This window comes from Chenopodium album, chromosome 10 (genome assembly GCF_948465745.1).
Source record: "Chenopodium album chromosome 10, dcCheAlbu1.1, whole genome shotgun sequence".
In the NCBI taxonomy this organism is placed as follows: Eukaryota; Viridiplantae; Streptophyta; class Magnoliopsida; order Caryophyllales; family Amaranthaceae; genus Chenopodium; species Chenopodium album.
The window spans coordinates 61,563,258-61,703,658 of record NC_137843.1 but is presented as its reverse complement, the minus strand read 5'-3'; the positions used below and the strand labels follow the sequence as shown (position 1 = coordinate 61,703,658).

The following is a 140,401-nucleotide window of genomic DNA, read 5'->3' as shown; positions in this document are numbered from 1 at the left end:
AAGGCCTACCTAATATAATGGGTATTTGTGTGTCCTCAGCCATGTCCAATACAACAAAATCAACAGGGATGAAAAATTTACCAACTCTAACAGGGACGTCCTCTAAAATACCTAGGGGATATTTAACAGAACGGTCTGCCATTTGCAAAGTGATATTAGTAATTTTTAAATCACCCATATTTAATTTAGCACAAACAGACGATGGCATTACACTGACAGAAGCACCCAAATCACATAATGCTTTATCTATGAAGACATTACCAATATGACAAGGGATAGAAAAACTACCAGGATCCTTTAATTTAGGAGGAGATTTATTTTGTAACAATGCACTACACTCCTCAGTAAAAGCTACAGTTTCTACCTCATTAAAGGCCCTCTTCCTAGTCAAAATATCTTTCATAAATTTAGCATATGCAGGAACCTGTGTAATAAGTTCAGTAAAAGGAACCGTTACCTGCAAATTTTTAACAACCTCCAGAAACTTACCAAACTGCTTGTCCAACTTAGTCTTTAGTTGGCGATTAGGGAATGGTAATTTGATAACTGGTGGTGCTTCCCTACTCTTCCCCTGGGGTACATCCTTCCCTAGGGTTGTACCTTGCAATGAATCATCAAAAATATTAGCATCAGGAATTTTACCCTGCAGCCCTGCAGGGGAAATTGGTACAACGGAATCAGGATTAGCAATATTAGATAATCCAGGTTCATCCTCTTTGGGCATCTGGGGCCCATCGTAGTGTGAACCACTCCTTAGGGTGATTGCATTTGCATGATCCGTAGGTTGAATTCCCTACGCTGGTAGAGCTCCCTACTGACGAGATTGAAGGGTAGAGGACAATTGTGCTATTTGGGTGTCCATGACTTTATTATGGGCTATAATAGAGTCAATCTGTTGGTCTCTACTCTCCATATGTTTTTGCATGTTGGTTAGCATTGCCCTAATTTCTGATAAAGCAGGGTCAGAAGATGTAGTAGGGGGCTGTGATGGGGGTTTCTGATTAGCTTGAGGATGGTAATATTTCTGCTGTGGAGGGGGTGCTTGTTGTGGTTGTTGTGGAGGTGGAGGATTTTGAACATTGGTGCTACGGTAAGATAGGTAGGGATGGTTCCGGTAGCCAGGATTGTAGGAATTGGAGTATGGGTTATTTTGCTTGTAAGTTTGGAAAGCATTAACTTGCTCCATTGAATTCCTGCAATCTTGTTCAAAATGACCTACACTTCCACAATTTTCACAGAAAGCATCATTAGCATTATTAGAAACAGCAGAAACATTAGCAACAGAATTAGGATTGTTAGTAGTAAGATTATCTAGTTTCTGACAAATAGAAGTAAGCTGGGCTTGCAATAAAGTGACTGAATCAACATGATGCTTGCCCTTGTTAGCAAAACCTCTAGCATTCCCATATTGGGAATTATGGATTGCCATATCTTCAATAACCTGACCTGCATCATCAACATTTAAATTCATAAATCTACCGCTAGCTGCGGAATCTAAAATTGTCCTAGATGCATTTCCTAAACCATTGTAAAAAGCTTGAATCAACTGCCACTTCGCCAAATTGTGGTGGGGACACTCCCTCTGCAGATCCTTGAATCTTTCCCAAGCTTCATATAATGCTTCATCTGCCTCTTGGGCAAAATTCTGGATAGCGCTTCTCAATAAAGCTGTTTTCTCTGCAGGGTAATATTTATTATAAAAATTCAACGCAAGAGTCTCCCAGTTAGTAATACCAAGTGCAGCTCTATTCAAACCATTAAACCACAATTTAGCTTTTCCACATAAAGAAAAGGGAAAAAGAATCTCCCTGATTTGATCCTGCGTTACCCCATTCTGCCTAATAGTATTGCAGTATTGACAGAAATCTGCAATGTGAAGATTAGGATCTTCACCCTTTGCTCCACTGAATTGCTTTCTTTCTATCATCGTTATGAACTGGGGCTTGATCTCGAACTGGACTCCCTCGAGGTCGGGCGTAGGAGAAAGATGTGGAAAATCCGTCAGCGATGGTTGCGAATAATCGCTAAGCTTGCGAGGTGGAGGTGGTGGTGGTGTACCCATCTCTAGTTCTGAATCAGAAGAATACTCTGAATCACTAGAAGTAGGTAATGGATTTCTAGGAATATTATTACTCCCAGAGTCTGCTGAGATCTGCCTGTAGAAATTCTTCTGCCTATGAAACGAGCGTTCGATCTCAGGATCGAATGGAATGTAACCTGATCTGGAACACCTGGGCATAAACAAAGAACTAAAAAGACAGATATTAGAACTACCTCAAAGAACTAATGTCCTTTGAGGCAAAAGGGAAAAATAATCTAAACTACAAAAACAATTAGAAATAAAAATAAAACCGTATCCCCGGCAACGGCGCCAAATTTTGACAGGCTAAAGTCGTATCACCTAATCAAAAGTAATTACCTAAGTCCTCTAACTAAAGTAGATAGGGAAGTAGGGTCGAATCCACAGGGAAACTGGTCTTTCTATTCCTAATTAATTATTATAATCCAAATTATTAAAGTAACCAATATTTGTTGTGATTATAAACTATACTACGAAGATTATGAGTAAAGAGAATAATTAAGGAAGAAATCAATAATAATAAAGCCTAGGGCATAGGTTCACTAATAAACAATATTCCAGGGTAAAACACAATAATCAATCATCAATGCATTAATTAATCAGATCATAAAGGGCTTTCGCTACGTATTACAATCACATAATTAATTTACCGGTATTAAATCTCATCTCTCGAATCTCGACCTAACCATTTATAAATTAATCTGCCTATTGAAACTAAGCCTAAACATCAATTCTCATCTCTCGAATCTCGAATCAATATTGCTAAACTCATACAATTAAACCTGGCCAAATCTAATTGCATAGCATATAAACAATCAATAGGAAATCAGTTAAGCATTAATGATCAACAATCATAAATTACCCTTTCATATTATTTATTAGATCCCCAAAAACCCTAGAAGGAAAACTACTCAGACATAATTAAAATTAAGCAAAACATAATAATTAAACAAGACATGAAAGAAAAATAGAATGAATAAAATACTGAGATTAATTAAGAGAGAAATCGTACCAAGACGGCGGAATTACAATAGAGTTGAGGAACAAGAAAGAGAATAAAAGTCTAGAGAGAGAAAGTTGAGTAGAGAGAAGGAAGAGAATAAAAACTAGAGTAAGAGAATTATATAGAAAAATCTACAATTTTGTCTCCTAAAATTGCATTAATACTAAGCAAGAAGATTTCCGCTAAAACAAAAGTAAAACGGAAAACTAAACTCCCTAAAGAAAACACGCGCCCGGTCGGGCAGTGGCTCGCCCGACCGGGCCCGCCTCCCTTGCCTTAGATATCTTCTCGCGCCCGGTCGAGCGCGTGATCCGGGCGCGGGTCCCTTCAAGGTAATGCTCTGCCCCGCCCGGCCGGGCGCGCCTTCGGGCGGAGCTCTAGTGGTCCGGGCGAGGCTTCTTGGGCCTCAAGGCTCTTCCTTGGGCTCACCAACTTGGCCCAAACGCCTCATATCTCCAAAACTGAGCCCTTAGTCACCGATTTGCTACCTCCAATCGGTCTTGGGCTATCGAACGTGGTCGCGGTCTTTCAATACTTGTAGATGCTCCTCGAAAAACCCGGGAAAATGCTCCAAGTACGCAAATTCCTACAAAACTCAAGCAAAACTACCAAAGCACTGGAAAACACAAATCAGTAATAAAAGTGGCTCGTAGGAGCCAAAAACACTACTAATTACGACCAAGGGACGGGGATAAATATATATATAAAATGAACACATCAGCCAACTCATAAGTTGAGAGTATATCAAGCACTCTATCAGTTTCTTCTTCATTAACCCGTACAAAAAGGAGGCTATCATCCGCAAAAAACAAATGAGAAATTGGTTCAACATGTCTACCAATCTTGATACCATGGATGACCTGTTTTTTCTCTGCATCTCGAAGGAGAGCAGATAATCCTTCGGCACACATAATAAATAAAAAAGGGGATAAAGGATCACCTTGTCGTAATCCCCTACTTGATTTGAACCCTCGTGAAGGTTGTCCATTCACCAAAACATCAAAAGAGGCAGTTAAGACACACTTCATAATATTGTTCACAATAAGCTCCGGGAGTCCAAATTTTCTCATCATTTTTTCCAGAAAATCTCATTCAACTCTGTCGTATGCTTTACTCATATCCAATTTCAACCCCAAATAGCCCTTCTTTCCTGTCTTCTTTTTCCTCAAATAATGGAAACATTCATATGCTACCAAAATATCATCTGTGATTAATCTACCCGAAACAAAGCCACTCTAAGACTCACTAATAATCGAGGGTAGAACATTCTTAAGTCTGTTAGCTAAAACTTTTGAAACTATTTTATACAGAACATTGCACAGACTAATAGGTCTATAATCAACAGGAGACTCACATTCTTTTTTTTCGGAATTAAAACTACATGAGTCTGATTAATAGAGCCTATATCACCTCCATTATTAAGAATATTAAGGGTATGATTAATCACGTCATCACCAACCACATTCCAGAATTTTTGAAAAAAGATTGCGGACATACCATTGGGACCGGGTGCCTTAGTGGGATGCATTTGGAAGAGCTCATTACGGACCTCTTCGCCTTTAAAAGGAGCAGCAAGATCAGAATATTGCAATTCTGATATCTTCGAATCCACTTTGTCTACAACAGTTGCGGTTTCCCCTTGACCCCCTGTCGCAAATAACTCCTCAAAATGCTTCACAAACACTTCTTCTATCTGCTCTTCTTCGTCATACACATTTTCGGCTCCATCCTTTATTTCTCGAATGTGATTTCTTTCCTTTCGTTGACTAGATTTCTGATGGATGTATTTTTATCCCCCCATCTAAGCCAATCTTGTCTACTCCTTTGTTTCCAAAACAAATCTTCTCTACTCTCTAATTCATCCATTCTATCATCAAGAGCTCGCATCTGGGCAATTATATCATCAGTTTGTTCTTCTTTCATCAAAGTCTTCATTCATTCAACTCCTTAATAAAGTCACCAAATTATTCCGACTCCACGCACTCAAGTTCAAAGAAGTATGGGCAATATTTGAACATAAATCACCCTCCCCATCCCAAGTATCAGTAACAATATCCCCACACGACTCATCCCTTAACCACATTTCTTCAAACCTATATTTTTTCCTCTTTTTTTTTCTTTTTTTTTCTTTCCTATTCCCTCACTTATACACAACAAAATTGGGATGTGGTCGGATTTCCGCTTTGATAAATGAGTCACAAATGAGCCCGAGAATCTTTCCTTCCATGCTCTATTGGCCAAGAATCGATCAAGACACTCTTGGACATTTCGCTCCCCTCCTCGATTATTAGTCCATGTAAAGTTATGCCCGATAAAACCCAAATCCTCAAGCTCACACAAGTCTACTGCCCTTCTCAGAATATCTGCCTCCACCAAGTTAAACTCCCTCCCTCCTTTTTTTTCACATGACATAAGCATCAGATTCAAGTCACCACCACAAACCCAAGGCCCGCCAAAACTGTTATGAAGGTGTTCACGAAGGGAGCCTGTTTTGTGTTTATTTTCGTCCTCCAGGAAGCCATACAAGCCAGTGAATCTCCACCCTTCATTCGGCTTTAAGTTCACCCATGAGTCAATATGGTTCAAAGAGTATGATAAGATTTCGACATCAATCGTATCCTTCCACATTAAAGCTAGACCCCCACTTTGCTTTCTTCCTTCACCTACACAACTCACTGCCAACAAATTGTTAAAATTTGTTTTATTTTTTATTTTCTCCATCTCATGACACTTCAATCTTATTTCCGACAAAAACATAACTTGGGGTTTTTCAAGAAAAGCAACATTTTTTAACGCATTAACCGCCGAGGTATTCCCCAAACCTCTACAATTCCAACATAGGATGTAACTCATTGATCACCGAGAGCCCAAGTAGTGGGGCCCGCCACATTGTTTGTGAGAAAATCAGTCTTGCGTTTCTTGTTTTGGTCCATATCAGTGTCATCATCCACCATCATCTCATCCTCTCCCCCCACTTCTTCCTTTACTCCCCTTTTACTCCCTGCCAACTTCTTTTCCCCTACCTCACGTTTTTTCTCCTCTAAGGAGCACTACCTTTCTGAGCTTTCTTTCATGCACATCATCAGATTTATACTCGCCAGGCGCTATGGTTTTTTTTTCAAGGAGTAGTTATTGTGACTTTTGTGAATTCAATAATTTTCATGCTAAATAGTAGAGTAGTGATAGACCACTACCAGAGTACCAGGTTGGGCCCATAACAGATTACCTGGGGCAAAAATGTGATTTCACGTATTACTTACCCATATTGTAAAATGTAGTCTCTTTCCTCTCAATAACAGAATTCAACACTAAAGCCATAAGTTTGTGTCTCTCGTTTTTAAGTTATGTTTTTTGGGTGGTTTCCGATGATTTTTAACGGAGGTAGTGGCGTGTTTTTGGATTTCGACCGAGGTAGTAGTTGGTGGGGTGGGTTTCTTGCTGTCGGAGGTGAAGGTGTGGTGGGCGGAGGTTTAGCCGACAGTAGGAGCTATCCATGGAGGTGGGGAAAGGGTTTAAGGGAGGAAGAAGATGAAGAGGAAAGGTAAAAAAAGGAAAAGAAAAAAAATTTTATATTGTGGTATTGGGTAGAAGAACCCATACCTGGTAGTTATGTTAAGAGTTAATAATTTCAATATAGTGTGAATGTCCACACTTTAGTTTCATACTTTCTTCATTGCAATTAATGTATAGTCAACCTTATTGTCATCCCCTAATATTATAACCCACAATGAAATGGTAACTAGTGTGTGGCCCGGGCAATGTCCCGGGTTGCTAGTTTATACTTGTTGGTTTCGAGTTTAAGTCTTGCTATAAACATTTTTTAGTTGTCAAACTCAATCATTACATAATGAAAACAAATAGTATAAAATAACACCAATTAACTTATCTAAGTTAACTATAATTTTGTTGGATAAAAAAACACAATTAATAAATAGCTAAGATGGTAAGACTTGTAACTTAAGACTTGTTGGTCATGAGTTCAAGTCTTGTTATAAGCATTTTTTAAATGCAAATTAAACCTAATACATGTTGTGAAGGTGACATGTCATGTTTATAGTGACATGTGGCACATATTGCTGACATGTCAAACTTAAAAAGGTGACACGTGGAACATATTCTGTTTTAGGAACGCTTTTTAATATACAAGTAACATGAGACTTGTCACTATTAACAAGTAGCATGGGACATTACCAAAATCAAATATTTATATATTAATATATAAGTGACAGTGCTGCACTCAATTTAACACTCCTTTGGCTTTTTTTTGATACCTAAAGGTGTAGTATAAGCCATACCCACTTGGCCACCTCCCACTGGATTTATAATATCTTGTGGGTTTGAGATATGGGTATGAAAATTAATACTTTGTTAAACAAGTACAAGGTATAGGTTTTATCCATTCTAAACTCACCTTTTTTTTCTGAAATCTTCTAAACTCATACCTTATACCTGAGTCTGCTTATCTCCAACTCAATTACTTGAACCAAACATTCCCTTAGAGCTTTCTCCGACAGAACTCCCACATCTTCAGTTTCCCAACTTCACTCCCCAATAAGAAAAGAATAAATAAAAAAGGAATGGTAGAATAAAGAACTCGAAGTATGGTATTGTTGTACAAGTATGAAACTTTTTTGCTGATAGTAGTGAATAAAAGAGCCAAGTTTCTTGAATTGGCTGAGGTTGATGACAATGGCCAATTCCCAAGGGCTGGGACCATTACATACCAGTCTATCACCCGCCAAGTCCAAGAAAATTAGGGTTGCTTTTGGTCCTTAGACTCCCTACTGTACCCTAGTTACTTGGTACACTTTGGCCATGTAAGCCATTTAACGATGATTTCAATCTGGTCCTGCCAGACCTTGCTCTAAGTCCCTTTCAGTCACGGCCGTTAATGATAATTGAAATTATTGTGATCCTTATGTAGTTAAAGAGCATTTTCCTTAAACAATCAAGCTTGATTTTTTTTTTCCTTTTTCCAAAACGTGCATAATGCAAACCGCTTAGTACTTCAGTTCCAATTGTCCAGTTGGTGACTAAATGCTTAACTAAATGCTTAAACACTCTGACAAGATTCTCCTCTATCAACTTAGTTGAATTGCTTGAAGGTCTATTTTCCCCTTCCACCTATGCTATGTTGCTTTAAGAAGAATGATGTTACTCTTGACTCTGATCAAACTGAATGTTAGCCATCCATATCCAGCAGTCAATAACATCATTGAAATCTCTTAAATTTACTGAAACTTAGCCTGATAAAAAATGATGCTTTCTTTTTGGAAGTAAGGATATTTGTGAAAAGTTCCTCAATTGGATACCATACTATCTATGGTGACATCTATTATTAAACCCTTACCATATCGTAAAAGTCCATGTTGTAGCAGTTGTAGCAATTCTTATTTCAATCATTATGTCCTATCATGGTGGTATTTTCTACTCACATTTTGTGACAAAATAACAGTACAACTGTTCAGAAACCATTCCCAATACTCTTGTTGATTTTGCATCATCAAATATTGAAATTTGTTGGCTTACCCTTGCTATTGTTTTTTGAGCAAATGTTATTCTATATGTTATTCTTGATTTGTCTCCTCAGAGTTGAACGTTCTTGCAAACATTTTTCTATACAGGTGAAGCGAATGGTTGTGGCTACATTAGCTGAAACTGGTATGAATCTTGCAGATCATGTTATTGAAGAAATCATCACCAAGGTGCGACATCAACCCCTCCCTCCCTCTTTTTTCCCCTTTAAAAATTTTGGTTCTTAGGTACTTTTAAAATATTGTTCTATTGTCATTTAGGTTAGGCTGTGTATTTATTAAGGTGTAATATCCCGTATTTTAAACCCGTTTAATTATATACTAATCAAATTTATTAATTTAATTATGTCCGATCTCTTTCCAAAGTATTTTAAATAATATATAAATATGTTTTTAGATACATTATTTAACTTGTAAATATATGATTTAACGGAAATAATAATTACATTTATAAAATATTTTATATTTATACGTATGAGTTAAGCCGGAAATGTAATACTCGAAAATCATATTTTTACTTTGAGTACTTCTTTGCTCCAAGTCAAAGGACTCAAGTCCATTTCTTACTCCTAAAGCATGACCAAAGTCACAAAATTCCTTTACAAGCTTGAAATACTTGACCTCCAAGTTGTTGACATCATACATGATGTCAATAACATGACCTCATAAACTTCTTTTACAAGATTGAATACTTGACCCCCAAGTTCTCAAAGTCTATAAATAGAACCAAAGTTCAGCCACTTTAAGCCAAAAGCCTCTTAAAGCTCCATCCTTCTTTTCTTCTTTCTTCCTCCCATTTTTGTACTACTTCATCCTGTATATGTTCCAGGCCATTTTTCAGCCATTTCTGATCATTTTTAGCATTTTGCTGTTTGACACAAAGTTGTTCCTCTCGAAAAATCCTTGAGGTTAGGCTCATGAATCGCCCAATTCGGAGTTATATACAATGAGATACGGCCTCTGCAAAATCTGATACCTTCTTTTCAACGTGAACCTTCTCGTGAGCTTCGCTACTTTAGATTGTTTTGCGGTTAGTCTTCTAAAACTAATATCTATTTCTAATTCATGATTTTTATAAGGTTTTATATTTGTTTTAAATAGTCCATATGATGTTTATTTTGGAGATAGTTTATGGTAGTAAATTTAGGTGGAATAGTTGTAAAAAGTCAAGATAATTGTTCATGCACAACTAGTCTAGGGTCGTTATTTAATGGCTTGTGTTCATGGGTTGAATAGTTTTTAATTAGGATTATTGGTTCCTTGTAGGGGGAATTTCAAGTTCGAGATTAAAGAATTTTGTGTTTATTGCAAAAGATCAAGGTACGTACTCGTGGCTAGATCTTTAAATGTGTGATTTTATACAAAAGTGTTTTGTGTTTTGAATGATGAATTATGTTTGAATACTGAACAAGGATTTATGAATGTTCATGAAATAAATATTGTGAAATGTTTTATTGTTTGATCTTTGGAAATAATTTCTGTAACACCCCGACCCCAAACAAATTAGGGAGGGACCTATTGTCACGAAATGCGCATCGAGGGCCAACAACTGTCCTCACAGACCAACACAAGTCCTTCCGGCGCATTTTGTCCTCACTCATGCGCACCCCGGGAAAACTTCTTAGGAGGTCACCCATCCCAAGACTACTCCCAGCCAAGCACGCTTAACTATGGAGTATTTTTTAGAATATGGGCTCCCTAAAAGGAAGATGCATCTTGTTGATATGAGTAGTATATCAAACTCCTTTTAAAGCAATCATGAGGGGTATTACATACACCCCCACTTGAGAACGGCAACGCCCTCGTTGCGCCTGGAAAGCTAGGGACTCCAATATTACGCCTAATGGCAACTGGGTAGCCAAAGTGTTACATCCAGTCTGGCTATGGCCATATGGCCCCAGAATTCTCCCCCGCTAGGCGACTGACATAGGATTAATTATCCACGGTCAGCACACGGTCGCAGGGTTGCTCTGATACCATTTGTAACACCCCGACCCCAAACAAATTAGGGAGGGGCCTATTGTCACGAAATGCGCATCGAGGGCCAACAACTGTCCCCACAAACCAACACAAGTCCTTTCGGCGCATTTTGTCCTCACTCATGCGCACCCCTGAAAAACTTCCCAGGAGGTCACCCATCCCAAGACTACTCCCAGCCAAGCACGCTTAACTAAGGAGTATTCTTAGCATATGAGCTCCCTAAAAGGAAGATGCATCTTGTTGATATGAGTAGTATATCAAACTCCTTTAAAGCAATCATGAGGGGTATTACATACACCCCCACTTGAGAACGGCAACGCCCCCGTTGCGCCTAGAAGCCTGAGGACTCCAGTATTACGCCTAACGGCAACTGGGTAGCCAAAGTGTTACATCCAGTCTGGCTATGGCCATATGGCCCCAAAATTCTCCCCCGCTAGACGACTGACATAGGATCAATTATCCACGGTCAGCACGCGGTCGCAAGGTTGCTCTGATACCATTTGTAACACCCCGACCCCAAACAAATTAGGGAGGGGCCTATTGTCACGAAATGCGCATCGAGGGCCAACAACTGTCCCCACAAACCAACACAAGTCCTTCCGGCGCATTTTGTCCTCACTCATGCGCACCCCGGGAAAACTTCCCAGGAGGTCACCCATCCCAAGACTACTCCCAACCAAGCACGCTTAACTAAGGAGTATTCTTAGCATATGAGTATTCTTGTTGATATGAGTAGTATATCTGAGCGCGGGGAAATTATGTTGTTGACTAACCTCCTCACGGCCAAATAAAATTTATTATAATCCTAAACTAACCCCTAAACAAGTCTAGTGGTAAGTTCGGAGTCGAACCACAAGGAACGGTAATGTTGGATTGTTCTCGATCTAATGCTTAAGCTACGCCGAAGTCGGTTTATGGATAGTGGACACTACAACTACACTAACACACATATAAAGATCAAGATATTACAAAGTTTACTAGGGACAAAGATCCACTTTGAACAATTAACAAGTTAATGGGAATCGATTTGATAATCAATCATGCAAAGAAAGAATTAAAATGGGAATTAATTACAATCAAGAGCAATCTCTCAAATTCCTAGCCTAGATCCCTCATTGACTAGGTGCATAGAAGAAATTTACCCAAAATGCAATCAAATATATAAATTCTAATTCACAATCCCTTGTCAAACTAGAACTAACATGCAATTAAGTTTGCTATCTTGGGAGATCAATCCAATCTAAAACAAACAACATGCCATCATCAATTCAATCAATTTAATCACACAATTATCATCAAATTTATCTCAAATAACTCAATTAACCATAACAAAGCTTCACTCAACACCTAGTAGAAGGAAATCTACTCAAACATGATTAACAAAGCAATTAATAAAGCATAAAGAGAGAAGAGAGTAAGAAATGCTCATTGATATAAAATGGAGATCTTCAAATCATCAAATTCCTCCTTTGATTATCCAAAATCCATGAAAACCATTGTTTCTCTCACTTTCTCTCTCCAAAATTTGAGAGTTTCTCTCTCTAAAAACCTAAAACTACTGAAAAATATGAATTCCCTCTCTAAAATGAGCAAAAAATCTATTTATAGCCCTTACTAAATTGCCTAGGAAGCTCCGCAAAAAGTTGAGCAGCGCGTAAAGGAGCGGGCGTGTAGGAGGTGGAGCGCCCGCTCCAGGTGCCGGAGCGGGCGTGCAGAAGGTTGGAGCGCCCGCTCCAAATCTGGAGGAAACAATCTGTTTTTTTATTTTGGATTTCCAGTGAGGAGCGGGCGTGCAGAATTTGAAGCACCCGCTCCTGGTGGTGGAGTGCCCGCTCCAAGAACCGGAGCGTCCACTCCTCTCGGACTGGGCAAACTGCTCAGCTTCAAATGAGCATATCTCCCACGTTTTACATCGGAATTGAGCATATGACCTGTCGTTGGAAAGCTCTCGAGATAAGCTTTCATCTCCAATTGGAATCGCCCCAAAATGTTTTGTAGATCAAAAGATATAGGCGTTTAAAGTATGATCTTTGCAAATCAAGTGCACATTTCTTCATTACTTGTTCTTTTATGTTTTATATTTCTTCAATCTTGAGCAATGAACTTATCCAACTGTTCCTAAACATAAGAGTAAACCAATAAAATTTAATCTAATGTCATGAGCCACCAAAATATGCAAGAAAAGCTAAAATTGAGCAATAACGACATTTCACACACAAACATGACAAATGTAGTAAAACGTTATTAAAACCAAGTAAAAAGATAGAAAAACTATGAAAAACTAACTAGAAAACTCCTAAAAATAGCGACATAAATGACACTTATCAATATCAAACTCCTTTAAAGCAATCATGAGAGGTATTACAATTTCAATGTTCTAAAAGTTGTTTATACACATACTTGAATTCAAATTCATTTTAAAGAACAATTGTTATTGAAATCCCATACATGGGAATTGGAAGGTTGATTTATCAAAAATATATATTGGATTTTTATGACTCCCACTATGCGGAGATAAAATTGAAGACTATGGACTATGTATGACCTAGTCTTTTCCCTTGATAGCACTATGTAAGGAGTTACTAGCTTGGGAGGTGTGCACACTTAGGTGGAAAAATGATTTGTGAAATGAGGATTGAATCCATGCTATCCGAACTATTTTTGGAAATTTATTGATTTCAGAAATTGATATGTTTTAATATGAGAATTTCTATTCACGAGTGGTTTAAATCAATTGTGATTGATTAAAGTCGAAACTTTCGAAAGCATGTTTAATTAACTAAATTGATTTTACATGTCTAGCATTTGTATGTACTTAGCATTTTGGCTAATATGTATTTCTCCTTTGTTTTGGCTTGACCCTACTTATCATTAATGATGAGTAGATAGGTGATGGAGATCAGAAGACGTGAATTAAATGCTGCATTGGGGACGATGGGCGGTGATCACCTAGTTAAATGTAGTAGACATAGTATCAGTGTTTTAGTTACTTCAAAAGTGTTTCAAAACTATTACTATTATTATTAATAAAGGATAAGTATTTTTCTTCCGCTGCAAGTCTCTGTTAAGCCTTACGTAATCACGTGGCGGTAATATCCCTAAGTTACTCTCTAATTCATGTTTTATAGTAATTATTATTAAAGAGTAATTTGGGGGTGTTACATAAGGATAGAATCAAAATAAATCAGGTTTCAATTTCATTTTCCTTTGTTTGATTCCTTGATAGAAGGGAAGTGGAAACAAAGGGATGGAAGGGAGTTGTGGAGGAAGTTGTAATCCCTTGTGAGCAATGTGTTAACCGAAATGTTTTCTACCCTTGGGAAACTATTTACAACTAAACAATTTTTCCTTTTACCCCTTTATAAATTAGGTGACAAATTTATGTGCTTAAAGAAGTTCGTGTAGACTTTAGTGTTTGACTTGTTGGGACTATAACTAATTCATTATTCGTCGTGCAGACCTTTGCTGAAATAGATACCAAACAAGATGGTAAGATTGACAAAGAAGAATGGAGAACCCTTGTTTACTGACATCCTTCACTGCTGAAGAACATGACCCTTCAATATTTGCAGTAAGTCCACTCAATTGCTAGACTCATAAATCATAATACTATGAATCTATGATGGTCCCTTAACTTCAAGGAAAGAAGATTTTCAATTTTGATTGCTGGATAGCAGAATTGTCATTTTTTTTTCCTGATGTTCTTATTTGTTTTTTGGCAGGGAAATTACAATTACGTTTTCGAGCTTTGTGTTCCATTCTCAAGTTGATGATACTTGAGTTCCATTCAAGTTTTGATCTTTGGATCGTTTCATCTGTTGATTTATTAATTGATTTTGCTTTTACCAGACAAATATTCAGCATGGTTTTTTTTCTTTTATGGAACCCTTTTGTACAAACTACAGAGGTTTGAAAGAATTGCTTCATATACATTATGAATTATGATTAGCTTTTAAATAATGTAATCTCTTTCTTTTGCGTACTTTTTTCTCATTTGTCTTTCTTCACTACTACGTATTAACTTTGTTTTCTACTCGTGAGAACGGAACCATCATTCATTGACCTTATATGTTGATCCAAGCTAAAGCAACTACCATGTTTGTAGAATTTTCTCATTTTAGAAAAGTAGGGCCTGCCCTTCCCCTTCCCCTCGCACAAGATATCGAAAAATCATTTTACCAAGGATTTTTGGTGACAAGGTTGGAATTTAAGATACACCATATCACCATATCACCATATCTTCCTTGTGTTTCTTGTCATCTATGTTGTTCATCCTTTGTTGTGCCCGTGACTAGTTTGGTACAAATGTACTGTAAAATTTTAGGAGTAATTCTAATTAAAGAATGGTATATATAATAATTTCATACATTGATCGCATGTCATGTAGCATACACCATCACATTGTATAGAATTAAAGACCGGATTATCACTTTTAAAATTCTTTAAATTTAATTTTTCATTGTCTTTATGAAATAACACGGTGAACTGAATAACACATATTGTATATTTTACAAATTTTGTTGTACCAAACGTGCGTATTCTTGAATTCCCTCCTTACACCATCGCTTATATAAACTTCATCTCCTATAAATTGTGAGTGTAATTTGGAAAAAAAAAAGACCGATTCACGATCCTTCAAATAATCAGAAGCTTTTATCAAATTATGTTTTCGGTTTGGATCTTGTTGTTTACTTACGAATACAACCTGAAATACATTGATGAATTAGAATTGAGACCACAATATCAAACAAAAATCAAATCGGATATCTGATCCATATTTAGGCCTACAAGAAAACATGAATAAGTTTACCAATTGACAAATATTTACATGGACTTGCACCTTTGTCATTTCTTCATTATTATTAGATCCAATTTTTTTTTGAAGTTCAGTTTCCAAAATAGGACAAAGAGAATGATACCAAAGTCACTAAAATGACAAATCTAGCATTTACAAATTATACTATAATTATTTACAATTTAACAAATTACGTAAATTATATTTTATATATATATATATATATATATATATATATATATATATATATATATATATATATAGTGTATGATTATTGATCATGGTAACTAGATGTTGTTAAAGAGTCTCAACATGATTAATCTATTAGTGTATAATTTTTTCTATTAGTTGTCCTATATGTAGTTTTATTCGTATCCATATGCAAATAGCCAAAAACTAGTTATTCATAATATGGAGTACCTGCTTAAATTTGTAGTACTCTAGAGCTAACTTTGCCATGGCAGCATATAACTCAAGATTGACTTGAAGATTCTCTTTAAGCCGACTAGTAGAACGGTCAACAAATTTGGGAGTGCTGCTGTATAAGACACTATAACAATAACAAAGAAACAACAAAAGTATTAATTAGCCAGACCAACTAACCCCATATATATAAAAGCAAAGCTAATCATGCATGAATAAGCTAGAATAATCAAGTGCATGGGTTAGAAAATGCAATAAATAATACCACCGTACCGATGAGTAACAGTAGACAATGGAAATTCAGCAATTGAAACTGGAGACAAGTCATCAGAATTGCAATAGGATTAAACAAACAACATACATACATACATACATACAATTGGACAAGATATATACACACATAATATAATAGTGAGTAGAGTATAAAAATAATGGATAATAACGTAGAAGGTAGTAGGTTAGGGGCCTAGTGGCTTGCTTACGAGCGAGAGTCAGAGTCGGGGTTGGAGGAGAGCATGTGGCAATCAGTAGCCAAGTTTGGCCAGTAGGCTACCGGGATGTCGCAACAAGGTGGTTTTGGTTCCTTTTTCTCCACAAGTCTGTGAATTTCTTGCAAAAGAGCATTTGAGGGTTTAAAACTGTGTGTGTGGATTCAATAATAATATAATTAAAACAACAACAACAACAACCAAACAACAAATAATAATAATATAATATAATAATAAAGGGGAGGGAAAACAACAACAATAATTAAAATAAATAGTTGCATAAAGTATATTCCTTCACTCATTTATTATAACTGACTCATCCATAAGATTATAAAGTAGTACGGAGTAATAATAATAAGAAGAAGAAAGAAGACTGACTCTAACCGTATATTATTGGGCGTTTAAACCATTGAATTGGACGACTTCGCTTCCGTTTTGGGAAACCAGAGGGTACATGTTGCCTAATTACCCTGCGAGACCGCAGCGTGTATATAGTACCGGTACTTGTACCAGTAGAAGTACTAGCAGAAAGGTCACCACTTTTTCCACCTCCTTCTTCAATCCACGACATCATTCTCACCTAGATCATTAAAAAAATTATAAATATTTTGCATAATGGAATAAAGTACAACAACAACACAAATAATACGAAACAACCAGATGGATATCATATGTATGTATGTATTTGTATATATATATTAATTTACTTATATACAAACATTGCATAGTGAAAATATGTTAATAACTTCATTGTTTATAAGGTGGGGAGAAAGAAAAAAAAAAGTATTCAATGTTAAAATAATCATAAAATAAAATTCTTTGATCTACAATTTACAATATGTGAAATTTGAACTTTGGCCTTTGGGTGCAAAGGATTAGAGCCTTAAAAGACACACATCGCACAGATTTTTTTTTTGGGGGGGAGGGGGGGTGGGGAGGATGAGATAAGATAATGAGTTGGAGTACTTTAGACTTTAGAGTGACAATGTGTTAGACTTGTTCGTGAATAATTCAAACTTGGCTCGATCAAAACTTCACTTCTAATTCTCAACTCATCATTATCGAGCAAACTTAAATGAACTCAAGTCAAGCTCATCGCACTTCGGATTAGCTCCTCTGAAAATTCTTTGTATTTACAACCATTTGTGAGATAAGAGTCATTAAACCACCATCTGTTTTTTTTTCCTCCCCAAACTCTATTCTATTATTCTTAAAAGGACAAGAAATAAATAAATTTAAAAGAAAAAAAAATTCTAATTTCTCATCATTCTAAAGACTAGTTGTTCAATCTGAAGCTGACCCATGTCATTATGGAACCTATTCTTTCCAACAATGCCCTCAGTTTTGGCATGAAGTACACCACCATAGTCTTGCATTGCCATTATCATCATACCATGATGATCGTTGGTCAATTGAGTTCAGTGGGCTTTGAGGTGATATTGGATTCTCATTTATATGACTATGATTAATGTAGTTATGATTATAATAATGATCATTGTTACGAGTATGAGCTGCTACTATGTAGTTGGACAACTTTGAGTGCTCTCTTTTTCTCAACATTCATTAGACGTTTCTTACTTTTCCCCATTGTTTCCAACCAACAATAGCAATTTTCAAAAAAAACCAACACACAAAACCAATATACCAAGCAAATAGCCACAATGTCAACTTGAAACAATTGACAACAATAAGATAGTCCAATATGTAATACCCAACAACACTTGTAGTAATAAACACTATCAATGAAATTCATGAATCAAAACCAACAATCCACAAACTCCTGAAGGAAAATTCAATTACTCCAATGGTGAAGCAAAGATTCGAACTTTACCTTGTGTAGCCAGAAGGACCTCCAAAACAACCAATGTAGTGAGAATAATCGCTTGTTGATGATCGATTCGGCTATTGTTTTGAACCTCGAATTTCACCAAATTGGGCAAACCCTAATTTCTAGGGCTTTATGAAGATTAATGGTGTTTATGGTGATTCTAATATGATTGTTGAGAAGGAGAAGGATGATAAATGTTTTGGAGGTATTGAATTTGTGGAAGATGAGATATAATTATGTGGAAAAACAAGAAAGAGGAAGAGAAGAGGGGAGAGATGCAGCTTGGGTATGTGCTTGTTGTTGTACATCCAAGGTTATTGATATTAATTCACTCACGGTTTTCGTTTTTGGAGAGTAATGTAACGGGGCTCGTGGGGCCCAATGTTAACCATACCTGACTTACGTTGGGTTCTACTTTATGTATTTTATGTGAGTGTATAATATTGGAATATAGGCTTACGGTTTCCGTTTTTAGAGAGTAAGTGTAGAGCTTTTGTAGTACAAAGTATATTGGAAGTTTTGTTTCCTCCATAAAGATTCTAGTTTTCATTGTAACATTGTAACCTTAATTTAAACTTCAATTGAATTGGTGAAAGGGAAAATTATGTCTTGGGTTCATTGCAGGCTTTCTGAAAATGCCAAATTAATTCTTATTAATTCAGTCTTGTTGGGGATAACGGCTCACGTTATGAAGCCTTTTAAGATTCCTCTAGCAACCGCAAATAAAATAGATTCCCTGATCACTAGGTTCAGGTGGGCAAAAGGTGGTGATAAAGGAATTCATTGGGTTAAAAAGAAGATCGTTCAATTGCCAAAAGAAATGGGAGGTTTGGGTATTCGAGCTATTTCCACCTATAATGATGCACTCCTCTTCAAGCAAATTCTTAGAATGCATTCTAATCATTCTCTTCTGGCGGCTAAAGTCTATAATGCTAGCTATAAGTGTGTTCTATGCCCAAAGGCTATTCTGGGTTCTGTTCCAGCCTCTTTTTCCTGGGCTAGGAGTTCTATGCATCACCTGTCTCTAAAGATGAAAAAAGGTTTTGCGTGGAAAGTTGGTTCTGGGAAGGATATTCTAGCAACCATCTCTAAATGGGTTCATAATTCCGTTTCGGTGGTTAACTCAAACCAAAACTTGAGAGACAGTTCAAAATGGAGAGTTAATGAATTTATCAATCAGCAGTCTCGGTCATGGAAGGTTGATTTGATCAGACAACGTTTTGAGTGGGAAAGTGCTAGGAATATTCTGTCCATTGATCTGCCGCAGGGAGAAGAAGATGAATTCTTATATTGGCCCTGGCATGCCTCGGGCTCTTACACTATTAAATCTAGTTATGCTTTCCTTGCTGGTCTCACTGGAATTAAAGAACCTGACCATAGGAAATAGACTTTTAATTTTTATAAAATTATCTGGCGATTGGAAATCCCCCCAAAATGGATTCTTTTTCTTTGGAAATTAGTCAATAATGGGATTTCAGTCAGGAAGAATCTTACAATTCAAGGGTTGTTCCAGCATGGTTTATATGACTACTGTGATTCGGAAGAGGAAGATACTTTACACCTCTTTCGTAATTGTTCTATAGCAAGGTTTGTTTGGACTAACTGCCAAATACTGGGCTATCAAAATTTCAATGGGTCTAATTCTTTTAAGAATTGGATCCAAAGCAATATCCTGCTGTTTTATAGTCAGGATGGAGTTGGAAGCTGGCGTGTACAACATTTCGTGGCGAATCTCTGGTCTTTGTGGGCTACAAGGAACAAGCGAATTTTTTAGGGAGACAATGGCTATCTACACTCTTTCTTCATAAATTTTAATCTAGCACTCTTACTTGTCCAAGATTTTAATAAACTCGATCCTAGGACCTTGGGGAGTTGGACAGTTATTGATCAGGATGCACATCCTCCTCCAGGGTTTCTTCAGGTTAATTTGGGCTTGGTTTCTCACCTTCTTTGTTATGAAACAACTCCTAAACCATTTACTATTCGAGTACATGGGTCATGGCACAAATCGTCAAAATTGTATGGTACAGGTTGGACAATCACTCTTTCTGATTAAAGGGAGATAGATGCGGGGGGTATGTCTGGTATTGCTTCCTCGGCCTTCCATGCTGAGGGTCTGGCTTGCTTTTCAGCTATGACCTGGGCTCGACAAAATGGATATGTATCCATACAACTATATACTGACTTTGCTATGTTAATCTACTCGTTGTGCAAAGAAGATGTTTTATCAATGGACCTCTTCTAGATAGTCAAGGAAATCCAAAGGATAGGTAAGCATTTTCAACACTGCGTCTTCTTAAAGGTCGGTAGAGAAGAAGTCAACCGCTCTCACCAGCTTGCAAATCAATGCCGTCAGACTGTTTCATGTTTTGCTACTTCTATTCCTTTTGATGTTTTTTAAATTTTTCTTTCTGTTTTCTAGTTATTTTGTGTATTCTGCTGTTGTCAATATATATATATATATATATATATATATATATATATATATATATATATATATATAAATGAATACAATGCAAATTCTTTTCTGTGAATTTATTTTCAGGAGCAATTTGTTGTCACTTATCAGAGACCAATAACTGCATCAATTTTTAAAGTAAGGAAATCCATAGGAAGACTTTATGCATCAATAATTATAGTGAGAAATGTAGTATGGAATAGAGTTAATACAACTATACAAGGGGCACTCTAATTCTATTGAGTGTATGGAATATGGAATATATGTCCACCGTTAAGCAACATGTGATTAAGTGATGTCATATAACTTTCCCACTAGGCTTGGGATGTGTTGGTAAAAGAACTAAGATAAGAAATAAAATGAGTACAAGAATATTTAGAAGACTTTCCTCCCGAGTGGAACAATTAAAAGCTTAGATAGATCATAGATGGTCTAAATATACTCTCAAAATAGATAAGACAAAATTAACCGGTGAAAGTATCATGTACATCAATTAAATGTACTAATCAGTATTTACAAAGAGAAAATACAATGTTTATTCAAAAAAAAAATAAAATAAAAAATGTAAGGTTATATTTTCGATGGAGCCCCAACAGGTAATCATTTTAATAAACACTAGTTTAGGTCCCGTGCCATGTACAGTAATTTTCAGTGTTATATCAACTTACAACTATTTTGATCAATAAAAAAAAATTGTCAAAAATTAGTGTGAATTAAACTACCGAAACATTTACTAAAAATGAAACAGTCATGAAAAAACCGATTAGCTAAATATGTACATTAAAGTTAAGCATTTGAACATATACTTGTTTTTTGCATTTTTGTGCGGTATTGTTAAAGTGTTATTCTTCTTGTTAACTAATTGAAAATTTTGAAAGTTATGTAATAACCTTGCGAATAAATTTTCCACATTATTAAAATCACTCTATTATTTCAACCAAAATCGTGCAACCTAAAATAATATTATTACATATCATTTGATTCATTTCGACAACATATTATTTTTTATTCAACTTTTCTCCTGATATGAACTCTAATTAGAGATCAATATATTTAAATTATATTTTGATAGTATTTTATATAATAGTTAATATATTGGTTATCAAGGTAATTTACTTAACAAAAATAAGTACTAAAAATCTTATGTTGATAATCTACTATGTATATGATATTTCTCCTTATTGTAATCTTTCTATAATTAAAGATCTAGATATTTTTTTTTTTTTACAATTAAGGTTACTTATATTTTAGTAAACTTTTTTTACCTCATTAAACTTTACTTAAAAGAATCTTTTCTCCAAGGAAATAAAAGAAAATAAAAAATATATTTGAGGATAGACCAGATTGATGATTATTGATGGGTTTGATAAAGTTGTATTATTTCCATATTTAAATTACACCAATTTCTTTGAAAAAGTTGTTAATCAAATAGTAAAAAAAAATCTTTATTTATTAATATTACGAAGTTTAATACAGTACAGTAATACTCCTAAGTACTTTGTAGTGTAATTGATCTCCCACTTATTCACAGAGTGTGTCCCCGACCATTCTGGTAAAGTGAGTTGAAGAAAAATCTGGTCAAGTTTCTTCCAAACAACTGAAGAAACAAAAAGAGGAGAGATAATGTCAGAACAAGCAGTTAACCTTCGATGCCAGAGAATCGGCTGCAATGCTACCTTTACGCTCGATCATAATCCAGAAGGTTCTTGCGTTTTCCACGATTCGGTATTTTTTTACTTTTTATCCCTTTATTTCTTATGTTATTAATTTGATCTGCTAAACTAACTGTGCGCGTTTGATTTATGTAGTGTAATTTGGAGCTTTGCACCTTTTATTTTGTGTGGAATTACATCCAATTTGAATGCAGAATATCTCAATTGTGTTATAATTTATGAGCTTTAGAGAAGTGATTTTTTTTTTTTTTTTTGAAATTTTGAATTTTTTTTGAAATTGAGATTATGTTAATTAACCCAGTTATTGATTTGTTATTAGGGGTTAAAAAAATAGGTATATTGAATGACTATATTGATTGTGATTTAGGAGTTGTTCAAGGAACGAAGGAAATAAGATTGTACAAGAATTGAAAGGAAAAAAAAAAAGGAGGATTGATAACTTGTGGCAATATTTTGGTTTTAGATCATGCTTATGGCCTTGTCTGGTGGTTGGCTGAAGGGGATGGTGGCGGTTGTTTCTAAGGATAATTAGTTCCTATAGATTGAAAATATTAGTTTTTCCAAGGCTGAGAATAATTTTCCTTGATTTAGAAAGTAATGGCACTTTCTTCATCTGCATTCCTTCATGTCTCCTCACCGTAAACCCCTTTCCCTTCTTCTCTAATTGTTTCGGTGAGGAACCGGGTATAGATTATGGAGTTTGGAGCTAGTGTTAGCCTGCTAAGCCACTTCTCAGACATTAGTAGTCTTTGGTATAGAAAATAGCTTAAGAATGATGTTAAAGTGGTCTATGTTTTGGGGTTATTGGTAGCATACTTAAAATTTGTATTATAGAGTAACATTGATACAGTGATTTATCAAAGTTAATACTCATATTTGAAAGCATTTGATTTGACCACTGGTGCCATCGAAGCACCTTGGAAGCAGATTTTCAACTACTGTTAGTGGTAGATCATATACATGATTTGGTATTGTTAATTGTGCCTTCTGAGAAGAAAACATGAGACTGATGAGAGCTGATTGGCTTGTCGTTGAGAGCCTTGTTTGGGTCAAGGCTTCATCAGTAATCCTTTCTTCCCGATTCAGATATACTAGTAAATTGATTTTTGTTTGATCTTTGTTAGCTGAACAAGAAGGGATTAAAAGAGCTAATTAGCTTGTTGATGAAGGCCTCACTTATGTCAAACTTTTTCTTGAGTAATCTATTCTTCCCTTGAAGGATGTTAAAACCAGGTTGTTTGTTTCGGGTTTGGGAGGACTGCAGGACTCTAGACTCTGGAGAGAAGAATAGTTTAACTCAATTACCTGACGTCCGTTCCCTATCCCTTCTCCTTGTAAAGGGAATAGAAATTAGGAAGGGGTATCTATAATATCTTCAATAATTGAAATCTGTCTTTATCATTTAAAGGATTTATATACTCTCTAAGATGTTGTTCTGCATTGACCAGCAATGTTTTTTTTTTATCCCCCCCTCTTGCAACTGCTCTTTTTCGTTTGGAGGAAATGTTTTTCGCTTGATTATTTGGAATTTACGTATGGTTGATAAATTACGTGCAAGCTTGAATGCTTGGGCACTGTAACTTGTAGTTGTAGCTGACGTATTTTTCATCTTAATTGCATATTGGCGCTGGACTTGTTCGATTTCCTTTTGTTTATCAGGGAGTAAGTACCTCCTCTCTTTTTATTTTATATAGTTATATCATTTTTTCGATTAGATCTTTCTCATTATGATTCTTGTTCCTAATATTTTTATATTACTAACATCTTTATTTATATACATTTTAACTTAATAAGCCTCTTTCTGTAATTTCAGCCTATATTTCATGATGGAATGAAAGAGTGGAGCTGTTGCAAGAAAAAAAGTCATGACTTCAGCTTGTTTATGGATATTCCAGGGTATGTGTTTGCCATTTCCGATGTACATTGCATATGCATCATCATTAATACTTTTGTCACTAGTAGTCCCTAACGTATTCATTGAATTTAATTTTATTTCCACTGCATTGCATAGTTCGTTATTGATTACAATAGATTCATTTGGTTTTCGTGAATTTTTATTTTATTTTTTCATTCTTGTGTTGTCTTCTTTTCCATTGAAGATGCAAAACGGGTAAACACACAACTGAGAAACCTGTGCTCACTAAGCCTGCCCCAAGATCTAGGAACCCCACACCTGTTCCTAGTCCCATCTCAGCTCCTAAAACAGCTACGTCAGCAAAAGAAACTTGCTCTAGATGCAGGCAGGGATTTTTCTGCTCAGACCACGGTATTACTCTCTTTGTGTGTGAGCTTTTTATCTGGGCAATAGTTGATGCTCTGCCTTACTCATAATACCAATTCATGGTCGGACTGTTGTGAATATATTGTGTCTTTCATATTTTGAACTCATTGGAAGTGCAAAATTAACAGAGTATTTTGTTTCTTTCAATCTCTGACGTAACAACTTACATCTTTTCAGGTTCACAGCCAAAACCTAAATCTGTGGTACCACAGGCGGTCACTGCTGCAGAAGTGACTGTAAATGCTTCTGCTCCTCCCCGGAAGACAATCAGCATAACTGAGCCTCAAAGTTGTAAGAATAAGGGTTGCGGTCAAACTTTTAAAGAGATAGATAATCATGATACTGCATGCAACTATCATCCAGGGCCTGCTGTTTTTCATGACCGAATGAGAGGAGTGAGATTTCACACCTAGCTTTTTATGCAAATCTTTATTGCATTTTTGTTGTCTGTGAATACTAAGAGTGGCTTTCTTGTGCTTGCAGTGGAAATGCTGTGATGTTCATGTGAAGGAATTTGACGAGTTCATGAGCATTCCACCTTGCACTAAGGGATGGCACAATGCTGATCCTTCATCCTAGGAAAACGTGTTTTTGCTCTTTCCCATAAAGTTTCATGACGAGTTGATCAAATTCAAACTGCCTGACCTGCTTTCGGGGACTAACTGTGCTTGTAATTTATGTTTAGCTTCTGCCTTTTATTCCAAGCTATTCTTACCTTGATTAGATAGCATTTTCAAACTTTTAGGTTTTGCCGTGTTTGATAGCAACAGCATGGAAACCTGAACTGTGAAAAAGGAATGCCTTAGAAACAAAGGCATTTAGTAGCTCCAACTTGTTTCGGGCATGCCCTGAATTGAGCGATTTATGCCACTTGTATGTTGTAATATCAATTGCAGACATGTCAAGCTGAAAAGACATTTTCACGGAACTGGGACATCTTCATCCTGTTGCAAAGGGTTGTTTAGGGAGAAATTTTGCTGCAGTGTAGCATTTTCTATGTGATGCTTACTGACTAAACCAACTACAGTAAACAATAATAAAAACCAGTTTTAATACCTCAATTGGCTCAATATAACTGTAGTATATCTGTACAGGGCAACTTTTAAACTAGAAATCACTTCACTCATTTCTGCAACATCTGATTCTCAGCAACCACAAAATTAGGTATTATCAGCAGCTACCATATCCACCACCTTGTTACTCGTCAGTCGTCACAACTCCTAACACGACCACTCCACCTAAAAAAAAAGCTGCAACACAATTTAGCTTCATCCTCTTTTAGATAGCGGAATTTAGCTCACTTCCTCGCCATTAGGCCCATTACATTCATCTTTACTGATAATTGATCTTCCAGTCTTCCACAAAGACATGGTACAACAAGACAGTAGCTCTAACTCCCAGCTTCCCACAGTCTTAATACATCCTTTGCATTCATTGAGCAAATTCCTCAGGTCTTAACGTAACATTGAAAATAAGGGCAATTTCTCCCTTAAACGCACCTTAGCAATACCTCTGCTGCTAATAATTAAGCTTGGACTTGGAAAGAATGGACTTTCAGCACAGATAATATCCCAATTGCAGTGAATTTGACAAACAAGGAGCATACAATCAAATCTCCAATTCCAAAATATATTAAACCAAAATGTACTCAATATACAGTAAGAAAGATACGATTACAGTAATAATTTTACTCATTAACTTTCACATGTGTTGTGGACTAATGGCGTTACAACAAAGGTTTCAACAAATTGAAAAAAATCGTTGAACAACTATCTGTATCAAGGAGAAAACCCTCTCTAAATAACAGCATTAGTAGAAATAATCTTCTAACTTGTACCCAGGCGGTGTTACTTTAAAATACCAGGAAACCTATGTATCTACTCCAAATGCTTTTCTTTGCAGAGAGATAATTGTTACAAACGAGGACTCATCCTTGAATTTCCTTTGACAAGGTTATTCAGACTTCAGAGTTGGGAATCTCTCCCTCCTCCAATTCTTCCACATCTGCAAAGTATACATTAGTATCTATATGGTCCCCTGCTTCACCATCAGGCTTGTAATTAAGATAGTCATCTGGATTGTTTTCTTCCATGAGGAATGAATATGCGTCAATCAACTCTTGGTCGAAATCAAAATCCTCATTTTTTGCATCCAACATTTCAACTTCCTTGACGTCACCGGAAAAAACTTCATCACTTTCAATTTTATGTCTCTGGGACTTATTTGGTGACTCGTTAGATTCCTCGTCGATCTTCTGAACATCAATCAAGTTTGTTTTGCGTGTATCTGCTTCTGATCTCTTCAGAAGGTCGATAATTTGAGGTTCGGGAGCAGTTTCATCTTCTTTAATCTCTTCCTCTCTAAAAGTAACACCCACTGGGCTTGCAATATCATCCTTGTCAGGTCTCTTGGAGTCCCGCCAACTTGGAGGGGGCCTGACATCTTTAACAACTTCAAAATCATAGCTATCAGACGGAAGGAAAACACGAATAATTGGGTATTCCAAAATAACTAGACCGCCAAACAGTTGGTTCAAAGGTGTATCTAAATCCAGCTCACGATATGGTGCTTTGTTGCCCTGCAAACCAAAGTTGACTGTCAGATGGCACTGAACAGCTTTTAACAGAACTGAAACTAAGATACTGTCAAGAAAACAACAAGAGGTCAAAATTAAGAACCTTATGATATTTACGTATAAAAAGCTTGAGGTTGTCCACAGGTTCTTCACAAAATCTCCTCAACTTATTTTTCCAGGGGCTAGGCTGTAGATGCTTCTCAATTACTGAGCGCAACGTTGTGCTTTCGTGCACACTGCACAGGCATATATTAGAAAGCCCCATCACTAAATGTCTAAATGTGTTAAAAATAACAAGACTCGTGCACACAAACCAGAAGGTCAATATCCCTGAGATACACCCCACAGAGGCTTTTACCAACACAGGGATGAAGGCAAAGAAGTTTGTATTGAAATATGATACGAGAAGTACAGATACTCACCCATGTTCAAGTAAAGCAACATCTGTTGAATTAAATCGCCATTCAATCGTCCATGAGATAAATTTTTTCCTGAAGAATAATGATACGTAGAACCATAAAAAACATGTCCATAATACTCATCCTTCACATTGCAAAAAGCTTATGTTTACTTGGAATATACTAACTTAGCCATCGATTATTTGACCTTTCATGCAGCCATACACAAAAAAAATTACCAGATACCTCAACCGAGAGAGGATCATTAGCAATAAAAGTACACGTCTAATATATATGAAGGGTCTTTAAAAATCAAATATCCAGTTTCCTAAACTTGCTTTAAAAGATGGACATTTCCTAAAAGCATGGCAATAGTATATTGGCAATTCTTTCTACCTTCATATCATGATTGAAATTTACCTAATTCTACAATCACTAGAAACCAGTGCCTCACAGTGTCCACACCACATCTAACCTCCTTGAGAAAATGAACTAAAAGAACTATAAATTGCTGTCTTTTTGCTACCCGCATAACAACCATGAAATTGACAACAAAACCTTAAAACATGCATAATACAGGTGAAAGCAAAGGCAATAGGCTGAGTCATCTAGCCTCAATCATCCAGCGACTTCAAGTTACGATCTTTTTCTAATGAAGAACTACCTATATCTCGAAAATCTTAAACCAAATTCTTCTGGAAGTGTGTCACAGTATAGATTATTACCTTTGATTATATCTTGTTTGATTCTTCTCCCTCTTAGCCATTCCAGCAGGAAGTAACAAAAGCTTAGTCCCTTTTCTCGCCGCAGCAGTCCGAAGGGCTTTAAGATGGAAAGGGAGCCTAAATTGAGGATGATGACCACATAACTTAACACGCATTCTCTGGGCAGATTCAGCTACCCTTTTCACATCCTCTAACAAATTATAATCTGAACAAAATACAATGCCATTATTGCACAGTTTATCAATGTCAAATTGAATGACAAAATCAAACCAACAACAAAATCAAGGAACAACCAAAACTAGAAATAATCAAAATCAACAAAATTTTGCTATTAGTAATGAAAACCAAAATTTAATCAGCAAAATTGGCTAAAAGTGATATCCCAGAATCGAAATTTAACTAAATTAGCAAAACCCAGCTGCCTAATTTCATCCTCCATTAAAAATTCAACAAATTTATAATAACATAGCATCATAAATATATGACTAACCATAAAAATGAATAATTTTTAAAAAATTGCTAAAAATACTAATAATTGGAAACAATGAAAGGGAAGATGGATACCAGAAAGAAGGGTAGAATCGTCAAATTGAGAAAGGGGGATAATCTGGGAAAGGGATTTTTTGCCAGTACAACCAGAAAGTTGTTTGTGGGAATTGACGCAAGGAAGGCTGCAAGTGCGGCGAAAGCAAGCTGGGCATTTATACTTGAATTCTTTAGAATTGCATTCTTCGCATATTAATTTTGTGACATTTTTCTGCTGATTTTCAGAGGATTGAAGCTCTGCTTCCATGGCTACCATCTCAGGAGAGAGAAAGAGAGACGAAGAGGTGTGGGTTTTAGCCAGTGTTAGGGTTTATGACCTTCTTTCCTTTTTTTTTTTTTTTTTTTTTTTTTTTTTGACACAAAAAGAAAACGAAAAATCCCTATTGGACCAATGACGTGTAGTTGCATAACTTACTTTGAAATACATTGCCTTTTTTTTTTTTTAAAAGATGAAATACATGCCTTTTTTTCCAATGAGGTCTTTGTATACGATACACTACTCTATCACCTCAACTTTAATATAATACAATGTCAATTTGTCACCAATTGGCTCTTGATGCGTAAGAGAGAACTTGGTAGAGAACACACATGTTCGATCCCTTAGATTATCTCCAATGGTTTAATTATAAGGATTTGCTTGCAATATAAATAAAATTTCTACCTACATGTTTACTATTGGAGAACAAAAAATTGAGCAATATGCTAGCAATTATAGCCTAACCAAGCTACATGCTTGATTGAAAAAAAGACAAATAAACTCCACTCATATTGTAACATGTGTATAATTTTTTTTTTTTTTAATATTTATTTTTTACAAACTAAAAGATGTTGTAGCTTACTATTGGAACACTTTGTTGCTAAAAAGTGTTGTAGCTTAATGTGGAAAAGCAAGCTACAAAACATTGTAGCTCGCCATTGGAGATGCTCTTACAATAACAATTGAAAAGGGATTAAAACCTAAATACTCATAATAGAATCCCGAATTCAAATTAACCCAAAGAGTAAACCGGATGGAACACCCAAAAAAACATTGCCAATTTGCCTACTTAATAAGTTTGTAAACTTATTGACCGCTTGATTAATTTAGTGGTTAAAACTAAATAATTGATAAGAAATTTACACAAATGAGTATTATTGTATGTTTGAGGAAATATATCTCTCTTTTAGTCATTTTTAGTTAGCTCTATTGCGTTTAATCTTGATTATCTTTATAGATTTAAAATGATTAAAACAAATGGTACATTAAAATTTAAAAATTCAAGTTAACCCTCACTTTCTTATCATAAGGTATTGGTTTCAATTCTCATTAAATTTGTGTTATATGAACATTATGAAATATGGTTAATTAGTTGGTTGGGGTTTGATCAATTCATTTTACATCACCAATGCCTTTTAAATTAAATTTATAACTCTCTACATAAAAGTACACTATAGAGTACAATATGTTAGTGTGCCATCAAGGTGATCTCCCTTCATGTTATCCTAATCTCGTATTATGGTTGTGTGTACTTGGTTGTTTGATTAGGGTTGTGGGTTTTGGTGTGATTCACTTCATTGCATTAGTGACTCAAATTGTTATTCCTAAATTATTTATGAGATCAATTTGCCGCTTGATAAAACAAAATAAAAATTAGGACTTTCTCATAATTTTTCAATTTATTTTATCAAAGATAAAAAGAAAGACTCTAATCATACCTTAATCTTCACGGTTTTATTATTTTAGTAATAAACATTTTGACTGTGAGGGATGAGGGGAAGGGTATGGGTAAGGGATCCCCTCCTCGAAGTGTCTTTAATGAAAATTGAAACCCCAATTACGGAGTACGGAGTACCATTTAAATACCGTATAAGATACGAGTATAATTTCAGAAGAAAGAGAAGTTATATAAATAGTGATTACTTTCTTACAGCGGATCCTCCCAAGTCCCAAGTACGAGTACGTATCATCTTTCATTCGAGCGTGGATCACTCCCATTTTTCCTCCTCTTCAATCTCGTATTTTGCGATTATCAGGTATTCGATTTCGTTCTTTGATCATTGTTAATTTGAAATCTTTTGCTATTTTTATTTCCTGCATCAAAGATTTGATCTGGATATCTTTGTGTTTATCAATTAGTTGAATTGCATAAACTGCATTGTTATAACTTATTATCGATTTGGAATCGTATGTTAAATTGTTCACTTAATTTCAAATCCCTAATTGTCTGAATCGAGTTCCTGGAATTTCGCTTAACCTTGTTTTGATTTTGGAATTTGGTGTTATAAGCTGTTAGGATTCGATGTTAAGATTAATTCAGATTTACTGGTAGGTTTCTGCTGAACTGTGTTTATTATAGAGAATTCGGTAGTTTGGCGTTGTATTTATTTGCAAGATTTCTCTTTTGCAAGAGCCTGATTATAGTGAGCTGCCATTTGATAATATTTTGAGTATTCAGTGTTTCAATTACTCGAATGTAAATTATATGGTCGTCTTATTTGATGAATTTTGTGGTTAGTTTATGTTTCTGCAAACAGACGGCGATATCTGTTTGAAGTTCTGAGGAGAAGCAGAAGCTTTTTGGAGCAATGTCAGCTCCTGTATATCCAGGGGCAACTAGACCCAATAACCAACGTCCGTCTGGACCACCAGCCGGTTATAATCCTAATTTACAGAGAGGCCCCGATCCTTCGTTGTCTCAAAATTTCCAGAATTTGAACCTTAATCCACCACAAAATGCTCCATCCCAACCTTCTTTTGGTGGGCCTAGAGGGCCACCTCCATTTGGTCAGAACGCACCACCTTTTGCTGGACCTTCACCTATATCTAGACCAGGACCTCCGCCACCTGGTGTTGTTCCTAGGGGGGTGATGCCCCCTGGTGGACCTCCACAAAATATGATTCCACCCAATATGGGACCTGGAAGACCAACAGGTCCTATGCCTAGTCAGCCTCCACCTTTTGCTTCTAGAGGTCCTCCTCCTGGTGCTCCCCCACCAGGGGTAACTCCCCCTCCCTTTCAAGGTTCGCAACCTTTACCCCAACAACCAAGTGCTCGTCCTACTGCTTTTGGGTCATCACCATTAACTGCAGGTCCGGTTCCTTCTTCCTCAACTCAACAACGCCCCATTAATAATGGGCCTCCTTCATTCTCATCTGGAGGCTTTCCTGGTGGTCCTCCTGGTTCTTCTGCAGGAACTCAGCAATCTTTTGTAAGAGGCCGACCATCCTTTGGGGTGCAGTCTCCAATGATGCATCCTCATCTCGGAACTCAGCATGCTAGTGGTTCAGCTGCTCCTCCCACCGAGTCTCTGTCAGGACCTTCACAACCAGTATCTCCCTTTTCCGTTGTACCTCAACATGCACAACCACCATCTGGTTCTCCTTTTGGGCAACAAGGCCAACAACCATGGCAGACACAACCACGTCAGGTATGTACTAATACTCTATTTTAAATGTGTGGGGTTTTTTGAAGCTCTAACATATAGCGAGGTGAAATTTCATTATGTATCTGTTTTCAAAGCATAATTGCTTTCCAAATTTGTCAAATTTGTGAAAATCTACCTTATAAATTTTGTAAAAAATGTTTGAGTACCGCTACCTGATTGATAGAATACCTTAAAAATTTCCATTTGTCAGTTTAATTTTTCTTTTCCCCTCCATTACTCGTAGTCCCTCCATTTTATAATAATTGCAACACTTTGACTGGCACACCAATGCATTCTTTTATCCGAGTTTACCTTCCAAGCATTGGTACCTTTAGAGGGTGAAGTTTTCGCTTCATTTCATTTGCTCTTCTATTCTAATACATGATTTATTAGTTTATAAATTTTCTGCTTTTTGACATGTGATGTTTTAATGTTTCCTTATCTTATATTATAATGTTCTTTCTTTGAATGGTGTTACTAGATTTCCAATCTATGTTGGCATCATTAGTACAAATATGCATTTCGGTTATACGCATCAGATAAACATTTGTCCTACTGTTTGACCTCTATTACTTGTGGGGTTTAAATCTTGAAACCTTGTCAGGTTGCTCCTTCATCATTGTCTGGTTCTCTGCAACCACCAACGATGTATGGAATGCCACCACCAATATCAAACCAAAACATGGCTGGAGCACCACCTGCTGTTAGTCAAATTGGAGGTCCGATGGCATCGAAGGTTGATCCCAGCCAAATTCCTCGCCCTTTCCCAAGTTCGTCTGTTATCTTGTACGAGACTCGTCAAGGCAATCAGGCCAATCCTCCTCCGGTACTATATCTTGCTGTGTTGTAATTGATTAGCTATTATAGCTCTTTAATTTCCATTTAATATGGCATCCATTTTGAACTTAGGATCTTTTAAGTAGCAGGTTTTTTGTTTTTGTAGAACTGGAGGTTTTGTGTAGGAATTTAACCCCCTTAACCAACTCAAATATAATGAGGGAAGAAATCAGTGGAAATACATTGTTATCTTTAGTTTGAAACTATTTATTGAAGTCATTTTGCTTTAAGATAAACACGGAGATCAGAGTGTTTTTTTCTATAATATTGTAAGGTTGGAAGAATATATAATGCAATAATTTCACATCTTTTTCTTTTGGGGGAGAACATGAAGAGGAGACATAATAAATGGGTAAATTTGTTTCTTGATTGGAAAATTGCTAAATAATGGGGATTGAGGAATCAAAATAGATTCATCGAGTTTAAGGGGTGAGAAAATGTTGCTTAAATGTGGAATTTTATTTCTTTCTTAGTAGGAAGCATGGAAAATGTCATATTGTTGTAGAGTTTCCATTATAGAATAATAGAAAAAGTTAGTAGTATTAACTTGATTTATAATTGTGCTAGCATATTATTTTAACTTCAAATCTTTGCTCTCTTTGAACCCAAACACCAAAAAGAACAAAATCATTCACAAAAAGGGGCAGTGATGGTAATATTTCTTTGAAGACTGTAACAGAAAAGCATACATATATGTGGTGATTGATGTTTTTAAGGCTGTCTGGTAAATATTTGGAGTTAAGGCTTGTTTTAAGAATGGCATGCCTTTTACTAGGTTGTTATATTTCTTGTATTTGGTAATTGATGGCTCATTCCCTGAATTCTGCATTTGTCTATGGTTTATACATGAAATATCTTTTACTATGGAAATCAATCCTTCTAAATTCTATTGTCTTCTTGTTTGTGGTGAAGCCTGCTACAACCGAGTATATTGTCACAGACACTGGAAATTGTAGCCCTCGCAACATGAGGTGTACAATTAGTCAGGTAACTTTTTGTTTTTTTGGGATTGGTCAGATAATTATCTTGATTACATAAGTAGGGAATTTATATCCTTTCCTTTATAATTTAGATTGACTTGTAGTGCCTTGCTATCTCAACAGATCCCATGCACAAGCGAGCTTCTGACGACATCTGGGATGCCGTTGGCTTTGCTGGTTCAACCATTCGCTCTTCCTCATCCATCTGAGGAACCCATTCAGGTAACTTTTTGTTACCTGGGGCTTAAATATTTTTGCTCTTTAGGTTTTGGAATTTAAACCTCTTGGAGAATAAGGATGGAAGTAGAAGATTTGTATGACTCTGTTTGTGGCCAGAAAAGGATTTGAAATCCATTCTTGTGTTCTGTGATATATTCTGTAATTATGTGAATAAGATTTCTGGACAATTGTAAATGGAGTTATACTGCCTTATCGTGGACAAAGGGGTGACCAATGGAGAAAAGAAATGGATGATCACCTTCGTAAACATTTTTTTTTTTGCACATCTACAAAGAAAAAATAAGTTTCTACTGAGTATATATGCTAGACCTTTTTTTTTTATCCCTCAATGTATTAATAAAGGATAAAGTAATGTATCAAGTATCTTCATGGGCCAAGACATCTGGGGCAGCTAAGAGTTATTAGATTAAGGAGGTGAAAGCAACTGGCATAATCTGCAATTTGGATTCCTGATTAGATGACTTCTTGTGCTTTTTTTTGTACTTATTTTTCAGCCTTTAATACATCATATTTTCATTATAAAAGAAAAATAATATTGAGGTGCCGGCTCTGATACTGCAGAAGCATTGTGTGTTTTGTGTCTGCTTCTGCTCTATATTCAGTCCATTTGTGAATATAATCACACTGTTTCTGTTAGACTGATCTATTTTTGTTCAGGTTGTTGACTTTGGGGAAAGAGGTCCATTGCGATGCTCTCGCTGCAAAGGCTACATAAACCCTTTCATGAAATTTATTGATCAGGGACGTCAATTCATCTGCAACTTGTGTGGTTAGTATCAGCAATTTATTGACTTTTTCCTGATCCAGTTTTTGTTATCCTAGTCTACTCTTGACTGTTATATGATTTGGAAAGTACAATTTAGCTCTCATGAGTTTTTGTGAATGCGGAAGGAGAAACTCTCATGTTATAGTTGCAAAAGGTAGCTGAGGAAAGCTTACGAAATATGAATAGATAACAAATTGAATTTCAAAATAAATATTTGTTAAGTGAATGTAATTGTTTGTGGGGTGTGGAGGATGTTCAAAGGAAGTCTATTGAAGAAGCCTGCATAAGGGCAGCTTTTGACGCTGGCAATGAAACTCTTTCGTTATGCGTGAATTATTGATGAATGACCTGATAGAGTGATAGTATACTATTTTCCTAATGTGTTAAAGCATGAAGGTCATCTGAACTAATTTGAGAGATTTTTCTTTCTATGTTCCGCAATACACCTCATAAAAATATAAGATATCCAAGTCCATTAAACGGCACAATAATTGTACAAAATATCGGTGCATTTATTTTGGTCAACATTCAAAAAATTGACTGTTTTGTTTAACCTCTTCGACTTATGAGGCCATATAATATATAATGGAATCTTCTTGTTTTTCTAGAGTGTCACGGCTTTGAGTTTAGTGGTATTCTGTATTATTGATGGATAGAGTTATTAGTATGCAGAAACCAGGGTACTTTGTAATCACTACATTAAAAATTTTGCTCTGCAAAAGCTTTGTTACAATTTTATATCTACTTAATGAAAAAACCCTTATGTAATCACATGGGGCTCAGCATTATACAACATTGTGTTAAGCATATAAATATATTAACTACAGATATTAGATTGTTATTTACATGTCCAGATTTGATTATGTGTGTTTTGCAGGATTTACTGATGAAACTCCACGTGACTACCAATGCAATCTTGGGCCTGATGGGCGGCGTAGAGATACTGATGAAAGGCCTGAATTGTCCAAGGGAACAGTTGAATTTGTTGCAACAAAAGAATACATGGTTAGTTATTTTACATCATGAATTAAGACCTCACAGAATATTGCTAAGCTATATCGATGGTTTGAAATTAAAATGTTCTGTATGGTCGAAGTCCATTATGTAAATTATGAAGGAACAAAAGGAGGAACTAATTATGAAGATTGACTTGTGTGGCTGATATTAAGTATTTACAAACTGTAAAAATTACTTCCTCCATTTTTTTTTTAATATTGCACCTGTTTTTTTGGCTAATTACTTGGCTCATGTCATGGGATGGAACAAAGTTTTACACTGGCTGTCACTAGCCTACCGAAACCCTCCTCCTTTATCCAGGCTTGGGACTTGCAGCGGGAAACCCTCTTCGTACCGGTGCACCCACTGGTGTGCGTCTTACATGCCCACTTATGGGATTAAGGCTTTGATTGATTGATTGCACCTATTTTTTTGGGCTAAATACTACTCCCTCTGTCCCTAATTGTTTGCTCCACTTTCCTTTTTAAGGTGTCCCCAAAAGATTGCCCCATACTACTTTTGGCATGTTTTCCCACTTGCACTCTCTCTATCTCTCTTCTCATTGATATTTGTGTCAACCCATGTGCACCATTTTTTGCCCAAAGCCTTAATAAAGTGGATTTATGGTTTGGGGCAAACAATTGGGACAAAGGGAGTACTTTCTAATATCATATCTTTCTCCTCGCATGGTCCCCACTCATACCTTTTTCTTTTATTAATATTTATTTGTTATCTACTCTCACATCCCTTAATTTTCAATAAACTATTAACTCCACTATCTTTTTTTTTGCAATGTAATACCCCAACTATCCCACTTACATAGTTACATCTTATTATATTAAAGTTAACTAAGCTACCAAACCTATGTATTGGTTAAACTGATGCTTTTAGTGTTATACACCTACACTTTTTGTCCATTCGTCATTCTCTTTTCATCACATTCAGTCTTTGTACTTTGCTGCATATGGGATTAAGATGGATGGGTATACATTGTAGGACTGTGGCAGAGGAAGCATTTATTTTATCATTGGGGGGGGGGGGGGGGGGGGGTGGGGTGGGGATCAGTATATTTTTTTTAAACTTGTGGAATTTTCTTTTCTTTTTTTCTTTTTCATTTCTTTTTACAACTTTTGGATTTTTCTCTCTTTTATGTCACACAATGACACAAACTGATTTTTCCTTTATTTTTTTTATGAAAAAATAAATTTTATGGAGCTCTTAGCCCATTTTCTTAATGAACAGATATCTGTGTATGTAAATATATTCAATCCTCATATCCAAATCTGAACAATATAGAATTGTGATGAATAATTAAAGACAGTTAAATTGCTCATAATTTTTGGTAGTTACTACTTGTCTTGGCTTGCTGAACAAGCTTAGAACGGGATTGGTGTCCATCTATAAGAGAGTAAAATCTGAGGAAAGACAAACTTTTTAGACTGCATTAGTAGTGTGTTTGAACTCATCAGCCTTTATTAAACAGTATTGATTCCTGTCTTTCCTGTCTCCTAGGTGCGTGATCCAATGCCTGCAGTGTTCTTCTTCCTTGTTGATGTTTCCATGAATGCCATACAGACTGGTGCAACTGCAGCTGCCTGTAGTGCTATCAATCAAGTTATTGCTGATCTCCCAGTAAGTATTATGTTTACATGCAGTTATTTTGGTTAAACCTTGAACATTCATCATCCATCATATTCAAATAGTTTTATTATGAGGATTTTGTTTTTCTGAAAATGGATTTCAACTGGATATTTTGTAAGGAACAGGTCAATGGGTTTCCAAAAATGAGTCATTTCAGTTAGGAAACCTGTTTGTAAACACTTGGTCAAATATATGATTTTAGCAACTTTAATTATCATGTTTATTATTGCGTTTTGTGTACTGAAATAAATACGATCTTAGGAAAGTATGTACAAGGATGAAACTAACTTGAAGCCAAACTTAATAGAAAAGTTATTCAAGACCTACTATCATGAAGCAGGGTAGCTTAAATTATGCATGAATTTGTTCTTCTTAGAATTTGCAACGCATCTAGCACTGCCTATGGACTCCAAATTATTGGTTGCTATGTTTCCATGTTTTTTGATTGCAGGAAGGTCCAAGAACTATGGTGGGAATTGCAACATTTGACTCAACAATACATTTTTACAATTTAAAACGGGCACTTCAGCAGGTTTACAATCCACTGCTCTCTAACTCTAATGCATGCCATATTTTAGAATCAATGTCAATACTGTCTTGATTGATGTGCATTCAATTCACGTATTTGAATTCTATTTACTAAACTGCTCTTGACTTGTATCTCATAGCTGTACAGTTATTCTTCTCTTTCTTTCTGGGAACTTTTGTATTAGATCATAATATAGTACCATTGCTGGCATCATCTTCTCTTTCTATAGAGATCGTCTTTGGGGCTTAATAATTTGTTACATACACGTGTTTCATGTAATAACAAATGATAACGATAAAAACTGATTTTTTGTTGTAATTTGCAGCCGCTGATGCTCATAGTTCCTGATGTACATGATGTCTATACTCCTCTGGAAACAGATGTTATCGTTCAACTTTCCGAGGTTTTCCCATTAAACATGAACCTTGTTCCTTCGACATACTAATAAGCTCCTTTGATTAAACTTTTATGTTTTATTGACTCAGTGCCGTGAACATTTAGAGCTATTGCTGGAAAGCATTCCAACCATGTTTCAGAGTAATATGATTGCTGATTCAGCCTTTGGTGCAGCAGTCAAGGTATGATGTAGTTAGTTCATTCATGTTTAGAAAAGAACAAGTATGATTATGAATCTTTTTATTATGCATGGTACTGTTGCTGTGTTGCATGGTTGCACATTTTTTTCCCCATCTGTAATGTCAGCAACTCACTAAAGTTTGGGTAATGCTGTTTGGCTTACTTTTAGGCTACAAGTATGTTTAGCGTGTATTTGGGACAGGGAGGTAGTTTGTATGAAGAGAGAGATCAGGATTTTGTGTGTGTGTGTGTGCGCGTGTGTACATTATGCTGCCATGGATTTAGGTGACAAACTGACTGGCATGGTATTTTGTTTAATCTACCTTTAGGCTGCGTACATGGCTATGAAGAGCAGTGGAGGAAAGGTTTTAGTGTTTCAATCAGGCAAGTGCTTTATATACCTTTATCTATTAGCAGTTTTTCATCGTTTTTACCATGTTCTATTAATAAAAGTCTATTAATGTCAACAGAGTAGAGATTTTTTTGCATTGTAGAATTTTCTGGCATGGAAACGTTACTTAAATTGAATGCAAAATTTTATGAAGTACATAGCTTTTTATATCACCTAACCTAATGAAAATTTATCTATCTTGATCTCTCTGTGTAGGCATATAAAGTGATGTTAAAAAGTACATTTGTGCTTTTCTTCATACTTTGTATAAGTAAACAGTGTTGTAGTGCTATGTGAGCATTATATAGTAATTGATTCCACCTCAATGTAATAGCTTCCATTGCTTTCTCTTTTTAACCTTACACGCAAAGCTTGGAGCTGAAAATAATTCTTCTATTCATCACGGTTCTTGATATTGTTGGTTGAGAGATTCTACCACATCAATGTTAATTGCTAAAAATATCTTGATGCATGAGGGGGGCTTAGAAGATTTATGATTTATATATTCCTCTATATTTTATCACTTTTTCCCCGCTGAAACTATTGGTTCAATTATTAGCTTGGGAAGAATAGATTGAATGCTTCATTGCGTTTTTCTTTTTTTAACAAGTAAATGTGTTTGAAGCTTGGTGAGGTAGTTTGGGATTGTTGACTCAATAGTGGACCCTTATCATGTATTTACATGCTCTCTAAACATTAAAAAAATAAAAATAGAATGAGGCACTTAAGTGAAAGGGGTTCTGAAGCAGTGCAGCCCAAGCATGAATGCGTGATGAAGAGGTGAAGGCGTAAGTGAAGTGAGGTGGACATTTTTATGATTAACATTTATGGCTGCTCTCATATTGAGGATTTATCTAGACTAATGTATTATAAATACGCTATGCATCTCTAGTTTTTTCATATATAAGAATCATGTATGCCATATCATACAACAAACCAGAGATTCATGTCTTTATATTGAGTTATAAAAGAATGAGACTTGCTCATATAATAGGGGTCCTTCGTGCTCTTTTGTCTATAAATGTTTATTCTCAAGATATTCAGTCTTTATTCTTTGAGCATAACTCTGTGTGTGCAGTATTACCATCAATTGGCATTAGCGCCCTTTCTGTTAGAGAAGCTGAAGGTAGAGCAAATGCATTGGCTGGAGACAAGGTAAATTAGAAACAATACTCTTTAACAATGACAATTTATCACTGCGCGCCAATTTTGTTGTTCACTTATTTGATGATATGCATGCCTAATATTTACTGTGTTTGGTTATATATATATATATATATATATATATATATATATATAAAACAAAATTTCTCTGGATTTGCATCCTATTTTATAATTATCACCTTCCCTCTTTGTTAGGTTTTATAGATATGGATCGAGACAGTGAACCAGTGCTGAAACTAATTTGACCTTTTCTCTCCACTTTACATCCTACTTTGTTGCTTAAGAAATGAGTACCCAAAATTTAACACATATCAAACATTTTTTATTTCTTTATTTATAAAAAAAAATTCACACTGTTGGATGCAATTTGTATGTAGCGATACTTTCTTGTCTGGAATCTGCTTCTATGATCCATATGCATGATTTTGACTTTTAAGAGAACTGAAGATGCAATTTTATAAACTTCTCTGATCTCAGGAGGCTCATAAGTTGCTGCAGCCTGCAGACAAAACTTTGAGAGAAATGGCTTTAGAGTTGGCTGAATATCAGGTGACTATATGACGTTTCACTTTTATGTCACTATGTCAAAAGCTAAAGGTTTAGAACTAGTATGTATTCAGTTCAAATTAATTTGAGCATTTTTGAGTTTTGACTTTCCTCTTGTCAATGTTAGGTCTGTGTTGATCTGTTCCTTACTACTCAGTCATACATGGATATTGCTTCTATCTCTGTTGTGCCAAGGACTACTGGTGGACAGGTATACATGGATGTATTTTTCATTGTACTTATTTTTACGTTAAAAGGACTCCTTGAATTTCAAATCTTTCTTCTCCTATCCTGTTTCTTGGTGATATTATATGGTATAGTATACTGGAATCAAATGTTGGTTCCTGTTAGTAATGTTGGAGAAACTCAATTTAGAAAATGGATTTTAGAACTGTGCTTAGTTTTGGTTGTAGCTTGTGTTCAAATGGCATTGATGAATGATGAAGCTAGTGGTTCTACTTGGTCATATACAACCATATGTATGATTACAGAATTTCAGAGCATCTAGACTATCTTTTTGACATTTCCTTGTATAGTCTGCTAGAACTTTAAGTTTCTTCATCTTATAAAGTTAAAACTACTTCTGTGGTGGCTTTAGGATGTTGAAGTTGTGGTTGTCTAGGTTCCATTGACTTTGGGGCGTTTTTGTTTATTTGGTGGTGCATATTTGAGGTCAAGAGATTTTAATTTAGTTATGATTTTGATACAGTCTGGCGTCCTATGCATCTTGAATTGTCTACTTTAGCTTGATTGTAGTTGTATATCATATAATTACTAGAATTTTGCAAATTTATGTCTGCCTCTTGATTTTATTATTTTAAGGTTCTACGGAGTAATTGTCTAAATGTATACAGAGGCAAGGCCGTATTCCTTTCATGAGTGTGCTCTTTGTATTTGGTGTTCTTTGCAGTCAATTTTGTGATTTCCAGATCTGTTGGGGTTTGGTAAAGGATCTTTAGTTATTAATATGGTATGAAGCTGACATCATTTCTTTATATGCGGAATGGTTGGATTCCTGACCAATGTTTGTATTAATATGAGCTCCTTGCTGGGTTCTTTTGATTTCTTTTTCAGACAAGTGCCATATGTAGTGTTTACTTGAGGAAGTTTTGATTTTTAATTTTTCCAAATAAATGGATTACTGATTGATCATTTATCACCTCCATTAGTTTGGGTATTTATTGTGTCATTATTGTATTTTTTTTCTTTTTTGATAAGAATGAAAACTCCATCGTATGATGCATGGAACCTTTTTTAACCATTTGATACTTATTGTTATAGGTTTATTACTACTATCCCTTCTCGTCACTCTCTGATACAGCTAAGCTGTATAATGATCTTAGATGGAATGTATCAAGGCCACAAGGTTTTGAAGCTGTGATGCGTGTTCGTTGCAGCCAGGTAGGTTATTGTATTTGGTAGTGGCCTAAAGCTCATTATGTCATTTAGTTTACTGATTCTCCTTGATGTTATGCTCATTGAACTGTTCTTTCAAATATATGTTTAGGGTCTTCAAGTCCAAGAATACACTGGAAACTTCTGCAAGCGTATTCCTACAGATGTTGACCTTCCTGCAGTATGTTAATCTTTTTTCATTACTTGAATCTAGTGCTTTATCCCAAGTTGGGTAATATTAAATCTGATTTTTGTTAGATTTTATCAGTAAACCCAATATTTCAAGAAGCTTACGTCATACTTCACCACTTAGGGTGGATATTCACAACCAATATCCTTAATTTTCTAGTCTCTGAAACTTGTGTTGCCAGAATTTGCAATTGAGTTTGTTCCCTGAGTTTTATGTGAGGTGTGTCGTGTTGCAAGCTTTATGAAATTGCTATTAACTTATAGTGCCTATACTTACTCCATGAGGCCCTATGTTGGTTTAAAAGTGTTTATAATACTTGGGTTTTCAAATAGAATAGGAAAATGCATTGCAATATATTATTTTTGGCATACTAAGTGTTGGATTTACTTATGAACTCTGTTTCCTTTACCCCTTCATGTGAAATTATATTACACTCCTTTCATGTTAAAGTTGGGTTAGATATAGTCATATAGAGGAGACAGCAATTGGGGTGGTGTTATTTAGCATCACCAGAGGACTTCTGAATTACTGCTGAGAATTTTATTTTTTATTTATTTTGTTTTATTGGGGGTTGTGTGAACTATGTAAGGAGAAAAAAGAACTGCATTCCTATTTGAACCTTTTTCTATGTAAGGAGAAAAAAGAACTACATGCCTATTTGAACCCCTCTCATGTCTTTGGATCAACTTGCCAATCTATGTATATGTGTGGCAAATAAGACTTTAGAAGTCTTCCTTAAGCCATGTGAAAACATTGTATGCATATTTTATAGGGTTGCTCTTCAGTTACTCCTATACTCCATGTCCTTGTCAATTTATCAACTCATAACAAAACACTTTCTAGTGGGAAGGACTATTTTTTCTGTTTGTTAAGATTTTAATGATCACTTATTTTTCCCCGAAAAAAGTGAAGACTTATTGTTTTTGAGGGAATATGCTTTGGTCAATATTATAGCCGGACTGTTTTGTAAACGAGGATTGCTAAATTAACTCGACATGGCCAAGAAATGAATGGAGTGGGATGGGGGGTAGGGGGGGGGGGGGGGGAAGTTTCAACTTGTTCAGGTCATGTTGGAGCTAAGAGCATTCATTTTTTTTTTTTTTTAAATCTGGTAGAGCGGACGAGCGGTACACAACATATGTCACCTTCACCTTTTTTCAAACTCTTTCAAATGATTACCTTGTTATGTCCCTCTCTCCGACCCCAAATCATTTTGTGACTAAGGCAAGTTGTTGTAGAGCGATTTTTGGTTATTGTATGTAGGGGTGTTCATAAATCGGTCCAGACCGGAAAAATGGACCGGACCGTATTAATCAGTCCGGTCTTCGGGTCTTGAAATTTATTTTCCCGGTCTTCGGTCCGGTCCAAAACCCTATAAAAACCGGTTTTGGACCGGATCGATTTTTGATTAAAAATATGTGTGAAACCTTAAATAACAGTGAAGATTATCGTTAATAAGCTTAGAAAACTTTAATTTTATGAGCTTTTTTGTACTAAACATAAAAAAAAAGACGTTAAAATATAGTTTTTCCTTTACTTTTTTTCGTGTTTTCCATAACTTTATTAAAAATTTAGAATTCTTTTTTTAAAAAATTCTTAAAGCGGTCCGGTCCAGGTTTTGGACCGATTCTTTCAGTCCGGTCCGGGTTCGGTCCCAACTTAATCGGTCCAGTTTTCGGTTCTTAAAATTCTAATTTTTGGCCTTCGGTCCAATCCGGGTCGGTCCGGTCCGATCTTGGACCGATGAACAGCCCTAATTGTATGGGCATTCTAGCTGAGGAAAACTTGTCACAAAACTTCAATATTTTCAGATTGGTGGGGGTGGGGGGGGGGGGGGGGGGGGGGGGGGGGAAGGGGAATCCCTTGCTTGCTTTTGGTGCTTCTTTGGGATTTTCTTTGATGGATATGCATGTCTGCTATATCCATTGGTTGTCTGAGAAAACTATTGATCCTCATTATTTTTGCTTTTCCATATGTAGAAAGGAATTCATTTTTCATTTATGTAGAACTTTTCCAAGACATTTTGTCTGCATTGGCTATATTCTTCGGTGCTACTTACACTGAAATGCAGTTGCTGGGAAGTTTCAATCTACTAATTTAACAAACTTGATGGATATGCAGATTGACTGCGATAAGACTATAACAGTAACCTTAAAACATGATGATAAACTACAAGATGGCGCAGAATGTGCTTTTCAGGTATAATTCGGTGATACTTATGAATGCATCATGCCATAACAGCATCAATCAGTTTTGCATACAACTTGAAATCATTTCCTCTTGTTTACATAACCAACATTATCATTTCTAATGATACAATGAGACATCATGTTAGTAATTTTTGCTTGCCAACTTCAACTAACTATGTGTATTCAGTGTGCCATTCTCTACACCACTGTGTATGGTCAAAGAAGAATCAGAGTCATGAATCTCTCTCTATCGTGTACAAGTGCGCTTCCTAATCTATTCCGCTCAGCTGACTTGGATGCTCAATTCACATGTTTCTTGAAGCAAGGTAATGCATTTAATATAGGCTGATCATAGATGATTATGATACTGCTCCTCTTGGAATTTAGACTAACAATTTCATTTTTTTTAGCTGGAAATGAAATTCCTACTTTGCCTCTTTCACAAGTCAGGGAGCATGCAACAAACCATTGTGTCAATATTCTGCATTCTTATCGAAAATTTTGCTCAACTGTCCAATCTACTGGACAACTCATTCTGCCTGAAGCTCTCAAACTTCTGCCTTTATACACTCTTGGTATGATCTCTCATTGCTACAGTTCAACTGTTAGATATAGAGCTTGATCTTATGACCTTGTATTGGAACAAATTGTCTTTAATATTTCTTATCTTTTCTGTTATAGTTTTAATCTGATATCTCTAATTTAGCTAATGATTACAACTGGATGAATTTTGAATTTTCCTGATTTCTGTGCCTGGGACTAGATAGCATTCTCTTGATGGATCAATTTGTGGTCAAATGCCTGCCAAACATGTATTTTCCCCAAATGCACATAGCTACATACACATAATGATTGTACTAAATTTTTAGATTTTTTTGAGCTTCTAAATGCTTCTCTGAGTGTAGAAATTCAGATCTGATTAACACTTTAACATTTAAAGACTACTAGACAGTGACCTTTGGTGGAAGGCTTTGTCATTTTCACTTAAACTTCCAAAGGTTAGACAGCAGTGGGATTCATTACATCTCTGCATTTCATTTTAGTTGGTTACCTTGCTAACTAGTTTTCATCTGTTAGAGACGTAGAGGGTGAGCACATGGGGGTAGCGTTGGAGGGGGTAACTATATTAATTCTGACCTTTGCCTACCCACATCTATTTATCACGACACAAGATAGTGGGTGCAAGGATATGAGTCCTTCTAATGTTGTGGAATACCAAGGCACTTACTGATCAAGCTGTGCTGGTTTGGGGACATTCATATCTAAACTTGTCATGACCTGTCCTCGTAGTAATAACCAGAGATACATTTAGCATTTTGCGTAGTCTGAAGGTATAGCTTAATTTTCTTCTTGAATAACTTACATTCTGGCACTTTTTAAAACATGTTTCCGGCAAATGTCTAGAAATAAGTAACAAACCCAGGTCAAGAACATGAAATACCTGAGACACGATGATGATGATGATACTAACATACTATGAAAACCTGTTAAAATGAGATTATGACTCCTAAGTATGCTGCATTTTGAAGTAAAATAATAAACTGAGAGGTATTCTTGATTACATTTGAATTTGATGGCTGCCTCTGCATTGCTACAATATCAGCTGTTTGTGTCTGTTGACCACGTATGTACTCCAAAAAGAACGTTTGTTGAAGGCTAGATGCCATGTTGTCACGCAGTTTAAGCTACACCAAAGCATTGTCCTGTTTCAGTGAACCTGAGTTATGACGGTTGTTTCTTTTGAAATCTATCTAGATTATTAGGCGTAACATTAGTGCATTCTGCTGAACATTTGGTAACATGGTTTGGCCATGATTTAGGAAGAACTTAGAGGTGGACCCTTGATCATTTCCATTGCATTGTCACCATACAAGATATAAGTAGGTCATCATATGAATAATGTTAAATTGTATCAGCTGGGTGGGAGTTATTTTTTATGAAATGGTAATATTGTGTATTACTCTTTTCAGCATTAACTAAGAGTACCGGACTAAGAACCGATGGAAGAATAGATGATCGGTCATTCTGGATGACATATGTTTCTTCTGTATCTGCGCCTCTTGGAGTTCCATTGGTATATCCTAGGCTGATTGCTGTCCATGATCTTTTTAATAAGGTACATTTGATTGCTTTCTTGCAGCTTTTTTGTTGGCCATCTTTTTTTTTTTTTTTTTTTTTTACCTCTGTTCTTACATAGATGCTGCATTGCTTTGTCTCCTCTTCTGCTACTTATCAGGAAACGGATGGCTCACTTATTCCATCTGCACTCCCGCTTTCTAGTGAAAACATCAGTGATGATGGAATCTATCTTCTTGAGAATGGCCTGGATGCTTTAATTTATATTGGGAATTCAGTTAATTCTAATACTTTGCAGCAACTATTTGGCTTTTCGTCAGTTGCTGAGATCCCTACTCAGGTATGCCAAGCTCATGTTAAAGTTCATCATACCTACCCTTACAAACTTTTCAGACATTTCTCCTTAGGCTCCCTTAGATAATGGTGTTGTAAGTTGCAAGCACAATGTGCCAAATAAGTTATTCAGTGCTATCATTTGTGGATGGCAATTTATTTGTTAAAATCTGTGTCCAAGTGCAGATGAAGGTAGTTCTATGCATTTTTGTAAAATTTTTCCTGTCTACGCTCTACAAGTCTACAGTACTACAATGAAGTAGATATATACTGTATATATTCAGAGATGCAAACCATAACTTCTTGTGATTGCTTGAATAATCCAATTTTCTTGGTCTTCCCTAAGGTAGTTGGTCAGTGGATGGGAAAAGATATTAGCTACCGCCTTCATGTTTTTTGAAAAACAGTTTTTGTATTCTTGTATGTGCAGTTTGTGCTACAGCAGCATGATAATTCACAGTCAAAGAAACTTAATGATGTCATTAATGAGATACGACGTCAAAGATGTTCCTATCTACGGTACACCTCAAGTTCTCTTAGTTTTGAAGATAACTTTTACACTCTCTTTTATGAATGCCATTAATTATTGCCAAATATACCTTCCTTGCAGCTTAAAATTGTGCAAGCAAGGAGACTCTTCAGGTAAGGCTTTTTTTTATTATTTTATTTTTATATTAGTGATACACTGTTACCTATATTTCTGAATGTATAAGTTTATCAGACCAATAAGTGATGCTTGTATGTGTGAGTTCATATACGTAGGTCTCTTGTATGATAGCAACTGTACCTCATGTAGATGTCTACCTTTTCGGCCCCTCTTTTTCTACAAAAAAACCTTCTATTTGACTTCTGAAAAGTTGCAGGTTAGATCCTACAGGATCTGGAAAACCTATAACTCACAGTAAAAGAACATGTAGCTCAAAATAAAAGAACAAATCTCACCATAAAGAGCCATGCATTTCATGATAAAGGAACATATAGTAAGAAATGTATTGTTTAAAATAAGTGTGTAAAGAAATGCAAGTACAATGAAAGAATATTAAGTTGGACTGTATTACACATCATGCTCTATTATGCATAATTTAACTATTTATTTTTGTAAGTCCTAACCCCATTAGGATATGACATGAATTTACAAAGAGACCAATCCTAAACCATTTTATATTAGGAAAGATGGCAACTTTATTGGACATCTGAAATATGTTGTGTAACTGTGATTATGAACACCAGGAGTTCTGACTAAGTTTCACTAAAGATTTTTCACCTAATGGGCTTGCATTTGCATACCTCAACTTTTTAAGTCAATTGGACCAAATCTTGTTAGTCAACCTTTACCAATTGCCCCCTGCGAAGTTGAGCAAGATGGATGAAGATATTATACTATATAATCTAGAATACAACAATAACCTCTAGTAACTCTCTAGGTTGGCCATATGGTCTTCTCAGTTGTCATAGTTCAAACAATCTCATAATAACAAACCATCTTTTAGTGCAAGTTCTAACCAATTTTGTCTGACCTGTTTTCCTTTACCGAATCAACCTAATTTCTCAGCATTTAAAAAATATAAAAAAAAAAAAAAATTATTGACAGGATATATAGACTGAGGAAAGGAATTGTGAATAAAATGTATTAATAGACATTTTTAAATATGATGATCATGCATAATTTGTATAAAACTAATTTTAACCCTACTGAAGTGGCCTCTCTCATGTTTGACTGTTTCTTTTGCTTTCAGGAATGTTATTTTTCTCATACATGGTAGAAGACAAGTCTCCATTGGGCTTATCCTATGTTGAGTTTCTGGTACATATACACCGGCAGATACAAGTTAAAATGGATTAACCAATGTATATATCTGAATTACTTGTACGAATAGCGACAGTCATAAGATGGATGGTGCATGAAGTCACGGGAAGGAAGACAAATATATTGCCTCATACGAAATCAGTTAGTGTGGATGATGTAATTTTCTTTATTAAGTTAAGTAGGGATTTGTCCTCATTATTTTAATATTTTTCTAGTTTGTGCTTGTAATATTTCGTCCTGACAAGAACCAAGTGATTGGTTTTTAGCTAAAATCAGAGTGATTCATTATCATCACATCTTTCTTTGATTCCCTTAAACGTCCATCATTCATGTAAGGAATAGTAACTACAACATTTGAGTTTTTTGCACAGATCGACGTCTATAGGTTAAATACTTTCATGTTTTTGGTCTAGCAGATTCCAAGTTTTTCATTTACTTTCTCCTTTTTAAGCTGAGCACTGCTATGATAAAATTGTTAAGATGAAGCAACAGCAGAGGCAGAGATGGGAAAATTGCTTGATCGTAAACTTTGGATGAACAGTGCGCAAAGAAAATCCTTTGTCAATACCCACAACAATGGTTAAGCATAAAGGAAGTATTGACAGCTCTAAAAAATTGCGTACCACAGAAAAAAATTCTATACTACATAATTTTTAGAGCTAACAAGTACACTTTCATAATACAGCAATTAGAGCAAACATGGCATTATCATCTTCAGGGGCAAGGCTAGAAATAAAAAATTACTGGGAGCAGAGGTTATTACTTTCTTGCATATATCATACAATTTCAGAGCTACATATAAAAAAGTGGGGTTGTGCCGCTGCGAGCCACAAGGGGCAGCCCACCCCTGGCTTCGTCCCTGATTCATATGCAATGGTTTCAATTAATCTCTCCTATTTTGATTGATTGCAACACTTCCATTTCAAAAAAAAAAAAAAAAAAAAAAAAAAAAAAAAAAAAAAAAAAAAAAAAAAAAAAACCCTTACATTTTGGTCACATTTCAGTATTATTGTGAACTGTTTATATCCTACTATTTGCAATCAATCAGAACTTGAGGAAATACTATTTATGGATATGGAATTGTAATAAGCCATTTTGCAAACTAAAGTTTGATGATATTAAGTAACAATTCGATTAAGACAACTTGAGTTGTACATGAGAATCCTTTCCCATAAATTTTTATAACAGAGTATGGCAATGTAAAAACTTCAAACACAGTCCTCACTTTAATTTCTTGGAGTTGTCTACATTTAAAACGAAAAGAAGTTACTCTACTTAATTTCACTGAGTGGTGTGCATCAATTATATTTGATACACCCTTAGTGAAAGTTATGTACAACAGGAAATGGTGAAGACTTGATTCTACAAAATTGATTTCAAGTTAACTCCTGCTTTCATGCCATTTACAATATTTACCGATTGACTACTAGCTGAGAGCGCGACCACCTAAAGCAGTCTTTTGATGCTGAGCACGTTGGTGGTAAGCAAGGAACTCGTACGACAGCACAGACAGGCCATGTATACACAATTACGACGATATTCCTTGTTCCAGCGGGATATGACCAGCATATATAAACAGTGATGATATATTCTTAGCTAATTGTGAAGCTCCTGCAAAATTAAAGCAGAAAGGTTGTAATAACCTGATTATGGAATGAATGGGCCATGTGTACGCAGTTTAAAGAGAACGGATTTTTTTTAAGGTTAATCAAGCTCAAATATACAGTTCTAAATATTGCAGTGACCAAACACGTTTCAATGCAATGTAATGTCAGTAACATCACCAGATTAAGAAAATAGTTCAAAATTGGAAATAAAATTTTAGCAGAACATATATCATGTCCTAATTTCTACCTGGAATTACTGAGATGGTTTTTAATGTCTGTGATCATCCGCCTCCCGTTTCCAAAACAGCTCATCGATTTCCCAATGACTGCATTTGCATTCTAGAATGCCACTTTAAAATGTAAGAAAAACATTACATTTAGCTAGATATTGAAATTCAAAGTTCATCATTGATGTTGTTCGGTGACTCGAAAGTTTCATGTTGCTATACCTTGTTTTCCTTCATGCTGGGTAATGATACATTCTTCTTCAGAACCTTCATTGTTAATAAGAAGAAAAACAAGAAATAAATAAGCACACTCGAGATAATCTCAAGGACCCTAAGTCTGCAAGTAATGGTGTCCAAGGTGGTAGAATGTAATTGAGAAATACATTTTCCATCCTAACAAGGCACATACCTTTACTTGGAGAGGGTGTTCTTCAAGCAGTGATGAAGAATGATTTCCAGGAATCAGAGATAGCTGGCAAAAACAATATTTAAAATAAATAAAAAAATTGAAACACCACGTTAGTACATGAAATTAAATAAAAAGACAAGTTGAAACATTAGGCAAAAAACAACAGGATAAGCATCACATTAATCTACCTTACTGAATAATTCAGTTGGTGGATTCTGGGAAAATTTCTTACTGCTGGAAAGCTTGAATTCCTTATAAATATCACAGAAAAGATTAAGAAATACTAGAAACATGCTGGGGGGAAATTTATTGAGGATGCAGAAGAAAAAAGAAACAGTTGACAGCAGGATTACCTTAGGGACTGTGTTCTCCCTTTTAAAATTTCGAAAAACACCAATATCTCCTTTACTTGATAAGATCTGTGTGCAGAATTGGTGTTCAGTTATAATTTTTATGTGTGTGTTATTTATCAGTGAGAGTGAGATCACATCTTTGTAGTATATTACCTTTTTGTTCAAAGGATGAGCTCTGAAGTTATCGAGTACATCAGATTTCTGTCGCACCAAAGTTTTGCTGGAGTTTGTCCTAAAAACATAACTAAGTCAAAAATCCTCCACAAATCTCCAAAAAATTACTAACCATTCAGAAAATTAACTCAACATCAAGGATGGAAAAAAAGTTGGGAAAGACGATCATACAGCTATAGTCACAATAAACAGATATGCACTAGTTTTTTCACAGTTAAGTGAAAGAAAGGCTTGAAATTCCCACCAAAACCAGAGTTAGAGATAGTAAAATAAATATGATAGAAGAAAACACAATTTATAAGTAATGGAAAGAAAACTGGGCACGAGCACCAGTGATGTATAGACTACCTTTTATAGTCGAGCATTGCACTACCACTAGTAACCTTTCCACCACGTACATTACTTTCCTGTACAAAAGAAGCTGATTTTTTTCATCTAATAAAATACTGGTTATACTTTCTTACTGATTAAATTTGCTTAAGATCCTATAAAGAAACATTTTGTAGCTAATTTAGTAAAATTTAACAATAACCAAATTAAACTACATTAGTTATCCAAAGAGAAAGTAACCTGAAACTGTGGCAAGGGTGGTGTACTTTTATTCTTAAAAGATTGACTCTCCTGAATCTGGCATTCAAGGAATACAGGCAAAGTAAGTAAGAGTGGCCTGTGGACATATATCAGAATACTATCTCCATGTAACAAGTTACCTACTTTTTTATCTGAGGGTCTTGCTCTAAGGGTGGAACTGTTATATTTTACATCATTGTCCAGTTGGGGTGTATTCTTGGACCTGGAATAATATAAAAGCATAATACACATAAATCTAGAATTCTAAGCATAAAGTATATTGAATAAAAAAAAATATTGCAACAAGTTAACAACCTTTGTCTCAGTGCTCTATGTGTCGTTGCCAAGTCTGGTTCTTTCGGAACAGTTACTTTTGGCTTTGTATTAGTTGAGTTCACAACAGTGGTTTCAGCCTTGAAAAAATACAGAAAATAATCCTTAGCTGATATGATACCAGATATTTTTAAATATAAAAACAAAACTCATGTTTCTGCAAAATGTCTTACACTGAAGGTGAGATGTATCTAAAAAGGGAACCAATCAGTGCCCTCTATAGCAATATTACAATGATATATTCGTACATTCTTTACCTTTTTGGATGACTTGTGCGAAAAACTTGTTTGATGTTTAAGCTGAGCAACCTGCTTTATGCATAAAACGAAAAGAATTGTTACATACTATAGATTACAAGCAATCTAGAATTTGCTACCCCGTATAATAAATTAATAATGTATCTTGGTGTTACCAAGAACAATATCATAAATCAAGAAACCTCTGTTTCCGATGCATAAGGTTATAGCTCACCCTAAAAGCTTCTCCATATGCAACAATATCATAAATCTGGTGGACATCGAATTAGTAGGTATTTAGTTGTAGGGCTGCCCTCATGAGGAGCAATTGATGGATAAAATGGGGAAAGAATTGGAAAGAAAAAAAAGGTTATTTCATGTCATTCAGATGCTACGACTGGTTTGAGACAGGATAATCATATGCTGAGAAAAGTGAAACCCATCAGTTATTATACAAAAATGATGGCAAGACAATTGTAACGAAGAGTAATAACCTTGCGCAGGTAACCAATCTCCAACTTTTGCCTTTTGGTAGCATCAGTTTCTCCAGGAGACTTGATTGGGTTTCCAAGCTTCTGAAGCCTAATAAAGAGAAAAGAGTACAAAGAAGAAAATTAGGATGATATTCCCTGGGGGAGGAGGCATATGTAAGACTACTTCGATAATTAAAGTAGTTTGATAGTAACAGAAAGGGAAGCGAGGAACTAAACTTCAACACAAAATAGTGAACTCTGCATTTTACTTTATAGATGGTGCATTAAAAGTATATCACAATTAATGTTAGGAAATGAAGCACATTTGGAATACCTTCTGGAATTTCTTGTCGAATGAACATCTATGTACTGATTTTTCTTGGCCAAAAGGCTTGCTGTAGGTTGTAACAATCTTGAGCTCACTTGATAATTTGGCTGGGATGTGGACTTCAACTTGAGCGTCTGTGGTCCTGTCAAAAAAAAATTGGTTGCAGGATTCAGAGGAATAATAAAATCAATCAACTATACATACAGGTGCCTCCTCAAAATTACAGGACACATTATACAGGTGCTTCACAGTCTCAAATTTGTGAAACGGCAATCCTAAAAGCGCAAAATAATGAAATATACAGAAACCAACCAAAAAAATGTGCATAGAAAAACTATGATCATACCTTTTTCCCCCTTATCAATTAAGGAAACTTCAGACCCTCCACTGTCATTGTCGATGGAAGATACGCTCAGAGTTCCACACCTTGGGGAAGAACTTACACTGTCTGTAAAATCATCCGCTTCCATATCCACCTTGACTATCAAAGCTGACAATGGTAACAATCTAGATATTTAAAAAGATGAATGGTGAATATTGAATAGTATCCCCTATTCCAATCCATCACAAACTAATCGAATTGCGACACAGTTACAAGCATAGTAAATTCAGACAACAAATAGTACAAAAACATTTGTGCAAACTCAAGTCTGATACATTTTAGATTATTTTTACTATAAACTACTTTAAATGGTCAATAAACATTGCTCGTCGTTAAACAAATTTAGATGTTTGTGTTTACAAGAATTTCTTCTGCACAGGCAAGTGCTAGCTGCCACAGTTAGATACTTCTCCTATACGGAATCAATAATCACGAATATTACATTGATATTATGTATATGTGAATCATAAGGTAAATATATTACGGAGTACTAGGTAAACTCGAATTCGAAAAACAACAAAAATCTTACGAGAAGGAGGATGGCCTTGAGCTAAATCAAACCACAGCTCGGATTCCGCAATCTCCTCAGGCGTCTCAAGCTGTGTAAAATCAAAGAATTTGGCAACATTGAACTCATAATCAAAATCAATCTCACACGATTCCTCGAAAACGCAAGCTTTTTTCTTCAACTTCATCTGTTTTTAAACCCATTTCAATCAATTCTCTCTAATCTTCTTCAATCAACACTCAAATTGAAACCTCAATCAACACAATAATGGACATGAATTCAATAACAATATTATTACACCTTCATCGAAGCGCGGAAAACCTCTCTCCTTTCTCCCTCTGTTCTCCCTCCCTTTCTCTGAATTGAAAAATGAAAACCCTAGGAGAGAGAAAATGGCGAGAAGAGAGAGAAAGGAATTTGAAGGAAAAATGGCGAAGATTTCGGAGGAGAGAGAAAATAAGACAGAAATAAAGGAGGGAAAAAATGGGTGGAATTTTGAGTTTGTTTGAAGATGATGATGTTAATTGTTAACGATATTTAACAGCATTTTTCCTGGAAATTTTGAAATTGTGGGGTCCCTCAATTTTACCCAATAACGCTCCTAACTCCTAAGACAGGGATGTTTTCTTTTGATATGGACAATTTTGCTTTCCTCAATCCTCGTCGTTTTGTAATTGTTGGTAATGTGAAGTCAATTTCTTTCTGTACTAAAACAACCAAAATTGGCTCTTTCGTATGTCTATGTCATGGACTCATGGGCCATCACCTAGAAATTGCATGTAACAAACATTACTACATTCATGTACTTATCTATACCCGATCCGTACATTTTCGTCCACCCTATGTAATTTAAACTAGTACATAAATTAACAACCGTTTTTGTGTATATAAAGGGTGTACAATATTATTATGTATTGTTTGCTTTTGTTTCAAAATAAATATCTCATTTTGACTTTTTGCATATTCATATAAGTCACTTTGTTAATGATTTATAAATGAAACAATATTTATGCATATTCAAAATTTTATTGATGACCAATGACAACATTAATGAAACATTTACATTGGCATACTCGTCTAGTTTGACTGAGGCATATATTTTAAATTAGAGAAAGAAATAACTTTTAGCTTTCTATCTTTCATTAAGGTAATATTAAATTTACTATGACCTTATAGTAAATAGACTATGGCATAAGTTTTATAAGGATATTGTGGTTATACACTAAAATTCAATTTTTACTCATTTAGAAAGAGCAACTTTATCAGTAAAAATCATAAAGCTTTTATATATACCGCAATAACTTTAAACAGTTGTATTCATGTTTTAAGACAATTGTAACAAATTAAATGGTTCTCTAGTTTAAATTATTTTACAATTTTTTCCTTTGTCTCAAATTAGTTTTTACACTTTTTTTTTTTTTTTTTTTTTTTTTTTTGTAAGAAATGTCTCACTACTATTGTATTTAGCTCGTTTTTTTTTAGGGGAACTTAGCTCACATTTAATAAATCATAATTTTCTTTTTACATCTATTTTTCCAATAAGATAACTATTGATAACAAACAATAACTTGTCACCTTAGACTAAGCCGGACAAAAAAAGTAACTCAACAAACTCCTTTTCCGAACCATAACTTTAAGTTTAGAGTAGTGGTGGAGCTACATTGCCCTAAGTGGGGTCCCTTGACCCCACTTTAATTTTCTAAATGGAAATTTTCAATTGTAAAATTTGGAAATTTGTCATATTTTCTATCAAAATTTTATCATTTTATTGATCCAAATAGAATTTAATCAATATATTTTAACCCCACTTGATTATATGTCTGTCATATTTTCTATCAAAATTTTATCATTTTATTGATCCAAATAGAATTTAATCAATATATTTTAACCCCACTTGATTATATGTCTGAATTCGCCATTGCACTTTAGAGCCATTTAACATACTCCTTTCCCTTATCATTTTCTCCCTTTTCCAATAGTATGATTTGCGTAACTTGGTTGATTTACATGTGAGAAGTTTATTAGGTCTTTTAGGGTCGTACATCTTACCCACCAATACAAAACCTTTACATTACGATGGTAGCAAATTAGCAATCCTTTCCAGAGTATTATCATATGATTCTAAAGACTTTATTCAAATAGATAATCATCACTATTATTATTTTAACTTACTTCAAAAAATAAATTACTAAAAATTAATATCTAAAAATCTAATTTAATTTACATTTTAATCCAAAAGTTTATAATAATTTTATAGTGTTATGAAATAAATATAGAGAGAATTAAGAGAAGAAGGTAAGAAATGTAGGATTATTACCTGTGTAGATTATTCTTATGTAATATTTGACTCTCATGTAACATTTGTGTGTATCATACAAGTAAATTTGCGTGACTATTTATAGTAGTGCAAATCTATACTTATATATTAAAAAGCGTTCCTAAAACAGAATATGTTTCACGTGTCACCTTTTTAAGTTCGATATGTCAACAATATGTGCCACATGTCACTATAAACATGACATGTCACCTTCACAACATGTATTAGGTGAATGCTTGTTAATAATAGTTTAGAGATTACCAAAATGTCCCATGTTACTTGTTAATTCTCTGTCAAGGGGATCCACTCTCTCCCTACCTCTTCATTACTGATATTTATTAAAATTAAAATCCAAGGTTTCGAATTTAGGGTTTTTTTTTTAAATTTTGGGCTTTCAAGTAGTGGTTCAGGGGTGGAGATAGTGGTGGTTCAGGGGTAGGGATAGCAGGGAGAGCGGCAATTTTGTCTCGCTGGCACGGGGATGAGAGTTTAGACGCTAGCGGTGGGGAGGGGAGGGATTTTTGAGGGAGAGAGGTTTAGGATTAGGGAGTGGGTGGTTCAGGGGATGCAACAGAGCACCGGCAGGTGGGGTGTTGGGTTCGGGCTAGCGCTGGTGTGGGGGTTCATGCGGTATCCACACCGACAGGGCGTGGCGGACTAGCAGGAACAAGGTGGTTACGGGGCTAGGTGGTGGTGGTGCTCGGTTGTGGTGGGTGGGGTTTTTTTTATTTTTTATTTTATTTATTTTTTGATAATTAATAAAATAATTATATTAAAATTTAATGAATATAAGTGTTAGGCAATCAGAGGTTGCCACGTGGCAAATTTACCCCTTAATGACTAACGGAGTTAACGTCCGTTAGTCATTTGGGCATTTTGTGACATTTTTGTGTAACTCAAGTGTATTTGGTGAATTTGAAAATTTTCATGGGTATATGGTGAATAAAAAAATAACTCAGGGGCATTTGGTGAAATAACCGTAGAATCAATTATTTAGGTTTGATTAATTTGATAGAGATAACTAGATAGTGATTGTAATGATGTCAGATTAAACTTATTGAGCAAAATGGAATTAACATGAGCAAATATTAATGAGATTCACAGTTAATTCAAGGGTCTATAAGTACTTAGTATACACAATATAAGGAAAAATAATTAAAATGAGCAAATATATTAAAAATGAGCAAACATATTATGAGTTCCTTGTTCTACTTGCCTGCACACAAGCCCCACTCCCTTCTTCTTGGTCTGTTCCTGCACACCACACTCCCTTCTTCCACTTCCCTACACAAACCTATCCCCCCTGCACCCTCCTCTTTCTACTTGCAATTTTGATTCCAGAAACTGATTTTTGTTCTACTTTTAATTAGATTATGAAATTATTGTGTGTGTATGTGTGTGTAAGTTTGTTTAAGAATATGATTTCAGTTCTAATTATCGAGAGTGTATGTGTGTGTGTGTTTAAGTGTGTTTAAGGGGGTGCATATTCACTTGTTACTATTTTGTGGCATTGACAGATATGATGAGCAACAACAAACAAGTTGAGAGTCAATCAAGTGCCATCACAAATGTGCTAACTACTCCTACAATATTAGTTTCTCCTAAAGTAGCACCTTTGATCACTCATGGAGAAACAAAAGAATGGCATCCAATATGCCCCAATGAGTTGAAACCAGCTATAGGGATGAAGTTTAACAATCTTGAAGAGGGCCTTGAATTTTATAAAGACTATGAATTTGCTTCTGGTTTCAATACAAGAAAGTCTAAAACTAAAAGACAAAGAAAAAGCAAAGAATTAAAATCACAGTATATCTTGTGTAATAAGGAAGGATACAAAGTGAAAAGAAAGACTACTGTAGAAAAAAATTTAAATAACAAGGAAGGGGAAAACAATTAAAAAAAAGCTTCAATCAAAAGAAAGAAACTTGTTACTCGTGTTGGGTGCAAGGCACATATTGTCCTAAAGCATTGTGATGATATCACATTTATAGTGACACAATTTCACGAGGGACATACTCATGCACTTTATACACCTAGCTGCAATCTATTTCAAAAAGAAGGAAAATGAACATTTTACACAAAAAAATAATTGTGAATAATTCTAAGGTAACACTTTCAAATTCTCTTTATGTTTCACGAATTTTTTGTATGTTCTAATAATTTTCTTATTTTAGGGGGGGAGGATGTGCAGAATTGCAGGGTATACCATAAGATGTAACACATAAAAAAAAAAAGGTAGAAAATACCATAAGAAATAATAAAGATCCTGAAAAGCATCGAGTACGTAGTTGTTCCTATTTAATCTTCGCCTTCACAAAAGAATCAAGAATAAACTTTGACCAATTTAAATCCTTGATTTTATCAACATTAGTCAAATATCTCATAATGTCATGATTAACATTCTTGTTTTGTCTTCCTAACAAATCAATAAAATAATAAAAGTAAATTAAATTGATCAAACATAAACTAGAGTAAAATGAAAGTAAAATGACCAAAATGAAAATGAAAAGATTACTGACATTAAAGTGGAAACAACAAGAACTATAAAATTGCGTTTGAATATTAATCTAGCTGACTTTTGGTCCTTCAAGTACATTTTAAGTTCCCCAATGCTGACAAATAATGAATTCTTATAAAACTGTTTTTTCCATTGGGTAATGACTTAATCATCCATGGAAAAAATATTTACATTTATTTCAATGCATTCAATTGACAACCCTAGGACCTCATGTACATGTTGTTCATTAAGTTTGAAAGGCTCGAAATCAGGAATATTAAAGGAACAACTCCGAAAATAGTGCTTGTCCAATAAAAAAACCTAACTGCAAAGGCAGCCGGAAAACCTTCAAAAATTCCAAGGACCCAAATCCTAAAATAGGAATTCTCACACAAAAGAGCGGCATAAAGTTCTAGATTTAATCTCACCTAAGTTGAGGTTTTCACAAAAGAGATGAGGTTATATATATATGTGTGTGTATCATATACTGCTTCTATACAAAGTATGTGTCATGTACATATATATATGTCATGTACACTGCATCATAATATCATGTTACTGCTTCTATACCATGTACATAGTTAGGAGTACAACGCAAGTGTCCCTGCATATGAAATGTGAAACATTCACACGCTTCTGTTTTGTATTATGAATATGGTGTTGCATGTTTTGTTATCCGTCGGTATTGACCAACATATATTTATGCGTGTTAACTAACCCAAGTCAAGGTATTGTTTCAGCTTACCACATTCAAGGACGCAGAAGCCACTGCAGGAGCTCATTATATGACAGAAGATGATGGAACGGTTGTTCACATCAACTTCATGGCTCAGTCGTTGAGTGGATCTCAGCAAGGGTTGTTCTTCGCTGTATTGTCAATCCCGCCGTTTGACATTGAATGTGACTGGGACGATTGGAAAGAGCCCTTTGTCAATGTGGAAGCTTGTTGTCGATTGAACAAGGCTGATTCTGGTAATGATGCTTAAATTACATTTTCAAATTCGATCTTTTTCAATTTTAGACATTTCCTGCATTTCCAACTTGAATTGACTATAAAATTCGACTCTCTAATTAACGCAGGAAAAGGAAATCCGTTTGGTAGAGATTGTAGGCTTTGCAGAATTTTCAATGTTGGAAGAGTTATTCATCCCAGTCCAAGAGATGGGTACATTGCTGCTGAGGGAGATGACTTTGCTGATTATGATTTTATGAATATGGGCAGTAGTATCTACTGATGAGTTTGCTCGGCTGGCTTTTATATTTTTGTGTTGGGCAGGTGATATGATTTTCATGTGTAAAGCTTTTGGGATAATATTTATATTTTTTGTCTTAGGGAAAATGCCACTTTGTTGCATTTTAAAAGGAATAGTTGATACTACTACAAACTACTTATTAGGAGTATTACTGTATTAAATTTCGTAATATTAATAAATAATAAAGAAAGATTTTTTTTTTTTCTTATTTGATTAACAACTTTTTCAAAGATATTGGTGTAATTTAAATATGGAAATAATACAATTTTATCAAACCCATCAATAATCATCAATCAATCAAAAACTGTATCCTAAAAACACACCAGCAACAACACTTGTCATCATCTGGTGTGTCCTCAAAGATATTTTTTATTTTCTTTTATTTCTTTGGAGAAAATATTCTTTTAAATAAAGTTAAATGAGGTAAAAAAGTTGACTAAAATGTAAGTAACCTTAATTGTAAAAAAAATTATCTAGATCTTTAATTATAGAAAGATTAAAATACAATTAGGAGAAATATTAAATACGAAGTACATAATAGATTATCAACATAAGATTTTTAGTACTTATTTTTGTTAAGTAAATTACCTTGATAACCAATATATAACTATTATATAAAATATTACCAAAATATAATTTAAATATATTGATATCTAATTAGAGTTCATATCAGGAGAAAAGTTGAATAAGAAATAATATGTTATTGAAATGATATGTAATAATATTTGTTTTAGGCTGCACGATTTTGGTTGAAATAATAGAGTGATTTTAATAGTGTGTATAAAACAAATTTATTTGCAAGGTTATTACATAACTTTCAAATTTTTCAATTAGTTAACAAGAAGAATAACACTTTAACAATATCACACCGAAATGCAAAAAATAATCATATGTTCAAATGCTTAACTTTAATGTACATATTTAGTTAATCAGTTTTTTCAGGACTATGTTTCAGTTTAGTAAATGTTTCGCTAGTTTAATTCATACTAATTTTTGACAAATCTTTTTCATTGATTAAAATAGTTGTAAATTGATATAACACTAAAAATTATCGTGCATGGCACGGGACCTAAACTAGTGTTTATTAAAAATATTACCTGTTGGGGCTCCATCGAAAATATAACCTTTTATATATATATATATATATATATATATATATATATATATATATATATATATATATATATATATATATATATATATATATTTATAAAACATTGTATTTTCTCTTTGTAAATACGGATTAGTACATTTAATTGATGTACATGATACTTTCACTAGTTGATTTTGTCTTATCTATTTTGAGAGTATATTTAGACCATCTATCTAAACTTTTAATTGTTCCACCCGGGAGGAAAGTCTTCTAAATATTCTTGTACTAATTTTACTTCATATCTTAGTTCTTATACCAACACATACCAAGTCTAGTGGGAAAATTGATGCAGTTATTGGTCTCTGATAAGTGACAACAAATTGCTCCTGAAAATAAATTCACAGAAAAGAATTTGCATTGTATTCAATTTTATATTGGAGTTTAAATTAAGGTTACAATGTTACAATGAAAACTAGAATCTTATGGAGGAAACAAAACTTCCAATATACTTTGTACTACAAAAGCTCTACACTTCAAACTTTCCTGGTCTATCCCTAGGTCGTGTACAGTAACTAAGATCAATGATAATGACAATTTTTTTGCACTCGTTGAAGCATCGCCCGAGACCCACGAACGCAGCGTGAAGAAACATATGTACACAATCCAAAAGAATACAAAATTTGTGTAACAATATATATACATCCATGTCCCAACTATCAGGTTCTGTCAAAGTTAACATGATGCAGGTTCATCACAAGCTTCACTCAAAATTTTACACCCGAAGCCACTTCTTTAGGCCATTAATATGCTTTGACGATGATACAATTGAAGGTCACAACATTCTATTGCGTGTATCGATCATTGGAGTTCTCTCCTGCAGCTAAGAGAACAAGGAAGCAAAATGCAAAATGAAATTAACAATCAATTTAACTTTGGAGTATTCATTTAGTGAATAGAGAGAGAGAGAGAGAGAGAGAGAGAGAGAGAGAACCTCAATTGGTATGCTGCTTTCAGAAGGGAACCAATGCATAAGAACTCCCAAATGTGTCAAAGCCGGCATCAATTTAAACAGGATAGGAGTGGTAACCTTCAGTAAAAACAAAATTTAGCTGTAGAACTCTGTTGTAAAAGCTAGACAAGCTTTTTATGCACAGCAAATAATCATCAGGAAAAGTAACAGTATATGTTATCAGAAAAAGCTTACCAAGCTAAGAGCAGTTGTTCCAAGAAGTAAAAGATACATTTTCCCCTATAAAAAAAGATAAAATAAATCTGTGAGTCGCATTAAAAAATTATACATGAGGAAAGTTGCTGTTAGCCACCTTTACTGAAATATAAGATAAAAAAACTGGAGTAATCCCAAGTGGAGGAAGAAAAGGCACAGCCCCAAAGTAGAAATGAATAAACTCATTTTGATGCATCCAGCTTTTAGCTTTATTATCTCTACCAATGTAGCCTAGCAGAAACTACAAGTAGCACTCTAGGAAATAACACACCAAGCAAAAGAGGCAATGCAGCACTGAACAAAGCTCGGAAATCAGAAGTCGAGATTACATTAAGCATGCCATCAGAGTAATCAGACAAAACATGCACAAAATAGACTATTGCTGCAAGGGCTTGGGAAATTCATAATGTATACAACCTTACTCTTCACCATTCAAACTAACAAACAAGTTGGCCACCAAAGAAAAACTCAATGATAAAAAGCAGGATCGTTCGTAAATTAAGAACAAACACAGGATGGATCTCAATTCTAGAAAGACCTTTCACAAATTAGGAATACTTCTAACCGTTCTTGGTGTCAGCATTATACTAGAGATATCCACCACATTTCAAAAAGGAATATAATGAAACACACAGCACTGTGATCGTGTTGCAAAGCCCTTGATTTTGCCAAACCATCAAAGAAAACAGATACAGCGAAAGCTTTTTTTATTTATATAGAAAATAATAGTATTGAAAAATGGAAAAGATTTTGCAGAAAACAAGGAGTGCCCCAACCTTAACAAGAATAATTGTCTATCAACCACATTGGCAGCATTTTGAATATACTCTAGATAAACACCAAATTTATGCAAGGGATTCTCAGAATAGAGAATAAAATAAACAGATTAATCATCCATTACCAGTTTCCAGCCACGTGTCCCCAAAATAGCCAAGCAAGCTGATTTTCAAAATATGAATATATGATGCAAAACAAAAACAAACATATTTGAAAAAAAAAAAAAAAAAGAGAATACCTCAATAAGGTGAAGATTTGAAGCACGGCTTAGAAGAACAAAAGCGAATTCTCCAATTTGAGCAAGTGACAATCCAACCTGTTTGTGTCATTTCAACATAAGTCAATTTTGTGCAAGTTCTCTACCTTTATAATAAAAAGAACTTCAGAAGATATACTTACAAGAAGAGATGTCCTGATACTGTAACCAAAAGCCTTAGTTATCACAGCCGTAACAGATGTCTTAAACACCACAACCAAGATAACTGATGCAACCAATATATCCACATGAAGCCAAAGAAATTGCACACGTATCAGCATTCCAATGCTGGAAAGAAAAAGAGCAGCAAACAGGTTACGAATTGGCTCCACCTGCAATATACGATTTAAGAAACAAATACTGCTCAAAAAGGCTTCATGTACAAATATAGCTCAAAAGCAAACAGTAAGTAACATAAATAGCAAATTAGTTGAGCAGACAATTATTGCAGAAGCTTCTACAATATTGACTCTGACATATTATCTGTTTTCAGAATTGACAACAGCTGAATTGGATACAGGCATTTTTTCTTGGTAATGTAGCCCAACATAGGCAAGCTTATAAATGAACTACGTTCGAATAAATGAATTCTGGTTCATATACAGAAGCATACCTGGTCCAACGTGTGCTGTGCAAAGTCCGTTGTAGAGATCATGACCCCAGCTACAAATGATCCCAGTTCCAGACTAAGACCAAGCTTATCACTGCACTGGAAAGACCGTAAACAACATAAATGAGCACAACTGATATTCACTCATTCTATGTTTAAAAAAAAATACCGAACACTGAAACACCAACTGTTTCAATTACATCCAATTCCAAACAGTGAAACCTTCATGTTAAAATAGCAAAATATTATCCAACAGTAATCTCTCACTTAAAGGATACGCTGATACAGTAAAACAAATTCCCACAAACAATTGTTCTTTACCCCAAACTCCCAAGTCCCAACACCCATCAAAGAGAACTTAGGATCGATATGACAAAATATGAAATTCTACAGTATATCACTAGTAGCCACCCACACAAGGACAAATAGTCCAAACAACCACAGGTATTTCAAGTACCACAGTAACTAAAATCCATGACATTGAACTAGTACATAAACTACAAAAATTTCTTCAGAATAATACTTGTCACAATTCTATGTCATTACAACAGTGATCTCATTTCAAACCAATTGTCCAAATCAATAGCATATTGGTGTTACATTAAAGACTTGAAATAAGATAATAATAAAAATTTCAAAGTCATTGCAGTGACACTATGATATATCCCAAATTTGGTGATGCAATTGAAACATTAGCACACAAGCTAAACTCAAAACAAAGATTTCAGAATTGACAACTTAAAAGCCAGGATAAATTGGATTCTATTAAAAGCCAGCATTTGTTTATGCGTAGATGTACATGCATAAATTAATATTAATATTTTAAACTACTTTAAGTCAGAAGTGGGAATTAATTCAGGCTGGAGCAAAAAAAACAAGAACAGATCTTACGGAAACACAAAAGACAGGTCATTTGAAAGAAGCAAAAGAAGAAAAATGATTGTATTGGTAGTACTTACCCAAGCAGACAGCAAGCAGAATGCCACCAAAGCAAGTTGATAAAGTTCATTTGTCTGCAAACGGGAGAGAAATAAATGCCAATCGACATGTTTAACTGAAAGATGGTAAATTGGATAAATAAAATAGAAAAAAAGGCGAGATATAGTAATAAGAAAAGGGGAGATTATAAGTTACAATTTGATCCTGTGTACTATATTTTGACAATTACTGGGCAAAACCAACTAGAAAAGCATGTGAGTGAAGGACGGTAGACATCAACCACAGTAAAAGCCGAATAGGGTTGATACTTATTCATTGTTATTAGCCCATCAAAAGCCTCACATAACTGATATGTTTACACGTATACAAACAAGTAAAAGCCCAAAGTAAAACCATTCTTAATAGTCAAACTACTAGAAACCTACACACGTGCGAAATCCTTGAAATGTTATCAATGTTTCCTTTTGCAGCTATATCTACATCTTCAACCCAAGATCACACCTCCGTCCTTAGCCACTTTATTCAAAAAGTCAAAACAATCAAAGGGTTCGATTATATGATACGCATGTTAGGTGGTAACAATAAACGATGCTCATCTTTCAATGTGTTCAGACTTCAGATAAGAATATTTAGGGAAAAGGAAGGGACAAGTAAATGAGGAATCCGTATTCCCTTGTCTGGATATGCACGGGGCTAAAAGAAGGCAAGAGAATGGAATTAAAGGGATCCATTTTCATTCCTGTTTATATAAAAAAAAACATTCAATTGTTCGGAAATTTTGGAAAAAAATGACAATCCTCTTCTTATTTTTCCTCGCCCCGCCCCTCCCTTTCCCTTACCTCTATTTATTTCTTTCCCCTCCCGTACCCCTACGTTGCAATCCAGATAATTGTTCAATTATTACCACCAAATGAAAGTATGACCAACTAATTAGGAAATGCTGAATTACTGATAAATATTAAAGCATCTGCCTCGAGAATCAAACTCTCCAACGTCACATAATAATCCTCAACATACTTGTGACTGTTTTGTTGTGAGAGAATTTCGATTAACATTTGGGCTCCTTGGTTCTCCCACAAAAGCCTCTTCAATGAAGAACATTTCAGGACTAATGTTTGAAGAGACTCACACAATATAATGCTTATTAGGTACCAAATTTAGCCTTAAGAATTATGGTCCCTGTGACCCCATTAACTGCAATTGACCAACAATTTTTTTTATTAAATGTGAACTTAATTGTTAATCAGGGCTAACTCAGAAAACTTACAAGTTTGATGTTTCAACAATTACTTTGACAGTGAACAAAATACGATCACTCACCTGAGATGACAGCTGTATCATCAGCTTTAGGAAACGAGGTATAAATGACCACGTTAATATAGATGCAGTAGCGAGGTAGAGAGACAAGATCAACAACCTGAAATTAGAAGTCACATAAATAGAATGATTAAAAAAAAAAATGTAACCATCAGATGAAGTAAAAGTGGGGACATAATATTTTGAGTTAAAATCATAGTTTTGGATGTGGAAGTTTGATAACAAAGTGATCTTGCAAACTGCATAAAAACTTACAATCTACCCATTGAGGCAATTCCCATCAGAAGGCCACTGTTACCACCCATAACTGGAAGCAATGCAAACAATAACCCCACAGCACAATCCTGAAATCTCTCAAAGCAGAATAATAAACAGATATGAAACAACAACTAATTTAAGATCCACCCATAACTGGAAGCAATGCAAACAATAACCCCACAGCACAATCCTGAAATCTCTCAAAGCAGAATAATAAACAGATATGAAACAACAACTAATTTAAGATCCAACTTCAGCAAGAAAATCAATTTTAAATCACCTGAAAGATAAGTATCCCAATAGCAACTTGGCCATGTAGAGCATTGTTCTGGTTTCTTTCTATCAAAAATTTCACCACCTGAATAAAGATTTACAATGGAAGATTGGTATGTGATGAATGCAGCCACATTATAAAAACATAATAAACTGTCAGGCTACAGCAAGAGTACACAAGGAAATACCACAGCTGTTGATGACATAGAGAGGAAAGAACCCACAAACACCCCCTCTGACAATTTTCCTCCACATATCTGCAGGGATAGTCATATATTATCACTATAAGTCCATAACCACCTCAACATCAAATTTATGAGTAAATATTAATACAATAAAGTACAAATTTGAATCCTGAGACTTTACCATAGCAGTTATGCCACACAAAAACATGAATACGATTATTTGAAGCATCCCACCGAGAGCAGATACAGGCCCTACTGCTCTGAGCTGCACCAAACTACAGTTAATACAGCTTCTACCATAGAGTATGTACACATTTGTGGTTTTAATTTATTTATGTTCATTTGCTCAAAATGAACACATAAAATTATTGTAATGAAACTCTCCATCAAAAAAGTCATATTAACAGCAACAGCAAGAACACAGATAAAAAATAATCAGGAAAAAAAATTCTTGCCTTGGTCATGGAAAATTCCAATCCTAAAGCAAATAGAAGGAACACAACACCAAACTGTGCAACAGTTTCAACCTATACAGAAGAAAACATATAAAACAAATACAGAACGGTTAGATGGCTGAAGAAATAAGTTCCCAAAATGTGGTAAAGCTAAACACAAGTAAAAAGAAAAACTATCAGAGGCAAATGGATTAGAAGCTACATGAAAGAAAACATTCCGCTATACAAGTCTCTCTTCTCAAAAGGTCACATTTCACTGTCATACACAGAATATAGGAAAAAAGAAACGTTCTATGTTCACTGTTGTACAATAAACTATATATTTCCTTCCTACATGCTGTCTATAAAATACTTCTGTGGATTTGATGAAAACGAAGTAAAATATGATATTAAAGCGACCGCAAAAGCTGAGGAAGGGCACGAAAAAAACTAAATATTCGTAAATCATACGAACAAATGCTCACGACAAATTATAAGCTGAGCATGGCAAGGAATTTCTAATATATTTGTAAAGAAACAAGGCAGTCTGACTTCACCTGAACCATTTCACTGATACAATTCAGACCCCCTGGCCCAATCATTGATCCCGCAAGGAGGTAGCCAACAATAACCTGCATTTCATTTATGAAAGCGAAAGACTTAATTTGCATAAATGCAGACAAATAAAATTCATTATCTAGATTCTAGAATCAACATTCCCCCCCCCCCCCCCCTACCCAAGCAAGAGGTAAAAAAAGTACCGGTTGTCCCAAACACGAAAAGATAATCCCTCCAACGGCAGCAGATACAATCAGTATAACCAAATCTGAGATCAATCTGTTATAAATGCAAAGCAAAGACAATTTGTAAATCCAACAAAATTGATATCCAAAAGAAGAAGCACCACATAAGTACCTAGTTATGTTCGCATGATAATGAGTAGCTTCAGTTTATTTGAACTGAAGCACAAAAAATATAAGGAAAAATATAATTGACAGATGTAAAAGACAATTAATCACATACCTAAAATCTACTTGAAGAATTGGATATTTTGATTTCTTGTTAGACATCACAAACACATTATCCTGCAGGAGGACAATGTAATGAGAGTTGTCCAAAAAAAGTCCATAACAATTTGAATAAATTATTTGCAAGGTACTTCAGAACAAAAATGCATCCAAGTTTGGACTTTGGAGCACCTTTTTATCAATCAATGTTGCCATGTCATCAGACTCTTCATTATCCAAAGAGAAAACATCTTGGATCTGAAAGGCCTTTGTTCCACTGCCACGGTTATGTTGGCAACACAGTAAAGAATAAGAATCAAAATACAAAAATAAACAAAGTAAACTATGCTACTTTACCTTTCTTGCAAGAATATTTATTTTTTTAAAAAATAAAAAATAAATAAAAATAAAATAAAAAAATAAAACATTCTAGATTGAACCAGATATGACAAATGCAATCACTACTGCATAATGCCTCCAGTTATTTTCTTACTTTGCTTCTCCTGTCTCATTTTTCTTGCCTTTTTCGTGAGAAATTTTAGCAACAGTCTCAAGCTCAGCCTATTGAGAAAGAATAAAATAATTAGAAGTTGTCTTCAGATAAACACCCAGACAACAACATCATACTGTAAAAAAGAGCCACAACTTCTTATAACTTACAAGTGTATACTAACTATTTCATAGGAGAGACATGACAGACATACATTTAGTTATAGAACAGTATCAAAATGACATTCCATAATGAAAAAAAACTTTTCCCTATGATGTTAAAAAAAAAAGTAATGAAACAGATGTAACTATGCAATGGAGTAAGAAAGGGCATTACCATATCAATACCAATGTGACTATTAAAAGGGAGTGTGAAAAAGAACTTAGGGGTCATTTGGTTCAACAGAATAGATTGGAATGGATTGGAAATTCCATATTATGTTTAATAAGTTTGGTTATAACTGAAATGGATTCGTATTTAATTAGAACTTGTATCTAGGGTGGTATGGATTTAGAATCTTAGGGGATGAGGTGGGGATGAGATTGTAAGGAGTTGGAATAGAGTTAAATACTAATATTATAAGGTTCCATAGCATAAAATGTCCAACCCATACCGAACATTGGAATGGATTTGAAGCCATTCCAACCCATTCCCCTAGTGGATGATCGGCCCCACCCAAAATGAGAACTAGGGCTTATAAATAGCACATGAGTTCTACGAGGAAATGGGAAGACTTTGTTTAGGGACGGAAGAAGTAATTGCTTCATAAAAACTAGATATGCTATCAAGTTCCAATCAAGCTTACAAAAATCACTACATTGACAATGGAACTATGTAGATCATATGACACCAAATACACAATTAGCAATTAGCAATTTTCAAAACCCTTACTATCTTCCTCTTATCCAGCTATCCATAGGATAACATGTCACCTTGCATATACTTTACAAGATAGATAACATTAAGTTTGAACATCGGACTGTAAATACATATGTTCATCTATCGTTGATTAACGATATAGGAAAGCTAAAAATTGCATGACGAAACTTATTTATTAATCAGAGAATAACAAGCCCATCTCGCTCTCCCCTGTCTACTACAGTCCTAAATGAAGTCACCTAGATGCCAGATGGCATGCCAGATGCATTATAAACAATCGGCGTACTGTTCATCATCATTATGATCTTACATAAGACCTTAATAGTCTACCGACTACACTCAGCAGTTCATTAATAGACGAGGAGGAAAAGAAGATCATGTGCAGAATGCTTAAGATGTTAAAGCAGCCAGACCACATTGTACGATTTTAATTTAAATACTTTCACATTTCATGTAACCAGCAAATCAGTTCAAGCATTAAGCCTTGTAATAAAAACTGAGTACCTGACAAGTTTAAAAATAACTATTATAAACTATTGAAATCAGAACCAAGAATATGGAGGCATTGTGGACCTACTTGCTTGTCAGCTACACTGGTGTTGAAACTACTTCCATCAGATCCTGAAAAATATATCATAAAAGAATTTAAAAATGACATCATCATCATCATTAAGTAATGAGGAAAACAACGTCAACATCAATTAACTACAGACCTTAAAAGTCATTAAAATTTTAAGTGAACATGGTTCTATAAATTCCTTAAAAAGAGGACCTCATGGAAAGTCACACAATCTAAGTTCCTAAATTTTAATGACTTTTAAGGTCAGCAGTTAATTGATTGTGGAAACTACCCGAAAAGTCTGCAGACCTTAAAAAATACCCAAAGAATTTTAAGTCTGCAGTTATAATTTGGATGTTGAACATTTAGGGCATTTGGATTTCTACCCTAATATTAAGGTCTGCAGTTATAATTTCAGGCTGGAGCAATCTAGAGATGAAGCAAGAGTACATATTATTTATTTGACTATAAAAATCACCATATCCAGAGGTATTTGTGGTCTCAAATGATTTCAAGGACAAATTAGAGTAAAAAATTCCTACAATAAACCTATAAAAAATAAAAAAAAGTTTGGGAGGGGTTAGACTTTGGAGATTAAAGACACTTGAAGAGGGGTTTGCAAAGATCAATTAGGACCATTGAATAAGAAAATATCAAACCATCATATATGAGGTTTGATATCAGCTAGTATCAGCTTAAATCTTAATTATAAGTCACAAAGCAATCACATCCCGCGAGTAAAAGGTTTTAACTACAACAGCAACTTTTAAAGAACTTTCAGAACTGAGCTAAAAAAGCCAACTTTTCAGCTTTGGCTAATACAAATATTAAGTATTAAAAATTGATACAAAAGAAGAAGAATTTCTAAAAACAAGGCCACAAGGGTCACAATATGCTGCATGGCTGCACCACCACCAAAAAATGACCCTTCCACGATTTTTCTACACAAATCTTACCATAAGGTGGGTTCGCAATATAAAAAATAAGTAAGTTAGGTACATAGTTTGTTTGGATAGCAAAGTGGAAGAGAAAGGAAAGGGAGGGAAGAAGAAGGGGGAGGGAGAAGGTAAGGTTAGATGTTCCCTCCAAATCGTTCAAACATTAGAATGAATTGGTTTATTAAAGAAGGAGGGAAAATGAGTCCTTCCATTTCCCTTCCCTTCCCTTCCCTTCCCCTCCTATCAAAAGGTATCCAACGAAGGGAGGGTGAATACATTCATTTCTCTTCTCTTCCTTTCCTTCCAATTCTCTCAATCCAAACCATGTGATATTGTGATAAAGTCACCCCGCAATTGAGTAAAACTCACCCTAAGATTCAATGTATATGTAAAAGTCTCTCTATCAGCCCATCCATTGTTCAAAGTCATCCTCACTCAGCTAGATAAATACAACAATGTGATTGTATACATACATCGTCAAAGTTCGTCAAAAAGCAACATATCCAAACACAATCACAGGAACGGAACAAGGAATTCGCCACACTAGCCATATCAACCAAATGCATCACAATAAGCTCCCAATTAAATATACTCACTTTTAGTGTTCTTTCTTACACCATGAAGTAGTAATCATGCTTAAACAAATCATATTCCTAAAGTCAAAATTACCTCATACATAACATACCAACGCAATCAAATGCAACACTTCATTCAACTAAATTTAAACTACTTCAACTCAAATTAATACACAAAATCAGAGCAACAACCAAAACAAAACACCAATGTTCTCAACTTTCACCAATGCTAACACTATAATTCAACATTCAATTAAAAGATAAGCTAAAATCCGCAAAAACCCTAAAAAAATTCAAGAAAAAATCCAAAATCATCAAACCTTCAGACTGATCATTCTCAGAAAACTCCTTCTCCAACACATGATCGATCATCTTGGCGATAGTACCCTCACCATCAGGCGGCGTAGAATTGAAGATATTATTACCGTAAAATCTCTCCCGCATTTCCTGGTCAGATCTCGCGCAGTTACAGAAATTGACGCCGATTTCAGCAACCATTAAAACCAAAACAACAAAAATCCAAAATCTGTTGAATCTCCAACTGAAAAAGGGTTCCACATTCGCCATTTTCGGAAGCAAGAAAGATGAAGGACGGTTGAACTTTCTCTTTCCTGAAATCCGGCGGAAGAAGAAGGGGGGTTGGAATGAAGAGGGAGAAGAAAGAAGGAAGTTTGAGTTCGTTAAAAAAAATGGAATTGGGAATTTGAAATAAAATTTAATTGGGATTTATGATGTTAGCGGGATCACCATTGGTTGCTTCAAATGGCAACGATGTGTGCCTTTTTCGTTTTTCCCTTTTTTCCCTCTTGTGTCTTTTGACTTTTTTAGGTGCAAATCTAACTCTATTTCTTACATGGTTGTTGAAGCTACTCGGGTAATTATATTCTCCCATTTGGGTAAATAACTCTTTTAAATACAATAAAATCATCTCTAATGCTGAGACTCTAATAGTATTTTTTAGGAGAGAGAGAGTTGTTTTTATAAAGAATACCAATAAGTTGGTATATAAACTTAGCAACTCTAAAAGAAAGTTGCTAAGTTTAGATTTTCAATTGACAAAAAATGTAGGCCCTCCTAATTAATGTTATAATAATTTTATATTTATTTAACTTGTTTTTAAATACAAGCCAACAATCCCTCAAATAAAAAAGATGGAAACAAAATAATTACATATGGTGGGCCCAATGAAAAGTGACATAAGTATACTTAAATGTGAGTCTTAACATTGGGAAATTATAAATCATATGAGTTGCTAAATTGAGACGTGGATTGAGTATTACCATTGGGAGTGAAAGACAACTCAACTTGTATTTTAATACTCAGAATTGAGCCTCACCATTGGAGATGGTCTAAGGGAACCAGTGTTGTCTCTAATGATGACACATGCTGGTGCTGAGTTGTTTTTGAGTGAACCGTCAAAGTTGAGTTTAAAAGAGTTTGAGGGGGGTGCTTCCCAAATAACCTAATGACGCGGAATGGAATGGATGGGTTGGTGGTGGGTATGGGTTTGGGATCTCTATATAGGTGATCCCGAGTTTAAAAAGGTATCCGTGAGAGTGCGACATTGCCACTCGTTGAACGCAAATTGCGCTCTGTGGAAAGTTCAAGGGATATCTAATGTTTCACTTCGAAAAATAATAGAATTTCGTTCTTTCCATATGCTCCATAATAAAAAGATAAACTTTGTAAGAGTTGAGTTGTTCTTTTTGAGGTTGTTTAGGGCAGGTAGCAAGCCTCCATGTACTATATGAGAAGTTACTACCTTTAAGGGAGTGTTCTCTTCATTTTATTTTCAATTCAGTTTAGTTTTTTATTTTTTTCTTTCATAAAATATACAGTTCAGTTTAATTCAGCTCATCAGTAAAGGAGAACAAGCCCAAACTTAGTATAACTATTAATTTTATTACATATACTATATAATCATACATTTTTTTTTTAATAAACTTCTCAGATGTACATTCTATAATTATTTTATTATGTAATTTTACATAAAATATACTGATCTTTACCCTTTTATAAGTAGTGATCTTGTGTATGAAGAAAAAAAAAAGGCAAAGCAAAGGAGAACACATGTTCAATTCAACATTATTCTTTCTCTCTACGTTTTTTGGTTTTAATTTACTTCTGTAATGATATTTATGTCATAGTTTATTACTTTCACCGTTTCTGCTAGTTGCTACACTTTCCTATTTTGGAAATTTCTAATTAGTTACAACACTTTTCATTTTTGACATTCTTTTCACTCTATCTTTTGCCTACCCACATAAGTCCAACTTATTTTTCTCTCTATCTCTCCCCTTTAAAAAAAACTGTCTAGGAGACTGTAAAAATAAAAGTGTAGCAACTAAAAAAAACGGAGGAAGTATTAACAATAATAAGATTGTCATAGCAACATTACATTACATCAACTTTTTGTTTGTTCATCCCCTCAAAAAAACTTTTTATTTGTTCATGTTATAAATTGTATAGGTACTAGAACGTACCCGTGATAAAGCACGGAATATATTAATTGTATATATCAATGTTTTTTTTAGTACTACTCCATACAATATTATTAATTTATTTGTGTAAATATGATAGTGAAAGTTATTGAATTTGTTTAGTAGAAGTTATGGAATAAGAAGTTAGGGTGGAAATTAGTTTTTTTTTTTATTTTTTATTTTTAAAATAAGTAAAGTTAATAAAAATTGAGGATTTAGAGTTTGGAGTGTTGCGGTTAAAAGTTGAAAAATGACTCTGCAATTATATAATAGATATTTTGTCAATTTTTTTTAATACAAGTAAATATTTATTGAATGGAGTAATTTTTAAATAGACTGGATCCTAAGAGCATCTTTAACAATGAACAATTGAAATTTTTTGTGTTACTATTTGAATAAAATAATATTAAATAAGGGAGGGATAAATAGTTCCATGATCAATTGTGAATGGTTTGGTTTTCCAAACCGTTTGTGAAAATTGTTCATTTGACTTTTGCTGATTTCTTGTGATCCAAAAGTGACTTTTTTATTTTTATTTTTTTAAAAAAAATGATAAGGTAAAAGATAAATTGAGGTGGGGTAGGTGAATAGTAATATGAACAAATTTTTTGTTAGTTATGGTTAAGAGGAGAATATTGAAAATTATTTATCTGGTTTATGTATATGAGAGAGAATATTTTTTTTTGTGAATAGTAACATGAACAAATTTTTGTTTTGTTAATGAATAATGATGCTCTAAATTAGTACTTATGTCTGTAATATCGAACCCAACATGGGCTCTCGGTCTCAACTCTCAACCCAGCCCATAATAAAACAAACACTTGGAAACCCTAGGGTAAGTTTAATACTTCCATAGCAGCATTTCAAGTTGAGAGGAGAGAGAGAGTGAGGCTCAGACATTTGCAATGGCGGCAAAGCAGAGGAAACCACGAGTAACCCGAAACCCAGAATTGGATCACAAGTGTGGTATTTGGGCTATCAAAGCTAAAAACGGCGGCGTTTTGATGATGTCATTGATTAATAAACGTAACCCTAAGCCTGCTAAACTGAGGTTTGTTATCTCTCGATTGTGGTTCTTTTTATCAAGGGATTTGGTTGTGAATTTTTTTCAGAGCTAGTATTATGATATTACGGACTATAATAGCAATTAGCGCGTGCGTTGTCAGTTGTGACCTTTCCAAAACAACAACACCTTCCATATTACCGATACGTGGTTAAGAATTAATAAAAATCAGATTTGAGTTTTTGTCAATTTGAAATTTATAAAGTTTTACGTAAACGTGTTGCTTAGCGTTTTTTGATCGAGACTTTTCTACCAAGAATTTGTGTGTGTTTGTCGTCTGAAATTGGAATAATATGGGTGCTGAAACTGAAGTCGTTAACCCTAATATTGCTGTCTCTTGCTTACAAGCTGTAAGTTTTTGTTTATTTACATTTATTTTTGGCCTTTAAGCTCCACGTCTTTGTTTGCTGATGATAATTATGTGATATTGTTCATTTAATTTTACATATTATCGTTAGATTTCTGTTCAATTGTTTGATTGATGTTAATTTCCAGAGATTGAGAGTTGCGAAACGAGAATTGAGGTTGAAAGTTTAGGTGATGAATTATTAATAAGATTGGCAAAATTGTTGTGTGTGAAACTCAAAATTCGTGGGATTGAAACTTGAGCGTTTAAATTAAATTTTGATGGTTTATTGCGTTCATAAGAATCATAACCCCTTAAAGTTATTGAATAGACTAATTATACATTATACTGCTATAATCGATCGAGTAAATAAATTTGTACTCATCTCTGAGATTGTTTTATCATAACCCTAATTGAAAAAATCTATATATATGGACTGTCATACATGATAATTTGAATTGTCAATAGCAAATTTAGAATGTGTTACCCTGTTTTTCAATGCTTGTAGAACTAGCTTAATGTTATTTCATTCATCAAATCAATGAAGCATTTTAATGTTTTTTTTTTTAAAATTTTATTATTATTATTTTTTAATTAAACTGCTTATCTTTTGATTCTGTCCTCATCAGAATTCTGAGTGAGTGATATCTTAATTAGATTGCCCCACAATGTAGGGATTTGACTTGGAATATGATCTGATATGTGTAGTTGCCTAGTTGGAGTTAGGAGTTGCTCTGAAATTGTTTATAATTTATTTATTCTAATTAATTTTAATAAGAAGAATCCTATCTTGTTTCAGGATAAAAAGACCCCATCTGATGTACTGCAGTTTGTACCAAAAATTTGCTCAGGTAGCTCTGCTGATATCGGGCCACGTAAGCGTATGGAGGATGAACATATAAGGATTGATGATCTTTCTCTGTACTTGGACTCAATGTTTAGTTGTCCCAAGCCAAGTGCTTTTTATGGGGTTTTTGATGGTCATGGAGGTCCTGAAGCAGCAGCTTATGTCAGGAAAAATGTGAAAAGGTTCTTTTTTGAAGATGTGAAATTTCCCGAATACTCTGAATTAAACGACTTGTATCTTCAAGAAGTGGAGAATTGCCTCCGCAATGCCTTTCTTCTCGCAGATCTAGCCATTTCTGAGGATAGCAGCATCAGTGCTCGTACAGGAACAACTGTTCTTACAGCTTTGATTTTGGGAAGGTACTCTTTCTTTTAATTACAGTACATATGCCTTCTTGTTTTCGTGTTGTATTAGGTGCTGCTCGGTTTAGTTTAGATTAGTTGAGTTTAAACTTTCAATGAAGCTGTTTTTGATCATTCATCATTGTCCTGGTTCTCTTTCAGGTTCTTGCTGGTTGCAAACGCTGGTGATTGTCGTGCTGTCCTATGTCGAAAAGGAGAAGCAATAGATATGTCGCATGACCACAAGCCTACATACCCATCAGAGAAGAGACGAGTTGAAGAGCTAGGTGGCTATGTAGATGAAGAGTATCTAAACGGTGTTATAGCAGTGACAAGGGCACTAGGGGACTGGGAAATGAAGCTTCCTAAGGGTTCAGCCTCACCCCTCATTGCCGAACCTGAACTAAGACAGATTATCTTGACTGAAGATGACGAGTTTCTTGTAATGGGGTGTGACGGAATCTGGGATGTCATATCAAGTCAACGAGCCGTTGACCTTGTGCGATATGGATTAAGGAAGCACAATGACCCACAACTATGTGCCGAGGAGCTACTCAGAGAGGCTTTGAGGCTCGAGACTTTTGATAATCTGACTGTCATAGTTATTTGTTTCTCTTCTTGTGATCATCAGAATAAAAGTCGCTCAATGTTCAGGAGTCCGGGGTCTAAATGTAGCCTCACAGTGGAGTCCTTGTCAAAGCTGAAGAGCTTCATAACTCATTGATAAGTAGAGTGTCGCTAACATGTTTGTTGAAAAACATGCTTGCATTTTTGTTAGGGGTAGACATTAGAGTACTAGAGTATTAATTTTCCGAATTCTTGCTCAATTGATTGTTTTTTTTTTCCTCAGTCCGTTTGACCGAAGTTGCATACACTAATTGATATTTTGATAAAATTTCTATAAAGTTGTCAATGCTTTTAGTCCCGTAATATAGTTCCTAATCTGTTTTAAAGGTCAAACTTTAAAAACTCTAATTAATAATTGTTGTTGATAGTATTATATACAAATACATTATTAAAATATTGTTAGTTTGGCCCAAGATTATGTCTTTTGGTATTTAGAGAACCACAAGGGTGATTGATGAGTATCGATCCCAAAATCTCTTGAAATCGGAAAGGGAATTCTAACCACTTGAGATATCCCTCACTCTTGTCTAGAATTATGTCTAAATGTATAATTTTATAATATCAGATCAACTTAATATAGTACTTTTTTCTAATATGCAATTCAAAATATATCGGGATTGAATCAACCAAAGCACGAACCTTGTCTATCTGAACAAATATTTTTGGGCCACTACCTCCAGAGCTCGAACCGTATTCTAGTGTATCATGAGGTCCTCATGTTAAGATGCGTTGATGTCCTTGATGATTAAGACCCCTCATTTCTTAATCCTTATCTAAGGACACGAGAAAAGGGGTAGCAAAATCTTTAATTTGCCAGAAAGAATGACGTGGCGATGATTGATCCACTGATAACTCAAATACATGATCAACAACAAAGAGTGTGCTCTCCACACGTTCAAAATAAATACACTTCTTCATTTTACTCATCATATGATTTATATCTTTCTTTACTAATTTGGCATCCTTTCTAAATAAAACAAACAATTTTTAATTCCTTTCAATAATTTTACTAAAGATAATGGCTTCTTCTCTTAACATTTTAAGTAATGTTAATGGGTTTGGGTGCACGAAACCATCAGTTGGTTCACAACAGAGAAGAAGGATGGTTGTGGTAAGGGCAGAAACAATTAACCCAGAAATCAGGAAAACTGAAGAGAAAGTTGTTGATTCTGTTGTTGTTACCGAGCTCTCCAAGAATATCACTCCCTATTGCAGGTTCTTATGCTAATTATTACTCTATTTCATTATAAATTCATACACTATATTCTTGACTATTTGTAGAAGATTTTTTCCCAATAAATGTGCTATCGGTTGTACATAAAATATTGTCTTGGCTTCATCTAGCTTAATTTCAAAATTCTTATAACCTTTGTTGTTATAATTAAGTGTCTTTGGAAATTATCCATACAAAAGTAAAGAATTGTTAAATAGTTATTGGTTTATGGTATTTAAAATTGATGTTCAAAATTGCCAAATAATATTGTATGTGTTATTTGAACATGAGAAATTGTATCCTTATTTGTTTAATAATAAGCCAATGACAATATAATAAGGATATAGATCTATTGGGCATTTCTAACTATTCTAAGGATACCGTGTGGTTACATCTATATATAATAGATACTTATACTGTATCTAACATCGTTCTCACTTTATATTATCAGTCACTTAAATATCAACGTAATTCCCTTCTTAAGTACTCAATATAGGGGTGACAATTGAGTTGTTAGGCTTGGATTAGTTTTAGCTATGATCATTCAATTACGGGTGTGAATCTTATCAAATATACTATCTCCGTTACAGGTTATGTGCAACGATTTGACATAAAGTAGAGAAGAAAAATGTCTAATAATTGCACATAACTTATAACGGAGGTAGTAACTGAAATGGGTTGTTTTCTTGGGCCAATTTTTGACAACTTTAGTTAGTAACAAGATAACCTCTATTACGTGAGCCCATGTGAGCATAACATTTGAAGCGGCCCAATAATAACAATATGATTTTGGACTTCTTTGAGCCCACTAACACATAGCTTACATTGCAGGTGTTGGAGATCAGGGACATTTCCTTTGTGTGATGGGAGTCATATGAAGCACAACAAAGCTACTGGTGACAATGTTGGACCTTTGTTGTTAAAGAAGCAGTAATTCTGGTTCATATCGATCTAAGCTACTTTCATTCATTTTTTTAGGTTGCTTTTCTTCTTGTTTGGATTTTGATTATTGTCACCTAGCAACTTATGCCTAGAGTTGTTTCCTCTTCGAGTGGTTGAGATTAAATAAGCAACCATATTTTGACAGTGCATGCTAATGAGTTGTGAATCCTGTGATAAACTGTTTTGCGTTTCAAAATTATACTCCGTAAGACATATCTCATTCACATGATCTAATATAAGTAATAACATTCGGGTATAATTAAATTAGAGGAAGGTAAAAAACTCATGACGGCTGAGCCAATCTCGTATATATTATATTATTATATATATCCATTGATCACTTGTCGTGTTCACCCTGATCGATATGATGGTTCTTGGTTCATGACCTGGTGCATAGCATATTATTCTTCACAAAATAAGCTTGTTATTGTCGGTGGTGCCGAACACCGCGAGATGTACGTGAATTGTCTAAGTTATAACGGTAGGTATGTATGTAGTTGCGTTGAATTTAGCTGTTAATTGGCAGCCAAACATAAGATTAAGTGAATTGAGTACAGCCCTGAATAGTTTTTTCTAAGTAAATTGACAGGCACAAGTTTGTTTCGTGACCACCTACAACGGCATGTGCACTATAATTTACCAAGATTATATTCTTTGACCCCAATTCCACCGACTAATATTAATTGCTTCACAGCCTAATTAAGATCATTGAATTGGTTGTGTTAGTCATTCGAAAATTTAGCAGAGTTACAAAGATCTTTGGTAAAACTATTGTTAGTTGTATATAGTTAATACTCAGCTCCATACTATTTACATGCATAGATATTTCATTTAAAAAATATATGTAAATAGAGATTTTGTACTGAACAGGCTCTCTCAAAATATAGCATATATATATATAGAAAGACTATTCAATGGCTACAATAAAATTGTGGCTATTGTAATTAGTTTTAATCTTGACCCTATATTTTAAATAATCAATCTTGCCCATTCATTCAATTGACTTCAAATTTGACCAAGAAATGAAAAAAAAAAAAAAAAAAAAACTGTTTTCAGTTTCTAAAACCAGAAAACTGAAACTTTGCCCCTTGCCATTGACGATTCTCCAATCTCCATTAAAAACCAACATTTGCTTTTGGTTTATTAACAATAACTTTGCATCAAATATATATATAAAAAAAATTGAATCAGCCTCCATAATAGAAAATACTCCGTAAGAAAAAAGGGAGGGAAAAAAAAATGAAGATAAAGATATAAAAATTGTGAGATTTGTCTCTAGTTTTCAAGAAACCAATCATTTGACGTTAAAGGTAATAAATCCATGAAAATATCAATTAAGATAGATCATTCCTCTGTAAAAGTTTAATCCTTCAACTAAATTTTCCATTATTAAAAAAGATGAAATTTTGTTATTTTATTTGATTTTTATTTTTATTTTTTTTAATAGGTGTATTTTAAATTCAACTAAATGGATGAATGTGATGAATTTTGTTAATTGGAGGGTTGAGATTTACTCAGTTACAATGGCCACAATTTTATTGTAGCCATTTGAAAACTGTCCTATATGTATATATATATATATATATATATATATATATATATATATTTGCATCACTTAATCATAGGTGGTACGCTTGCTGATTCATAACTATAGCTTAGCTTGCTATTTGAACTTAAACTATGACGTATGATATTTTACAATGAAACTATACAATTAACTATAATTTATTTGATAACTTTTATTTTCGGAAAAGTATTGTGCAGAACGGACTCACGTGAGTCCAATCATACCAAAAAAAATAAAAAAATTAATTGTTAGAAATTAGATAATAATGGTTAAATATTAGATAATTAGTATCAGAAATTAGATGATAAGTGTCAGAAATTAGATAATAGTGGTCAGGTATTAGATAAAATCGGTCAGGTATTAGAATAGATTGGTCAGGAATTAGATAAAATTGGTCAGGTATTATAAGAAGTGAAGCCATCATGTGCTCCTACCAGGGGTGATTCTGCTACTAACGCTGAGGCAGCACACTGCGTTTGCGAACATGATACTTTAAAGTCTTCTAAGGATGAACCTGCTAGTGGTCCTGCTGCTCTTGAAACTGACCAGAAATCTTTTCTCAACTGCTATCTCGGAAATGCTTTTTTATTCAGATCTAATGGCCTTTCAAAAGATATCGACTGGATTGATTTTGCATGTCCTCAATGCAGTTGTACACTGGGTGCATACCCTTGCAGTGATGGTTCTGAACCATTAGATGGTGGCATTCAATTTCTTAAATGGAATATTTCAATTTCTCCACCTTCAGAGTTATCAGTCGACTTATTCAGGTAACTGTTGAAACTTTCTGCTGATCTTCAGAGTTATCGGAGAATGGGTGGGGGAGGTTCGCCGGCGCCGGGGGATGGGAGGGGGAGGGTGGTTGTCAACCATCTACAAGTGGCTAGGTATTGCAGTGGCAATGAGTGGGCCGGGGGATAGATGTATGCATTATAAATCGGACTCACGTGAAACGGTCTCACGCAAAAGCTTTTATTTATTTTCAAAAGAAAAAGGGTAAGTTAAATCATTGTGAACGATTATTTTGGGGTAAGATAATGTAAAATTGTATACTTTGTACGAAGTACATGACCATTCATCAAAAGATTAAGATTGAAAAAAAAAATGTAATGTAAACTAAAATAATCTTCAAAAGATGTAGATGAAAATCTCGAATAACAAGTGTCATTTGTAGGTCAAATTATAATGGAATCTTATTAGAGTACTAGCTATCCACCAATTCAAGAAAGGAGATTAGAATAGATTAATTAATGTTCGTAGCTTAGTTTGCTCTCTTAATCATGTAGAATTATATGATATATTTAAAATCAATTAAAGCACGTACTTTTAATTAGAAGCCGCAGAGGTGTTCTAATTTGCAGAGGTATGAACATTGAACAACCTAAGACGTGTTAATTGTGATTTTTTCAACTTTGATCAGCAGGCCAACTTGTACTAGTCATTATTTTCATGTGATTTTATTGTCATATATCACATTAAAGATATAATCATGCAGACTATATACTAATTATTTATTAAAAAGTAACCAAATGATTATAGATATTGTCTTTCAAATACACGTTACATGCTTTGGACAAACTTAAATTGCGAAAGATACACTGTACTTCATTACAACTTATAATACTATAAAAATAATTCAACTTAATACATAAAAAATAATTGCAAATTTAAATAGGTGTAGACGTGTAGTAGTAATAATCAAGTAATCAACCATGTAACGTGATCAATAATAATACTAGCAAAGGCTAGCTATGATGTACGTATTTGTTAGCAAAAGGCTTCCAACCCAAAAACGAACATGAATCAAATATGACGATTGGTTTATCAACATTGGTATATGTAGAACTATACAATACACTCTATGCACTACATACAAAATTACAAATTGATGTAATGAATCTATTATCATTACCATCATTTGTTTCGTGTATTGAACGGACTAAACAATTGAGCTTAGCAAAATTGTTGTTCGTAACACGTCACACTCGATCATATGCTTGTACTCCTAAGTAGTGAAAATAATAATTAATGACGAATATAGTTTAGCGACAAAAACAGCATCTTAATTTTGTGATTATATAGTATTAAATGCATTAACTTCAACTTTGAGAAGCACACTGCCCTACCGCAAAATTGAAGACACTAATCACGTTAGATTGACTATGTTTCTTGCCGCTCAAATCTCAAAAATTATGCCTAACTCTAAAGTTTAAGGGTTGTGATTTGTGAAGCTAAATACGTACGTTTTGTTCTCAACCTAAGAGTTTGCTGACGAGTTGGTTATGTGCTTATGTCACCATTGGAGTATTGCAAAAAAGAAGCCTAGGTCATTTCTCATAAATGGCAATTTTCTTAGCTCATTTGTGTGAGAATTTCTATCAAGTTCCTCAAATTAAGTGTGAGGTGTCTAATAAGTGAGCATGAGAGCATTAATGTGCATCCTACCATTGTTATTGTTAACTTGTTACACTAACAAAAAAAAAATGGCTATAAACTCAATTTATTTATTAAAAGAAAAAAAAAATGTATTAGAAACTAGAGTTTGGATTCATGGAATGTAAAGCTAAGTAGAAAACATCTTGCATTATTTGTTAAACAATTAACATAAATAATACAAGATTATGTCCCATCACATGGACCTCTCTCTCTCTCTCTCTATATATATATATATAGTATTTTGATATTTGCATTTTTTCACGTACTAAACTCGCTTATGTTACATTAAAAGGTAAAGTTAAATCGATTACTGAAAGTGAGTTTAATAAAATCATTTGCCTAGAATAAAATCCATTTTTACCAACATAAATCATGTTTCGATGTTTCAATGATGAGAAAATATAAAGCTAGTTACAAGATATCGAAACTGCTTGAGTATCACCACTAAGTTTATCCTCTCCGCTATATAATTAATTAGATACGAGTTTATTTAACTTGGGTTGGGTTTGAATAGGAAAGTTTCAAGTTGCTTTTAAATCTCTCTACTAATCAATTGTATACGAGTTAATCTAACTTAATTAGATGGATTTGACCTAGAAAGTTTTATGTTGCTTTTAAACCTCTCTAATAAATAATTGGATAACAGTTAATTCAACTTGAGTTGGATTTGAATTGAAAAGTTTTGAGTTGCTCACATAATATTAATTTTCCAGGCCAGTAAATCTCGTTTCAAATCGATCATCTCTAGTTAGGTCGTGGTAAGTCGACTTATTGAGCGACGACTCTCATATACAACAAGGAATATATACTACGGAGTAATAATTTACTGCGTACTCCATTATTTGAGCTGATGATTGTTATATTCTCATAGCACGTTACTGTACACCTTTTGTTTCTACTACACAATCTATTTTCACGTTTAATCCCACCCTTTTGCACAGAAACACCAAAACTGACTCAAAAAATCTGGAAGCAGCAGCAGTTTCATTTTAGTCCACTCAATCAACTCCCACGTGGCAATATCCCAACCCTCGTATTTCACCTGTCGGTAGCAGACTATTTCCCGGTACCACCCATTACACACGCGTCCATTCCAACATTTAAAAAACCATTTAAATCTAAATTAATTAAATAAAATTAATAATTCTTCCTCTTCTTTCCATAAACCCTCACTTGTCCTCACTTGTCACTCCACCAAATTTTCCGCATTTCTCTCTCCTTTATCTCCTCCACTCCACAACATTCAAACCCACTTTTCCGACCAACTTTCCGGCAAGTATTCGCCGGAAAATCGCCATTACCAACCGGATTCCCCACCATTTCTCATGCTTCCTGTAACAGACACTTCATTGTCGTCTACTCAAGACCGGCTAACAAAAAGACCCAAAACCCCTCCTAAACAAATACCACCATTTTCATCTTCTCCAGAATTTTCTAAACCTTCTTACTTCACTTTCTCTCTCCTCTACCACCACCCTCGATCATGCCTCCTCATCTTCGTCCTCCTCCTTCAACTCCTCCTCCTCTCATACTCCGGCCACCGTCCTCCTCCTCTCTCCGCCGCCTCTTCCACCACTCTCTCCGTCGCCATTTCCAATTCCTCAACCTTAAACCCTAACCCTAATCCTAATTCCGAACATTGCGAATTAGGGAAATTCTTCGTTTACGATGATCTTCCACCAAAGTTCAACTCCGAAATCTACCAAAACTGCGACAAACTAAGCCCATGGGGGTCCCGGTGCGCCGCCCTCTCAAACGACGGATTCGGGAGAAAAGCGACGGGAATCAACAGAATCATGCCGGAAAATCTCGCCGACGCTTGGTATTTCACTGATCAATTTTCTTCAGAAATATTATTTCATAACCGATTACTCTCACATAAATGTCGTACATTAGACCCAGAATCTGCTGCAGCATACTACATCCCATTTTACGCCGGACTAGCCGTCGGTAAATATCTATGGTCAGATTACAGTCCTAAAGATAGAGATCAACATTGCGAAATGATGCTCAAGTGGGTTCAAGAAAAACACTCCTATTTCAACCGATCCAACGGCTGGGATCATTTTCTTGTGATGGGGCGAATTACATGGGATTTCCGCCGTTCAAATGATCAAGATTGGGGTTCAAAGTGTATCTACTTACCATCAATGAGGAATATCACACGGTTGTTAATCGAGAAAAATCCGTGGGATTATTTTGATGTTGGTGTACCTTACCCTACTGGATTCCACCCTAGTAACTCCTCCGACGTCGTTTTATGGCAGGAGTTTGTCCGGTCACGTGAGCGGCATTCGTTGTTCTGTTTCGCGGGTGCTACTCGTGGTATGATCGCGAATGATTTCCGTGGGGTGTTGTTGAATCAGTGTAGAAACTCGGTCGGGTCGTGTCGGGTTGTGGATTGTGGTGGGAACCGTTGTGCTAATGGTACCTCGGAGATTCTAGAGACATTTCTTGATTCGGAGTTTTGTTTACAGCCGAGAGGTGATAGTTTTACTCGTCGGTCTATATTTGATTGTATGTTGGCCGGTTCGATACCGGTTTTCTTTTGGAGGCGATCGGCTTATTATCAATATGAGTGGTTTTTGCCGGGTGAACCGGAGAGTTACTCGGTTTTTATTCACCGTGATGAGGTTAAAAATGGGACTTTGGTTAAAAGTGTGCTAGAAAAGTATAGTAAAGAGGATATTAAAAGGATGAGGGATAAGGTGGTGGAATTTATTCCTAAGTTTATCTATGCTAAATCCAATGAAGGGTTGGGGAGTATAAAAGATGCTGTCGATGTTGCAGTTGATGGGGTTTTAAAAAGAATGAAGGAACAACAAGAGTATGGTTTTAAATGGTAATTAGTTTAGAGTATTGAGGTGTTATTTTTCATTGTGTATATAACAATTGCTATTGTTACACGTACTAGGGAAGAATTGTCCACTTTATTAAGTGTGATGGTCGCATAGTATGGACTAGACAACTTTTTATCCAAATTGAGACTGTTTACAATTAGGTTCGGTGTATTGTAATACTCGTATATACTATACTGAGTAATTATTATACGTAGTATATTCTTTGGGTGCTTATTAATAAATGGTTACGAACTTTGTTATGGGCAAGGTGGTGCCGAAGTGTGATTATATATGTGCAATGTAATAATGGAGGGTAATTTGGGTAGCTAATATTTTAGCAATGTCACACCATAGATTGGACCCGCCTTTAAGTGAAAAAGACGAGGAAGTGTTGTGGAATCGTTATGTTTGATAAGGCAGGGCCATGCATGTTTGGTGTTTTTTCATGTAATGATGTGCTCTGGATATTTGATTTTCAAACATTTTAAGATAGAATTAATCTTAAGTACGGAATACCACTTTAAAAGAAACTATACAACTATAAAATGCAATGATACGAAGTACTAACTAATTACTCTTCTCATTCTCATATACGAACTTATGAAGTATCATATACGAATTTCTATTCCATCAATGTGGGATCATGAAATTCCACAAATTAATTTAAAGCTAAATTAAATTAAAATTGCAAACTAATAATAAATCTACAAGTGGCATCACCATGTGAGATGGATTGGTGAGGACCACAAGGAGAGTAGGGGACCATACTTGCTCCCCACTCAATACTCTCCTTGTGCCACATGTCCTCTCCCACTTACTCCCATATTCCAAGCTTCCCCTTTATTCATGGCCCTATGGCCCGAGCCAAGCCACGAGCCCGGCCCGAGCCCGATCCGCACCAGCTGCTGCTGCGGTTTGGTGCGGCTGCTGCCGTGGCACGGCGCGGCTGCTGCTGTAGCCGGGGCTGCTAGCACGGTGTGCTAGCTCGTCTTGCCCCTAGCATTCGGATGCTCGGGGCACTCCGATGCTAGGGGTATTTTCGGGAATATGGTCGATTTATTATTATTTTGCGCGTCTCGTCTTTTATCATTTTAGACTCGACTTCTGACGATCGGTTTCGACGCTCTAAGCTCGAATTACCGACGTCTAAATATTTAACACTCAGGCGACGAATTAATTTCTTCCGAATTAATTCGTCGAGTTGGTTCGCATATATTTGCTTGGGTGTTACCCGAAGGGTTCAGTCAAGATTAAGCTGTAATACTAATTATATTAATATTACTGATCGGAAGCGGCCTCAACCCAGGCATTCCGATCACTTGACCTTACTGAATATATTAGCTTTCTAATAATTCTGAACCCGCTATCAGAATAATACACTTGTTCGAAGGACACCATTCCTTTCACTCAAGACAACCAACAATTCAATACAATAAGCCCAAATGATCACAACATCTAATCACCAACCAATTCAATGGGGTGATAAGAAGATTAAATTTTAAATAGTACACATGAATTATGCGTGAAAAATCCCTTTGATATGAAGAGTATAAGTCACTAATTGTTTGAAGATTTCACCTTACTTCACTTATTAATAATTGAAGATAAAATAAATCCAATTTAATCTACAAAAGATTTACTATCCCACCATTAATAAAACATGAATAATTGAGGGATAAAAGGTGTAGAAATCACAAAACAGTTCAAGCTTTCATCCAACAAAGATTCCAGACAACTAAAGCTTCAAATGACGATCAAACCATTGAAATAGAGGCCTTATGTGTCCTCAACAAGTTGACAAATTACAACACATTCCGATAGTTGATTTTTCGACAATAGAAATATGTGAAAGTTATCCCAGAAAATTTGAAAATGAAGACTTGAACCCTTGTTCTTTCCTTTGTATTTGTGTGAGGATTGTCTCAACTTTCAATCTTCACACTCACTTACTCACTTCTTTTTCAACAAAATTAATGCACCTAAGCTTACTAAACAAACCGTAGAATAAGGGCCTGTTCTGATACGATTATTTTCAGTTTAGTTTAGTTCAGCTCTAATAATTTCAGTTCAGTTCATTTCAGCTCCTAATTTCCTTTTCTTATAAAATATTCCTTTCAGTTCAGTTCAGTTCAGCTCTAATAAGAGCCTGTTCTGATACGATTTTTTCTATTCAGTTCAGTTCAGCTCTAATAAGTTCAGTTCAGTTCAGTTCAACTCCTAATTTCCTTCTCTTATAAAATATTCAGTTCAGTTCAGTTCAACTCTAATAAGTTTAGTTCAATTCAGTTCAGCTCTAATAAGTTTAGTTCACTTCAGTTCAATTCAACTCTAATAAATTCAGTTCAGCTCAGTTTAGTCAATGAGAACAGGCCCTAAGCCCCAATTACACTTAAACCAAACAAGTAATAAAATGTTAAGAAAATGAGCCATCCAAATTGGACAAGGATAAAACACACTTTACCCAAACTTGGGTTAGACCCACAATAAATTATTCACCACAAATTAAATGAGAAAGCATAACAAAATCCTTTCTCAGTTTCTCTATTATATGGTTTCGTTTCATTATCAGTCTATCATAATAAACCTTTCCTAGTTAAAGACTTTAAGGCAATATTGTTTGCCTACAAGCTAGCTCATCTTTGTAATATAATGACTTCCATGAATGAATAACCCCCCTCTCCTTAGTTCCTTTCATTTAGATAAAAGAAAATAAATTAAATAAACTTTAATAATTGACCATATAAATTGTTCATGATCTGTGGCTTAAATAAAAGAAAATAAGGAGTAAGGACAACAAATTAAAAGCAGAGATAGAGCAAGAAGACAGGGCAGTGAAATCGCATACGGCATAACTCTTAGGCTCTTAACACAACGAACTGAATCAAATGATCTTTCTTTTCAAATTCATTAACTTCTCTAGATTTACAACTTTTGTGAAACAACTATGAATTATTTAGAGCTGCATTATTGGAGATAATGGATTGAACAGAACTTCTTCATTGATGAACGAAAGGTGTTTTTTATTTTCCTTGATGAGATCTTTGGTGGATGAAGTGGAGTAGAGGAAGAAAGTGATATAAAATAAGGGCTATTATACAAGTGATATAACTATTTCTAAACAAAAGTGTACAAGTATAAATTAAATCATTTAAATTTTGACAACAATACTATTCAAAATCACAATTAGTGGTGCAAGCAATATTACAACTTACAAGTTGTATGATTGTTGATTTTAAAATAATCTCAAATTATCGAAGCAAGTCTTAAAATTGAATTTGACTTATTGTTCTTGCTTTTAACATTACACTACTACCAAAATATCGATTACAAATTGGCTCTTGTCACGTGTCATTTGTTATTTGGAATAAATCATTTTTGAATATGAAGTTAACTTATTCTAACGATAAGGCCCAAACATCTCGTGTTTAATTTATTATTGAATTTTACAATACCCGATTATTACATCGTAAGATTGAATTATTATCTTGACAAAAATTATAGATTAATTTAGACTAGTTGGTGACATAATTGTTGAATGATTAATAAAATTATCAAGTTGCAATAATGCATAGACGTTAATCAATGTTTATATTCGTTTAGTTGAATTTTAATAATGTACAATTCCATTGCATATACATACGAGTATATGACTCACATACGAGAAATACATACACCTTTGCAACTCCCAACAGCTTTTCCCGCATTTTTTCTCCCTCCACCACCAAAATAACAACCAAAACCATCACAATTTCCGACAAAAATTCCCGGCCACCGGTGAATCCTCATCGGGAATCTTTTCTCATGCTTTCTAAATCGGGAACATTATCGTCTCCTCCAAACCACCAACCGCCCAAACCACAACCACCGCCACCACCATCATCGCCGACCGATTTCTTCTTCTCTCTCTTCCACCACCACCCTCGCTTATGTCTCCTCTCCCTTTTTCTCCTCCTTCAACTCCTCTTCCTCATTTCCTTCTCCGACCACCGCATGCCATTTCTCACCACCGCCACTTCCGCCGCCGTCTCCGCCGTCAACTCCACCGCCCCACCAACTAATCAATGCGAAAACGGCAAAATCTTCGTCTACGATCTCCCATCACAATTCAACTCCGATCTTTACAAAAACTGCGACAAATCAAGCGTTTGGGGTAACTGGTGTGGAGCCCTCTCAAACGACGGATTTGGCCGTAAAGTGACGGAAAACATTCATTTAATGCCGGAAAATCTCGCCGGCTCATGGTACTCAACTGATCAATTCTCTTCCGAGGTTCTTTTTCATAACCGTTTACTTTTTCACAAATGTCGTACATTAGACCCGGAATCTGCTACGGCGTACTACATCCCATTTTACGCTGGAATCGCAGTTGGTAAATATATGATGGATGAATTTAGTCCAAAAGATAGAGATCAACATTGTGAGAAAATGCTTGAGTGGGTCCAACGGAATTACCCGTATTTTAATAGATCCAACGGTTGGGATCATTTTCTTGTAATGGGGAGAATTACTTGGGATTTTCGACGGTACGGTGATCAAGGGTGGGGGTCTAGGTGTATCACCATGCCGTCGATGACAAATGTCACACGCTTATTGATCGAGAAAAACCCGTGGGATTATTTTGACGTTGGTATACCTTACCCTACTGGATTCCACCCTAGTATCCCCTCCGACGTCGTTTCATGGCAGGAGTTTGTTCGGTCACGTGAGCGGCGTTCTTTGTTTTGTTTTGCCGGTGGCACCCGAGGTTGGGTTGAAAATGATTTTCGCGGGTTGTTGTTGAGTCAATGTCGGAATTCGTCCGAGTCGTGTAGACTAGTGGACTGCAGCGGGGGTCAAGGGTGCGGGACGTCAGTGATCCTTGAATCATTTCTTGATTCGGAGTTTTGTTTACAGCCTAGGGGTGATAGTTTTACTCGTCGGTCTATATTTGATTGCATGTTGGCTGGTTCGATACCGGTTTTCTTTTGGAGACGGTCGGCTTATCTTCAGTATGAGTGGTTTTTGCCAGGTGAATCGGAGAGTTACTCGGTTTTTATTCATCGTGATGAGGTGAGAAATGGTACTTTGATAAAAACCGTGTTGGAGAAGTATGGGAAGGAGGAAATAAAAAGGATGAGGGAAAAGGTGGTGGAAACTATTCCTAAATTAATATACGCAAAACCTAATGAAGGGTTAGGGAGTATGAAAGATGCCATTGATATTGCTGTTGATGGTGTTCTAAAGAGAATTAAGGAGAAAAAAGATGAGGAAATTAATTTAGGGTGAGTATATGTTCATTATGAATATATAGATCACATATATGCACGCCATTGTTGCACACACGGAGCAACACCTTATGACACCGTCTAATTGTTAAGTGTGACATTGTGACAAGGTTCACTCTTATTAATTGAACAATTTCGAGTCGAAGTGGCTATCACACATGATTAATCAACGTGTTGCATAGTTACATTGTATGGTTACTAACCAAAGGTAAATTATTTTTATACACTATGCAAATTGTTAAGCGGTTTAGGTTAACAGATTGTTGTCGTGGTCACACCATGGAAGGAGGCAGCTTTCAATGCAAGAGATCAGAGAAACTACTCTGTATATAATTATATACAGCATAGCCATGCATGTATGGTAATTTTTTTTAGTTACGGTGAATTTATATAGTCATGTAGGTTAAACATGTAGTTTTATTAGTCTTATTTATTTTTAGAATTATCTAAACTACTATGTGATTCTAAATTTGTAATAATTATGAGATAATAAGTGTTTATGAAAAAAAAAAAAAAAAATTAAAAATTGCATTTTCACAATTGTGTATTTGTGTGCGTTGCATATTTATCTGTAAAGAAGTGAATTGGGTCACTCGTCGCTATCTACACAGTAGGCGCTCACTTTCAATAGAGCTGTAATTAACGGCAGCATTGTATGGGAAAGCTGTGAATGATAGTTCAGTTTGACACTTTGACTTTTTCAGGCTAGCTAGTATGGTCATGACTTATGGGTAATACAATACCATGTTAGCAATACTTCTAATCAATTGTTACTCCTCAACGACTCCTTTCGATGGTGTAGCATCCACAAGGTTGATCGGGAAAGAGTCTACATAGCACATGACCTAGCAACAACGAATCTTCGTTTATCGTCTTTTAATTACGTAGTATAGTTTCTTCTTTTGTAAGCATATGTCAAAAAAAAAAAAAAAAAAAAAAAAAAGTAATAGTGACATGGAGAACCCTTATTACAAGTCTTGTTCGATTACTTTGGCTAATCTTTGATTAAAATCCAATCTGTTAATTTATTGATTACAACTTCTCACTTTGAGATTATTGAAGATTGACGCATGATGCGTACATATTAAATCAAATCGAGTTTTAATCATTTTACGTAATAATTAAAGTTTGTTTATATTGATCAGGACAAAAACTTAGTAATTGTGAAATATTTATGGTAGATAAGTTAACAACATGCCAGCCTAAACAATTGGAAAGTTATGGGACATGCGTTGTTGCCACAAACCAGGCAACAGGCTGAACAAAATGGCGACACATTTGATAATTGATACTCTAACTGGAACGTGGGAATTAATTTGAGCATTTAAAAATTAGAATTAATTAAGGGCAAAAGCTAATGAGCGCGCCCCGGGCGTTAGATAAGAGAATTAAAGTGGAATTATTAGAGTAAAATTAACATTAATTACACCGAACGACGCGTGATTTTGTCATGCATTCCTAACTTAATACCATTTCAACCAATATAATTATTTTTTATCTAACGCCCCGAGACACTCGTTAACAAGATCCTTAATTAAATTGGACCACAACAACTTCAATTAGAGATTAATAACGTAGGCACATGGAGTCATCGACCATACATTTTTTAATTAGGGAGGGGAGTTTCATACATTTGTGGTGGGTAAATGCTGAATGGTGAGTCATTTTATATTACTTTTTTCAAAAAATAAGATCATCCGTCAATTTTAACAAATTTTAGTTTTGGGTTAGGCATGTAGGTCTCACCTTTAAACATATTCACTTGGTAAAATTAAATGCCCAAAACTTCAAAATACTGAGATAATAATCTTATAGAATATCAAGTGAGTCAAACTTTACTTTAGTCTCTTGCATGAAATATTTTGTTTTGAATTATTTTTTAATTACAACTTTGTAATTTTGTTATAGAAGCATTATAAATTTACCGTATTGAGTAATTATTTGTAAAGAAGGCTAAGGTGGTACATGTATTTATTTTATTCTTTGCCTCGTGATTAAGTTTGACTTTCCTTTGTCTATCATTCAAATTTATTAATATATTGTTAAATGTAGAGTAGTCCATAACTAATATGCCACTTGCATTAATCTATATTACTTTATATGGGAGTACTTAAATAAAAATCAAAGCATTTCATACTCCTATTTCATTTAAGTAGACATTATATACTGGAGTACCTCCGTTTCGAATTAGTTGTAATTTTAAAATATTTTATATCTCACAAATAATACCCCAAACTTACAACTAATAAGAAACAGAGGTAGTATTAATTTTAATTTTAAATCAAGTTTCATCCAAAGTAGATAATATGGTAGTTTGAGTGAGAAAAAACAATTGCTCCATATAAAATTTAACTTTTTTGTTGAAGGTGTTTATTAATAGCTTAATAAGTTAATATACTCCTAATAAGGTGGGAAAGCATTAAAGTATTGCCAATGGAAGATTTCAAAAAAAAAAAAAAAAAAAAAAGTGAATGGAATCTTTGAAACTCTTAAATATGATATGGTTCGACATTAGCTCCATCACATAATTTTTAATGGTTAACCTATGAATAATTGAATATAAAATATAGATAGACAAGTACTTGTATTTAGAAAGGTGGGAAAGAGACATGAGTGGATTGGACCCAAAATCAGACTAATATAGAACCGATAGATGTTAGTGGACTGGACTGAAGTATTAGTATTATCTGTACATATTTGGTTTTATTTGCGTGGATCAGTCAATCTCTACTTCAAATCCAAGCCCCGAAACATCATAATAAAAGCTCTTAATTGTTTTTCAAGGCCCAACAACAGGGGTCAATCGGTTAACTAGTTTACAACTAAGAACTAATGGACTATTGTTTTTTTTACAAAAAAAAAAAAAGAGAAAAAAAAAAAAAAAAAAAAAAAAAAAAAAAAGAGAGAACTAAATGGACTTTTTATTTCACAATCGGATTTATTTTCACATGCAATCACTTTACACCTGATAGAACGAATATTAGTTTAAAAAAGTCATGCTCAAACCGACTAAATTGGGATAAACAATTTAGGAAAAAGTGAGGTTGTATACTTGTATGGATGATAGGATGAGTTTGACATTTGACCTAAACACATTTCATTTCAAAATGTATTTTGTATCAACTTACACGGCTTTAACTTAAATTCCGGTCTATTATATAAATCCTCAAAATGTTTCTTAACTTGGAGTTTCATTTACAACTTAGCATATAGGGGATAGTTTAAGACATTAGTCTATATTTGATAGCATGTTGTTGTATTTGATAATGCACTGTAATAGGCGTAACAACTAGCTTATCTTCAATGTAAGTGATTTTTTTTCTCGAAAAATCATATTGTTACTAAGTTTATTCACCACAATGAGATAAGAAATGAAACTTTGGTAAAATTCTGCTATGTATTGTGCAAGTTGAATAGAGGAAAAAGATAGATGAGGGGGAATTATGATCGATGGTTGTTATTGTAAGGATTATTTTGTTTTGTTTTGAAAGTTGACCTTCCAAACTCACTGCGTTGTAATTCATTCACTTGCAAAAAATCGAAAAAGATCACAAGAGATTGTTCATACATCCGTGGTTTTACGATGAAGTCAAGCCTCTGCGACATATAGTGCGAAACTGTCCTTAGGATGAGTAGCTCTAGGCCAACGTGATCTAGAACATCAAAGGCATGACCATGACATTCTAAAAGTTCCTCCAATCCTGACTATTGTACAGACATTCGATCAATGATTAAAGGGATGCAATTTTTAACATTACTCGATCATTTTTTATTTTTTTTTGAACCAAGCCAAAGAATGTGCGAAGGCGAGAATGAACTCCTAAGTGGTGATACCATGCTATATTATAAGAATATATCACTTATTAAAGGGCGGTCTATGCCATTAATTAAATGTACATAGGATTACACAAAAAAAGGTTACACGTTTAACATTTACAAGAAATAGTAAAATACCCTTACAATAATGCTTTGTATCTATTAATCATGTAAAATCCAATGAAGGGTTAGGTATCATAAAAACAAATTTAAGTTTTTTTTTATCGTTTGCTGAATACACTATATTTAAAGACACAATTAAACATATGATTAAATCACTAAATCATAACAATATCAATTCGAGTAACGAGTATTATTTCAATTTTTTTTTTTGATTCAACCTAAAAGAATATTCATCATATTTCCTTCATTGTTCTTCTTGTGGTTATAAATTCATAACTCATACCTCATAATAAAAAACACATTAAACCTCAAACAAAGATATACTTGTATTTACTTTGGTTGTGAAAAATATCTTCCAAGCATATTCTTTATGCTAATTCCAATTATACCCCCTTAAAAAAAATCCAACGGCAACATATTCAATATAATAGGGTTTCATAATCGGACGGCTAAAATCACCCCGCCTCCAAAATCTAACAAACATATAAAACCACCTTAAACCCTAACCTTCTTCTCCCTCTTTCCCTCCTTCTGCAATTCAGAAAGAGGATTTTCGTCGCCATTAAACCTTCAATCTCTCTCCTCCATTTTTCTATCTCCTTTATTTTCTCTCTCCTCCAAATTTAATGCCTTCATTACCAATGATGATCGATTCCGTTACCCCAGAAACCCTAAAAAAGGAGATGAAGATGAAGTCGGAAACCCTAGATTCCGACACTACCAAGAAAGAGAAGAGTAGCAGTAAGAAGGATAAGAGTAGCAGCAAGAAGGAGAAGAGTAGCAGTAAGAAGGATAAAGATGAGAAGAAGAAGAAGCGTAAAGCTGTTGATTTAGATGATTTATCTGATAAAAGTGATACTAGCTCTGAATTAGTTCATGCTGTTGATTTAAACCCTAAAAAACCTAAATTAATGGAGGTTGTTGATGATGATGAGATTGAAAACCCTTATTCGCTTTCGAATTTCCGGCTTTCGAAACCGTTGAAGGATGCTTTGATTTCAAAAGGGATTAAGGCGTTGTTTCCTATTCAAGCTATGACATTCAATGATGTTTTTGATGGGTGTGATTTGGTCGGTCGTGCTCGTACTGGTCAGGTGTGTATTCATGTTTTGATTTTTTCGAGCTTTGATTATTACTTTTTTTTCAATGATTTATGAATTTGATTTTGGGTGTGTTATTATGATGTTTGTATGAAAATTTATTCTTGAGCTTGATTATAGTGTATTATTGGTTGTATGAAGAATTTTTACTACACAAAGTTGTATGATTTTATTGGTTTATGATTATTTATCACTTTAAGTCAATTTTAGTGTTTTTATGATATGAAGTATGTTATTATGATTAGTCTGGGAAGCTGAGTTGTGGAATTCAAAGTTTGATTTTTTATATGATTGGCATTGTGTTATAGGTTCATCGTATAATCTATTATGGGAAATTCTTAAATTCAATGACTTTATGAAGAAAAGGATGAATGAATGTATTTTAATTTATTTTGTTGCTTAGATAGGCAAGCTAATTGGTTAATACACACAATATAGCCTTTGCTAAGTACCTTAATTCAAATTTGATATGTATGTAGTGGAAGATAGTAGACTCTATCGTATTTGGTGGTTTTAAGACTTTTAATCTATTGTGAGGAGGGTTTATTATTAGAAAAATTCTATAATTTCTTGACAATGGATGTGTATTTGTCATTGAAAAAGGATGATTATTAACTATTATTACGAGGTTTTACCGTTTTAGTGAGATAATGTTCTGAAACTACAGGGTCTTAAGCTCATTACTTGCCTCGTTCTTATGTTGCGAAGCATTGTTGTATGTGTATAGTTGACCAAAATTTCTGATTGGCTTTTATTTGTTTGCTGCCGAAACAATTAACTCACTGTCATTATACAGGGTAAGACACTTGCCTTTGTATTGCCAATAGTAGAGTCTTTAGTGAATGGGCGCACCAAAACTTTAAGGAAAACTGGCCATGGAAGGCTACCAAGCGTCTTGGTTCTCCTACCCACCAGGGAATTGGCAACTCAGGTACGGTGTAGAAGATGCACTTCAATTAAATTTTTGCCCCTATGTCCCTAATGTCCACAACATTGATTAACATTTAAGATCTAATCTAGTTCATATGTTTTTTTCTTCTTTGTTTGTGTGAAGGTGCTAGCTGATTTTCAAGTTTATGGAGGCGCCGTAGGGCTCTCTGCTTGTAGTGTATACGGGGGAGCACCCTTTCATTCTCAGATTAGCAGCTTAAATAGAGGTGTTGATATTGTTGTGGGGACACCTGGTCGTGTAAAGGTATTGTTTGTCTGTATGATATATCATGCAAACCTGATATTGTTTAATGTTTAGCTCTTGGCTTAATTGATTCTTGCACTTGTGTCTCTATTTCTTAACTTGTTTGTGAATGTTTTTTTAGGATCTTTTAGAGAAGGGTGTTCTTAAACTTGGTTCACTGCTATTCCGTGTCCTTGACGAGGCTGATGAGATGTTGAAAATGGGTTTCATGGATGATGTTAAACTAATATTAGGTAACCCACATCTAACTATATCCATTTCAAACTGATTGTTGTCTGCCCATAAGTTTCTATCTTATCCCTTGCTAAGTTTGTACTTTGTAATACCTCCAATCCCATCCATCTTTTTGTCATATTTTTAATTACTATATTTCCACATTTTTTTGACAACCGGCTACTGTTTTTTCAGAAAAAGTTGATGACTTTAACAAAGTTCAGACGCTTCTTTTTAGTGCTACCTTACCCCACTGGGTCAAAGAGGTTTGTATTTCCCTTAACATTTTAATTGTTGTGAAACTTTTTATCCAATGAAAGATTAGCCTAGTAATTTTATGTGTAAATTATCGTTGTGTACTGATGTGCGGTATAAAATCAATGTTTTGCCTTCAATAGAATTTGGTGATAAATAACTATTTTGTGTTCTAAACAAAGCTGTTGTCTTGTCAAGATTTCTCGAACATTTCTCAAGCCTGCTAAGAAAACCATAGATCTGGTAAGTGATCAGAAAATGAAGGCCAGCACCAGTGTTAGGCACATTGTAATACCATGCTCTTCGTCTGCAATGGCTGATCTCATCCCAGATATAATTCGGTGCTATGCCAGGTTGGTTTGTTGTTTCATTCAGTTAATTCTACGCAGAAGCTCCTTGGCTCCTTACTAGCTAGCAACTTATATCTTTATTCTGTATATCCAGTGGAGGCCGTTCAATTGTTTTTACGGAGACAAAAGAATTTGCTTCTCGACTTTCCGGGTTGTTGACTGGAGCGCGACCTTTGCATGGAGATATACAACAAACACAACGAGAGGTATATCAATGAAGAGACTTTATGTAGTAGTTCTTGTTTATGCGATGTGGAAATTTAACTAACCTGTGATTTGCTAATTTTAGGTCACCCTTAAAGGATTCAGATCAGGAAAATTTATGACACTTGTAGCAACAAATGTAGCAGCAAGAGGTCTGGATATTAATGATGTGCAGCTAATCATCCAAGTGAGTATAGTGTTCTTGTACTCATCTTGCATTATGACTGTTAAACTTGATATTTATGATTAATGATTACCGTAAACTTTTCTTTGTTATTTTTGGGTTTGTGTGAACTACCACCCCAAATCAATTTGGGACTAAGGCTTTGTTGTTGTTGTTGTTGTTGCAGTGTGAACCTCCACGCGATGTTGAAGCCTACATCCATCGTTCAGGCCGGACAGGCAGGGCTGGTATGTGATCTTGATGGATGATTTTTTAAGTCTGTTTGATATAGCCGCTGTCATTGTGGACACTTATCTAAGGGTTGATGTTAATTTTAGGTAATACGGGGATTGCTGTGATGCTTTATGATCCAAAGAAAGCCAGTGTCAATAAAATAGAAAGAGATTCTGGTGTTAAATTTGAGCATTTATCTGCCCCCCAGCCTGCTGATGTTGCCAAAGCAGTTGGTGTTGAGACAGCAGAGGCTATCACCCAAATATCCAACAGGTAGTATATTTTTTTTTTTTGGAGAAAGGTAGTACATTATATAAAACTCTCCTTTACCTATAAATGACGCCTAAACTGCAGTTATCTTATAAAGTTGGACCTTTTTTTCCATGTTCAGTGTTATTCCTTCTTTCAAGGATGCTGCCGAGGAGCTTTTGAGTACATCTGGTCTATCTGCTGTGGAAATAATTGCAAAAGCACTTGCCAAGGCGGCCGTAAGCTTCTTCATCTGATCTTTGCATTGATGCTGTGTTGGTTGAGATTTCTCTTAAATGAAATTTGATGAGGTATGCATCTTTGAACAGGGTTACTCGGATATAAAGGAAAGATCACTTCTTACAGGCATGGAGGGTTGTATAACTTTACTTCTTGAAGTAGGTGGGAAAGAGATTTATAATCCAACGTAAGTTTTGATATTACTGACATTTGTTGTTGAACCTTACCTTTTGTTTTTGATTGGCTACTTTTAGCAGCAAGATGCTCCCTACCTAGTTATAAATGTTGTGTTTGTTCGAGTGGACTTTTCTGATGAGTTCAGGTTAATAGAAATGGAAAGTCACTGTCTTTTTATAGCAGTTTGAAACAACCCAAATTACAAAGTAATATACTTAAAACAATGAGAATTCAACAGAGTGATGCAGTATTATTTGCTGACTAGTGCTTTCAGCAATTACTACTTGTGAACTGGTTTTTCCAATGCTGGTATTAACTCTTTGCTCTATCCAGCTTTGTCTATACTGTGTTGAAGAGGTTCTTGCCCGAGGGGAAAGCAAATGAAGTGATGGGTGTTGCCCTCACTGCTGATAAGCGAGGGGCTGTTTTTGACGTCCAAGCTGATGATTTGGAAACTTTTCTTGTTGGTATGTAGATTTTAGATATTCTGTCAACTAAGATTCTCACTTTTGCTGAGTTAAGATGCTATTGTGGGCTTTTTTAATTTGCATTAACACTGATTACTATCCTAGGCTCAGAAAGTGCTGCAGGGGTGAGCTTGGATGTGGTTAAAACCTTGCCTCCATTGGAGGAAAGAGATATGTTCAGAGGAAGACAAGGCAACTATGGAGGTGGTTCTAGATTTGGTGGAAGAGGGGGCCGTGGCGGCGGATATTCAGATAGAAGGTACAGCTCTAATGGGTATGGTGGTGGAAGAGGGAGAGGTCGTCGTTAAGTGTTGTAGAATACAAAAATATCAAGAGAGGATTCTCATCTCATCGTGCACAAAGGTGCAAAAAGTTTTGATGACGAAAAGCATGTGTTGTATTTTTTTTTCTTCTCTATTTTCATAATGGATTTATTAATATTATTAATTTTTCTTTTTGAGATCTCTCATTTTTGGTGTGATAAAAATACATTACCTGATTAAGTGGAAACTCTAGTTAAGCAATACATTTATATGGGTCAATACCTCAGTGCACATTTAATCGCAAATTTTATAGTATCATCTTAGATTAATGTAAGTTGTTTTTGTTCACGGTAGCTATCATCTTACTGTAATTGACTTTAATAAAATGGAACGTATTCATGTCAAAGTGTTTTTCAAAAGTTAACAGGGGAATAAAAACATGGTCAATAGGTATGATTTACACCGACTAAAAAGCATGCTATATTGCAAAAACTTGTGTGTTCCTATACTGCAATCCAAATCGATTCTAAAATATATCCATTTTAGTTAAGTCTCTAAACTTCTCATCAAGAGAAATTTACTTGAGCATTCAATTTAGAACCCTATTCCTTTTCGACAACCAATTATTTTTCGAGCAGTCAAGCTGGTAGTAGTTTTTCAATGACGCCGTTGACACCGAAATGGAGTAATATAAACCCGAAAACTGAAATGGAGTAATATAATCAAATTGAATAAATGGAGTAATATAAACTTGAAAACTGTTATCATTGAAATTCAAAGCAATCGTAAAATTGCAAACCAAAAACCATGAATAGGAAGTAGAAAAACGATTGAGTATGAAAATACCTCGACTCAATGCGTCAACTCACAAGAGTAGATCTCTTCTTGGTTGTTCGTGTTGCATTTGATTCTTGACAGTACTGCAGCTCTAATCACTTCTGCTATGCTTCGTCCTATTTGGTCACCATTTTCTCCAGAAAATCAGATTTTCAATGAATTTGTGATTGAAACTGGGAGATTTTACAATCAGATTGAATACATTTTTTTAATTTTAATATTAGAGATGTATATAGAAATAATTTGATTTACATGGATAAAATTACAGTTATTAGTCTTAACTAATATTTGTTCAATCAGTCCAGTCGATAAAACTGGTTTCCATTAAAAGGCACATCCAAAATTGTTGGCGAAAACGCAAATCACATTGGAGTCCTGAATGGAAAAACTTGAACAGATGAACTCCATAAAAGATTCAAGAGTTATTTTGAAAACCACAAAACAGGCCAAGTTGCTGGAGATATAGATGTTTTTGGTTACAGAAAACCTTCAATTGCACGCCCTGCTGCAACTTCACGGTATATATTCACTGCTTCCTCCATTATATGAGCTCGAACTAATAGCTGTGCTCTTGTTTTCCCAGACGGATGGGTTGAAAGATAATCCCTTAGTCCTGATTCACCAGAGATCTTTCCAAGCTTCTCATATACCCGGGGTGCAGCTCGTGGGTCGTATCCAGCAGAAGCCATCAGAAGAAGTCCAATGTAATCTGCTTCTATTTCCATCCTACACGATAGACACAAAAAATAGATGCCAAAAAAAGCCTAAGCAATTCTGAAATTTGCAGCAGCAAGTTCCATCTTGACAATCTTGACAAATAAGAACCAGAACGATACAAAAACATTTGATTACTAAACAATGACTAGATAGAAATTGTCAAATGAAGGGCAACAAATCACATTAAGAACACATGCTAAATATGGTCTTCTCTTCTTAATAGCATCATTGTATAAAAACTACAACAGAGAGGGGAGAGGGATGTGAAATAGGAGAGAACAATGTCCTTGCCAAAAACCCAAGATTATTAAGAATATGCAAGGTAGTCAGAAAGGTTCAGAACAAAACGATTATGGAGGAATAAAATTGTTGATACGATCACTAAATGTTGGGGTAGTAGTATTGACAATAAACAGGAAGATTAACACCTGTGGCATACAAGTGATGAGCTATAATGATCGCAATGAATTTTAAAATGCCTTATGGTCCATAATTATAATTGGGTTACAACTTAAAACCATGATCAGAGGCACAGGGAGAACACAACTAATTATATCCAAGAAATGCCCTTTGCTGGAAACACAGTTTGAATGAGGAAAGAAAAACAACATTAACTTTCAAGTGGCATGAAAGCTTTAAAGAAGAGGTATAAATAAAATCCGAAAAGGAAGAGCTTATGACTTATGAGTCATTAAGTCAGACACTTCTAACCAAGTCAAGATCAACAGATGGGAACATGAATATAATTGGAAAACAAATCAAAATATTTCCTGGAATTTCCAACTTTAACAGGTTGCAATCCCTGTCTCAGGTAAATACACATAACATGTATACAAAGGTGAAAGCTATTTTTCTCTATCTATAATCTGAGGTTCCACCACTAAAAGGGCACCAGAGAGTCTGAGAGTGGATGTCAAGATTGATAATAATGTCTGATGAAAGAAGTTAAATGTTACAAAGTATGTGCAGTAACAGTGTGACATAAAAGCAGCTAGATGGCCTAGACGACTAACTTCAAATAATAAAAGATCTAAGGCCTAATATGAAATGACGAAGAGTTATTAAACCATATGACCAGTTGTGCATAGTCACTAATGTTTGAACACAATCCTCTCCAGTAAGTCCAGTCAGTCAGTCACCTTACTACTCTCCAGCTAGGTTGCACAGAAATGGATACGGGTACAAAAACGGGTACGGATACCATCCCTATGCCTCCCACGAGTCCCACCCCAATTTAAATCAGAAAATGGTAATTCATAGTTCACTAGGAAACCATCCCTCTTTAATTATCTTCTCTTTTATTCAGTTCTCAGAAAACAAAAAGACAATCAAGAAATTAAAATACTATGACAGAATTCACCAAAACCATCAAAGTCTAGTAATTTTTGCTCAATTTCTCCTTCTTTGTGAAGCTTATGATATGCCCTCAGATGTACGAATGATTCTGATAATACTTATACGTACAACGTAGCAGTATGAGAAGACAATTCAACTCTCAGTTATTATTTTATTGTAGGACAGGACCTTATGTTCTAAGGAAATTTATAAATAGAGGTTGAAAATAAAAGAAACTGAAAATTATGTCATGCAAAGGGATTTTTACTCCATAAAGAACATGCTATAGTAAATTATCAAAAAAACATATTAAGAGTAACAGACTTACTTTCGAGAAAAAGGAAGCCTCAGTAAAAGATTTGACATTGCATTGGCAAAATCAGGCGCGATGAACTGAACAAGGATCAGTTGTAAGATTGCAAGCCACAAGTTCTTTGTAATCTGTTCTGCAGAATGTCTAGCCACAGCATGCCCAACCTGACAAAAAAGACACCCATATAAAAATGACATCCACCATGGAAGAGACCTGACATATCAACACTAATGATCAAACAATTCTTTCAAAACACAAGAAAGAACAACATAACAATTTCGCAACCCAAAGTAATTGTATACCTCATGTCCAATGATTGTAGCTACTTCAACATCCGAGTTAAAATGCTTGAGCAATCCAGTAAAAACAACAATCTTCCCACCGGGCAAACAAAAGGCGTTGACAACCGGTTCATCAACCACCAAAACTTCCCAATTCATCCCTTCCAAATGCTCAGTATTTGCCTTAGCATTATGCTCCTTCCCCTTCTTCCTACTATCCTTAACCCAATTATCATCAAGCACCTCCTCCTCCTTACGCCAATTCTCAATTGCATTCTCTTCCAGCTTATCACTTAACACCTTCTGAGTTTCGTGTCCATTAGCCCCGTTATAGCTACCGCCTTCCACGGCATAGCCTGGATCACTCCACACTTGTTCATGGCTAATCCCTCTCTGCAATGACTCAATGATTTCTTTAGATATCAACCTAACTCTCACACTATCAGGGTGTATTGCAGGCAATATTTTCCCCTTATATTGTTTCTTCAACTTTTCAAATTCACTTTCCCCAATTTGCCTCTCTAGGGTTTTTGACAAAAGCACCAAATGCTTCCTCTTTGTATAGGGCACAATCTCAGAATTTCCAAAATAAACAGTAATCACAACACCAGAACCAATCACAATTACAATGAATAAATGCCTAGGATTCTGAAACCATGATTTAAAACCTCTTGGCTTAAAATGATACATTTGGTTTCTGTCAACATAGTAATTTCTCCTAGTAATACCAGAAATCAAGCTACTTTGATTATTCTTTAACCCATTACAATACCCAAATTTTGAAGAAATTGAAGGTGAACCAAATAACCCAGAAGACTTAAATTGATTGCAAAATAAAGAAGATGAACTGGAATCAACTCTTGGGACAGGAGATTGAACTGGGGTTTTAGGCAATAATCTAGAACTAAAGCTCCTGAAAGTACTGTAAACAAACCTTGATCTTCTGTACCATGACGCCATGATTTTAGGGGAAGAAAATGTGCTATCTTTGATCAAAATTCTTCAATTTCTGGATCATTTATGAACTGGGTTTCACGAAAAATGATTGATTTTTCGTAAATTGAATTTGTTACAAGATTAACGATTCTCGAGGAAAGTTAAGTTTTTTTGTTTGAAGAAAACTTTGTTTCTTGAATGGCAAGAAGGGCGTGAATTATATTGAAGATTTAAAGCTAAAATAAGGGTGGTGATGTAGAAGAATCTGGAAGTTTGAATAGAAGATTGTAGCCATTGTCTGAATTTTGGGAGCCTTGGAGGTGATTATTGATTAGGTTATTTAAATTGGTTTTACCCGGAAAAGGTGACAAGCTTTTCTTTCTTCAAAAGAAACTCCGAATAATTTGTCAAAAATGGAAACGGGTCTATTATTTGATAGGCAATCAAATTTAATTGAACTATAGAGTAGAACTACAAGCTATAATGCTATATGCCTATATCTATTTACTCGTAGAGTAGTAGTACAAAATATTTCAAATGTTCAAGTTAAAATCAAGGATATTTAGGGTAATACTCGTATAATAGATGTAGTGAATTATTTGATCGTACTTTAAAATGGATGATATAAATTGAAGTTGATTGTGTTCATCTTGATTTGAATTCAAATAGACATATATAGCTAAGTCGCTATAATTCCTATTCTATATAATATGTTTATGGACAAAAACAGGAAGTCAAGAAAGTTACTCAATCCATTAAATACAATTTGACACAACTGACCTGATTGTCGCCTTTACAATCTTATACTCTGAGTAAAGTATTCAACTCATATAAAGATGAATTGTTTAAATCTCGTTGAATAACCCGCCAAACTAAATTACATTAGGTTAGGGTGGTTTCACTTGCTTAGCACCAAGACTAAAATTATTAAAACTAAATTACATTAGTATTTTTTTTAGAAATTGAAAAAACTACGTAAGTTACCTTCGATATATAATTCACCATAGGAAAAAAAAAAGTTCCATATTACCAAAGAGGATGTTACTTAAATTTTTGCCCAAAATTGGTTGAAGGGCACTATTTGATTTTCGTAGCAAATAGCAACAATAAAAATTTGCGTGATTAGTTAGAATAAAAAAGAAAACTTTGACCAATATTATTGGTGGGTAAGATTTAACATTATGTGAGTATTTATAATCGTGTTAGATTTTCTTACTAATAATTTAACTAGTATTCTAGTACAAATGATAAAAGATGTAGACTAAACTGAAGTGATTTAAATCAAACGGAAGAAAACGGAACTGAATTAAAAAAAAAAAATGCCTAATTATTCTATAGGGTTTATTCTTGGTTCTCATTACAAAATGTGAACTTGATATTGAAATTTACAAATAATCTCATCACAAATGTAGAATTTGGAATCTTTAGCTTTAACTAATTTTACAGTTTATAACGACTCTTTGAATACTAATGTAACCGCGCAAAAGTTCTGGGAAATCTGCAACAATGATAGAACCCATTACTTCATGGTTCAAAATCTCAATTTCCCGCTTACTAAATCAATGCAAAAGCATGAAACAGCTCAAAAGAATTCATGCCCAAATTCTAAATTCCCCGAAAATTTCAGAATCAGACCGTTATTTTCTCACTACTCGTCTACTCTTCTTTTGCGCCATTTCTGAAGCAGGTTCCCTTTCTTATGCTAACAAAGTATTTACTCATTTGGAAAGACCAAATCTTTATGTTTATAATGCTTTAATTAGAGCTTATTCTAGTAAATTATATTCTGGGCAGTTCATTAATTCTTACCCCTCTTTAAATCTGTATATTCAAATGCTAAGAAATGGGATTTACCCTGATAATCTTACTTTCACATTTATCTTAAAGGAGTGTAGTAGAAGGGTTGATGGGTTAATGGGTTTGGCTGTTTATTCATAAGTTGTGAGATTTGGGTTTAATTATGATTTATATGTTGAGAATTGTATGATCAATTTGCTGTGTGAATGTGGGTTTTTGAGTTGTGCACAGAAGCTGTTTGATGAAATGCCTGAGAGAGATGTTATTTCGTGGAATTCGATGATTGTTGGGCGTTTGAAAAATGGGGAGCTTGATTTAGCATTGAGTATGTTTAGGAAGATGGAGGATCGGAATATTTATACCTGGAATTCTATGATATCGGGCTTTGTTCAAGCTGGCAAGCCAAAGGTTGCTTTGGAGTTGTTTCAGGAAATGCAGCTGATGAGGGATGGTGTAGTTTGGCCTGATAAGATGACATTTGCTAGTGTTATTTCGGCTTGTGCATCTCTTGGCGCAATTCACTATGGTGATTGGGTATATGATTATCTTCAGAAGAGTGGGTTGGAGATTGATATGGTGACTGCAACAGCATTGATTGACATGTATGGTAAATGTGGTCGTGTGGATAAAGCAGTCGAAACCTTCAAAGATATGACTAAGAAGGACGTTCTGGCTTGGACCGCCATGATCTCAGCCTATGCTCTTCATGGGTTTGGGAAAGAAGCTTTGGATCTTCTAAAGCAGATGGAAAAGCTTGGAGTAAAGCCTAATCATGTTACTTTTGTAGGAATTTTGTCAGCTTGTGCTCATGCTGGCTTAGTAGAGGAGGGCCGCTGGTGCTTTGACATGATGACACATCATTACTCTATTGAACCCCGTGTTTATCACTATGCTTGTGTAGTTGATATGCTTAGTCGAGCCGCGCTCTTTGATGAGGCAGAAAAGCTTATCAATGGCATGCCAATGGATCCAGATGCATATGTTTGGGGTGCTTTGCTCGGTGGTTGCCAAATGCACAAGAATGTAGAGCTAGGGGAGAAAGTTGCTTTGTGATTGATTGAATTGGATCCCCTGAATCATGCTTTCTACATTAACCTTTGTGATATATATGCTAAAGCTGGTAGATTTGATGATGTAAAGAAAGTAAGAACCTTCATGCAAGAGAAGGGAATCATAAAGGATATGCCAGGCTCCAGCATGATTGAAATTGATGGTGTTGTTAATGAATTTTCTGTTAGAGGATCACCTGAACTTGTGATGGATGAACTAGTTTGTTTATTGAGTAGACTTAATTATAAGATGAAGATAGGCTCTCACGGAAATGATCTGGATGAAATTTAGTCAACAAATTGTGAATGTTTATTGATATTATGGGATATTGGGATGTGAATGTTTTCAGTAGCTCAAATTAAACAACTGTGCCCAAGTTGATAAACTGAGAATCACCCCTATTGCTTTCTTTACTTCCAAAAAAACGGGAAGGCTATTGCAAGCACACCATTGCCAATGAGAATGATCATCATTCCAAACCTCTATTGTCAAATGTCGAGGAGCCTTGCGCTGCTTTCAGAAAAGTCACTCTCAGAATTCAGAAGCACGTCAAGACCAGAACTTCTTGTATCATTATAAAGGTAACATCTTTTGCCATACGGGAAAAGGATGTAACTTGTCATGTTATCATGATAAATGTTCTATTCTTGACAGCTCCTGATTATAGTTCAAGTAAGTTAAAGCATTTCAGATCAAAGGATACTGACATACTGTGTAGCTCCATAATAGAGTACTTTTCTTGGTCTGAGTAGAACACTGCTTGACTGCTTCTTTGACATGAATTTCATGCTTAAAACATCTTCAATGAAGCTATCTTGAACTTGGACAGGTTTCTAAATCATGAATTAGAATGCATCGTCCACATTTACAGCTCTAATCTAGATGAGAACAAGCTGTTGCTTTCACAATAAAGAGTCTGTGCTAGTGTTGCTAGATGCTATTTCAATTTCTAAACAGAAGATTGAAGTGTAAGACGATTAAAATTATAGGTGCTGGGATTGTCATTTAAGCAAAATATTTGCTGTTTCTTGTTTCGGGCTCAAAAGTATTGTTTCTGGTTAGCATCACTTTTTAGCTTGTAAACTAGATGACTTGATCTTTAGTTTGATAACACTGCTACACAATTAGCATGTTTTGCAATTGCTTCAATGTAGAAGTTGCTGAGAGGTGGATGCAACAAGCACATGTTTTGTGCCTGTTTGACATATAATGATGATCTGACTGTCTTGTTATGGATAGATTTGCTCTGATAACTGAATCAATTCTGATGCAGCCTCCAAATTTCACAGAATATGACCTCATGAGATTATGAGATTATCTATTGTACAGTTATTGCCCTCTGCACACAGAAGCATGCCAAACATATTATCAGGGTATGAAATGTTGACATTTTGCATTGATTCAGAATAGCGTAGCAAACTTGGTTGATATTTGCAAGTTTAGTGCTCTCTGCACGTAGAAGCATGCGAGACATCTAATTGGTGTGTGAAGCTGATTATTGTCTAGCAAAGCTTGGTATTATTGGTATCGAGTTGTTTGTTGTATGTTTGACAGTCTTTCAGCTTTTTTCTCGCTCTTTTAAGAGTTACAACTTATCCTAATCTTGATCTTATGGTTATTTTTTTTTTTTTTTTTTTTTTTTTTTTTTTTTTTTGTGTTAGCTGAGACTTGAGAGTTTAGGATGCTCTAATTGTTTGGAGAAGAAATCGGCTCCTTTCCAGTGAAGGCAAGTTAAAGCTGTAAAAGTGTGACAAAATTAAACTTCCAAAGTTCTCACAAGCTTGAATCTGGAGGATATAGTTGAAAGAAACTATGTGAGACCTAGGTGCAAAGGAAGTTGTCCTGATCACTTTTCAAGTAAGTATGTTTGAATTTCAGTACCTGAATCTTTTCTGATGAAAGGTCATGCCCTTAATCCTGTTAAAATATATGGTTGAACCATCTTGCAAGTATAATGGTTTTTAAGTTAATGAATTTCATCTAAAATTTGTAACAGATGTAAAATATTCACTATATGAAGTGCATGTCATTATTGGCTCCACTGCCCTGGGATGGAGGTAGACCATGGTTGTTTTCATAATGGTAGCATGATTAACATTTGCATTGCCTTCATGATAGTAAAGTAAAGTGAAAGGTAAATAAAAGGAAAAGAGAAAATAAAGAGCAAAACTCCTTTATACCTAAATGTCAGGCGTTAAATAAATTAAAGTACGATCTTTATCTTGTAAGAGTGAAAAAAGTTAGAAATATTGAGGAAAAGTATGACCTTCTTGTTCTGAATCTACCCCTGTTTAATGGCTACAATTAACCAATAACTTTACTCTATTATATGATTAGAATGTCAAACAACAAAATGTAACTAGCTATAAGCATAAGACAGTGACCTTCAAAATGCCAAAAAAATATAGAAGAAATGTATAGTATAATGTAGAGATCATGAACCTATTTTGGGAATGAGAGTAAACATATGCCGCTTGAAAGAAAAAGGTGAAAGTATATGATAATATGATTGTAATGTGACTAATTTAAAGCACTCTTTTTATCACACATTGACTAAGCAAATAAAATGCTGTGTGATATGGATTTCTCTATACCTCATTTATAGCAAATTCAATAATACTCTGTAAATGGTTTTCTGTGAGCGTGTCATAACTATATTTCTACATTCCCCTTCGTCTCAAATTGATTGCTCCATTGCCTTTTACTCCATTCGTAAGGAAGGTTAAAACCTGCTCATGCTTCGCACATAATTTGTTCTTCCTATTCTTCTTCTTTTGAGTACATCTTCTTTATTGAAATAACAGTTCATTTTTTATCTCTGCACTTTTTATCTTCTAGAGCCTTTTCTACGGATTACCTAATCATATTCTTCATTCATGGGAATCTTATAAAGTCAAGTGTGATACTGATTAGTGATTACTGACAGTTACACTAACACACCGACAGTATAGCATGATCCTAACAACTCCACGTGTGTTTCACTAATTCTGTAGACTTCTGCTACACATTTCATTGCTTTTTTGAGTAGTACTTTTTTAGTGTTATTGTTCACCTTAATTATAGAAGAGTTTACTGTAAAATGTAAAAAGTGCTGGATTTCATTTAACTCTCATTGAGTTATTGGGATGCTTACATTATATTCCATATTAGAGTTAAAAATAAGTACTCCCGTGACTCCATTATAGGAAAAATAAAATTTAAGCATGAAGAATAAGTACTTGTAGTATGGATTGAGATAGGAACTAACAAGTGCATGCGCCCACGCTTTACGTGCGCGAGTGCATGTAATGGCCGGATGATATGGGGGCCTTGCGCATGTAGATAATGTCCACTTCTAGCCAAGTTTATTTTAGGAGTGCTTCAAATACCACTTGGAAAACCAACACATGTAAACCTTGTGAAGTTTCCTTGCACTTCCAAAATCTTTTTTGGGAGTTTGGATATATAGATAGACAAAGACAGGAATATTGAGTAAAACAAAGCTCCCATTAATTTTGTGTACGTCTGTGAAACATTTTGTTGCCTTATGTTGTCATTATTCACCTAAATCAATGAAGAAAGCACATAATTCTTGTTTTCACTCAAATCTCATTGGGATGATTATAAGGGTCGAGAAACAATCCAACAGAAGAGATCAAAGGCAAGTCCCGTGACTTTACTACCCTGATCTTCACCCTCTTGGCATGCACACCCCCAACTCCCAACCAATGAAGCCTTTTATACCCTACGGTTGTCCCTTTTGCAACCCGCTTTCCGTCTACGTATATCTCATGCTGTTGGATCCTCTGACCTAGCCCGATTGCCTCTTGGATCATGATTACATTGAATCTAAGCCCTTGATTATCTGCCCTTATCTCAATCCATTTGTCTTCTTTGTCATCTTCACTAGGTGCCCAATAAGTCCATAAGTGGTCCTGATCGAGCACATTTTCTGGTCCAAAACTACTTCCTTTTCCTCCCCTTTGGCTACTTGCTTTTACTAAGCACTTCTGCGCTAAATTCTGAGAGAAAATTGTGTTGATTGCATTTCGGAACTCTGTCAGCCGTCTGATGTCAATTTCGGAGATGAGACCATTGGAGTTTGGTGGTACATTTAGTAGTAATACACAGTTTCTTCCTACAGAATTGTAGTATATTTCTAGGAGCTCACTTAGCTTCTTTGGTTCTTCAGATTTATGCCAAAACCACCCCGGTCGAATTGAAACGTCACATTCTGGTGGTAACCAGTCTGTTCCTTTAGAATCTCCAGTGCTAAGATAGCTGCATTTGTAACAGACATCAGTTGTTGATGACACAAGCATCACATAAACCATATTTGCATGATACAAAATTACAAACTCAAAATGAACCAGAAAAATAAACATTCTTCTTTTGATAAACTATCATTTCCTGTAAGACACTATATTTGCTGCATTGTGGAAAATGATTGGGATGGTGTGAAACCATTCGATCAAATTGCTACTATGAGTAATAAACCATACTACTTTTGTTTTACCATTTATGCATAAGGAATACTTACTCAACAATGCTTGCATTGCCGATTGACAACGATGTCCTGTTAGTTGTAGACCAGCATGTGTTCCCAGCAAATCCTTTTTCATTGCCCACCCATCTGATGTCTGGGCCGGCATCAGAAAATATGTTGATTGAACTCTGGAGCTCCTTAACCATTGCAAACCAATCCCAAAAATAGTAGGACATGTTTGGTGCATTAGAACCTTTGGCTCCATCAAACCAAATCTCTTTGATACCTCCATATCTGCGATAACAGAACAACTCACATTAATTAGTGTGATGAGTTCCCGAGTCCAAGTAACATAGCTACCTAGTGAGTCATTTCAATAGTGGACTTAGTTACCTGGTTAGAAGCTCTTGTAATTGAGCTAGGTAGTACTCATTATACGCCTTCTCGTTGCCATATCTCTTATCATGTCTATCCCATGGGGAAAGGTACAGCCCTGCATCAATTCCATGAGCCTTGGCTGCAGTAACAAACTCCTGAACAACATCCCCATGACCCTGTTTCCAAGGGCTCTGGGCAACAGAATGGTCAGTGTACTTAGAAGGCCATAAACAGAACCCATCATGGTGCTTAGCTGTAAGAATGGCCAATGATATCCCTGCCTCAGCTGCAACCCTGAACCATTGGTCAGGGTTCAGTCGAGTTGGGTTGAAAACGGCTGGCGATTCATGGCCGGTGCCCCATTCGGAGTCAGTGAAGGTGTTGACACCAAAGTGGAAGAACATGATGATTTCTCTTTGTTGCCATTTTAGTTGGGAGTATGAAGGAAGTGGGAGAATTGGTAAGGGTGGTGGTATTGCTGATTTTTGTAGGGAAGTTGTAGGAATAATATAACCAAATATGTGTATGAGGAGCAGAAAATACAAAAGAATACAGACATTAGCCATTTGTACCTTTTGCTCTTCTTTTTAAAACATTAGGCCATGTATACACATGTTATATAGATGTGGAACAGTGGAAGTCTACCTGTTGCTTCACGGCTTATCTATTAATAAAGTAGGAATAATATTTTTTTGAAATTAATATAACTTTCTCTATGTAAACGTGAAAACTAACTCTTAAATTGAAAAACTGTGAAGGGAATTGATAGGTTGAGCTCCAGAAAATTTTGCTATTCCCGACCACCACCACCACTAGGGGCGTGTTCGAAGTACCACCACAGTCCACGGCTATCCAAGGTATCGTCAAAGTTATTAACCACGATAATATTTGAATATTTACCATACATATCTAATGACTAGTGTAAATATGAGATTGAATTGTTTTGTTTCTTTTAAGATTAACTAGGTGTTCCTCCTTTATAAGTTGTGTAACTCTGCAGATACTTCACTTTCTAAAGGTACTAGACTACTAGTAGTTACACACTTCGATATCTAGTACTATATTGAGGATAGTCTACAATAATATTAGAAAGCTTATAGAATCAATAGATTGATTAAAAACCATGATGCATTCTAGCTTGCTTTTTTTATGCCTTTCCTGATTCAAAATCTAAATTTCACATTCAACCACCTTTGTTACTTATTGTGACACACTAATTTCTTCATTTCTGTACTATGAACTTTTTATGAGGTTGTGTATGGTAGTATAACTTGAATACAAAGAGGATTTTTGCTATGTTATCCCCAAGAATTTACATTTAAATTTGAATTTAAGATGTTGTACGCAGAGCCAAAACCTCATACTTTGGTGTTAATCCTAATTAGTTGGTCAAAACTTTCAAGTTCTGGTTAGTTTTTGTTAAGTTTGTGAAATAGGGATTGTAATAATGAGATAAGGAAAACTAAAGACAACGGATAAGACATATAAAGAGACATGGTACCAAACAGAAATTAAGAAAGCAATAGAAAAAAGATTATTTCTCCTGTTTGTATCCATCCTTCCATTATTTCTTTGTTTCTTCACCCTGCCCAAAGACTAAATGGTTCACAAGTGAGCACTATTACATATAGCCATATAGGGTCTCTTTGTATATTGTTTGGTGTATTGGGGATCCATCTCTTTTAAAACAAAGTGAATAGGCTCCGCGAAATTTATACAACATATGTACGAGTAGTTTAATTTATACTAAAAATTAGTTTTTTGATGAAATTTTGTTGCCGAGTCATCCTTGTCATTACTTTGTGCTCGAGATTTTGTTCATTTTAATAGTAGGTGTTCATTTACAGGCTTTAAAAGAGTGTTACTAGCTAAAGTTATACGTGGAACATTAACAATTCAAAATTACAGTACACATACATTCTTCTATGAGTACTGCACATTTAAATACAGCAGTGTTATTATACTAATATAGACCTTGTTTGGTTCACCTTATTTGTGCTTATCTGAACTTATCTGATGTGGTCTGGTCTGATCTGATCTAAATGTCAAATTTGACCAAACTTTGACCTTAAATATACGATAATTTATACGGAAAAAATATATCAAGTAGGGTCTTGTTAGATTCGTAATAATATATTTTATTAATATGTAATTTTTCATAATTTTTTTCATTACGAAATTAAAGATATTTAGCGATAAAAAACTGCACATAAAACAATGATCTAATCTGAACTTATTTTTTTTTTTATTTGATCTCATCTGAACTTATTTTTTCTGAAATAAGTAAAAATAAGATGAACTAAACAAGGCCATATTGATGTCTGAAGAGAGGCAGTAAAAGTGGCAAGGAAATTATTTTCAACTATTTATTTTCAACTATTACATGCTAAAGCTGGATACTTATATATGGATCCAGCCCATGGGCCCTTCTTGAACTCACCAACAATGGGCTTAATACATTCTAATACAATACTAGTACACTTAGGCCCACTTCCCATCCCAAGCATCCAAACTCTCTCTCCTTTTTTCACTCTCTCCTTAGCTTCAATGTAAGCCAATTCATACCACAAAGAAGAAGACGATTGGTTCCCAAACCTATGCAATGTAGCCAAAGCTGCCTCCATTTCTCTATCCCCCAATCTCAGCCCTTTCCCTATCTCCCGTATCACCGGCTTTCCAGATACCGGCAAGCAAAAATGTTGGATGATCGTTTTGAAATTTGGCACATAAATCTCAGCTGATTTCTTCCAATATTTCTTCTTAACAATAGATGTAACAAACTTTAACTTCTCCCAAGTAGGCAACATAAAGGATCCGAGAGCGATTAATTGGGCCCAAATCATATCCGAGGCAGCTTCTAAGATGTCCTTAGTAAGAGTAACCCCAGTTAGCCCATTAGAATCCTCTTCTCGAAATGCTGACTTATAGGCCCGATCATTAACGGCTTGTTGGGCCCTTGAAGTCCAAATAACTTGATATTTGGACTTCTTCCGGGCCAGTTTTCGATTCGACAACAAAATGGCCGCCCCGCCCATTCGGAAGAGGCAGTTTATTACCAATTTGGGCCGTTCATTACCCGAATACCAACCCGTAGTTAGGATCTCAGTACTCAAAACAACCGCATTCAACTCTCGATGGACCAAGAGCAAGTTTTGGGCCAAGCCGAAAGAAATCATACTAGCACTACAGCCCATTCCAGAGAGATTAAAGCTCTTAACATTGGGCCTTAGTTTGAACTTGTTAACAACTAATGATGTTAAACTAGGAGAAGGGCAAATCCCACTACAATTAACAATGAGAATGTCAATGTCAAGAGAAGAGAGATTGGACTTTAGTAGAAGATCCTCCATCATAGGGAAAATGACCATTTTAGCCTCTTCGATGGCGTCGTAATGGGCGGGCTTAGGAGGAATGTAATGCAAAGGTGGTGGGAGATAAGTCTCTGGGCCTTGGCCCGAAGAATTGAGGATCTTGGACATAAATTCCGCACTTTCTTTGTTGAAATAGTTGATTAGATGAACATGTTCTATAAATGAAGAAAGTGGGATTCTACAATAATTTGGAGGTTTATAACATGAAAAATCTACTAGATATATGTTAGGAGGTTTTGGATGAAAATAATAAGCTATAATGTATGAAAATATGGATATAGTTAGAATAATAATATGGAAAAATATGTCATATTTTAGGAGAATAAGAAATGGTTCAAATGAAGCAAAGAGTAAAATTGCTAAGAACTTGAGATGTTCTAATATTAAAAAGTTGTGAAAATTTTTTAGGGTTGAAACTAACTCCATAGAAGAGATAAAAATAGAAGGGGAAAATAAGGGGCTATTTTACTTGTTTATTTTGCTGAGAATGAGTGGAAGTATATATACTAGTAAAAGTTCTGAATATAAAGGGACATAGAAAATTATAAGAAAGTATTCTAGAATCCTAGACTTCTAGTACTAGTACTAACAATTAAAAAAAAGTGGTATGTTAAATTTATTGGACATGCTTCAATAAATAAACTAGTAGGTGGTCGTATTTACTATAAGGTAATTAGGTAAAAACGAGAGTCAAATTTGTAGTTATTATAAGGCATACCTAGTAAACGTGTATAGCTTCTGCACCAATACATGGTAAAATTCGTACCTGTAGTTTGATTTGTTTAATTTACTGTATTATTGTTGTGTTGTTTCTTTAATTACTATAGTTTGTTTCTTGTTTGGAAGAAGGTGGGTAAAAGTTACAAGTAAAACCTAATAATTAAGAAATGAAGATTTCATAATGCAATGAAGTTTATTTATCTTACTCCACTTTCAGTCAAAGTAGCTAGTATATCTAGTTGCTGAACTGGGAAACCCCATAGCATAAATGAAGAAATAATAATAATAATAATAATAATAATAATAATAATAATAAAAGGCATGCCTTACATTGATGTAATAACGGGTTCGGTCCCATGTGTTGCATATCACCCTAATGTTTTAGCTAGTTGACATGTTACGATATACATTCTCTATATACATGTTATAGATAGAGTTGTTAATTTGGTGAGATTTGAATCATGTTACGTAAACATTAGTATGTCTATACAAATCGATATATGAATTGTGTGTTTTTTTCGGGTTGGATTGAATCAGTTTTTGACACTAGTTTTGGGAAACTTTTTTTTTTCTTTTTAATCTTAACTTTTTGAAATTAACGGTAGATTACATCTTAATATCCTCCATCTCAAAATAAAGCATCCTTTTTAAATTTAGATCGTTCCAAAATAATAATATATGAGAGGGTAGGTGAGATTTAATTCGAAATAATGGGACTATGTAGTCGTTTGATCAATTATATATATGCTTCTTTGTCAAAAAAAAAAAAAAAAAAATTATATATATGCTTCATCAGAAACTCATTTTCATAAAATTTACATATTATTTTTAAATTTAGATTTTTTTGAAATAATAAGATATGAGAGAGTAGATGAGATGATTGATACAAAATTACAAAGTACTATGTTATGTAATCGTTTGATCAATTATATGCTTCATAAGAAATTCATATTCATGAAATTTACTTCAAAAAAATGTCAAATTTTCAGATGGAAAATATTTATCTAAATAGAAGCGGCAAACCAAGCACAAGAGTCGATATGTCCGAGTGGTTAAGGAGACAGACTTGAAATCTGTTGGGCTTCGCCCGCGCAGGTTCGAACCCTGCTGTCGACGATTTTCTTTTTTCGTGGAAGACCGAAAAGGAATTAAAAAATAATTGGCAGCCCAAATGAAAAAAGGACTTCGTGGAGGTTCAGGCCCATATCAACACGGAACATTTCATATGATCATGAGCCCAAACCCAATGATTATTTTGCAAAAGAATTATCAATGTGATTTTTGTTTTTTACTACTAATGTGAATTTCCACTGTACAGTATAAAATACTTAGTATAAAAATAGCTAGTTTTCCAAAATTTCAAATTACGGACGTAAATTAGTTTAACTGTATATATAATCCAATATAATTATTTCATTTCAAATCATCACATAATTTGCTAATATCTTAGAGCTTAGAAGATTATTAAAAAAAACAATTTCATAAGTTAGCCGATTTGTTATTGGCAAGAACCCAGAGGTGGCAGGCGGTCCTCAGATGAGGTCATTAACTCATTTGCTACATGCAAGTTGCGAGCCACAGTAGGGACCAATCTTACATACCCCTCTAAAATCATCTTTCCACCAATCCACCATAAATCCATATTGCTAGATATTTTCCTGAATTCCATCATTTATTTTTTCAACACCAAAAGGTACTAATCAATCTTTTCTTCATTTACTATAACGTAATTTTGTAAGAATGTTACATATATCGTGTCAAAAAATCATACATTAATAATTTACACAAGGTAGAAAAAACAAAAAACATGTAACGATAATGTTATCCATAAATGCTTATAACCAACCTTTAAAACTCGAAAATTCAAACCCGAAGTTACATTAAATTTACTGTCACTCTCTAATATTCCATAATTCAATGTAGCTAGAGATAGGACCTCTGTTTATAAAACATTGAAATAAAAATAATTCCTGTCTAGATGAAACACTCTATTCTAGACAGAAAAATCAGTGCCTCTACTCTTACATGAAAAAATTGAAACATAAAAATAAAAAAGACCATATCATATATCATATGCCATGTTGCATTCCATTGTCATCCCAAATTAATTTTCACCACCATCTTCTGTACTACCCTATTTTACTCTGCATTCATGGCATCACCCACCTCCTTTAATACATTCACATAATTACGACACTTATATTTGCCCACTCTTCATTTCCCACTTCACATTTTTATTTTTCTCTCTCCTCTTTTTTTGAGAGAAAATTAACAAGAAAAAAAAAAATGTTTAAGGAATCAAAATTTTTGGTAGTATGTTTTTTGTTATTTTTATTATGTTTTAATTTTGTTGTTGCTTCAACAACAAAGAAAACATATATTGTTCAAATGGATAATTCAGCTATGCCATTGGTTTTTACTAATCATTTTGATTGGTATTCTTCCAAAATTGGGTCAATTGTTGCAGATGAAGATAGCAGGATTATCTACAATTATCAGAATGTTTTTCACGGGCTTGCGGCCCGGCTCACTGAAGAAGAGGCCTCTAGATTGGGCCGAGATCATGGGGTTGTGGCTTTGTTTCCGGAGACAATGTACCAACTGCATACTACTAGAAGCCCAATGTTTTTGGGCTTGGATAAAGAGGAAGTGGTTATTGATAAGGCCCGAGCCCAAGGTAATTACGACGTCGTTGTGGGAGTGTTGGACACCGGGATCTGGCCTGAAAGCCCGAGTTTTAATGACTCGGGATATGGCCCGATCCCGGCCCGGTGGAAGGGTGCATGCGAGCGGGGTCGGGCTTTTGACCCGGCTCGGCATTGTAATAAGAAGATTGTTGGTGCAAGGGTGTTTTACAAGGGGTATGAGTCTGCCACGGGGAAAATAAATGAGGAGATGGAGTATAAGTCTCCTAGGGACCAAGACGGCCATGGGTCCCACACTGCTGGGACCGTGGCCGGGTCCCCCGTGCATGGTGCGAGCCTACTTGGCTACGCACAAGGCACGGCCCGAGGGATGTACCCTTGGGCTAGGATTGCCGCCTACAAGGTGTGCTGGACTGGGGGGTGCTTCAGTTCAGACATCTTGTCGGCGGTTGATCAAGCAGTGTCGGATGGAGTGGACGTACTCTCTATCTCTCTAGGAGGTGGAGTGTCGTCGTACTTTCGGGATAGCTTGTCAGTGGCTACATTTGGAGCAATGGAGAAGGGAGTATTTGTTTCGTGCTCCGCGGGTAATGCTGGGCCTGAACCGGTTAGTCTTACCAACGTCGCCCCGTGGGTTGCCACCGTCGGGGCGAGCACGTTGGATAGGAATTTCCCTAGTATTGTTAGGCTTGGGGGTGGAAAATCATTTAGTGGGGTGTCTATCTATAAAGGGAGAATGCATTTGTCACCTGAGAAGCTTTACCCGGTTGTGTATTTGGGGAGTAACTCAACTAGTCCGGATCCGAATTCCTTGTGCTTGGAAGGTATGCATATCAATACTTACTACTTCTACATACTAATTACTCAATGAAGAAACTTACATTTATATATAAGTCATGTTAGCCGACCCCAAATCATTTTAGAACTAAGCCTGTTGTTATTGTATTAGAATTTTAATGGAGTATATTTCACGTTGCTAATGTAGTAATTTATGCATTAGAATGAATTGCTGAATTGAATTGAACCGGTGTTATTGGTGCAATTATGAGCACACGATCTCAATTATAGTAAGTTAACTATTATGAGAGTTGATTAATTATTGTGTAGGTGTAATGAGAATTATGATGCGTTGAAGTGTTAGATGAAAATTTTAATGTCATGCAGTTGTTAGAAGTTATGGGGGTACTCCGTACTAGTCAATTAGCTATGACACTTCACATGCAAGGTTGATAGTTGATTTAATGTAAAAGTTGACGCGTTACCAATGTTGTGCAGTTTTTGTTTTATACTCCATTCAATCCTACGTCCTAATATTTTGTTGGTTGTATTTGATTGGCGGAAACATACTACGTTTAACTTACTAAATTTAGAGAGTGACGTTAATTTTAGACGGTGTGAGATGAAATTATGAAAATATGGCCTACCATTCTTTTGTCTAATTCACCATTTGTATCAGGTTGTCACTGAATATAGTAGCATGATGCATTAAAATGACAAATTTTTATTAAGTGTAGTACTCTACTAGCCAAAATAAGAATATTCTAAAATGACTAAGCATGCATTTGAAGCAGTGTAGAATATAGAATAGCAATGTTTGTACACTTGTTAACTTGTTTATCCATTTCATGGTTCAAAAGGTACTCTTGATCGACGAAAGGTTCAGGGAAAGATTGTAATTTGTGACCGTGGAATCAGCCCTCGAGTTCAGAAAGGTCAAGTAGTGAAACAAGCTGGAGGAATAGGCATGATCCTAGCCAATACTGCGGCCAATGGTGAGGAGTTAGTAGCCGATTGCCACCTGCTCCCGGCAGTTGCAGTGGGAGAAAAGGAAGGCAACATCATAAAGCATTATGCATCGCGTGCAAATGCCACAGCAACAATATCTTTCCTTGGCACAAAAGTAGGCATCAGACCATCCCCTGTGGTTGCAGCATTTTCCTCCAGAGGACCCAACATTCTATCTTTGGAAGTCCTGAAGCCAGATATGGTAGCCCCTGGCGTGAACATCCTTGCAGCGTGGACTGGCAGCACAGGCCCCTCAGGCGTGTCTGCTGATACACGAAGAGTCAAGTTCAATGTACTGTCGGGTACATCAATGTCGTGCCCTCATGTTAGTGGGGTGGCCGCCTTGATCAAGGCTAGGCACCCAACTTGGAGTCCTGCTGCCATAAAATCTGCTTTAATGACTACAGCATATATCCATGGTAATAGTAGGAGACCACTAATTGATGCAGCAACTGAGACACCATCAAGCCCTTTTGATCACGGGGCTGGTCATATAAACCCGGTGAGAGCTCTCAACCCTGGTTTGGTCTACGACATTACCCCTCAAGACTACTTCGAGTTCCTCTGTGCCCAAAATCCAACTCCCACACAGCTCAAGATTTTCTCAAGAGGTGGTAAATTGGCTTGCCATAACAAACTTTCTAAGGCAGCAGGGGACTTGAACTACCCTGCTTTATCAGTTGTCTTTACATCAAATGCGAGCATCTCTAGTATAACTATTCAAAGGACAGTCACAAATGTCGGTCAACCTGTATCGAGTTACCATGCTAGAGTCACCCCGTTTAAGGGTGCTAAAGTGGTTATTGAACCAAAGGTCCTGCATTTTACCAAGCTGTATCAGAAGCTGTCTTACAAGGTTACATTTAAGACGGTTTCGAGGCAACCAGCACCAGAAGTTGGGTACTTAATGTGGAAGGATGCAACTCACAAAGTAAGAAGTCCTGTAGTGTTGATGTGGTTGCCACCGTCCAATTAGAATCATTGAGGATAAAGACACTTCATTAGTTTGAATTGGGACAGTATTAGGTTCAAGTTATTTACCATGTACTTGGTTTTTTTTTTTTTCTTTCTTTTTTGTTACTGTAATGGAAAAGGACTTCAATTATCTCTGAATAAGACTAAGTGCTGGACCTTTTTTTTTTTTTTTTTTTTAGGAAGAGGAAATTGTATTGATATGGTATGAATTAATGAATGCAATTGCAGTAGAGTTTTTTTAAAAAATTGGAAAGAAACAGCTTTTTGATTAATTTAAATTAGTGGTAAGAGTACATATATTTGGACCTTCTCAAACTTTATTTTGAAGATATTATTAAATTGGGTTAATGTTATTTGTGACAAACCAGTTAAAATTAAAGTCTATTAAAAAAAGGAAAAATTGGCCGCAACAACACCAACTATGATAAAGGTGAGTGTAGCATCACAATCTTTTAAAGGTGTGCTCCACGGCACAAATTATGTAAGTGGGTGCACATATTAGTATAAATGACACTAATGAACTAAGGTTCCATGGAAAAAAGTGAAATCTTCTTTATTTTATAATTGTTTAAACATTTTTTAAACTTATATTTTCCATCACGTATGACTAAATTAGCCTTCTCTTCTATTTATTTTCCATTTAAGCATCTCTTATTCTCCACCATTTAAGCGGATTACTTCAAAAAATTTGTGCTATTAATTATTTTCCTTCATTCGCTTCTTCAATTATATTTTTCTAATATCGATCTCACATGATTGACTTAGTTTCCTTTCCTTCTCCACTTAGTCATATACTAAATTGATAAATAAATAAATATTATTCGAAAATCTTTATTCTACCAGAGTTTATGATACATAAGTATCTTTCTAATACCAAGCCTCACAAAATAATTCAAAATACTTAATTAAAACAACAATTTTAGAATTGGGTTTTAGGATATGCCAAATTAATTTTCTGGTTTTTGATGTACAACACTTAAATTGTAGAGGTTAAGAGAGAATAATTTAAAGGGAAAAAATTAGTTATAATGGAAGAGGAAACTAAGTCAATCACATGAGATGTAAAAAAAAGTAATTGGAGAAACAAATGATAGAAAATAATGGCGAAAACTTTTTAAATAATTCAATTTAATGGAGGAAATTGAATAGTGTTTAAAGTAAAACAATTGATGAAAGAGAAGACTACTTAATTACGTGAGATGGAAAATTAAGTAGAATGGAATTAAACAAATATATATAAATATAAAAGCATTAAAAATATTTAAGATTCCACTTTTTGAAGAAATCTAAGTTATGCTAATGTCATTTATGTAGTTATGTGCACCCAAATGCATAGTTTGTTATGTTGAGGGCACCCTTAAAAGATTGTGCTACTACACACACCTTCGTCATAATTGGTATTGTTGCGGCCAATTTTTTCTTAAAAAAATTCTTCTCTTTGTTTGTTTTCTACCCAATTTCTTCCTCCCAAAATCACCTACACAAACTGTCAATTTTTGCTCTTAAAAAACCAACGGTACAACAAATGTTAGTGACATAGTTATACTTATATATCAACAATTCAACTTCAACAATAATTTGCATCAAAAAATACAATTCAACACTAATATTACGGCGTGCCGTTTGAATTTTCACAACGAATAAAATTCAACTACCAGATCGAACTATCCAACACCCTTAAATAACAATTCTTCGCCGGGAAATGACGACACTTAACCTAATCGCCATTAGAGACGGCGAAAATAACGGCGGATTTTACTCTCCGGCGAAAGAAAAAGCCGCCATTAGAGGTCCTTACCATCAACGCTTCCAAATTTTCCGGCGTCTCAGTCATATCGCTAAGCTTAAGCTTCTCCTTCTCATTTTATTTGGGTTTTGCGGCGTCGTTTTTTTCTCCTCCCGAATTTCCTCTTCCTTTGGCTGGAATCTTCACTCCTCTTCTTCTTCTTTTTCTCCTTCTAGGTAATTTTATTTCTGTAATTTGTTCTTTTCTGCAATTATTGTAATTTTCTGTTTATATTTTGTTGATTTTAACATTTGAGTAACTGAATTGTGATTTATGATCATATATGTGATTTTTGTATTTGGGAATAAGATCTTGGTTTAATTGAGATTGCTATCAAATTAATATGTCACTAATAAGTTCATAAAATGGAAAATTTTCATAGAAATATACAGCATGAAACTCCAAATCTCCAATTACTACGATTGTTAAATTGAGTGGATATGGGATTTCTTTGTACTAGGCGTGTAATTTATGAAAAGCAGTCTACTTTAGCTTTTGAGTCATCTGGGTTTTAGATTGTGTGTTCTTAGAATCTTAGGCATATAGCAAGAATTACGTAGTGATCTCGGGTGTGGCGGCGAATTGATGTAAATTGTAATGATTTGAAGTTTACTAACTGTTTTGGGGTTAATCTAGAAGGCTAGAATGATATAAGTATTTGTTTGTGAAAAATTGTTAAATAGGACTTGGGAATGATAAATTATGAAAGAGTGGTTGATCATGGATGGTATAGTACAATTTAACACTACTCGTAGTTTATTAGACCTCTATTAGGGAAGGTGTCACTCTTTTGGCTAGCAGGGTGGGTTGATTCCTTCCATTTCCTACTGTTTTAGACTATTATCTCGGCACTTGGTGGATGATCAATCAAATTTCTGGATCAAAGTAGTCTTGGAAGCTTGAATAGAGACATAAAGAAGTAATAGAAGGAGATCTAAGGGAAGAGTCTAGACTTTAGATCAACTTTATACTTACGGGAATTATATTGTGCCTCTTACTTCCTAATGACTTGGGTGATTGTCGTTTTGGTATTCCTGTAGCTGGTTTTAAATACAATTAAGTGAATTTGATGGGAGAGTAGAATATTACAGAAATATGATAAATATAGCTTTTAGCTCTTTTTGACAAATCTATTGTAATGCAAATCAGTATTGAAATTTTAATAGATTCTAGTCTAAGCATTGTAATATATATATATATATATATATATATATATATATATATATATATATATATATATATATATTTTTGCCTCTGATAAGGTAAGCAACATAGAGGTGCTAATGTGACTTTCAATGGGGACTAGCTTGTATGGCTGTTACAGTTCTTACGCTGAAGTAATGATGGAATGATGATGTATGAGTTTGTTGAGTTCAGGGAAATCATTTATCATCAATACAAATCTATTATTTTGTTTTCTATGCTTGCTTAAAATTTTGAGGAAAGTTCAAGTGGATGAATTGTATTGCAAAGGGAAAGAAGATTTTGAGCCAAATCTAATGGCAGATAGATTTATATATTTTGGAATGTATATGAAAGTTATAAGTGTATAATTATGTGGAATTTCAAAACTATCAGGATCTTTAGTAATCTCTCTGATAAATTGATTAGTTGTATTATATTGCCTCTTACTATAAATTTTTTTGCACTTGCTTTCATTTCATATTTAGGCTATATGCTGTATACAATATACTTCCTTTATATGTGTGTGCATGTGCAGGGGTGTGAAAGCATGCACTGTAATTGCATTTCTGCATGTGCATGAGTGTACAAAGCTAGTATACTTGAGTGTTTAGGGTCCTTAGTAGAACTTTATCATATAAGATCTTGGTTTGGAAAGAAATTGAAGGTGCTAGAGTAAACTGGTTCTCTACTGATTTGTTTCCTATATCATTTTTTCCTCCTTCACAGAGGTGGATATACTGTACTCATGAATACATGGAAGCGCAATTCTCTTTTAAAGCAGTCTGTTGCTCATTATGCTTCATGTCGTGGTACCGATGCAATACATGTGGTATGGAGTGAGAGTGATCGTCCCTCAAGTAAATTAAAAAACTATCTTAAAAAGATTGTGATAGCGAAGTCCCGTACAGCTAGGAAACCCAACTTTAGGTTTAATGTGAACGAGGAAGATAATCTCAACAACAGATTCAAACCAATTAAGGACCTGAGGACTGATGCAATCTTCTCTGTTGATGATGATGTCATTGTACCTTGTGATGCACTAGACTTTGCTTTTACCGTGTGGCAAACTGCTCCATCAACGATGGTTGGATTTGTTCCTCGCATGCACTGGCTGGGTGAAAAGGTAGACCTATTGATAAGTTATATGTCCATTTCCTCCCTCCCCCGAAACTAGTTTTAGGGTTTCATATCCTAATTGCTGTAGATATGAAAGATGATGAGTGACAACTTCGCTGAAGCTGAATTTTGCCACCATGTGGTTCACAAGTATCAAAATAACAGTCTGTCTTAAGATGATGGGGAGTCTTTTTAGAGAAGTGACATTATGAGCTCAAACATCATTCATGCATGGTTTTTTTTTTTAACCATCAAAGGCATCAATCAATTTCATTGGTAAGATTTTTACTTGCCAGTCAAAAGAAGTATGCTTCACCCTTCACCTTGCAACATGGCTGGAGCTGGGTACAGAGACTTTCCAGACAATTGTTGCATTAGGGCTTTCATTTTTGAAGGGATATGGGAAGGAATAGCTTCATTAATCCCCAATGGAAAGGTTCTCTCAGAAACAATTGCCACAATATTAAGATCTTAATTTTGTTTCTCTAAAGGTCTTCATGGGTTTTGAAATTGAAGAAACAGCTAAATCACGACTTATGCATTGTTGAAAACTATTCAATAGACACAGGGTAATAAGGTATGATAGGATTGAATAGATGATTTGTGTGAAAATTAGTGCAGAGGATTTTAACTTTACTTTTGTTGGGAGATAGAATATTGAATTGAGATGATGTATTTATCAGACTATCAAAATATTATGCTTTTGGTTCTTACACACCCACTTTTTTACTGTATGGCAGAAGAATAGCCATGCGTATTATGATTATGGAGGATGGTGGTCTGTTTGGTGGACGGGTACTTACAGTATGGTTTTGTCAAAGGCAGCATTCTTTCATCGGAACTATCTTGATATGTATACCAATCAGATGCCAGCATCCATCCGTGACTATGTAACAAGAGAGAGGTTTGGGCAATTTTTTACTTTGAATCATTTCTCTTTCCAAGGTTAATTCCGCCTTTTCACGTTCCTGGTTTGTTTATTTTATCACAGGAACTGTGAAGATATTGCGATGTCCTTGCTTGTCGCCAATGCCACAGCTGCTCCTCCCATTTGGGTCAAGGGTAAGTGCTGCATTATTTCAAAGATGTTATGATCCACCCCAAGACCATGTTTCCCTTATTACTCAGGGTTTTACATATATATATATATATTTATTTTTTTTTTATTTTTATTTTTTATTTTATTTTATTTTTTTTATTTTATTTTATTTTAAAATAAACTAAGAGCTCAAGATAGTGGCTGTATAGCTGTGTACTTGTCAAAGCTATGTATCTGAAGGCTATATTAGTCATGAGACTACAGCAAGGTTCTATGGGTTTACCTCAAACTCTCAAAGTCTTGCAAGAACTTCAACCTTGCTTTAATTTTGATTAAGAGCATATTCATGCTTTATAGCCTGTGTGATTACAATTTACACTGGCACTCCCTCTATGTCACGATGACTGTCCTGAGATTTAACCAATGCCAGCATAATGGGAACAAGTAAAGATGATAAGCCATACCAATAGAGAGTACCATGGCCTTATGGGACTGATGGAGTGAGTTTCTATTGATTATTTCTTAGTTTCATATACTCATAGAATCATAGGAGATTATGGGAGGCACAGTTTGCATTCCTATTGGGGACAGACTTGTAGACTAAATATTCGTTGCAGTTTGGTGCTGCTTAGTAGCATATCCTCCTTTGAAATTTTAGCCTTCTGCATTTTCTTCTGTTAATCTCCTCCAAGAGTTTCAGTAGAATACATTGTGTATTGGAATATTAAAATTTAATCTTTAACATGAGCTTGGAAACTTTATTCTGTGAGCTATCAGTGTCTGAAAGTGGGTTAGCAGAATTTTGACCTTTTTTTTTTAATGGGGTGCATGTGCGTGTATTGGAACAAGCCTAGAATTGTGAAACTAAGAGAAGAGGGGGGGGGGGGGGGGAGTGCAAGGGAAGGGAAACTTCTCACGCCCCTTGGCAGGATTCAAACATTGTCTGTGGTAATTGGTAAACACACCCATGATATACCCAATTGTAATGTCTATCAGTGTAACGCTGCATTGTCCCTATTAAGTGACATCACTTAGAGAATGAAAGTAGTGTTGTATACGTCTATCAGTGGATCCACTGAAGTTGTTTTCTGTAATACTATTATACTTTGTTAGTGATTAGCCAGAGGAACGATTCTTGGGACTTCAGCTGTCAAATCCAGTCAAGTAATTGTGGCAGCCAATTGAAAAGCTAGTCATAAATCAATTGGACTCAGTAGTGGTAAATTTTTGGCTGGATTCAGGAGACTTTTAGCTTATTTTGTGCAGGGTTATCAAAATTCTAAATAAAGAAAAGTCAGACTTTGCTCTCTTATTGTACATGCAGAAATACTTTAAAGTCACTAAAATTTTGTCGCATCAACTAAAAATTATTTATTTTGCAGGGAAAATACATGAGCTTGGCGCATATGGCATTAGTAGTTTGAAAGATCACAGTAGCAAGAGACGTAAATGCCTGAACGATTTCATTTCCCTCTATGGTGCTCTTCCTCTTGTATCAACTAATGTAAAAGCTTTGGATTCAAGAAACGTATGGTTCTGGTAGCTGTTTTTATGTTCTTAATCCTAAGTTCAATTCATCTGACCTCGATGTTTTGCTCATAGGTTTTTGTTACAAGTTCATTTACCATTGTTGGTTTCCTTGATCATGCGAAGTCTGTATGGCAGGTCCTAATCATACTGTATAATACAGCTGTGTATATCTGTAATGTGATCATAATTGTGCTAGTTATTAATCAATCGGAAGTAGTTTTGTATGACACCAGCTCAGTATGATCCCGTCATAGGTAGCATATTGCGTCTGTCTCGCAATCCCGAGTTATGTTGCCCCAAGGAAAAGAAATCCAACTGTCTAATTTTCTACACTTCATTGATTTTCTTCCAGTCTTATCAGTGCATCACTATCTTTCGCTGATAATGGTTGTTAAATTATTGAAGCCAAAAGCATTATTGGGAGTGGACATGAATTATCACGGACATAGGTACTGACATTTGGTGCATAATTGTTTGCAAATTAATTATAATTTATTAATTCAATTAATGGCCTTTATTCTCGATAAGTGACAAGTTTGCAATTAGATTTTGCGAAACTGACTTGTACTTGATTTAAATTGTCTGATTCAAACTCGAAGTGTTATTGATATTAAATCATCAAATTTTGACTACACTAAAAAACAACTCGAAAAAAACCGCTATCTAAAAACTAATACAGTATTACACTCCATATAAAGTAATTGATTATATCTAAATATGACCCGATTTGAATAGTCTATGAATAGATCCGAGTAGTAGTTTAGATTAGCCATTAATCATTAATGAATATTCTTATTCCGTGCCGTGCTAAATACTCTATGAATAATGCAAATTGAGTGATGGGATTTAACCCACCTTAAAAATAATGTCACGAAGCTTGAAGAGAGTCTAATCTTAGAAGAGATGGACTGAAGATCACACATTTTAATCGTTGAATATTTCATAAAGTTTATGCACCTTTTGCCTTTTGTCTTTCTCAACCTTGAATTTCAGAGATGTGAGTTACATTCTTTGATTACTTACCAAGGCTATCATAGCAACTTTATGTCCCACAAAATTTTTAATTGCTATCCCTTTTTTTCCATACTTGTACGACAATGTGGACAAGGCTAGAAAGAAACATATCATTACTAGACAAACTTTACGTGGGAAGTTTTACTTGCGTGATTGAGACGGGGTACGCTACTAACTTCTTCTATATGTAAGAAGTAGAACATTTTAAAGAGCGTAATTTTATGTGTTTTTGTCAACGTAATTACTCTATATTTTACGGTCTTACCTTGCAATTATATTAATCGAATGATGACTGATTGTGTTCAACCTTCCCTATTTCAAGCATACAGCTATACTTCCATGTCTTTGTCATATGATCAAATGTCTAATGTGAGCTGTAACAACGACTTATTTGATCATTTCTACCCATGCAAATGTTGAAAAATCCTTGATTAATCTCGCATAAAATGACATGGTTGACTAAGTCTAAAAGTGTATATCTTTCATACAAAAATTATATGGTAGGAAAAGAATTTCACAAATTTGACTTGTATATAAAGTGAGTATTTTTTCTATAGTAATAGTCGGCAAAATTGATTATAGAACTGTGCTTCTGAAAAGGTGGGGTATTAACAATTAAAATGAAGTAAAAAGTTGACATAATGGTGAAGAATTGTCAAACCAATACAAGGAAAAAAAAAAAAGAGAGAAAAGGTTGGGTGTTTTTTTCTGGTTTGTTTGCTTACTTTAGGTGAATATTACAATGTGTTGATTTAAGTATTAAAGCTTAAAAATTGAGACTAATGAAGAAGCAAACAAGAAATAATACCAACTCTATATCTAACCTTATATTATTAGATTTTTTGCATCAAAACAAATCTCACACGTGGATAGCTTGCTTGCTTGGACCCTTTGTTTAATTAAGCAAGACTTAAAGAGTACTATTGACTCTAGTATCTTGATTTTCATATTAAGTCTTTAGAGAAGCCAAAAACGTTTAAACCAACCATTTAAGATATTAGAGATGAGTGATACGTATAAAATTTGTCAAATTAAATTAATACAAGAACGATTATATGAGTTTGTAATAAATTAGTGACTTATTAGTATTATGGTTTGAATCCCTAATTATAAGTGACGTGTTCTTAGATTGATTGAAATAATAAATTGATAAGTTCATACATAAGTTTGATAAATCATCGTTACATAATACACTATATACCTAGAAACATTTTGTACCTACTTTTAGCCAAGTAAAGTGGATATCACATGCTATACTCATTGTTTAAGCTAGAACCTTAAGCCTTAACAAAAGTGCAATTTATTCTTAATCTTCTTTCAATTAATCTCCAATAAAGCATATAGAACTCTAACTAATATAGATAAATAGCCAAGTCAAACTCTCCAAATATAAGTTGATTGGTAATTTCTCTTTTTACATTAAATACTATAAGTAATACGTATCAATTAAGTCGGAACAACTCCTTTACAACTTATGAGCTGGGGATAAACAACGTGGTCCATGGATAAAACTCATAAAACAACTCAAAATTCAAATCTGAGTTAAGTATAATAGAATGACTTCACTTTTTAATTTTTTCACCTTTAAGGACCTCTCACTTTTTTTTTCACCTTTGAGGACCTATTTGATTTCCGGCCAAAATGGAGTTAAGTTAACTCAAGGTGAGTTAAGCATTAAGTTCTGACATCACTATTAAGTAAGTAAACAAAATTCTAGGACCTAACATTTTATATTTTTCACCTTTAAGGACCTCTAACCTTTTTTATTCTTCACTTTAAGGACTTCAATTTAAAATTTAAATGTGAACAATTTCTCTTCCTCCATTGCAACATTTTCTATTGAAGATCAAAATCCAACACTAACTCGGATAATTATTGAAGCAAATGCCACACATTATCAAACTTTCATCAAGTCTCTTTGTCCAAAAATAAAATGAAAAAAAAAATACTACTTCGGTTTCTTATTATTTATAACAAATGGATTTTTTTAATATATATTTCACAAATAATAAGAAACAAAATTAGTAAATAAAACTTTCATTAAATCTAAAACCACATAAACCCCAATACAATCAAATATCATCAACCTTATCAAATAATACACCATAAAAAACCGATCAACCAAAAAACTGCAGCCGCTCGGCATTATAATCAAACACACAATAATTTTTTAAGTCCGTCAACACTCACAAAGATAGTGGTTGTTGTGGCTTTTCCGTCGTACAAATAAGGGGAGAGCTAGAGAAAATTAGAGGAAACAAGTTGAGGTTTTGGGGTTTCTTTCATTCATACACCAAACAAATTGAGGAAGGTGGGGGTTTCGTGATGATATATATATATATATATATATATATATATATATATATATATATATATATATATATATATATATATATATATATATATATATATATATATATATATCACTCGGTGCGAACTGACTAGCTTAGAACGTTGGGCAGCAAGTCCACCGACGTGGTTACGGTGGAGCAACTGTCTAAGAATGAGAAAGAAATAATTCTGATTAAAGAACTATTATTTATGCATGATAATGAATTAATTATGATATGCATTTCGTAATGTATAAAGAATTGATATAAAGAATTTAGTAAAGACCTAAGTTTTTTTTTATATATATAATTAAAGAATTTAGTAAGGATTTAAGTTTTTTTATATATATAAAATAATTTGCTCCGGTGAGTTAAGTTGCCGGAATGTTAACCACAAGTCTTTAAAATTAAAAAAAAAAAAAAAAAAAAAAAAAAAAGTAGAAGATCCTTAAAGGGGAAAAATTCAAAAAGTAAATTCCTTCGCTTACGTTTAACTCATCCAAATCTCGTCCAAAAAAAAACAAAAAGTAAAAGAAGAACCAAAAAAAAAGAAGGCAGGTAAGAGTACAGAAAACGAGGGAGAAAGAGAAAGAAAACATACTCTTCTCTCTCTCTCTCCTCGAGTAACAGAAGCAGCTCCTCTGTCTTAATTCCTAAATTAGTACTTTCTCTTTCCTACTTTTCTTCTTCTCCAACGGCCATTTTCACAATACCATGACTCTTTCACTCTATCAATTTCCCAGATTTATCAAAACCCCTTAATCATCTTCTTCTTCTTCTTCAACCTTCAAGCAATCATCAATGGCGTCTTCACCATCTTCAAAACCCAACTTTCTCTCTCCTCCTTCACCTCACCTTCACCACCACCATCATCACATCACTGCTTCTCGTCTTCTCCCACCTCTCATCGGTGCAACCCTCACTTTCTCTCTCCTCTTCCTCTTCGCCTCCTTCTTCCGCCGTTTCTTCCACCGCCTTAAACGCTCCCCTTCTCTCTCCTCTTCTTCACCCACCCTTCCTCGCCGTTTCTCCTTCTCTACTCTCCGACGCGCCACCGCTAACTTCTCCGCTTCCCGCCGGCTCGGTCAAGGTGGGTTTGGGTCCGTCTTCTCCGCCACCATCTCTGTTTCTCGCACCCGGAAGCTAGCCGTTGCGGTTAAGTTGCTCGATTGTGGGTCCCTTCAGGGTGAGCGTGAGTTTCAGAACGAGTTGATGATTGCGAATAAGCTGGTTGAGTCGGATCGAGTAGTGAAGCTTCTGGGTTTTGCTTCGTCTCGGAAACGACGTCGTATGTGTCTGGTTTATGAGCTTATGGTGAATGGTAATTTGCAGGATTGTTTGTTGCATAGGAAATGCGAGGAGTTGATGGAGTGGTCTAACAGGTTTCGGATTGCTGTTGAAGTTGCTCAAGGTTTGGCGTTTTTGCATCATTGTTGTGATCCTCCTGTAATTCATGGTGATGTTAAACCTAGTAATATTTTGTTGGATGATTGTTTTAGGGCTAAGATTGCTGATTTTGGACTTGCTAGGTTAAAATTGGGGGAAATTAATGATGGGGTTGTTGTTAATATTGCTGGGGATAATCAGGGGATTAAAGGGGGTTTTAATGCTAGTGTTGATAATGTTGTTAATAATGCTAATGTTGGTATTGATTGCAATAATAATAATAATAATGTTGATGTTGGGGTTGAGGATACTGGGTCAGTGATGGAAACTGAGAGTGTGACTACTACGGTGGGGTTTGAGGAGGGGAGTGTTGGGATTGATCTGTCTCCGATGAGGATTGAGACCTCGCCGGAGATGGTGACTGCAAAGACGTCTCCTTCGGAGTTTAATGATAAGGGGTTTGATTTAGAGGGTCAGTTTAATAGGATGGATTTGGAAGAGGTTGGGAAAGAGGTGGGGAAGGCGCGGAGTTTGAATGTCAATGGAGGTGGGGCTGGGAGGGTGAAGGATTATGTGATGGAGTGGATGGGAATGGAGGTTGGGAGGGAGGGTTTAGGCAATGATTGTAATAAAGGGGGAGCTTCTTCGAGCTCTGTAGTGCCCAAGAAAGGTGGGAAGGCAAAAGGGAAGATGAAGACGTTGGATTGGTGGGTATCGATGGAAGAAGGGTGGAGTTCGAAGAAGGAGAAAAGGAGGCCGGCGAGGGAATGGTGGAAGGAGGAGTATGGTGAGGAACTTGCAAGGAAGAAAAAAAAGAAGAAAAAGAAAAAAAAGAATCAAGAGTCCAATAGTGATAATGAGGAGAATTGGTGGCCTAGGGATGATGAGGTGTATGCTGATAAGAAGAACAAGATGTATAGTAGGAGTAGGAGGAGCAGCCGGAGTAGTGTTGATTGGTGGTTGGATGGTTTTAGTGGAGATCTTAGGAAGGCCCGTCACACGAGCTATGATTCAATGAGTGGGGATATCCCCAAGAGTGGTGGGATTAGTAGCACCCCTAGTATGAGGGGGACTGTGTGCTACATTGCTCCTGAGTATGGTAGTGGTGGTGATCTCTCTGAGATGTGTGATGTGTACAGCTTCGGTGTGTTGCTTTTGGTTCTTGTTGCTGGGAGGCGGCCTCTGCAAGTGACTGGCTCACCCATGTCTGAATTCCACAAAGCAAATCTTGTTTCATGGGCACGTCAACTTGCTCGTTCTGGAAAGCTCCTTGATTTGGTTGACAAGAGAATTCGTTGTTTGAACAGAGAAGAAGCTCAACTCTGTATAATAGTTGCTCTCATGTGCCTGCAGAAGTCACCAGCTCGCCGGCCTTCTATGAAAGAAGTTGTAGGGATGCTCTCTGGTGAATTAGCTCCTCCTCAGCTTCCAAAGGAGTATTCTCAATATCCTTTCAGGTCCCGGAAAAAGAATTTCCGGTGAGGTTTTGTTCAAAATGCTGCAAATTATGGTTCAACATTATACCTGTTATAGGAATACTTGTTAGCACCTAGCCTTGCTGATTTTTTAGTAATTTTTTATCTGGTGAGGGATTGCATATTCTTATTCTTTTGAGAGTTCTTGTACAATAACTGTAACTCCTAAAACCTCAATGTTGAGTTTATCTTCTTGTACAGCTATAAGTTATACTTGAATGAAAAGAAAAAAATACACGTACTTTGCAAATCTTTTGTCAATTAGGATTAGATTAGTTATTATTTCCTTGAAAGAGTTTCTTATTCTGGCTGTTTAAAATCATTCATGGAATCATGGTACTAGCCATCAAGCAATCTTAACCTGTGAGCTGTGACCATGTGAGAATCTATGTGTTGGATATTTCTGGTGTGGTTACAGTCTTACAGACCACAGGTCTTAGTAATCTTTCTGGCTTTTGCCTTTCTGTTGTACCGATTCTTTCCTGGGCCAGTAGGGAAGGAGAATATATCTTAATTTTGGTTTAATCTCTTTTTTTTTTTTTTGGCAAATTCAACACTCCTTTCTGATTTCTGTTATCTATCAATCCTGTTGTCAAGCTTATGGCTTTGTCTTCTGTTAAGTGATGTTGACACTCGGTTAATTTGCTGATGCATAGGAATAGAACATTGGCACACCAAACACACATGAAGATGAATGATGGATTTATGACCAATTTTTGGAGCTAGCTTTGTTCATTTTTTTTCCCCTCTTTTTGTCTCTGATTTTGGTAGATCTGCTATCTATCATCGATGCTAGCTTTATTATGGATCGCCTTGTTATTGCTTAATCTGGTATATTTTTGTTTACACTGACTTCTGCTTCCTTACTGAGTCTGGTATTGATGCTTGCCTTTATTTTTTTACCCTGTTATTTGTTTTTCTACTGAGTCTTTTATTGATGCTTGCTTTATTCAATTCTATTTTCTGCATCAACATCTCTCACAGTATCTTCATTTGTCTGTCAGTATATAGTGAAATCCCTGCTCTTGAGCTAGATTGTTTCTGGATTTCTATTATTGACTTCGTATTGCTGCTGTATCAGTGCCGTAGAGTAATGTTCCATGTATTATGTATGCTTCTTAATATACGGATATCATTCTGGATTTTTTTTAGGAACGTAGTTTTAAGTGGGGGACGACTATCGGAAGCTGATGTGAGCTTCTACATGAACTATGGTGACATGTTTGCTGCAAAAATTTATTTATTCAGTGATATATATAGCTAGCTGGCTTTGAGATTGTTTGGTTTCTAGAGCTGTATCCCCAGACTGTTAATCAAGGCGCAAGGGACTGAAGGATTGTGCTGCTGATGGAAGTGTCTCTATGAAACCGAACCTGAATTTAAATGTGCTGGATCTTTGTTCTGGAGCTCTCTCTTCAGTCTTCAATCCTTTGTGTTAAGTCATGTGTATGATTTGGATACCTACTGATAATTTGGTTCAACTCTCCTGCACTGTTTAGCCTAATATTTCAATTGCTACTATTCTGAATCAGGTTTCCTGGCACGATATGAGCACCACTGGCTAGGTATTATGCGACCTTTCAAACCGCTGAAAAAATGCAGGTCTGACCCATTCATTGATGGCATGTTTATGTATTTTCCAGGTTTCTCCATTTTATAGAGGAGTTAAGCGGTTGCTAATTGCTATCATAAAGATGCTGGCTTCTGCATTAAGATGTAAAAGCTGCCTTCTAGAGTATGCTGGTTTTACATCATCCTGTCATTCACTCATTCATGTGGAAAATTTCTTCTGATTTTTTAGCATCTTCATAAATTAGTTATTGAGTTTGTGTTTCTACACGTAGGAATAACTTGAGACCTTTGCCACGCGCAGCCAGTGCCGAGTCTGGTACCACTTTAGATTTCAGATAGTCTAATGAGTGGTGAGACTCGTGACATAAAATAAATTATGTGCAATCTGGAGCTTATGCCACTTTACAGGCCGCAAAAAGTCAGTCCAAATCCGGTAGCGTCGTGTCGTGCCTGATCAGAATGAACATCAAAAAATTATTGAGCCGGGCCAGGGGCCAGCATTGGCAGCATGATCAACTCTAAACGTACTGTCATACTCCATGTACAGTTGGAATTCATTGCCGAGCCCATGAAGGGCAGCAGCTATTTCCTTTGGCCATTGAAATGTTAAATATCTTACTGTTTTTATGCCATGATGATGTTGCCATTCTTTCTTGACTTCTAAATGGACATTGGAAATGCCATGATGATGCGCCTCTTATGCCATTGAAAGTTTATGTTGCAATTATGATTAGTTTCAGTGTAAGTTACCTTAAGTCTTCAATTTGGCAATCAAGTGAAAATATTCGATGATTTTGTCATTTATGAATAACCCGAGTGTCCAACCCATATTAGAGTGTTGAGAATTTGAAATGGGTATTTAAGGGATAGTGAAAAGTCCGACTATCATTGAATACTAGATAAGTGATAATTGGTTTGTACTCCATAGATACTAAGGTTCATAAATTTGATTTTGAAAGCTGCGTATTACAGAGATGATGAATGTCATGCAAATTAAGAGAACTAGTATATGAGGTAGGAATGAAGATTAGAGTTGTACCTTGTACCCTTATTTGTAAGGCTATGAAAATAGGTTAATGTGTTTTAAATATTGTATTTCGGTCTAATATTTCAGTGTTTCAGCTACACGAGCGTAAATGAACTGCAAGGGCTTAATTTTTTTTGACCTAGATCTCCAAAACTTTTTAGGCCAACTATTGTATTCTTGGGCTCATGGGCTGGATTATTAGTCCATAATAGTGAAGAGCCCACTATGTTTACATTCACCAATAACAATCAAACTCTAGAATATAGTCACTCGTACTACTATATGTTTTACTTTAATTTTATATATATTAAATGTATGGTATATATTTTTGATGGGTAGAGGAAGATATTTAAATAATGTATGGATGATAAAATTAATATATTATTAGTTGAATATCATAATATTGAATAAATAACACCACATCCTCAATATTTATACTTCGTATATAAGAAAAACATTTTACCGTATTAACCACCTTTGGTTAGGACGTGAGGGCAGTGTTTGTCGTAGCTCATAAGTACAACATTATTGTTTGGAAAAGCTCGTTGTACAATTGTAAATACTATCTCCGTTTTATATTATTTGTAACGATTTGACATAAAGTAGAGAGATAAAATACCTAATCGTTACAAATAATATGAAACAGAGGTAATATATAAATTGATTTATAATATCATATTTTTGTACAAACTTTAATTAATCGACATATGCATTTGATAAATATAAACTTATGGTAGAAATATTATTGCCTTTTGTGTGCACATTGTTTAAAATAGATTCTGGCTTCAAGTAGACACATACTGACCATTTTAATACTAAGATCAGAACGTATATTCATGTAACATTGTAACCTGACCATATTAGGTGATTTTGGTTTTCAATGTGAGAAGAATTCAAAGAATTTTGGTTCCCAAAATCAAAGAAAATCCTGACAACCATATCTTCTTCGATCAATTGTTTCTACATAAATATTTCTGCAGAGATTTTCAATCAAATAAAGTATGATTTCGATCAAATTCTTAATGAAATCCTGACTACGTAGTACGTACCATACTCTCTTGTTTCTCTGTAATCTAAGATTCTTCTTCTCTGTCTTCTAACATTTTTTTATGGCCTTTTAAATTATTAATTGTACACATTTTGTGAAGTTATGAGTTGTCGATACTAAATCGATCTTCAATAATAGTACTAACTTAATTTAGATATTGTTTTAGTTGGGAGTAAAGAAGAAGAATGATTGGCATAAAATTTGATCACAGCTTTTAGGTATCATCTTCTATATAAAAAAAAGGCAGAAAAAAAAAAATTAACTACTCGATGATTGTACGATGGGTAAACAAGTAGAGCTATGAAAAAGAATGACTAACATATAAAGTATATAAAGTTTAACAACGCTAATTAGCTATCCTTTTTAAATTTGTAGGTAAACAAAAGAGATCCATATTGGAGTGAATCATAATGGGACATTAGGGTGTATAAAGTGATCTTTATATTGACATTTTTTTAGGCTCAAATCTGATTTGTTTGAAGATAGATGTAGACATAATTGTGGATACGATAAGATATGAAAAAGAAAATAAATAATTTTAATCTTTTTAAATATACAATATAAGCATATGTGTTCAAATTGAATCAATTTTGATATGTCACGACTTCAAATGTTCTTAACATCAAAATTCAAATATGGACGGAGTACAAAATCTACTTTGTTAATGTGGCTAAAAAAAACTCGATCTCTCTCATATTACAAAAACATTAAAAAGAGTTTCTTGGTATGTTTAAAAGTTTTAAAGCCACTCTAAAAAAAATTGATTTTAACAATATTGGACTTAATAAGTCAAAAGCTCATAACTCTGATTAAGAGTCAGAAGAAAAAAGGAAGAAAAAATTGGAGTTGTTCAATGTGAACAAATATAAATCAAGTAGATACATGAATGATGGTTTAAATTTATGTTATAGCTAGGGTCTAGAATAAATTCTACTTCCTCTGT

The 140,401-nt window shown here is 35.0% G+C and overlaps 16 protein-coding genes, 2 long non-coding RNA genes, 1 other non-coding gene and 4 pseudogenes across 30 annotated transcripts; 16 read left to right on the top strand and 7 right to left on the bottom strand.

The window, feature by feature from the left end:
• The first annotated feature begins 13,908 nt into the window (after positions 1–13,908).
• On the top strand, positions 13,909–14,579 carry LOC145564505 (uncharacterized). Its single transcript, XR_014094846.1, has 2 exons — positions 13,909–14,168; positions 14,320–14,579. It is a non-coding gene; the product is annotated as an uncharacterized LOC145564505 (long non-coding RNA).
• A 1,111-nt stretch (positions 14,580–15,690) lies between these two features.
• On the bottom strand, positions 15,691–16,879 carry LOC145564504 (uncharacterized). Its single transcript, XR_014094845.1, has 3 exons — positions 16,688–16,879; positions 16,298–16,414; positions 15,691–15,942 (listed from the first exon to the last, which is right to left on the bottom strand). It is a non-coding gene; the product is annotated as an uncharacterized LOC145564504 (long non-coding RNA).
• Positions 16,880–18,367: 1,488 nt separating this feature from the next.
• LOC145565667 (putative mitochondrial protein AtMg00310) lies at positions 18,368–19,518 on the top strand. The gene is made up of 2 exons (XM_081625595.1): positions 18,368–18,444; positions 18,756–19,518. The coding sequence occupies exons 1-2, from the start codon at positions 18,368–18,370 to the stop codon at positions 19,516–19,518; spliced, it is 840 nt and encodes a 279-aa protein (XP_081481721.1).
• Positions 19,519–22,085: 2,567 nt separating this feature from the next.
• On the top strand, positions 22,086–25,566 carry LOC145564501 (cysteine and histidine-rich domain-containing protein RAR1-like). Its single transcript, XM_081624797.1, has 6 exons — positions 22,086–22,314; positions 23,922–23,924; positions 24,076–24,158; positions 24,362–24,528; positions 24,721–24,938; positions 25,027–25,566. The coding sequence occupies exons 1-6, from the start codon at positions 22,213–22,215 to the stop codon at positions 25,120–25,122; spliced, it is 669 nt and encodes a 222-aa protein (XP_081480923.1). The 5' UTR covers positions 22,086–22,212; the 3' UTR covers positions 25,123–25,566.
• Positions 25,567–26,228: 662 nt separating this feature from the next.
• Positions 26,229–29,043, bottom strand: LOC145565666 (uncharacterized). Its single transcript, XM_081625594.1, has 5 exons — positions 28,806–29,043; positions 28,242–28,446; positions 27,541–27,609; positions 27,222–27,354; positions 26,229–27,121 (listed from the first exon to the last, which is right to left on the bottom strand). Exons 1-5 carry the CDS (start codon positions 29,041–29,043, stop codon positions 26,501–26,503), a joined length of 1,266 nt encoding a protein of 421 aa, XP_081481720.1. The 3' UTR covers positions 26,229–26,500.
• A 1,635-nt stretch (positions 29,044–30,678) lies between these two features.
• Positions 30,679–49,260, top strand: LOC145562835 (protein transport protein SEC24 C-like). The gene is made up of 25 exons (XM_081623242.1): positions 30,679–30,800; positions 31,283–32,195; positions 32,797–33,018; positions 33,942–34,016; positions 34,133–34,231; positions 34,907–35,018; positions 35,893–36,020; positions 37,524–37,643; positions 38,104–38,184; positions 38,507–38,584; positions 38,667–38,759; positions 39,087–39,141; positions 40,227–40,303; positions 40,790–40,861; positions 40,986–41,069; positions 42,140–42,259; positions 42,366–42,434; positions 44,565–44,642; positions 44,820–44,958; positions 45,043–45,207; positions 46,603–46,748; positions 46,869–47,048; positions 47,472–47,560; positions 47,652–47,683; positions 48,778–49,260. The coding sequence occupies exons 2-25, from the start codon at positions 31,353–31,355 to the stop codon at positions 48,882–48,884; spliced, it is 3,264 nt and encodes a 1,087-aa protein (XP_081479368.1). The 5' UTR covers positions 30,679–30,800; positions 31,283–31,352; the 3' UTR covers positions 48,885–49,260.
• A 731-nt stretch (positions 49,261–49,991) lies between these two features.
• Positions 49,992–54,967, bottom strand: LOC145564500 (uncharacterized). Of its 3 annotated transcripts, none has more exons than XR_014094844.1 (16): positions 54,470–54,967; positions 53,905–54,048; positions 53,565–53,700; positions 53,252–53,339; positions 52,779–52,829; positions 52,504–52,601; positions 52,333–52,411; positions 52,189–52,245; positions 51,967–52,025; positions 51,598–51,676; positions 51,445–51,510; positions 51,280–51,342; positions 51,092–51,154; positions 50,905–50,949; positions 50,703–50,805; positions 49,992–50,459 (listed from the first exon to the last, which is right to left on the bottom strand). XR_014094844.1 is itself a non-coding variant. In XM_081624795.1 (16 exons), the coding sequence occupies exons 1-16, from the start codon at positions 54,633–54,635 to the stop codon at positions 50,441–50,443; spliced, it is 1,305 nt and encodes a 434-aa protein (XP_081480921.1). In that variant the 5' UTR covers positions 54,636–54,967; the 3' UTR covers positions 49,993–50,440. The 3 variants fall into 3 exon arrangements, 2 of the variants coding, with proteins under 2 accessions (XP_081480921.1, XP_081480922.1); XM_081624795.1 differs by having other exon boundaries at positions 49,993–50,459; positions 50,703–50,794; XM_081624796.1 differs by having other exon boundaries at positions 49,993–50,459; positions 50,703–50,794; positions 51,598–51,664.
• A 3,317-nt stretch (positions 54,968–58,284) lies between these two features.
• On the top strand, positions 58,285–60,596 carry LOC145565665 (uncharacterized). Its single transcript, XM_081625593.1, has 3 exons — positions 58,285–58,620; positions 60,003–60,234; positions 60,343–60,596. Exons 1-3 carry the CDS (start codon positions 58,285–58,287, stop codon positions 60,495–60,497), a joined length of 723 nt encoding a protein of 240 aa, XP_081481719.1. The 3' UTR covers positions 60,498–60,596.
• Positions 60,597–62,005: 1,409 nt separating this feature from the next.
• Positions 62,006–73,066, bottom strand: LOC145564499 (K(+) efflux antiporter 5-like). Of its 2 annotated transcripts, none has more exons than XM_081624793.1 (20): positions 72,651–73,066; positions 70,836–70,879; positions 69,383–69,450; positions 69,082–69,166; positions 68,906–68,967; positions 68,644–68,719; positions 68,440–68,514; positions 67,904–67,975; positions 67,630–67,713; positions 67,452–67,520; positions 67,271–67,348; positions 66,988–67,076; positions 66,736–66,832; positions 65,436–65,489; positions 64,480–64,575; positions 64,010–64,198; positions 63,849–63,926; positions 62,813–62,857; positions 62,600–62,695; positions 62,006–62,488 (listed from the first exon to the last, which is right to left on the bottom strand). In XM_081624793.1, exons 1-20 carry the CDS (start codon positions 72,895–72,897, stop codon positions 62,441–62,443), a joined length of 1,752 nt encoding a protein of 583 aa, XP_081480919.1. In that variant the 5' UTR covers positions 72,898–73,066; the 3' UTR covers positions 62,006–62,440. The 2 variants fall into 2 exon arrangements, with proteins under 2 accessions (XP_081480919.1, XP_081480920.1); XM_081624794.1 differs by having other exon boundaries at positions 62,006–62,482.
• Positions 73,067–75,624: 2,558 nt separating this feature from the next.
• Positions 75,625–78,256, top strand: LOC145564498 (putative protein phosphatase 2C 49). 2 transcript variants are annotated; one of them, XM_081624792.1, is made up of 3 exons: positions 75,625–75,861; positions 77,019–77,425; positions 77,570–78,256. In XM_081624792.1, exons 2-3 carry the CDS (start codon positions 77,103–77,105, stop codon positions 78,129–78,131), a joined length of 885 nt encoding a protein of 294 aa, XP_081480918.1. In that variant the 5' UTR covers positions 75,625–75,861; positions 77,019–77,102; the 3' UTR covers positions 78,132–78,256. The 2 variants fall into 2 exon arrangements, with proteins under 2 accessions (XP_081480918.1, XP_081480917.1); XM_081624791.1 differs by lacking the exon at positions 75,625–75,861 and adding an exon at positions 75,946–76,223.
• Positions 78,257–78,926: 670 nt separating this feature from the next.
• On the top strand, positions 78,927–80,338 carry LOC145562834 (CDGSH iron-sulfur domain-containing protein NEET-like). Its single transcript, XM_081623241.1, has 2 exons — positions 78,927–79,249; positions 80,079–80,338. Exons 1-2 carry the CDS (start codon positions 79,053–79,055, stop codon positions 80,179–80,181), a joined length of 300 nt encoding a protein of 99 aa, XP_081479367.1. The 5' UTR covers positions 78,927–79,052; the 3' UTR covers positions 80,182–80,338.
• Positions 80,339–85,324: 4,986 nt separating this feature from the next.
• LOC145564496 (xyloglucan galactosyltransferase XLT2 pseudogene) lies at positions 85,325–87,292 on the top strand (annotated as a pseudogene).
• A 3,198-nt stretch (positions 87,293–90,490) lies between these two features.
• LOC145562833 (xyloglucan galactosyltransferase XLT2 pseudogene) lies at positions 90,491–92,737 on the top strand (annotated as a pseudogene).
• A 4,021-nt stretch (positions 92,738–96,758) lies between these two features.
• Positions 96,759–101,624, top strand: LOC145562831 (DEAD-box ATP-dependent RNA helicase 7-like). Its single transcript, XM_081623240.1, has 14 exons — positions 96,759–97,329; positions 98,132–98,266; positions 98,390–98,530; positions 98,652–98,763; positions 98,939–99,009; positions 99,197–99,351; positions 99,443–99,554; positions 99,638–99,739; positions 99,903–99,963; positions 100,054–100,222; positions 100,341–100,437; positions 100,528–100,625; positions 100,949–101,082; positions 101,188–101,624. Exons 1-14 carry the CDS (start codon positions 96,862–96,864, stop codon positions 101,388–101,390), a joined length of 2,058 nt encoding a protein of 685 aa, XP_081479366.1. The 5' UTR covers positions 96,759–96,861; the 3' UTR covers positions 101,391–101,624.
• Positions 101,625–102,195: 571 nt separating this feature from the next.
• On the bottom strand, positions 102,196–106,123 carry LOC145564495 (mitochondrial metalloendopeptidase OMA1-like). Its single transcript, XM_081624790.1, has 3 exons — positions 104,850–106,123; positions 104,563–104,711; positions 102,196–102,908 (listed from the first exon to the last, which is right to left on the bottom strand). Exons 1-3 carry the CDS (start codon positions 105,786–105,788, stop codon positions 102,659–102,661), a joined length of 1,338 nt encoding a protein of 445 aa, XP_081480916.1. The 5' UTR covers positions 105,789–106,123; the 3' UTR covers positions 102,196–102,658.
• A 1,094-nt stretch (positions 106,124–107,217) lies between these two features.
• Positions 107,218–109,048, top strand: LOC145564494 (pentatricopeptide repeat-containing protein At2g22410, mitochondrial pseudogene; annotated as a pseudogene).
• LOC145565664 (pentatricopeptide repeat-containing protein At5g08305-like) lies at positions 107,271–107,702 on the top strand. Its single transcript, XM_081625592.1, has one exon. The coding sequence runs from the start codon at positions 107,271–107,273 to the stop codon at positions 107,700–107,702; it is 432 nt and encodes a 143-aa protein (XP_081481718.1).
• A 2,637-nt stretch (positions 109,049–111,685) lies between the features above and the next one.
• Positions 111,686–114,094, bottom strand: LOC145564493 (alpha-L-fucosidase 1-like). Its single transcript, XM_081624789.1, has 3 exons — positions 113,470–114,094; positions 113,131–113,370; positions 111,686–112,871 (listed from the first exon to the last, which is right to left on the bottom strand). The coding sequence occupies exons 1-3, from the start codon at positions 114,018–114,020 to the stop codon at positions 112,193–112,195; spliced, it is 1,470 nt and encodes a 489-aa protein (XP_081480915.1). The 5' UTR covers positions 114,021–114,094; the 3' UTR covers positions 111,686–112,192.
• A 1,732-nt stretch (positions 114,095–115,826) lies between these two features.
• On the bottom strand, positions 115,827–117,251 carry LOC145565662 (3-ketoacyl-CoA synthase 5 pseudogene; annotated as a pseudogene).
• A 1,328-nt stretch (positions 117,252–118,579) lies between these two features.
• TRNAS-UGA (transfer RNA serine (anticodon UGA)) lies at positions 118,580–118,661 on the top strand. The gene has a single exon. It is a non-coding gene; the product is annotated as a tRNA-Ser (tRNA).
• A 988-nt stretch (positions 118,662–119,649) lies between these two features.
• Positions 119,650–123,259, top strand: LOC145564492 (subtilisin-like protease SBT1.3). The gene is made up of 2 exons (XM_081624788.1): positions 119,650–121,014; positions 121,828–123,259. Exons 1-2 carry the CDS (start codon positions 119,832–119,834, stop codon positions 122,949–122,951), a joined length of 2,307 nt encoding a protein of 768 aa, XP_081480914.1. The 5' UTR covers positions 119,650–119,831; the 3' UTR covers positions 122,952–123,259.
• Positions 123,260–124,520: 1,261 nt separating this feature from the next.
• LOC145564491 (glycosylinositol phosphorylceramide mannosyl transferase 1-like) lies at positions 124,521–129,936 on the top strand. Its single transcript, XM_081624787.1, has 5 exons — positions 124,521–124,912; positions 126,648–127,044; positions 127,778–127,941; positions 128,029–128,099; positions 129,459–129,936. Exons 1-5 carry the CDS (start codon positions 124,653–124,655, stop codon positions 129,617–129,619), a joined length of 1,053 nt encoding a protein of 350 aa, XP_081480913.1. The 5' UTR covers positions 124,521–124,652; the 3' UTR covers positions 129,620–129,936.
• A 3,698-nt stretch (positions 129,937–133,634) lies between these two features.
• Positions 133,635–138,071, top strand: LOC145562830 (receptor-like serine/threonine-protein kinase At2g45590). 8 transcript variants are annotated; one of them, XR_014094458.1, is made up of 5 exons: positions 133,635–135,814; positions 136,964–137,245; positions 137,344–137,376; positions 137,455–137,546; positions 137,656–138,071. XR_014094458.1 is itself a non-coding variant. In XM_081623238.1 (2 exons), the coding sequence occupies exons 1-2, from the start codon at positions 133,752–133,754 to the stop codon at positions 137,073–137,075; spliced, it is 2,175 nt and encodes a 724-aa protein (XP_081479364.1). In that variant the 5' UTR covers positions 133,635–133,751; the 3' UTR covers positions 137,076–137,472. The 8 variants fall into 8 exon arrangements, 2 of the variants coding, with proteins under 2 accessions (XP_081479364.1, XP_081479365.1); XR_014094457.1 differs by having other exon boundaries at positions 136,964–137,257; XR_014094459.1 differs by lacking the exon at positions 137,455–137,546 and having other exon boundaries at positions 137,344–137,413.
• Positions 138,072–140,401: the final 2,330 nt, after the last annotated feature.

Bases quoted from the DNA above. Each gene is read 5' to 3' on its own strand.
- LOC145564491 (XM_081624787.1), top strand. From the start codon at position 124,653: ATGACGACACTTAACCTAATCGCCATTAGAGACGGCGAAAATAACGGC. The intron at 124,913-126,647 runs GTAATTTTATTT...CCTCCTTCACAG, and splicing joins TCTTCTTTTTCTCCTTCTAG to AGGTGGATATACTGTACTCA. The intron at 128,100-129,458 runs GTAAGTGCTGCA...TTTATTTTGCAG, and splicing joins TCCTCCCATTTGGGTCAAGG to GGAAAATACATGAGCTTGGC.
- LOC145564498 (XM_081624791.1), top strand. From the start codon at position 76,167: ATGGGTGCTGAAACTGAAGTCGTTAACCCTAATATTGCTGTCTCTTGC. The intron at 76,224-77,018 runs GTAAGTTTTTGT...ATCTTGTTTCAG, and splicing joins CTGTCTCTTGCTTACAAGCT to GATAAAAAGACCCCATCTGA. The intron at 77,426-77,569 runs GTACTCTTTCTT...GTTCTCTTTCAG, and splicing joins ACAGCTTTGATTTTGGGAAG to GTTCTTGCTGGTTGCAAACG.
- LOC145564500 (XM_081624795.1), bottom strand. From the start codon at position 54,635: ATGAAGTTGAAGAAAAAAGCTTGCGTTTTCGAGGAATCGTGTGAGATT. The intron at 53,701-53,904 runs GTATGATCATAG...TTTTTTTGACAG, and splicing joins AATTGATAAGGGGGAAAAAG to GACCACAGACGCTCAAGTTG. The intron at 51,343-51,444 runs GTAATCCTGCTG...GATATTTATAAG, and splicing joins GGGAGAACACAGTCCCTAAG to GAATTCAAGCTTTCCAGCAG.
- LOC145564501 (XM_081624797.1), top strand. From the start codon at position 22,213: ATGTCAGAACAAGCAGTTAACCTTCGATGCCAGAGAATCGGCTGCAAT. The intron at 24,159-24,361 runs GTATGTGTTTGC...TTTCCATTGAAG, and splicing joins TTGTTTATGGATATTCCAGG to ATGCAAAACGGGTAAACACA. The intron at 24,939-25,026 runs GTGAGATTTCAC...TTGTGCTTGCAG, and splicing joins TTCATGACCGAATGAGAGGA to TGGAAATGCTGTGATGTTCA.
- LOC145565666 (XM_081625594.1), bottom strand. From the start codon at position 29,043: ATGGTAGCCATGGAAGCAGAGCTTCAATCCTCTGAAAATCAGCAGAAA. The intron at 27,355-27,540 runs GTGAGTATCTGT...ATGCCTGTGCAG, and splicing joins GTTGCTTTACTTGAACATGG to TGTGCACGAAAGCACAACGT. The intron at 27,122-27,221 runs GTTCTTAATTTT...TTTGGTTTGCAG, and splicing joins TTATACGTAAATATCATAAG to GGCAACAAAGCACCATATCG.
- LOC145564493 (XM_081624789.1), bottom strand. From the start codon at position 114,020: ATGGCTAATGTCTGTATTCTTTTGTATTTTCTGCTCCTCATACACATA. The intron at 113,371-113,469 runs GTAACTAAGTCC...CTGTTATCGCAG, and splicing joins TTACAAGAGCTTCTAACCAG to ATATGGAGGTATCAAAGAGA. The intron at 112,872-113,130 runs GTAAGTATTCCT...TTACAAATGCAG, and splicing joins GGCAATGCAAGCATTGTTGA to CTATCTTAGCACTGGAGATT.
- LOC145565664 (XM_081625592.1), top strand. From the start codon at position 107,271: ATGATAGAACCCATTACTTCATGGTTCAAAATCTCAATTTCCCGCTTA.
- LOC145565667 (XM_081625595.1), top strand. From the start codon at position 18,368: ATGTGGAAAAACAAGAAAGAGGAAGAGAAGAGGGGAGAGATGCAGCTT. The intron at 18,445-18,755 runs GTTATTGATATT...GGTTCATTGCAG, and splicing joins CTTGTTGTTGTACATCCAAG to GCTTTCTGAAAATGCCAAAT.
- LOC145562831 (XM_081623240.1), top strand. From the start codon at position 96,862: ATGCCTTCATTACCAATGATGATCGATTCCGTTACCCCAGAAACCCTA. The intron at 99,010-99,196 runs GTTTGTATTTCC...TGTCTTGTCAAG, and splicing joins TACCCCACTGGGTCAAAGAG to ATTTCTCGAACATTTCTCAA. The intron at 99,555-99,637 runs GTATATCAATGA...TGCTAATTTTAG, and splicing joins TACAACAAACACAACGAGAG to GTCACCCTTAAAGGATTCAG.
- LOC145564492 (XM_081624788.1), top strand. From the start codon at position 119,832: ATGTTTAAGGAATCAAAATTTTTGGTAGTATGTTTTTTGTTATTTTTA. The intron at 121,015-121,827 runs GTATGCATATCA...ATGGTTCAAAAG, and splicing joins GAATTCCTTGTGCTTGGAAG to GTACTCTTGATCGACGAAAG.
- LOC145562830 (XM_081623238.1), top strand. From the start codon at position 133,752: ATGGCGTCTTCACCATCTTCAAAACCCAACTTTCTCTCTCCTCCTTCA. The intron at 135,815-136,963 runs GTGAGGTTTTGT...GATTTTTTTTAG, and splicing joins TCCCGGAAAAAGAATTTCCG to GAACGTAGTTTTAAGTGGGG.
- LOC145565665 (XM_081625593.1), top strand. From the start codon at position 58,285: ATGATGAGCAACAACAAACAAGTTGAGAGTCAATCAAGTGCCATCACA. The intron at 58,621-60,002 runs GTAGAAAAAAAT...GTATTGTTTCAG, and splicing joins AAGTGAAAAGAAAGACTACT to CTTACCACATTCAAGGACGC. The intron at 60,235-60,342 runs GTAATGATGCTT...TAATTAACGCAG, and splicing joins ATTGAACAAGGCTGATTCTG to GAAAAGGAAATCCGTTTGGT.
- LOC145562835 (XM_081623242.1), top strand. From the start codon at position 31,353: ATGTCAGCTCCTGTATATCCAGGGGCAACTAGACCCAATAACCAACGT. The intron at 40,304-40,789 runs GTAAATTAGAAA...CTCTGATCTCAG, and splicing joins ATGCATTGGCTGGAGACAAG to GAGGCTCATAAGTTGCTGCA. The intron at 42,260-42,365 runs GTAGGTTATTGT...ATATATGTTTAG, and splicing joins TGCGTGTTCGTTGCAGCCAG to GGTCTTCAAGTCCAAGAATA.
- LOC145562834 (XM_081623241.1), top strand. From the start codon at position 79,053: ATGGCTTCTTCTCTTAACATTTTAAGTAATGTTAATGGGTTTGGGTGC. The intron at 79,250-80,078 runs GTTCTTATGCTA...CTTACATTGCAG, and splicing joins AATATCACTCCCTATTGCAG to GTGTTGGAGATCAGGGACAT.
- LOC145564495 (XM_081624790.1), bottom strand. From the start codon at position 105,788: ATGGCGTCATGGTACAGAAGATCAAGGTTTGTTTACAGTACTTTCAGG. The intron at 104,712-104,849 runs GTATACAATTAC...CTTTTTTGTCAG, and splicing joins CTACAATCATTGGACATGAG to GTTGGGCATGCTGTGGCTAG. The intron at 102,909-104,562 runs GTAAGTCTGTTA...TCTATCGTGTAG, and splicing joins AGGCTTCCTTTTTCTCGAAA to GATGGAAATAGAAGCAGATT.
- LOC145564499 (XM_081624793.1), bottom strand. From the start codon at position 72,897: ATGGCGAATGTGGAACCCTTTTTCAGTTGGAGATTCAACAGATTTTGG. The intron at 64,576-65,435 runs GTAAGTACTACC...CGGTCTTTCCAG, and splicing joins TCTGCTTGCTGTCTGCTTGG to TGCAGTGATAAGCTTGGTCT. The intron at 62,696-62,812 runs GTAAGCTTTTTC...TTTTTACTGAAG, and splicing joins GAACAACTGCTCTTAGCTTG to GTTACCACTCCTATCCTGTT.